Source organism: Simochromis diagramma, unplaced genomic scaffold (assembly GCF_900408965.1).
Source record: "Simochromis diagramma unplaced genomic scaffold, fSimDia1.1 OVJJ01000434.1, whole genome shotgun sequence".
Classification (NCBI taxonomy): domain Eukaryota; kingdom Metazoa; phylum Chordata; class Actinopteri; order Cichliformes; family Cichlidae; genus Simochromis; species Simochromis diagramma.
Genome location: NW_024387090.1, coordinates 93,422 through 234,165, shown reverse-complemented (window position 1 = coordinate 234,165; position 140,744 = coordinate 93,422). Strand labels below are relative to the sequence as shown.

At 40.8% G+C, this 140,744-nt stretch overlaps 5 protein-coding genes and 2 long non-coding RNA genes across 13 annotated transcripts; all 7 read left to right on the top strand.

The window, feature by feature from the left end:
• Positions 1–40,772: 40,772 nt before the first annotated feature.
• On the top strand, positions 40,773–43,622 carry LOC120742772 (C-C motif chemokine 21-like). The gene is made up of 4 exons (XM_040046207.1): positions 40,773–40,987; positions 42,697–42,820; positions 42,895–42,953; positions 43,044–43,622. Exons 1-4 carry the CDS (start codon positions 40,918–40,920, stop codon positions 43,067–43,069), a joined length of 279 nt encoding a protein of 92 aa, XP_039902141.1. The 5' UTR covers positions 40,773–40,917; the 3' UTR covers positions 43,070–43,622.
• A 6,291-nt stretch (positions 43,623–49,913) lies between these two features.
• Positions 49,914–100,415, top strand: LOC120742751 (monocyte chemotactic protein 1B-like). 7 transcript variants are annotated; one of them, XM_040046183.1, is made up of 4 exons: positions 49,914–50,321; positions 73,998–74,124; positions 74,201–74,259; positions 74,352–74,581. In XM_040046183.1, the coding sequence occupies exons 1-4, from the start codon at positions 50,252–50,254 to the stop codon at positions 74,420–74,422; spliced, it is 327 nt and encodes a 108-aa protein (XP_039902117.1). In that variant the 5' UTR covers positions 49,914–50,251; the 3' UTR covers positions 74,423–74,581. The 7 variants fall into 7 exon arrangements, with proteins under 7 accessions (XP_039902117.1, XP_039902120.1, XP_039902119.1 ...); XM_040046186.1 differs by lacking the exons at positions 73,998–74,124; positions 74,201–74,259; positions 74,352–74,581 and adding exons at positions 99,738–99,870; positions 99,941–100,002; positions 100,097–100,415 and having other exon boundaries at positions 50,127–50,321; XM_040046185.1 differs by lacking the exons at positions 73,998–74,124; positions 74,201–74,259; positions 74,352–74,581 and adding exons at positions 85,541–85,673; positions 85,744–85,805; positions 85,897–86,271 and having other exon boundaries at positions 50,143–50,321.
• On the top strand, positions 57,113–59,959 carry LOC120742754 (C-C motif chemokine 3-like). Its single transcript, XM_040046189.1, has 4 exons — positions 57,113–57,669; positions 59,269–59,395; positions 59,467–59,525; positions 59,617–59,959. The coding sequence occupies exons 1-4, from the start codon at positions 57,600–57,602 to the stop codon at positions 59,643–59,645; spliced, it is 285 nt and encodes a 94-aa protein (XP_039902123.1). The 5' UTR covers positions 57,113–57,599; the 3' UTR covers positions 59,646–59,959.
• On the top strand, positions 64,435–66,357 carry LOC120742756 (eotaxin-like). The gene is made up of 4 exons (XM_040046191.1): positions 64,435–64,646; positions 65,637–65,763; positions 65,835–65,893; positions 65,987–66,357. Exons 1-4 carry the CDS (start codon positions 64,577–64,579, stop codon positions 66,010–66,012), a joined length of 282 nt encoding a protein of 93 aa, XP_039902125.1. The 5' UTR covers positions 64,435–64,576; the 3' UTR covers positions 66,013–66,357.
• LOC120742755 (eotaxin-like) lies at positions 79,642–81,776 on the top strand. Its single transcript, XM_040046190.1, has 4 exons — positions 79,642–79,775; positions 81,255–81,381; positions 81,452–81,510; positions 81,606–81,776. The coding sequence occupies exons 1-4, from the start codon at positions 79,706–79,708 to the stop codon at positions 81,629–81,631; spliced, it is 282 nt and encodes a 93-aa protein (XP_039902124.1). The 5' UTR covers positions 79,642–79,705; the 3' UTR covers positions 81,632–81,776.
• Positions 100,416–121,090: 20,675 nt separating the features above from the next.
• LOC120742758 lies at positions 121,091–122,658 on the top strand. The gene is made up of 2 exons (XR_005697946.1): positions 121,091–121,128; positions 121,989–122,658. It is a non-coding gene; the product is annotated as an uncharacterized LOC120742758 (long non-coding RNA).
• Positions 122,659–128,375: 5,717 nt separating this feature from the next.
• LOC120742757 lies at positions 128,376–130,914 on the top strand. Its single transcript, XR_005697945.1, has 3 exons — positions 128,376–128,418; positions 128,744–129,014; positions 130,702–130,914. It is a non-coding gene; the product is annotated as an uncharacterized LOC120742757 (long non-coding RNA).
• The last annotated feature ends 9,830 nt before the right edge of the window (positions 130,915–140,744 follow it).

Genomic DNA, 140,744 nt, shown 5'->3' with positions numbered 1-140,744 from the left:
ATTCAGTGGTTTAATTCATGTCAAATATTGATAACATTAATGTGTCATTAGAGTAAAAAAGACATGGCAGCACTAAATGTGAACATCAAAACTTCATGCCATCCCCCTGTGTTATTTAAAATTTGATCTGAAAAACAGCTCAGGGCTGGATCACAAGTCAAATCAATGACAAATAATGAATGTGATAAACTAGATAGAAACCACATCTCAGAGGTCATATGAAAAGCTGTATATGGTCCCTGACATTGTTTTTTTGTTTTATTACAATTATTTTGTACGTCCTTGGAGAACCACACAATCGCCAGGAATTTTATCAGCTACACCTGATCAACTGATTGTTCATACAAATATCTAATCAGCCAAACACATGTCATTAAATAATGTAATTAGGCATGTAGATATGTTCAAGCTGACCAGCTGAAGCTTAAAGTTAGCATCAGAAAGAGGAAGAAAAGTGATGTAATAGACTTGTTGTCAGACATGCTGGTTTTAGAATTTCAAAAAATGCTAATCTACTGGGTTTTCCCACACTACTGTCTTTGAGGTTTACAAAGGATGGTCTGAAAAAGAGGAACTATACAGTTAGCGACAGTTAGCAAAAATGTCTTGTTGATGCCAGGGACCAGAAGAGAATAGGGAGACTGTTTGAAACTGATTAGATGGCAACAAAAGGCCACTCGTGGTTGCCTTTCCTGTCAGATGAGGACATGAAACTGAGAGTATAATTCACTCACCAAAATTGGAAAATGTGACATTAAAAAAAAAATGCCTGGTCTGATGAGTCTTGATTTCTGCTGCAACGTTTGGGTTGGGGTGGCTGTAGCTCAGGCGGTAGAGCACGTCAGGTTGTTGGTTTGATTCCTGGCTTCCCCTAGTCTGCGTGCCGAATATCCTTGGGCAAGATATTAACCCCAAATTGCTCTCCGATGCATCCATCGGACTATGAATGTGTGTGAATGTTACTTAGAAAGCACTTAGAACAATGTGCTGGTGTGAATGGGTGAATAAAAGCGCTTTAAGTGCTCAGAAGAGTAGAAAAGTGCTATATAAGAACCAGTCCATTTACCATAGAATTTGGTGTAAATTTAATGAAAGAATGGATCCAGCCTGCCTTATATTAACAGTTCAGATTGCTGCTGGTGGTGTAAGTGTACGGGGGATATTTTTTTGACATACTTTGGGCTCATTTGTGACATCAGTAAAATGCCACAACCTGTCTGATTTTTGGTGACCACATATACCTCCGTTTATGACCACAGTGTACCCATCTTCTGATGGCTGCTCCCTGCAGAATAATATGCCATGTCACAAACCTCAAATTCTCCTTAACTGGTATCTTAAACATGACAATGAGTTCACTTTAGTCAAAGGACTACTACACTTTTGGGATGTGATGGGAGACGAGATTGACGTGTCAACTTAGACCAAAATCGGCGGAACATTTTCATCACCACTAATGAAGTGGCCTGTTATATATAATTAGATTAACCAGCAATAGTGTGAAACATATTGAGCGCGTGCACCTGCTCTGTGTCAAACGCTTCTAATAGATTCATCCGGTGGCTATTTTCACAGCTCAGCCTGCCACAGACTGTTTCCTAACAGGTGGTTGTCATGGTGATTGCCTTAACATGTTTGCAACAAAGTGACCATCATTTCATCATATCCTGTGTAGCTCTTTGTGAGCATGACTAAAGCTGTGATCTTTCTTGGTGAATAATAAAGCCCTTTGAATTACAAAAAGCTGACTTTGTCTGAGCATGTGGCTCATGACCCAGCAGTTCTTCTGGTTATCTGTCTTATTGGGCATAATTACTTCCCCCTTCTTGCATTTTATATAGCAGACATTAGCAAGAAGGCAGGAAGTTACCAAGAGCTTTATATGAAATCCTTTCCTTCATGGTACGTGGAAACTATGAAGTCACAGTTTCCACTGTCAGTGGAAATTCTTTGAAAACCAAGAATCCAAAAATGTATCACTTGTTATTTATCCCCTTAACATCGTCCAGTTTAACAACTTTCTGTTTTCTGTTCCCCCTTTTCTATTAAATGTTAACCTACTTGGGGTACCAAAATGAACATCTTAGTACAGAGGATCTCAGTTAAAAATATTGGATGTGTTGGCTGCAGGTGCATTTTTCGTGTTTGCACACAACCAGTGTTGGTTGATCGTTGGCTTTATTCCCCCATCATCCCCCACCCCCTGGCTGCCAGGGAGTGCAGCTTGGGACTCTTGTTGCCCACGTATGTACCCAAAGATAACCAACAACACCAGGAATAGGCACTGCCCTTGCTAGGTGGAATTTATGGCTATAAACACACATTTTTAGGGTGCTAACTCAATATAAGTGAAGTGTCAAGTTCAGAGAAATCCCCTAAAAAATGTTTTAAGTTTAACAGCTGTAAATGTGTTAAATAACTAAGATTAATAATCGCATTAAAAAAAATGATAAATATATTCTTGAGCAGCCCTACTATTGAATGTTCTGGTTTCCTCTCAGTATATAATAACTGAATGCAAATGTGTAATCACATTACTGCATGTTGTGACAAATCTGTTTGCAGGTCTTTTCCAATTAAAGTAAGGAAACTGTGCTTGACATGAAAATAAAATTATATTTTTCACTTTAGACTTAAATGGGATTCATCAGGAACTCTGAATTAAGAAACTTTTCCTGGGTATAAAAGAGAATCCTAAATATGTTTCACCTGCTTCTTTCTGTCACTACTCGAGTTAATGAGCACACTGAAAGGGAGAAGTGGGAGAGATTAGTTTCAGGCTGACTTCAAGACACCACAGTTGCCCAAAAAAGTGCACACTGCTGCCACATCAGTACTAGAGGTTTAAAAACCAAGACCAAATGAGTGTTTCAAACACCCACGGCCTGTGCTGAGAAATGTACCAAAGAGTGTTGTCCCTTCTTTACTGGGGCACGACCAGCATTTTCACACCCATTTCCCACAGTATCTGTATGAATGTCAGTTTGTTGGTTTCAACGTCAAAGCAGGGCCAAAACAATTCCTCACCAGTCTTACACTGGAAGGGTGTGGGGAGGTGTTAAATAAGCGAAAGGTGAATGCCACGAGAAAGCCAAAAGAACATCAGCAAAAAGCAGAAATAGGAAAAACAAAGAAGCCACACTAACCGGACAAAGCACATCCCCTCTAAACCTAAAAAAGCTTTGGTTTCAGTAAGCAGGATTACTGATGTACGATGAGACACATTTTCACATGAAAAAACGGAAGATTTCACAAGATCAGGACGTCTTGCAGACATTCAGCCTGATTTAATTTTCTACTTTACTAAGTTTGAGCAGTTCCCTCCTTTATGACCTGATCCACTTTAAGTTATTCCACAGTGCATTTAGAATCTATTGATTTCCCCCTTTTTCAAAGATTTAGTAGGCGTGTGTCAACAACACTGTCCTCACCTCTCAGCTGTTTGCACAGGCCTTCGTGCATCAACTTTACACAAGTGGTAAACCGCGAGTTATGTAGACGTGGCAAAAGTTCAAAGCAATGATGTATGTTAGTGTACAGCAAAAAGGATACAAGTGAAGCAGATGTGTCCTGTTTATGTGAAGGTGGGAAAATTAAAATGTTCTTTAATCTCAAGTTATTAAACTGAAAAGTGAAACTACGTGTGTTTACTCAAGAAAACGCATACATGCACACATCGCATTGTCCTTTGAGTTCCAGATAGACAGCTGCTGGCAAACCAGCCAAGATGTTGTGAAATATGACTTTTGCGCCCCGAAATTGAACGTATTAGATGTGGAAAGTAAAAAGTGGAGGATAGGAGGATTAGCAGCTGTAACTCCCAAACTGCAGCTCCAGCAGATTCCAGAAACAACATCAGAGGTCTCTGACCAAAAGATTGCAGTTCTAGGAAGCTAAGATATTGTACACAACCCTCAAACTCTCAGGCCTCTGATGGAGGACTCGAGCTCTGTAAATGTATCTCTCTCTGTTCATGCACCGCAGTCTCAGATCACTCCATCAGTTCATACCTTGAATTTTATGGACCATAGCAGGATATTTTGTCATACAGCTGGAAGGGAGGGTCCTATCAATGAATGAGTCCGGGAGTGTGAAGAAGACCGATTATTCTTTCCTTTCATTTTCTGCTTTATTTTCCATTTTCTATATTTTAAGCTTGTTTCAGACAGTGGGTATACAAAGGCCCAGTATAAGATAAAGATTAAAGAGGATTATTGTTCAAGAATAGAAATATTCAGTTGGAAAAGCACAGGTGAATGCTATACATCATATTAATGCTAGGTTTGTGACATGGCACTAAATTAAAATACTCCAGAAGAAGACTTATAATGAGAATTGGACTGGACCTACTCAACTACTCTAAAATTTCTTTATCTGACATGTCTTATTCACCCACACATTCATTCAAGTATTTTTCTATGTCTAAGTGGTTTATATCTAACATTCACACTCTAATGAAAACACCTGGAGAAATTCAGGCTTCAGTATCTTGCTCAAGGACACCGGCATGCAGAAATGGAACCGCCAACATTTGGAGCAGATAACCTTCTGAGCCACTGCCACCAACTAATGGGCTTGGTGCAACACCTGCATGTGCTATATTTGGTTGCACATTGGTCTGATTAGATTATTATATGTCAGTTTTCTCTGACACCCCCTACGTACAGTGGTTTATTTTATAAATAATAAATATTACTGCCAAACTTTGCTGGTTTTATGGCTTTGAACGGGAAAACTTTCCAGCTTGGTAACTTAGAATTTCTAATTGCAGAGAGCCACTGTGTGGGGCTGCAGCCCTGGCTGGTTGCACATGATTTCCCAACATCTCAGACCCCACTTACAGTCTACGTTAATAAAATACATTAATTTATAACAGGTCAAACTTTTAATCAACCACATTTGCACTCCCTGAATTTTTGAAATTGCGTCAGATGGAAGCTTCACATTTTTTCCATGTTGCTAATGTCAAAAATGTCATGTGCTGAATCTGAGTCATTAAAATAGCCACAGTCACACAGTATTTGGCTCCTATTATGGTACAAGCTCGATGTTTATATAACAAAAAGGTTTTTTAGACTATTTTTCTTCAGTCTGGGCCTACTTTTTTCTTTCAGAGCAGAGTTTTTGAATGGGAAATTCTCAAAACGCAAAAAGAGACAGTCCATTTTGCATTTGGAGGCCTGTGAAAAACATCCAGCATGATGAAACAGAAAATGAGAAGCAGGTCATATGAAACTTAGGAAGGAAGTTTATTTTTATCTTGATATGGTAAATTCTGGGGAACTCAGGCTTAAGAGTCTTGTCTCACCTCCTTATTTCCTCAAACAGTTTCTGTGCTCTCACTTGAAAGTTAATTGGGTCAAAGTCCAAAATACAGTGCATCACATGCTGAAAAACACCAGCAGGGTTCCTGATGAGCATGACTAACGCTCTGATCTGTTCCAGTGAAAAATAAAGCCTTTCTGAACTACAGAAACCTGATTTCAAAGTTACATTTTGAAACGCTCCAAAACTTCAATAAACAGAATTAAAGCAATCCATTATTATTATTATTATGAGGCTCAAATCTGGGTTGCAATTTAAGAAAACACCAACAAATAAAAAAAAAAAACTGCTGCAAAAGCTGTGAAAGTAACAAGCTAACAATAAAGAGCTAATAGCAAACATGTATCTACAGTATTTTATGAATCATGCAATTAAAATGCACAATACCAGCATCTCTTTATGCATCTCTCTCACAGCACTGATGACCCATCTGCTTTTTTAAGCACACTCAGTGCAAATCTTCACATGTTTTGATGACTGTCACGTCTCCAACAGGTCCGTCACCTTATTGCCTCCCCACAAACACCTCTGTTGTGTTTTGTGAGTGGTTTAGTGTTTGTTTGTTTGTTTGTTTTTGTTGTTGTTGTTTCTTTTGGGGGGGGCAACATTTTTCCCATTTCCTCATTTTAATTCAGATTCCATTGTGATTTGTGCGCCTTTCAGTGTTTTTCTGTTTGCTGGTGTTTTCTTAAGCTGCAGTGTATTTGACCTCTTTGGGGTCACAGTACTGAACAGCCAACCTCAGGAGAGCCAGCTTGCTGAAACAGTGACCATTTCAGCTTTCAAGCAACCGTTTCATTGTAGCAACTAAATCCCCTAGTGAGGAATTACTGACCCCCATTTTGTAAAGTAACATCTTTTCCTGGCCTCATTCATTCCTATTCTAGGCCTCTAGAGGTGGTTCAGTGCAAAACATCAGAACATATTGATTGTAAGTGGATAAAATAAAACGCAGTTGCTGTTAAATATTGCTTATCTTGGCCTTTGTGTCAACTTTTAAACCTAATTTAGATTTTTTTTTTTGTGGAATATAGGGGAGTGCTCTTTATGTGAGTTAAGTTTTAAAAGTGCTATGTCTGTGAAGGTTCTCAGTCATCCAGGTCATCGTAGTCAAAGGAGCTTCTTTAAGTTACTTGAAGATGTTTCACCTCTCATCCGAGAAGCTTCTTCAGTTTTAAGGTCAAATGGTGGAGAGTCCCAGATTTAAACCTAGTGGGAGTTTCCCCCCACAGAGGGACAAAAGGATCCCCTGATGATCCTCTAATCGTCTGAGCCAAGGTGTGAAGCAACTTAAAGAAGTACAGACGCTTTTCTTTGCAAGCTCCTTTGACTTTTAAAAGTGCTGCGTACCACTCAAAGACTCAAAGAAAATTTTCAAATGCAATTTAATAAGGGCTTCAGAGAATCAGCTTTACATAAATATGCAAACTTCCCTCCTGAAGTAGCAACTGAAATACAATCGAGTTCGCTATTTGTCGTGTGTGTAAGTTTGTGTAGACATTAGAGAACCGCAGTGCAATTGTCTTCTCTCATTGCAACACTTTCCGTGGCAGCCCACCAACACTTACTTCTCAGAAAACTCTGCAAACCTGCCCGTGCTTCTCACACCTGCTACAGAGAAGCTAATAACCATTTCACTCAAACACTTAAACTAACAAGAAATGCAGCTCTAGTGAATCATGAAGTGACTTCAGGATGACCAAACAGGCTGTGGTGACATAACAGCTGCTCATCAAGACAATCAAGTTCCTGAACAAAAATAACGGTTTTAATTTAAAAGAGTAAACCACATCAGGTTCAGATCAGTTGGCTGTAACTGTGTGTAACCCTGAAGGACCCTACACGGCTCAGAATGCTCACTGTTATCTTTTAATCACAATGACTGTGTTGTCACTTTTTCATTTGACACTGCAGTGCTCGCTGTTCCGTTTTCTTCTCTGGCCCGGCACTACTGAAATAGGCAAGGCATGATCAGGTGATGTTTGCCGGCTATGAAGACGAGGCTTCCCTGACACTACACCCTGAACCTGCTGCTCCACTCCTCCCCTTGCAGCCGATCCACTAACCAAATCCCTCCACACTGTGGTTAAAAAAAAAAAAAAATCCTTTTGTCAGCAGTTTTGTTTTCTAGACAAACGGTTGCGGCAAAGGATGCTTTTGGTTTCAAAGGCTTACGAGAACACTTTAAACTGAAAGTCTAAGTGTCCGTAGTTCTGCTTTCTGCTGTGATGTTAGTCACATCCTGTCTCCCCCCATCTTCTTTGCTCTTTCCATTTTGTCAGAATGACCAGCATTTCCTCATTCTGCCTTATTTCATTTGTTCCTTTATGTCATAGTTTGGAAGGTGCGCATGTTTCTGCAGTTTTGTTTACAATTTTTTTTGTTTACCATGAAAATTATACAGCTTTGCAAGTGTAAACAAGTCTTAAATACTGTAGTCTAATCTTGTGTAAAATAGCGGCAGCAAAGAGCACCTTCTGGGAACTGCAGGGAACTGTATATTCATATTCCTTTGACTGCAGTAAAGTCTGAGCTTGTTTTCAGTCTTTTTCTAACACTGTACACTTTAGATAACATCTGTTTTTAGATATTCATTGGTCTGTCATTCCACCGCTAATAGTCTGTAAGAAGGAATCTGTTAAAAGTAGTAACTCTCTCTCTTTATTTTCCTTATTTCCAAACGTATGTGAGTGTGTGTGTGCAATTTTTGTTTTGCTGTATTTCTTAAAAAATATTTTCGTGTTTGCCTCTGAAGTGGATGTTTCATGTGATGAACATAAGGAGCAAGAGGTCATGTGAATTGTAGTCATGGCATTATTTCGAAATAGCATCATCGCATCACTGATTCGTGTTATATGAATGAGTAAAGCTTCTCTTTCCGCTATGTTTCAGTCACAACTGCCTATTCATACTATGACTGAGCATAGAAAGCATCCAACAAAATGATGATGAAAATTGTTCTCAGAATTGTCAGCGTCTCACTGTCCCGTATCCCTTTTTGAGAATGTTTTATGAAACTGTGACTGGAAGTAGTCATAATTGTAATATTCTTACTAACAAACAAGAGAAAAATGACATCATTTAAAATTAGTCACTAGTGCGTTACCCTGAGAAAACGTTCTTAACCATGAAACTTTATTAGGTGCTCTTGTTCAGCTGCACACTAACAACTCGATGCACTTAAACATAGTAAAGACGACCCCCTGAAGTTCAAACTGAGCTTCAGGCAAAAGGTGATTAAAGTGACTTTGAACATTGCATGGTTCTAGGCGTTTCTGAGTATTTCAGAAACTGGCAGCAACAGTTACTCACATAACCACTCAATAAAAGTATGCAGAAGAGCATCTCATGACACATCGGTTCTTGAAGCAGATGTGCTGCAGCAGCAGAAGACCACACCACTTGCCACTCCTGTCAGGAAACCTTCACACAGACTCACCAAAATCAGAAGATTGGTTCAGGCTGCTGCTGCTGCTGGTGTAATGGGGCTGGGGTATTGTCTCTGTATGCATTAGGCCCGAGCACCCACTTGTGAATGCTGCTGACCACACAACAGTATCTGTGTGATTACCTCATGTAACTATGGACAAAAATCTCTGTATATACTGTATCAGTGATTTCCCACTCATTTCCCATCTAACCTCAAATTCTTGGCTGATTGTGTGTAAAAATACAGTTTTAATTTCAGTAAATTCTGTATTGTGACCAGTAACATGTAGCGTACTGAATGTCGCTGCTCCATCCTGACAGCACAGAAAAGTGTGTAACAGACACGTCGTGACACCGTGTCCTTTTCATGCTTTGCCTCTCCAAAGCATAAAACAGACACGCATGCAGATGTTGCAGTTTATTTGAAGCCGAGATACTGTATCAGACGTTATTAACATATTTATTTATTTTTCTTTTTTTTTCCTGTCACGTTCGGCACTGTAGCAATTAGATTTATTGTCTGAAGGCCAAGAAAAGTGCCCAACAAATGTATTTTTTCAAGTGGGTCATTATGGCTTTGCCATAATGGTCAACTTGATATTTATTTATTTATTTTTAATTTTTAATTTATTACAAACAGAACAGACATGGCTGACGGATAGGACAGAGAGAGACATAAACAACAGAAGTTTAAGGAAAGGAGAGATAAACAAACAAACTGAGGGGAAGAGGCGCGCAGAGACAAGACAAAATCTGCTAGATCACCTGCTGCGAAGAAAAAGAAGAAAACAAGCATAAAGAAAACACATTAAGGAAACCACAGAAACAACCTAGATAAGTATAAGTAACAGTAAATCATAAATACTGAGGTTATTGAGCAGCACACAACACCAATGCACGGTTTGCTTTGAGGCAGCAGCCAAGGAAGATAGTATGTGTCCGTGAACATCTGTGTGCACACCTGTGTGCGTGAGAGCACTTGTATTCAAAAGGTTTTTCCATGTAACAATCTGATAGTGGGTGTGGGGAGCCATAACCCGTCCCCCAGTACATGAAGCAGGCATGCAGGAGATCCAGGCTCATGACATCCACCAGAGGATCACCGGAGGGGCAGTCATGCCACCCTCCTGAAAAGAGCCGAGGAGATCCCCAGACAAGGGGTCCAAGCAGCCATGTTGCAGAAGCTACAGGGGACATGCAGTGACATGCCCACAGGCTCTGCCGGCAGCCAGCTGCACCAGAGCGGACCGAGCCCTAGGCTTGGGGACCCAAGGGCCTCTCCACCTCTCAGAGGGGGCCTGACTGAGCCATGAGTGCCAGTCCCCGCCAAGCAGCCGCCGGGAGTGAGCCAGCACGTAACTGAGCGCCTAGTCCTGCACACAGAGAACCACCAACGCACAGACGGACAAGGGCATCAGCCTGGACCACATGTGGCACGTCCAGGTACCACATGTAATGCCACGCGTAGATTGGCATTAACTTATAGATAACAACATGCAGTACATGTCAATATATTTATTAAATGGTAAATATTACAATACTATACAATACAACACAGTTTTATTTATATAGCACATTTAAAAACCCGAAGGCACACCACAGTGCTTCACAGTAATATGGAGAATCAACATAAGTCAATGACAGGGTATAAATCAGGCACTAGCACAAACAGAATAGAGGCACTAATAGACCAGAGTTAAATAAAATAGGCATCAACCTCAATAAAGAGGGAAGGTCAGATCTTGAATAAAAAATCCATTAAGAAGACAAAAACCACAGTAAAATTAGTAGCAAAATAATTCATTTAATAAAAGTTTAAAAGGGTATTAACTGGACAGGAAAGCCAAGTCAAACAGATACGCTTTCAATCTTGATTTAAAGGATTGGATAGAGTCCAAGGCTCGAATAGAAGCAGGGAGGCTATTCCAAAGGTTGGGTGCAGCTGAAGCAAAGGCACGATCGCCTCTGGTCTTCAGTCTAAACTTAGGTTGGGCCAGGAGTAAGTGACCTGATGATCTTAATGCACGACAAGGGGTTTACAGATTGAGAAGATCAGATCATTGAGTCTGTGGCTTCATTTAAAAAACAGATTCATAGTCAGATGTTTTTGTGTTCTTTTTTGTTCACTTGGTTCTTATTTGTTATGGTCGCGGTGAATGATGGGTTTCTCCGCCTACAGATGGAGCCTCGGCAGCCCCTCGAAGCACCTGGTGCTGATTACATGATTGTATTTAAGTCCAGCATCATCAATGAATCATCTCCAGATTATCTGCTAACACTCCTTTCCTCGGATCATCCTTCAACGTCTAACCATTGGTAACACTCACCTGGACACTGGACTCACAATCCAACACAGCCACTATCCTTGCTATTCTGGTTCACTGTTTCGTTTGCCTGCCTCCATCCACTCGACTCTCAGGACTAACCAGCACTCACCTGGACCTTGCCATCAGCTTCTCCACCCAAGCCGTTCTTTTTCCAAGTAGAGCAAAAGGATACTTTCACTCATATATTGGACCTCCCACCAGTGAGCCATCTGACTCCTCTTTCCTTCTGTTTCAGGGACTCTGCTCACCTAAGTATTGAGTTTTGTGAAGTAAAGTTTTCACGTCCAAGCCACATTAACTGCCTCCATCTGAGTCTGCAGTTTGGGTCCACCCTCTCGCTCGGGCCTGTCCGCCATAACACTTATGTGTTCATTTTCTAACTTTGTTTTTTTTACACCTCTGTAAATAAAACTTGCTTTCTTTTCATCAGCAGCTTAACTAGTAAGATCCGTTTATTAAATGTCACTTCTGAGCATCACTCATGTTCTTTGTTCCCTTTTCTATCCGACCTGTTTGAACTCTATGACTTCATCTTGTCTCTATCTTTGTCTCCTTCAAATAAAAACAGACTATTCTCTGTAGACACATTTTTTTTTATCATGTGTACATTATTTCCTTATATAGCTCAAACGCTGCACATATGAGGGGGAGCACAGACGTTAATGATGTGACATGTGTCACTGGGATGGTCATTATGACTCTGTGCTTTCATATGTCCTGCCCAGAAGTGGTTTCTAAAGAATCTTTTGTAACTAAACTGACTTTAGAAAACATTCAGAATTTACTTTAAAGGAGAAAAATTGAAAAATTAGTAATGACTAAAAAATGACTAAACAATTTACTTTTAGTCATTACATTTAGGCTGTGATCAGCTTGCATTAAGTAAAATAACTCACTTTTAACCTTTGTTCTTTATTAATTCCTTAACGAAGTTGCTGATATAATAAACCAAGCTAGGAGAATGACCTCCGACTGCAGGAATCCTAGCACTCCCACAGTCTCACAAGAGGAACCATTACCAAATTATCAGCAGGAAATTGGTTGATAAAAGTGACTCCTTAAGGCAGGCTGGTGGAATTTCCCTAAATTCATTAGCATGGAGAGAGAGGAGGGAAAAATAAAACAGGAAGTTGACTGAGTGACTTCTGCTTTTCTAGACCTCACTGCATAAATAGCCGGTATCCCCACACATCAGTCAGTTCATCGAGCACTCTGGAGAAGAGAAGAGAACAACAGATAATAACAGATACTATATCAGATTTTTTATAAAATGGCAAACTCTGGAAGTCTGTGTGCGCTGGTTGCCGTTGTCCTGTTGGCTGTGGTCGAGTGTGGCTCATCAGGTAAGTTCAAACTCTGTGGAAGTTTTCCACATTGCTTTTCTTCAGTTTCAGACAGCTTCATTTAAATCTCACGCCGCTCTGTGTTTGTCTTTAGCTGAGAAACTAGCTACCTGCTGCACAAAAGTCACCACAACGGAGATTAAGGAACCGATCACGGGATACCTGGTCCAGACAGCAAACCCTCCATGTGTCAGGGCAGTCATGTAAGTCATATTCTGACAATTTAAAGCAACGAATAGACTCCACAAAAATGGACAAATCGCTGTTAATTTTCAGTAATTAAGAACTTTCTGAATATGCTTCTAACCATCTAATACTGACTTTATTTGCATAACATTTTAATTTCATAAGCTGTGTACAAATGTAAATCAAAGTGACTCTATTATATTGAAAATTAACTTAATGACCTGTTGATATTAGATGAAATGGATTTAATGGCAAGACGTTTTTTAATTTTAACCTTATTTTTAATTCCTGCAGCTTTCAGACACAGTCCGGTCTTTTCTGCGCTTATTTGAAAGCTTCCTGGGTTCGTGCCAAGATTTTTGCATTCGAGTGAGTTTTATATCATCATTTATTTACTGACATGCTCATTTGGACTCATTCTTGTAATCAGTTCTTCATTTACAAACCTGTCGTCTCATATATTTTTCCTTTTTTGTTCTTTTTTTCATCAGGAAAGCTAAAACCAGGTCCACTACACCATCTGTGGTACCTAAATCTCCAGTCTCCCTTCTCTCCATCATAACATCCACCGCCTCTCCTTCTTCATCTTCCACCGCTCTGCCTTCCTCATCAGCGACCTCTGAGATGTCGACTGGTGCGACCTTTTCAGTAAGCAGGAATGAGTAGGACGCCATCTGATGAAGAAAGCTGTAACCTCCCCCAAGATGTTGGGGGAACTAACTGATGTTAAATTATTAGGATGAATATTAAGTGTCTTTCAATTAATTTAAAGCAAAGATATTTATTTGTTAAGTCTAATTGATCTGTGCTGATACAGTGAAGGCAAATATTCATTGTAAAATGTATTTATCAGCATTGATGTGTTAATGTGCACAATATTTGGAGTTTTACGTTTTTATTACATGCAGGCATGTATTTATGAAAAATAGAGATATTTATTTACTTAAAATATTGTCATAACTTAAAAGTGAAGTTGTGAATTGCATTTAGTATTCGTTAGTTTTTTATGATCTATTTGGAGATCAAACAAATGCATTTTGACCAAATCCAGAAATTCATTTGTTTAATTATTCTGAGAAAGTGTCATGAGATATTTATTTATTAAAAGCTTTTATTGTGAGGATTGTGACGGGAAAAATAAATATTACATTTATGATGAGATTGCATCCTTTTTAATTTCAATCTAACTGTGTGTATGTGCAAAACACACGTCTGCCTCACACTGGCAGCACCTTTCTTTGTGTGTTTAGACCACCTTTAGTGGCTCATGCAGTTGTGCAGCTGTAGTTTTATCCCACAATTACTTGAAACAGTGTGGGAGAATCAGGAGTGGACAGTGTCTGAAACAAGTCCAGGTAACTAGCACACAATAAGAGATAGTCCATGTGTGACAGAAAACCTCTGTTTGGCAGCATCGTGCAGTATGCAGGCGGCCCACTTCCTCACTATGAGCTCTCCTGATAACAGCCCGCTCTGTTCCAGGGTTGACTATAGCAATGGTGTTTTTTGGAGCAAGAACTGGCCATATTTGGACAAACTTAATTAAATGAAGTAAGTTTGGATTACAGTGTTCCACAGCACCGGGGCACTGGAGAGTCATGTTAAATCAGGCAGATTTTAAAATTCATTTTCTACATTCTGGAGATTTTTTATGCCCCACTTTTCACCCTTTCTGTACCGGGCTGGTGTAAATGTTTTTACTTTAAAGGTAGCTGGTCAGTGTTCACTATAATGACATTCCCCAGCCACTCTGTTATTTTTAAATTTTTAAATTTCACATAAACACAATTCACTCAAAAATGGCCTTTGCTGAGATTGCTCAGGTCCAGTAAAAATCTCAGTTTAGTGAATTAACAGTTTGCATGTCTAAATGCATTTTAATGGAACCTGTGGTGCAGGCCTACAAACACTGTTTCCATGCATTACATAGATACAGACACAAGCCAATCAGCACTTAAAAGCTAATAAAATATAACAATCATACATTACAGACCGATAAATGTTTTTAGCACCAACAGCGCAAACACAGACAATATTTTCAGATCAGTTACTCAGATTAGCAGAAGTGTCTTTCCATGAACCATCATCATCATCAGCTACAAAGCAGAGTCATTTTGATATGTTTATGGACAAGGTCAATATACAGTGGCTTGCAAAAGTATTCGGCCCAGTTGAACTTTCCCACATTTTGTCGCATTACAGCCACAAACATGAATCAATTTTATTGGAATTCCACGTGAAAGACCAACACAAAGTGGTGTACACGTGAGTGGAACGAAAATCATACATGATTCCAAACAGTTTTTACAAATAAATAACTGCAAAGTGGGGTGTGCGTAATTATTCATTCCCCTGAGTCAATACTTTGTAGAACCACCTTTTGCTGCAGTTCCAGCTGCCAGTCTTTTAGGGTCTGTCTCTACCAGCTTTGCACATCTACAGACTGAAATCTTTGCCCATTCTTCTTTGCAAAACAGCTCTAGCTCAGTCAGATTAGATGGACAGTGTTTGTGAACAGCAGTTTTCAGATCTTGCCACAGATTCTCGATTGGATTCAGATCTGGACTTTGACTGGGCCATTCTAACACATGGATATGTTTTGTTTTAAACCACTCCATTGTTGCCCTGGCTTTATGTTTAGGGTCGTTGTCCTGCTGGAAGGTGAGCCTCCGCCCCAGTCTCAAGTCTTTTGCAGACTCCAAGAGGTTTTCTTATAAGATTGTCCTGTATTTGGCTCCATCCATATTCCCATCAACTCTGACCAGCTTCCCTGTCCCTGCTGAAGAGAAGCACCCCCAGAGCATGATGCTGCCACCACCATATTTGACAGTGGGGATGGTGTGTTCAGAGTGATGTGCAGTGTTAGTTTTCCGCCACACACAGCGTTTTGCATTTTGGCCAAAAAGTTCCATTTTGGTCTCATCTGATCAGAGCACCTTCTTCCACATGTTTGCTGTGTCCCCCACATGTTTGCTGTGTCCCCACATGGCTTGTGGCAAACTGCACACGGGACTTCTTCTGGTTTTCTGTTAACAATGGCTTTCTTCTTGCCGCTCTTCCATAAAGGCCAACTTTGTGCAGTGCAGGACTAATAGTTGTCCTAAGGACAGATTCCCCCACCTGAGCTGTAGATCTCTGCAGCTCGTCCAGAGTCACCATGGGCCTCTTGGCTGCATTTCTGATCAGCGCTCTCCTTGTTCAGCCTGTGAGTTTAGGTGGACGGCCTTGTCTTGGTAGGTTTACAGTTGTGCCATACTCCTTCCATTTCTGAATGATGGCTTGAACAGTGCTCGGTGGGATGTTCAAGGCTTGGGAAATCTTTTTGTAGCCTAAGCCTGCTTTAAATTTCTCAATAACTTTATCCCTGACCTGTCTGGTGTGTTCTTTGGACTTCGCAGTGTTGTTGCTCCCAATATTCTCTTAGACAACCTCTGAGGCCGTCACAGAGCATCTGTATTTGTACTGACATTAGATTACACACAGGTGCACTTTAGTCATTAGCACTCATCAGGCAACGTCTATGTGCAACTGACTGCACTCAGACCAAAGGGGGCCGAATAATTACGCACACCGCACTTTGCAGTTATTTATTTGTAAAAACTGTTTGGAATCATGTATGATTTTCACTTCTCACGTGTGCACCACTTTGTGTTGGTCTTTCACGTGGAATTCCAATAAAATTGATTCATGTTTGTGGCTGTAATGTGACAAAATGTGGGAAAGTTCAAGCGGGTCGAATACTTTTGCAAACCACTGTATATGGTCAGAAACAACGGCTTGCTATGACAAGTGTATAGTTAGGGGCAGTTATTATTGCGAACCTTTTTACATCTGGGCCAGTATGTATAGTCGAAATCAGCCGTCTATCTTGAGATCTTGAGATGTGTAAGAGGTGTAAACTTGTCACAGCCAGCCATCAATACAAATCATGATGCATAAGCTGTGAGGCTCAACCATTAATACAAATTCTGAGGTCAAAAACAGAATTGGTACATATGCAAAATATATAGTGTGAAATAGAGAATAGATAGAATAAAATAGCCCTTTATCATCATTGTAAAGTATCATATGAAATGTAAATAAATTACAAGACACCAAAGCTTGAGTATATAAGTCAGACAGTTACTATATTATTTTTAGTGTATGTAACATGACCATAGTATTTTGGTAAATGGCCTGTATTTGTATAGCGCTTTACTAGTCCCTAAGGACCCCAAAGCGCTTTACACATCCAGTCATCCACCCATTCACAAACTGGTGATGGCAGCTACATTGTAGCCACAGCCACCCTGGGGCGCACTGACAGAGGCGAGGCTGCCGGACACTGGCGCCACCGGGCCCTCTGACCACCACCAGTAAGCAACGGGTGAAGTGTCTTGCCCAAGGACACAACGACCGAGACTGTCCAAGCCGGGGCTAACTCCCAACTGTTGAGCCACGATCGCCCCTGTAATTTTCACTGTATATAAAATAAAAACCAACACAACAACAGAAATAAGCATTTTAACAAACGAGTAACTAAGCCTTGACTCGTGTATTTAAACTGGATCCTGGGGAATCCTGAGGTTTTATTGTGGTTTTTCTGTCTCGGTGTCTTGTTTGTTCCCACCTGTTTCCTTCCCATCTGTGCCAAATATATGTGTGTGTGTCTGCATTTGCAGTCCAATCATATCTTTGTAGAATGACGGGGGTTGTTTTCTACAAATTTATCAATGTCATTGTACTGAAAAGTGCCCTTAATTTATTTTCAGTGGTCAGTAGTTAAGAATAGAATAGAATAGAATAGAATAGAATAGCTTTTTATTGTCATGTTACAAGAACAATGAAAGGCAGTTTGCCATTTCTCCATGTGTGTGAAGTACACAATAGCGTAAGTATTTGCACAATAACAGACAAATTTACATTTACACGAGAAAGATATGTACAAGACATAGATCTACAGAGACTGCAGATCATGTTTATGATGTAACTGAAGGCTCTTTTGACATTGTGACGGTGCATCATGAGACCACAGCACACTTGTGACTGCATACTTTAGCTCTGCCCTGCCCAGAATGATTGCCAAAGATTATGTGTCAGAGGTAATTTCACAAAATGAGATTAGCTAAAAAATATTTTTTTAAAGTTTTGATCCATAAGTTGTTGTTTTTTTTTAAAACAGAGATTCCTTTTTACTTTTACAGTCCAGTTTAGATGAAATTTAATTATTGATCCAGAGTCTTTGTTCTTTATCAAATCCTCAATAAATCCTCAGTCAGTAAAATGAATCTTGCCATAAGAATATATTTGAGGAGTCTGGAAAACCCATGACCACATTGAGGACTGAAACTGTGCAATGAAAGTGTTTCTAATTTAACCGTCTCTAAATTCCCCTGAGATCAGAATTTAAAAATAAGAGAAAGAATAAGGAAAAAGAAGGAAGAAGGAAGAGAGTGATCGCTTCTCCTTTCAGGCCTTTAATATACTTTAATATTCAACATAAGAGAAAGAGAACGTAAGAGGAAGATCTGTAACCACACAAATGTTAAATGGACTGATTCTTATATAGCGCATTTCTACTCTCCCGGAGCACTCAAAGCACTTTATACAACATGCCACTTATACATTTATAAGCATAGAACTATTTCTATGCTTTTAAGTGTTTTCTAACTAACATTCACTCACATTATAACTCCGATGGATGCAACTTGTGGTTAGGATCTTGCCCATGGACATTTGGCATGCAGACTGGAGCAGACAGGGATGACCTGCTCTACCTCCTGAGCTACAGCCAGCTGTCTGCTTCTGAGGTGTTGGTAGCTAATCTCAACTTTACATCACACAAATCATTGTTCTAGTCCAATCAGCTTTCTCTCAGCCTTCTTAAGGCCTCTACTGTGCGTACTTTAAATCTCGCTGAGCATCTGTCATTCTCCCTTGCAGATACTTTCATGCAACCCACCTCCTCCTGATCACCGTCTCTCCCTCATCACTCATCATTCAAGCCTCCATCTTCATCTCCACCATCAGTGTTTAGATTCAGGGGCATCCGCCCCAATCCCTATCACAGCTGGGAATCCATTCTGCTGCGATGGATCATCGAAGTCTAACCGCCAAATATTTCAAACTGAATTCAGTTTTTTCAAATGTAATAAATCGTGTTCAATTCCTTCTAATGATCTCCCCTTATTGAAATGTTGTCAGTTCACTGAGCTCTCCAGAAACAACTGGAAAAGGAAGACCAACAGTGACAATTTAATCTCATATTTGTCAAGCTTTAAGAATACGGTAAAGTCTGGAAGTCTGTTTGCGCTTGTCGCTGTTGTCCTGGTAGCTGTGAATGTGTATGGGTCAGACGGTAAATTTAAATTTCATATAAACTCTGTTTGATGGTTCAGATGGTTGTGTTTCATTTAAAAAAATGCATTTAATTAAAATATAATTTAAGCTTAAACAGGAAAGCTGGCTACTTGCAGTACAAACGTCACCGTTAAGTAGCCAAGGGCAACGTATCCATGTGTCAGTGCAGTCATGTAAGTAATACGCTGTATTGTGTCGAATTTTTACGGTAAAAAATGAATTTAATCCATGTTGCAATCAGGCTGTAACATGACAAACTCTGAAGCAAGAGAAGCGCTGTGAATACTTCCGGATGCTGCACTAACGACACAGAGTCAACGCGTCCAGTTGAGTTCCTCAGATTAGCGGAAGTGAAGTGCAGCAGACAGCTACAGATAAAAAGAAAGAAAAAAGTCTGGTTTACAGTTGTTCTGAAGGAGGAAATTAGCTATAAAGGCCAAAAGTATTTCACTGATGAAATATGTTTATCTTTGGTAAACATGCTTAAAGCTTGACTTTACTACAGCAGAAGTACGTCTGAGCACAGATTCACTTTTTGGCTTTTCAAGAAACTGACAGTCCCAGAAGCTGCTGTTTGGTAAACCTGCTTATTTAGGTTGTTGTGGTTGATGAAATACACATTTATGGCAAATTAGAGTTTGGTGTAACCGCAGGGTGCAAATGTGAGTTGCATGTCTATCTGCGTTAGCCCAGCTTCAGGCTAACGTCCTGTCCCTGTCCATCATGAATCCGGATGGATTAGTGGTTATTTTTGTCTCTTGTCTTCTCTTTTTCCTACTTTTGTCTGAACTTGGACTTCCTTTGGTGTGATTAAGATAAATGGCTTGTCTGTTGCTTCTTGTGTCTCATCTTTTCTGGATGTTTTGGAGATTATGTATCGGAATTTCAGGAGCATGACCACGCCTCCAAACATGCTCTTTCCTGTTGTCATCTATATAGGTTCCCCCAGTTCTGCAACCTGTTCATTCTTGTTTACGTGCCCCACCCTCCCTCCCTACTTGTTTTACATGGGGATCTGGCAGCCCAGGAGCTGTCGCCAGTCCCCTTTGAGGCCTTCCCCAAACTGCAGCATGTCAAAGCATTCACTCTTACCTACCAAAACGCTGTGAAAACCTAAACTGAGGACGTGGGCCCAGCTAGTGAATGTTCATTTGCCTTTTTATAAAAAAAACTGTTGGAAAAAAATGACCCTTAGTGGTATTGCACCAAATACTGATGTGAGTTCTTGATATCTATTGTACTTTACATGTAGTTTGCTATTTTCTACAAATGTATTAATCTCATTAGTTTTAAAAACATCCTCACTTTACTTTTAGTGTTCAGTATTTTACATAGATCTAGAAAAACGTGTCTTTCCATTTAACTGGATGAGTTGGACATTCTTCAATTTCACTTCCTGTTATTTGCAAACCTTTCAAACCTAGGAAGACGTTCTTCTGTTTCCCCCAGACGCTGGCGTTGCACAGTTTCTTGCACATGGGTGGGAGGTCAGAGGTCGATGTTGTGACATGCACATGCGTCAAAGTACCCGAGCACACTTGTGACTGCACACTTTAATGTGCCCTGCCTACAATGATGACCAAAGGTTTTGTATCATGAATGCCACAGAGGTGACTTTCAAAAAATAAGAATCACTTAATGTTTATTTTAAAAAGCTTTTAATCATGAATTTATATAACTGAGAATTTTTGCACTTAAAGAATGATTTGTTTGAATTACGTTAGACAACAGATTCAGTCTTTCCTCTTTATTAGTTCTTCGAATAAATCAAGTCATCAAAAAAAAACAAACTTGCTATAAGCATGATTTGAGGACTCCCGACACCCACAATATGATCGTTGGGGAAAAGCCATGACCAAATTTAGGATCGACATTGTGCAATGAAAGTGGTTTCGGATGTAAGTGTCTTGGAATTCCCCTGAAATCAGCATTAAACTTATTCATTCATGAAAAAAGGAGCATGGATAGGAAAAGAGAAGGAAGAAAAAAACCCAGAGGGATCACTTCTGCTTTTAGCGCCTTTAAGTATCCAACATCTCAAGACATTTGTCAGTACATCCAGCTCTCCGGAGACGAAGGGAGAAGAAAGACCAACAGATAATCATTTACTGTTTAATCTCGTATTTATCAAGCTTTTTAAAAATGGTGAAGTCTGGAAGTCTGTTTGCGCTGGTCGCCGTTGTCCTGCTGGCTGTGGCTGTGTCTGGAGCAGATGGTAAGCTAACCTTTAGAAAAACTATGTTTATAATCTCTCAGGCTTTGTTTTGTATAAAAGTACATTTCAATTAAAACTTAATCCCTGCTTCAACAGAAAAACTGGCCACTTGCTGCAAAACTGTCACCAATAAGGAGATTACAGAGCCGATCTTGGGATACTTGGTCCAGAGAGCAAGGCGTCCGTGTGTCAACGCAGTCATGTAAGCAGCACTTTAAACACCCTAGAGCAACAATTAGACTCCTTAAAGATTGTTAAAGATAAATAAATAGCAGCCTTTTCAGCTTGATGCACTTTATATAGTCTGAAGACCCATTTTAGTAGTTTTTCCAATAATTTTCTTAATTGCTTTTAATCAATCAAATTCAATACTATTAAACAAACTTAAAGATAATGTATTTGTTGAAGTATAAATACTTAATTTGCTTGTCATTTCTGCAGCTTTCAGACACAGTCTGGTCTTTTCTGCATCAATGGGAGAGCTCCTTGGGTTCGTGCCACGATTGTTGCATTCGAGTAAGTTTAACATCACCATTCATTCACTCACAGTGCTCACTTGGACTTCTCGCCACTAATGGAATCAGTCCTTCAGTTACAAACCTGAAGTCTCATGTTTTTCTTTTTTTGTTTTTCCCTCAGGAAAGCTAAAGCCCAGTCCACTACACCGTCTGTGGCCACTACATCTCCAGTCTCCCTTCTCTCCATCATAACATCAACCGCCTCCCCTTCATCATCTTCCACGGCTTTACCTTCCTCCTCAGCGACCTCTGAGATGTCAGCCGGCGAGACCTTTTCAGAAAGCAAGAATGATTAGGACGCCATCTGATGAAGAAAGAACAAAGTCAAAAATTAGTAATAATTACTGATAATTTATTGTTAAATTATTAGGGTGAATATGTATTTGAATCCATTCATTAAAAGTAATTTTTTTAGTCTAATTTAATTTATCTGTGCTTCTACAGTACAGGAGAAACATTTTATAGGAAAGTGAATTCGTCAGTGTTTACATGTTACTGTGTGGAAAGCTTTTACATTTTTATTGCCACATGCCGGCATGTCTTGATGAAAAATAGAGATATTTATTTACTTGAAATATTGTAACTTAAAACTGAGTTGTGCAACCACTATGGTTAGAATTTTGATGTTGCATTAAGTATTCATCCATTTTTATGATCTATACGTAGACCAAACAAATGCATTTTGGTGAAATTAATTTGTGTAATATTTCAGAGAAAGTGTCATGAGATATTTATTTAATGGAATAATTTTGTTGTGAAGATTGCGACGGACAGAAATAAACACTGAATTAATGATGATCCTGCATCCATCTTTTTATTTCCTTTTTAGCAGAACCTTTCTTTATCTGTTCAGACCACGTTCAGTGGCTCGTGCAGTTGTGCAGCTGCAGCTTCATATGACTGTTTTCACATATTTCAAACACTGTGAGAGTATCAGAACTGTCTGAAACTATTCTGGGTAATTTGAACACAACGGGAGACAAATAATCACAATTTTTTTTATCTCAGCACACATGCATTCACTTTTTATTCCCCTATCGTCCTCTGTAAAGATGGCTCAGCACAGAGTGTAGTGAGGTAACAGTGTTGTCTGTCATCAGTCCTCCTTCATGTCTTTTGTTTTCGGGTAGTATCCTGTCTAATTGTATGGTGGTGTAATTAATAACCCCTGGATCTCAGCAGTCCCCCTGAACCTATGACACATACAGATGCATTAAACAGCTGCAAACACATGCTAATCAGCACTAAATAAAAATGTGTATAAGCGAAGTCAACACACCCAGCCTAGTTACTCAGATCAGTGGAAGGAAAATGTAACAGACAGCTACTGACGAAAAAACGAGAGTCTGGTTTACAGCTGGTCTGAAGGAAGAAATTAGTTGTAAAGCCACAAACCATTCCATTAATCAGATGTGTTTATATTTTGTAAACCTGTTTACAGCCTGAATCTGCTACAGCAGAAATCAGCATTTTAACACACGACTCGCTTTTTGGCTATTCAAGAAACTGACAATCCCAGAAGATCCTGCTTGATTTACATGCTTATTATTTTAGGGTAAATCTGAGGATATTGTTGATAAAATACAAATTTGTAGGAAATTATCGAGTTTAAATAACAATTTATTTGTGTTCCCCTGTCTTTGCCCACCTTGGTGTGGGTTTGTTGTCTTTTTCATATTTATCTTTAAGTTACTTCCTTTTTCATCTTAAAAGTTATTTTTGTCTTTTTTTTCTTGGTTCTCTTTGTGAAGATCTGTTCTGCTGCTTACTTTCCCAATATCTGTGGTTCTTTCCCATCTGTACCTAATGAATATTTGTGTGTGTGTGAGGATGTGTGTTTATAGTCCTGTCACCTCTTAGTTGCCCACTGTACCAGCTTTATTGGATTCTTCAGATGTTTTACTGCTTTATTCGTTTTCTTTGGATTTATTATGAGTTAAATATCATTTCACGTTTTGTTGTGTAACATGCTGATGTCCTAACACAGCTGGTAAGAACGACCAATCTCTTTGATGAAGAACTACATACTGTTCAGTGAAACTAATTCTCTGTGAATCTAGTAGTATTTACTTCATTATATCTTTGCAGCATCCAATGATATCTTAATGGCCATTTGGATATTTACATCCTTATTTTTATTTTTTTAAAGAATGTCCTGCTGACAGAGGAAAGAAAATAGGAAAAGGTGGTGGTAGAATGAGGAAGTACAGAACAGGATTCAAAGAAAGAGGCTGCCAAAGAAAAAGATGGGATAGATAGTAAGATGGACTATTGGAAGGCTAGGTGTACAGGAAAGAGAGCAGCGGAAAGGAAGGAGTGGAATTGGAAAGTTGAAGTTTGAGGAACTGATCAATGAAGAAAATGGGAAAGTGGAGGACAGCTGGAGTAAAGAGAGTGGAGTGCACAGGATTAGTAAGAAACAAGTGAGAGCAAGTCTAAAGTGGATGAAGAAGCAAAGCATACGGACTGTTCCTTTAATTAAAATGAGAGATTTGTCTTTGTCTTCTGCTGTCTGTATCTCATGTTTTCTGGATGTCTGTTCATTTAAATTGTAGCTCCTGTAGGACTCCTAACAGCCACAGTCTGATACTTAGAAAACCCCATTGACCAAATTTCCGTCTGAAAGTGTGATGAAAGTGCTTTCGGATGTAAGTTCGTCAGAATTCCTCTTAAATCAGCATTAAACTCATTCACGTGAATGAAAAGAAAAGAGAAGAAAATCAGAAAAAAAGAAGGATGATGACTAACCCTGAAGGATCACTTCTGCTTTCGGTGCCTTTAAGTATCCAACTTCTTAAGACGTTTGTCAGTACATCGATCCCTCCAGAGACAAAGGGAGAAGAAGAACCAACAGATACTCATTTACTGACTATTTAACTTCATATTTATTAAGCTTTTTCAAAATGGTGAAGTCTGGAAGTCTGTTTGCGCTGGTCGCCGTTGTCCTGCTGGCTGTGGCTGTGTCTGGATCAGATGGTAAGCTAACCTTTAGAAAAACTCTGTTTATAATCTTTCAGGCTTTGTTTTGTATAAAAATACATTTCAATTAAAACTTAATCCCTGCTTCAACAGAAAAACTGGCCACTTGCTGCAAAACTGTCACCAATAAGGAGATTACAGAGCCGATCTTGGGATACTTGGTCCAGAGAAGAAGGCGTCCATGTGTCAACGCAGTCATGTAAGCAGCACTTTAAACACCTTAAAGCAACAATTAGACTCCTTAAAGATTGTTAAAGATAAATAAATAGCAGCCCTTTCAGCTTGATGCACTTTATATAGTCTGAAGACCCATTTTAGTAGTTTTTCCAATAATTTTCTTAATTGCTTTTAATCAATCAAATTCAATACTATTAAACAAACTTAAAGATAATGTATTTGTTGACGTATAAATACTTAATTTGCTTGTCATTTCTGCAGCTTTCAGACACAGTCTGGTCTTTTCTGCATCAATGGGAGAGCTCCCTGGGTTCTTGCCAAGATTGTTGCATTCGAGTAAGTTTAACATCACCATTCATTCACTCACATGCTCACTTGGACTTCTCGCCACTAATGGAATCAGTCCTTCAGTTACAAACCTGAAGTCTCATGTTTTTCTTTTTTTTGTTTTTCCCTCAGGAAAGCTAAAGCCCAGTCCACTACACCGTCTGTGGCCACTACCTCTCCAGTCTCCCTTCTCTCCATCATAACATCAACCGCCTCTCCTTCATCATCTTCCACGGCTTTACCTTCCTCCTCAGCAACCTCTGAGATGTCAGCCGGCGAGACCTTTTCAGAAAGCAAGAATGATTAGGACGCCATCTGATGAAGAAAGAACAAAGTCAAAAATTAGTAATAATTACTGATAATTTATTGTTAAATTATTAGGGTGAATATGTATTTGAATCCATTCATTAAAAGTAATTTTTTTAGTCTAATTTAATTTATCTGTGCTTCTACAGTACAGGAGAAACATTTTATAGGAAAGTGAATTCGTCAGTGTTTACATGTTACTGTGTGGAAAGCTTTTACATTTTATTGCCACATGCCGGCATGTCTTGATGAAAAATAGAGATATTTATTTGCTTGAAATATTGTAACTTAAAACTGAGTTGTGCAACCACTATGGTTAGAATTTTGATGTTGCATTAAGTATTCATCCATTTTTATGATCTATACGTAGATCAAACAAATGCATTTTGGTGAAATTAATTTGTGTAATATTTCAGAGAAAGTGTCATGAGATATTTATTTAATGGAATAATTTTGTTGTGAAGATTGCGACGGACAGAAATAAACACTGAATTAATGATGATCCTGCATCCATCTTTTTATTTCCTTTTTAGCAGAACCTTTCTTTATCTGTTCAGACCACGTTCAGTGGCTCGTGCAGTTGTGCAGCTGCAGCTTCATATGACTATTTTCACATATTAAGTTCAAACACTGTGAGAGTATCAGAACTGTCTGAAACTATTCTGGGTAATTTGAACACAACGGGAGACAAATAATCACAATTTTTTTTATCTCAGCACACATGCATTCACTTTTTATTCCCCTATCGTCCTCTGTAAAGATGGCTCAGCACAGAGTGTAGTGAGGTAACAGTGTTGTCTGTCATCAGTCCTCCTTCATGTCTTTTGTTTTCGGGTAGTATCCTGTCTAATTGTATGGTGGTGTAATTAATAACCCCTGGATCTCAGCAGTCCCCCTGAACCTATGACACATACAGATGCATTAAACAGCTGCAAACACATGCTAATCAGCACTAAATAAAAATGTGTATAAGCGAAGTCAACACACCCAGCCTAGTTACTCAGATCAGTGGAAGGGAAGTGTAACAGACAGCTACCGACGAAAAAACGAGAGTCTGGTTTACAGCTGGTCTGAAGGAAGAAATTAGTTGTAAAGCCACAAACCATTCCATTAATCAGATGTGTTTATATTTTGTAAACCTGTTTACAGCCTGAATCTGCTACAGCAGAAATCAGCATTTTAACACACGACTCGCTTTTTGGCTATTCAAGAAACTGACAATCCCAGAAGATCCTGCTTGATTTACATGCTTATTATTTTAGGGTAAATCTGAGGATATTGTTGATAAAATACAAATTTGTAGGAAATTATCGAGTTTAAATAACAATTTATTTGTGTTCCCCTGTCTTTGCCCACCTTGGTGTGGGTTTGTTGTCTTTTTCATATTTATCTTTAAGTTACTTCCTTTTTCATCTTAAAAGTTATTTTTGTCTTTTTTTTTCTTGGTTCTCTTTGTGAAGATCTGTTCTGCTGCTTACTTTCACAATATCTGTGGTTCTTTCCCATCTGTACCTAATGAATATTTGTGTGTGTGTGAGGATGTGTGTTTATATTCCTGCCACCTCTTAGTTGCCCACTGTACCAGCTTTATTGGATTCTTCAGATGTTTTACTGCTTTATTCGTTTTCTTTGGATTTATTATGAGTTAAATATCATTTCACGTTTTGTTGTGTAACATGCTGATGTCCTAACACAGCTGGTAAGAACGACCAATCTCTTTGATGAAGAACTACATACTGTTCAGTGAAACTAATTCTCTGTGAATCTAGTAGTATTTACTTCATTATATCTTTGCAGCATCCAATGATATCTTAATGGCCATTTGGATATTTACATCCTTATTTTTATTTTTTTAAAGAATGTCCTGCTGACAGAGGAAAGAAAATAGGAAAAGGTGGTGGTAGAATGAGGAAGTACAGAACAGGATTCAAAGAAAGAGGCTGCCAAAGAAAAAGATGGGATAGATAGTAAGATGGACTATTGGAAGGCTAGGTGTACAGGAAAGAGAGCAGCGGAAAGGAAGGAGTGGAATTGGAAAGTGGAAGTTTGAGGAACTGATCAATGAAGAAAATGAGAAAGTGGAGGACAGCTGGAGTAAAGAGAGTGAAGTGCACAGGATTAGTAAGAAACAAGTGAGAGCAAGTCTAAAGTGGATGAAGAAGCAAAGCATACGGACTGTTCCTTTAATTAAAATGAAATGTCTTCTGCTGTCTGTATCTCATGTTTTCTGGATGTCTGTTCATTTAAATTGTAGCTCCTGCAGGACTCCTAACAGCCACAGTCTGATACTTAGAAAACCCCATTGACCAAATTTCCATCTGAAAGTGTGATGAAAGTGCTTTCGGATGTAAGTTCGTCAGAATTCCTCTTAAATCAGCATTAAACTCATTCACGTGAATGAAAAGAAAAGAGAAGAAAATCAGAAAAAAAGAAGGATGATGACTAACCCTGAAGGATCACTTCTGCTTTCGGTGCCTTTAAGTATCCAACTTCTTAAGACGTTTGTCAGTACATCAATCCCTCCGGAGACAAAGGGAGAAGAAGAACCAACAGATACTCATTCACTGACTATTTAACTTCATATTTATTAAGCTTTTTCAAAATGGTGAAGTCTGGAAGTCTGTTTGCGCTGGTCGCCGTTGTCCTGCTGGCTGTGGCTGTGTCCGGGTCAAGGGGTAAGTTTAAATTTCAGATAAACTCTGATAAAGTTCCTTGAATTTTATTTTATATAAAAATGCATTTAAGTAAAATGAAATTCCTGCTTCAACAGTAAAGCTGGCCTCCTGCTGCACATCTGTAGCCAATAAGAAGATCACAGAGCCGATCTTGGGATACTTGGTCCAGAAAGCAAACGCTCCTTGTGTCAACGCAGTCATGTAAGTAATATTTTGACTCCTTAAAGCAATGACCACAGTACAAAAAGACAGTTAACATTTAATAGACCTTTGCTATTCCAGTTTAACATACTTTGACTTAGTCCAAAATTTAATGGTATTTCATTTAATTTTCTAAAATGTGTGGTTTTAAATTAAGCTTATTGTTCAAAACTTTAAAAGAATTAAAGCAAAAACCAACATACTCGCTTGTTAATAATGAGTTAGTTGTATATAAAAAAATAATGTTTTTGAAGTACAAATACTTAATTTGCTTGTCATTTCTGCAGCTTTCAGACACAGTCTGGTCTTTTCTGCATCAATGGGAGAGCTCCTTGGGTTCTTGCCACGATTGTTGCATTCGAGTAAGTTTAACATCACCATTCATTCGCTCACATGCTCACTTGGACTTCTCGCCACTAATGGAATCAGTCCTTCAGTTACAAACCTGAAGTCTCATGTTTTTCTTTTTTTGTTTTTCCCTCAGGAAAGCTAAAGCCCAGTCCACTACACCGTCTGTGGCCACTACATCTCCAGTCTCCCTTCTCTCCATCATAACATCAACCGCCTCTCCTTCATCATCTTCCACGGCTTTACCTTCCTCCTCAGCAACCTCTGAGATGTCAGCCGGCAAGACCTTTTCAGAAAGCAAGAACGAGTAGGACGCCATCTGATGTAAACACCTCTGCAAACCCCGGGATATTAGTAAAACAAACAAAAATAAACCCAGAAAAGACCTTTTAAATAAATGTTAAAATTACTGGTACATTGTTAATAATGTATTGTTAAATTATTTGGCTGTATATGTAGTTTTTTTTCAGTTTGTTAGAAGTGAAATTATTTCACAGAACAACTGAATTAATCTGTGCTGATGCAGAAGAGGAAAAAAATATCAGAAAGTGTATTTATAAGTATTTATATGTTACTTTATTCAACATCTAGAAGAGTTTTATGCTTTTATTATTACTATATGCAGGCGTGTCTTGATGATAAATAAAGATATTTATTTACTTGAAATACTGTCATGACTTAAAGGTTAAATTGAGCAACCATGATGGTTACAAGTTTGAGTTTGCATTCAGTATTGCATTCTGATATAATCCATATATTCCTTTTTCCAGTATTCTGAGAAAGTGTCATGAGATATTTATTTATTTGAAATCTTCATTAAATTGTGATCGACTGAAATAAACACTAAATTAATGGTGATCTTGCATCCACGTTTTTATTTCCATGTGTGAGCTTCTGACATTATTTTATGTAAAATAAGCAAAAAGGTACAGACTAGACATGCATGCCTGTCTTTTTCCTTTCAGGCCACCTTCAGTGGCTCATGCAGTTTTGCATTAACCTTAAAAGGGGAATCAGGACAAACAGAGAGTTCCTGCAGGTGCATGTACACAGACTGGGCAAAAGCCACTACTAATCATGAGAGTGTGGCACCAGAAAACACAATTACTTAAATATAATTAGATTTTACTTATATAAAGCCAGTAAACAACAACATCAGTCACCTGATTTATATCGTAAGTTAAAGACCCTGCAGTTATACAGAGGAATTACCAACAATCACATGATTCCCTTTAACAAAACACTTGGCAACAGTGGGAAGGGAAAACTCCCATTCTACTTTTAAATACTCTAGGAACAACAAGTAGGCCTGCAGTGTGAGAGCGAAGTGCTCTAATAGGGTGCTAAGTTGCTATGAGGTCTTTAAAATATGATGGGGGCCTGCCTGATTATTCAACAACCAGTATGTGATGAACAGGATATTAAATTAAATTAGTGAGTACTAATGGTGCAGCATTTTGGATTAATTGAAGGCTTTTCAGGGAGTTTTTAGGACTTCCTGATAATAATGAATTACAGTCGTCAGGTCAAGAAGTAATAAATGCATGAACTAGTTTTTCAGCGTCACTCTGAGACAGGATTTTTCTAATTTTGGAGATGTTGCACAAATGGAAGAAAGCAGTCTTACATATTTGTTTAATTTGTGCATTGAAGGACATGTCTTGGTCAAAAATGACTCCAAGGGTCCTCACAATGTTACTGGAGGCCGAGGTAATGCCATCCAGAGTCAGAATCTGGTTACATACCATATTTCTAAGATTTTTAGAGTCAAGTACAACAAGCTCAGTTTTATCTGAATTAAAAAGTAGGAAATTGCAGGTCATCCACATTTTTATGCCTTTAAGACATTCCTGCAGTTTAACTAATTGCTGTGTATCATGTGGCTTCACGGATGGAAAAATTTGGGCATGATCTGCATAGCAGACTATTGCCTAGGGAAGGCATATACAATGTAAATAGATGTAGTCCATGGAACACTGTGCAACGCCATAATTAACCTTAATATGTGCAGAATACTCCCCATTTACATGAATAAATTTGGGTCTGTTAGATAGATATTGTCATATCTATCTAATAGAAACAGTCCATGTTTGAAAGAAAACCTCAATCTGGATTTGGCTGCATCATGCAGCAGGAAGTATGAATGATGCCCACTTTCTTACTGTGAATTCTGCTGACCCCTACCTGCTCTGTTCTCTGGTGGACTCAGCTGGATATTAACTAGGCTTTGTACCAGGGAGCTGGCAGAGCAAAGACGGCTCAGTGTATCTTCTGACTGATTTATGTGTTGAGAAATTCAGGGTTGCAGCTAATTTCTGGAGACTCTAAATGTGTATAGAGAAAAATTTCACCTATTGATTTGTGTGCCTGATTTTTAACTAAACGAACATAGCAATGCTGTTTTTGGAATGACTGTTTGGTTTTATTTGGAGAAGTGTATTGAAGTTGAGGGATTATTATTGATATTGTTTTAAATATATCCTCCTTACAGAGGAAAGAAGACAAGGGGACTTGGTAGTTGAATTCAAAGGAAGAGGCTACCAAAGAAAAAGTGGGATAGTCAGACAGATGGATCTTGGGAGGCTCCATGTACAGCAGAGAAAGTGGAGGAAATCATGGATTAATGATAGGAATAGAAAAGTGCTAACACGTGAAGATGTGTGGATTGCCTTTTGCTTTCCGTATGTCATGGTGTTCTGTTCATTTGGCTTTTTCTGGCAAAAAACAAACAACAACAGAACTCCAGACTTGATATTTTTCCTGTGAACTACTGCCACCTAAATTTTCCAGCCACCTGCGTCTGAGTCTACTTGAAAAAAAGTGCCACTTTAAAACAGTGTCAAACCAGATATTCAGCTGAGTTTTTGATCTTTATTGTACTTTACAGTAAGTTCATCGTTTTCTACAGATTTACCGATGTCATTATTTTTTTTACTTTCAGGGCACAGTATTTTACATAAATCTACAGGGATTGTGGAGTGTGCTCCTGCTTTAACTCAGTGAATAGGACACACTTTAGTTTCACCATTGCTTTCACTTACTTCCTCTAATTAATAAAAAAAAAAACCTTTCTTCTGTTTCCCCTGAACCCTGGAGCTTTCTTGCACATGGGTGGAGCTGGTGAGAAATGTCCGTACGTCACAGCACTGGAACATACTTATGACTGCATACTTAACGTGCCCTGCCCAGAAATATTGCAAAAGATTTTGTGTCATGAATGCCACAGAGGTGACCTTCATCAAATGACAATGGTTAAGTGAAAAGTCTTTAAAAAAAGCATCATAAGTTATTAACTTATAGTAACTGAGAGAATTTTTGTGTTTTAGTTTACAATAAATAACTGATCTACAGTCTTATTTCTTTATAGATTCTTCATTAAATTCATTTACTTTATGTAGTCTATTAATAAAATAAGTCGTGTCATTAGTGTGACTCGCAGCGTCTGTGGAACTCCTAACACCCCCATCAGATACTCAAACTATTGCCAAATTTCCGATTAAAACTGTGCAATGAGTGTTTCTGGCTTGAAATGTCTTGGAATTCTTTTTTAGAGTCAAAGAAAGTCAATCACATGAAGAATGAGTAAGATGACTAATTAAAAGATTGCCTCTGCTTTAAGGCCTTTAAGTATCCAGCATCTCAAGATTTTTGTCAGTTCACCAGGATCTTCAGAGACAAAAGGGAGAGGAAAGACCAACAGATAATCCTTTCTTGACTATTTAATCTAATAACTTTCAAGCTGTTTGAAAATGGTAAAATCTGTAAGTCTGTTTGCGCTGGTCGCTGTTGTCCTGGTGGCTGTGGCTGTGTCTGTGTCTGGATCAGATGGTAAGTTTGAATTTCAGATAGACTCTGTTTAATATCTTTCAAATGAATTTATATTACATAAAAATGCCTTTATAAAAACTTTCAGCAGTTTCAAAGGTGTTTGAATGCTGTGAAACAGTCACCAGTAAGAAGATTATAGAACCAATCTTGGGATACAGAGTCCAGAGAAAAAACCCTCCATGTGTCAATGCAGTCATGTAAGTAATATTTCAACAACTTCAAGCAATGGCTAGCGTCCTGAAAGACTAATTAACAAATGGCTGGATCTTTTTTTTTTGTTAAAGAATCCCTCCTAATTTAAATGAATCAATCGAGGCCTTAGTTTTTCAATTTAAAGAACTGGGTACATAGAGCTAGTACAAAGTTATAGATTGAAAGACCCATGTTAATGTTATTTCTTGATTAATTAAAAGATGTGTAGTTTTTAACTGAGCACATTATTATATATTGCTAAATCGCAACAGTAGTTCCCTCAAGTCACTTTTCAATACATTTAAAGCAACACACTCGACTGAACAGTGAGCCGAGTGAATTTAATAAAATGTATTAAGTACAAATACTTAATGTGTTTGTCATTTCTGCAGCTTTCAGACACAGTCTGGCCTTTACTGCATTAATGGGAGAGCTCACTGGGTTCACGCCAAGATTGTAGAACTTGAGTGAGTTTAACATCACCGTTCATTCACTCACATGCTCACTTGGACTTTTCTTCACTCATGTATTCAATCCTTCAGTTACTAATCTGTTGTCTTATAAATGTTTTTGCTTTTTTTTTTCAGAAGAGCAAAATCTAAATCTCGAGTCTAGCTCTTCTCGACAATCACATGCACCACCTTTCCTCCATCAGCCTCCACTGGTTTACCGTCCTCTTCATCTACGTCTGAGATGAGCACTTGTGAGACATCTGATGATGAAAATACCTCTGAACAATGTTTGTTCAAATCTTAATCTGATACAAACTAATATATTGGTGTATAATAATATACACTTGATGGACGTAGTTATGTTAATTTACTATGTTGAATATCTAATGTCTTTCAATTCATTTATTGGTGGGACCATTAGTTGAATTGACTTGATCCACCGGAATAAATATTTATTACTGAGCATATTCATTCCCTCAGTATTGAGTGTACAACATTTTGTTTGCTAATACAGTCCACTAGTTTATTTAATTGTCTTTAGAAGAAATGTATTTATTGGCAACCCTATCACAACTTTGAATCTAAATGGGAGATGTGGAGCAGCACCAGTGATCAGAAATAAAAGACGTAAATGCCATCTTGCATTCAGTGTTTCTCTTCTTCTTCAATCTGCGTCTCATTATGTATGTTTCTGACATTTTCTTCTGCAAAAGGTCAAAAAAGTATCAGAATACCTGATCAAAGACATAAAAACAGTTTTTAAAAACAGTGATGCCACTTTGAAAACCACCTGCAGACTGTGGGGAGCCTGTGACAGTGCGTCACTACGCTCCTGCAATCATGTGAAAAAGAAACTACTCCCCCATTCAGTCTGAGGTTTTACATGTCAGAATGCTATTTAAAATGGCAATCTGGTTTCTAACAGTTTCTAAATTATTTAAATGCAAGATGAACAACAAAACATGACATATTACACAGCACCATCATTTTTTAACACCCACTTAGCCAAAATGCAGAAGCAGTCTGTAAAAAACTAGCGATTCAGAGGTTAAATAGCAACAAGGTCCTGCTAACCAAACGCACTTAATCACCAGCAAGTGTGTGCACCATTGTGAAACCAGAGGTTTTAGCAGTGTCTTTTCAATGGGTGTTAACACAACGCTGTATATGAAAGACACCAGCTGTGATCTCAGGGAAGCAATTGGTGCTTAATATTGGGTTATGGGGTACTTTCCAAACATTTTGAAGGCCGCCCACTCTACAGTGAGAAGTGGAAACAGTCCAGATAGCTGCCAAAAAAAGTTCACAAGATGTTAAAGATGTTCATGACAGTAAAGTTAGAAAACGACTGAAAAGGAGGAACCCTTTTCTTTCTGAAATGCAAAAGAATACCAAATACAGCTCAACCATACTGAGATGTTTCGACAAAGTTTAGTTTAATCTTTTGAAAGTAAAGACTTCCTGAACTTGATGTCAGAGTACGGAATATTCCTTTCTATTTCCACCTCTCCACCTCCATTATAATATGACACCACCTCTTCATTTATTAGTGTATTTCTGTCCTCTGAACTGTCTGGAGGAGTTGCTGTTTAGTTGTGGGCTGCCTAACAGTTTTTTTCTTTCTACTAAATGCTGACATCAGCTTGCTGATTCAGAGCCCAGTCATTTCTTTTCTCTGTATCATAAGTCATGTGGGTCCTGAAGCCCTGTCAAACTAGGAAGTGGTAAGCCTTTTCACTCATGTGCCGACCAGTCTTTAAATATGGTACAGTACCGCTGTCATTTTTGGTTTTTGTCAGTCCTTTTTGGTCACGTTTCTTTTCCAGACCTAGTGCATGACTCTAAAGAAGCCTGAGCAATCACAAGGTTTGCTGTCGTCTAGCTAAAAATGATTGTATTCTTAGAGCCTTTTGTCAAATAACAGACCTCAAGTCTCGATTTCAGTACTGAGCCTCCATCAGGCTGCACGTGTAGCACATAATATTTATCATTTAATATCTTTTGCACTTCTGTATCAGAAGTGCAGCTCAGTCACCAGAGCCACGTGGTCCTTTATATCAGGTCATTTGATCAGTACTGCGTGTATTTAAGTTTAAAATAAGATAAGACTTTATTCCACAGTGGGGAAATTTGTGCATTACCACAGCTCACGTACAGGTAGCAGAAGAATACAAAGAGTATACCAAGAATATAAAGTCACGGAATACAAAATAAATAAGATAATACAATATACAATATATACAACAGTAGCTGAGGTTCTGTGTACACGCTTACACAGTATGTGTTATGGATGGAGGGTTGTGGAGATATGCAAGTAATAAAGTTAAACTATGCTACTATTACTATTACTATGTAAGTAATAGATATCTATAAGTATCTAAGTATCTATAAGTATAGACATGTATATGCACACACACAAGCACAAATACACATACATACATACACAATAAATATAAATATACATACACATATACATGCACAGGTCCATATATGTGAAGGATGCATTTTATGCATGAGGTGGTAATTGTGGATGACCACAGTGTCCAAGTGACTCATGACATTGTGACTGAGGAGTTATAGAGCGTAACTGCTGTCAGGATGAATGGTCTGTCAAAGCGGTCCTTCCTGCAGCGAGGTTGTTTCAGTGTCTGACTAAAGGAGCTGCTCAGTGCGCTCACAGATGTATGTATGTATATTATACCTGCTTCCCTTATAGTCTTATGACAAAGACGATACCTAGTTTTATCTATCCACAAAGCCAGAATACACATACCAGTTTTATAAACCAACCAACAACTTAACAACATGAAGACCTGGATGACCTCTAATTTCCTGCTTCTGACGATGTGATGCATAAGAATGCCTTTAAACGACAACAGAAACATCTGTTTGTGTACAAGAAACAGCTGGATGTGTTGGCTGAAGGTGCTATCAGGAGGCAACTGCTACAAATTCTCTGTTTATGCTCAGCTCAAATCAAAATGTAAATGTATGTTTTTTTAATGGTATAATTATTTCTGTAATTCTTACAGAACTTATAACCTATATCTATTTCCTTGACCCATTCAGTCAAAAAAGTGCTCACATTATGTGGATAATGGGGTGGTATGTTTTCTAACAGCAAGTGTGTGTTAACAAGATGCTACCATTAGTAAGAGACAAATAGAGTTTTAATTTCACACGAGGACTGAAGCAGAAATGGAAGCCATATTTGTCATATAGGGCCCTGGAGGCCAGTGCATGGAAATGGACCTGGAAGTGAGGAGTGAATATAAGGAGGTGAGAGGAATACTGATTCTGTGGATGGAGGTAGTAAGACTCTGGGGAGGGAAACCGAGTGAGGATCCGTGAGGTGAGTAAATGAGCTTCCAACCCTATTTTATTCTTATGATCCAGAGGAGATGATGGGCAGGAGGACAGGTGGGTGAAACAGTGAGTAGTTTTGATCCCAAGGAACAGATTGCAGAGAGGTGTGGAGAATCTTACCAAGCAGACCAGCATCCAGGTCATTGAGCTGCAGGTGAGCAAAGCGGTGACTTGATGAGGAAACTGTAGGCACAAGAAAACCAGGTAAGTTAAAACCATGAGCATGAACAGAAGAAGCAATGAGGCCTGGTTACCACCATGAGGTAGCTGACGAACTGGTGGAGAAATGATGACAGTGTTGGTCTTAGATACAGCCTCACTGACTAACCAGATGCCAGGTTAGTAGGGCAAAGTGTGGAATCAGGAAGCAGACACGGGTTAACACAGGAAGCCGGTGGAGAAACACCAGACTCTCACTCAAGTCTTGACAATATTATAATCACATCCAATAATTCCAATAGAAATACTCAAAAAAATGCACCAACAGCACAAACCTAGACAGGTCCAGTTCATTGATTTAGGGCCATGGGCCTAAAGTTAAGCCCAGATAAAAGTGAATACAGCTGTAGCCAATAGCTACGAGGAGGGCAAATTAAATAACACGCCAACACCATTTTCCTCTGATAAACTGCCAAAGTCACGGCTGAAACTTAGAGGAGACCGAGCGTTCTCTGTTGCAGTGCCGATGCTTTGGAATAACCTTCCTCTTCATATTAGACAGGCTACATCAGTGCCAGTTTTTAAGTCTTTATTAAAAACCTATTTTTATTCCCTGGCTTTTAACTCTGTGGGTAACTGACTTTTTATATTTTTATTTTTTATTTATTTTTTTTATAATTTTTTTGCTTATAATTTTTTCCTTCCCTCCCCATCTCCAGCTGCCTCCCTCTTCCCGCTCCACCACAACCACCCACACATGCAGGGCCTTGGAGTAGGGGTGTGTCACCAGGGTGCAGAGGAGGCTACCCCCAACCCCCCCTCTGTCCCCTTCTGGCTGCCTCTGCCTCAATTTTATCCACAACTTAGACATTCACATTACTCACACTCTCATTACACATACATATAGGATCTTGGGGGTGGGCACGATACACGGAATCCAAAGTACCATCAGGGTGTACACCTCACCCCTGGCGTCGTTGCCCACCTCTCAATTTTGAATACACGTAGACATTGAGGGCTAGCAGGAGGGACCATGCGCTTACCTGCTGCTCTCTGGCAGGTAGCTCCATGCCCTCCTGGGTTTTAAATGCACCTTAGAACACACATGCATCAACACTACATATGAGCGGGTGGAGGGAGGTTGTGGAGTCTTCTCTCACCCCCGTTCTCTGCGGCCTGCTGGAGCGGGGGGGCTAGGAGGAGGAGTTGGCCGTCCGACTGCGGTCTGGAGTGTGGGGCCTCCCTGCTGCTGCGGAGTCGGGGCGGTCTGCCTCTCCCCACCGCAGGGAAAAGGGTAACACCACCTGGGTCTGGGTGCAGTTCCCCCCTCCAGGGGCAAGGGTACCTAGACCCGGTTCGTAGAGTACGCTTGGGGAGTGTGATCGTGTGTACAGCGTCTCTTTATGTCTGTCTCCACGTTGGTTGTGTGTGGAGTAAGTGCATATGAGAGCATGAGGGTGGGAATGGATGTTTGTGTCTGTGTGTACCTGTATGTCTGTGTCTATATGTCAGGTTGGGTATCAGACGCCACCTCTCTGGGGACATCTCAGGCCCTCCAAGGTTTGGAGGCCTATCTCCACCCACCACCACTTCCGCTGCCAGTGGCGGACTCCCTCAGACATCGGTGCCTTGGTGGTTCTTTGTGTCCGGGGGTGGGCGTCCAGGTACACACCGGCTCACTCCTTGGCGGCCGCTTATCGGGGCCTGGAGCCTGAGGCTCGCTCGGGCCACTTCGGAGGTGGGGTGCCCCCGGCCTCTCGGCCTGGGGCTCGGTCACTCAGGCACAGCTGGCTGCCGGCGGAGCTCACGGGCGCGTCACTGCAACTCCCCCTGGCTTCTGCTCCGCGGCTGCTGAGTGAGCCCTCATCTGGGACTCTCCTCAGCTCTTTCTGGGACAGTGGCGCGGCTGCCCCTCTGTTGGTCTTCCTTGGTCTCTTGTGTTCTGGGGGCCTCTGGATGTCTGGAGTTTTGATCTCCTCCATACCTGCTTCATGCCCTGGAGGACGGGGCTGTGGCCCCCCCACACCCTCTAGCAGATCATTACATGAAGGAACCTTTTAAAAAACAAAAAACAAGCGCGTCCATGCGAAAAAAAGAAGAAAAAAAGAAAAAAAGAAGAAAAATAGCAAAGAGGATCCACACCAGTGACCGCACAGATGTAAGGGCAGTGAAATGAGTCAGTCCCCTTGACTGAAGAACAGAGGGCAGATAGTTGTGTTGCACGCTGTACGCAATGAGTAGCCTCCACGGATGAATGGCCTCATTTTAATGTGTATGTATAAGCAAATACTGACTGTGGAGACTGCGTGAGTTCTGTGAGGCCTCTTTGAAAAACACCTGGATCATGACAACTTACGACAGGGTTATAAAACTGTAACAGCGCCTCAGCACTGCAATAAACCAAACAGGAAATCATTGTTGTTGTTGTTTTAAAAACAACAGAAAGAAAAAAGAGGCCATGTTTGATTTTAAATACTTTGCAAGAAGGCAATGTAGTTGGTGTCATCTACTGTTTTACACACTTAATTATTCCAATCACAGGCAGTGTAGAATGATGGCTTGTGTTTACAAAGTGGCCCTAATTATCAAAATATTTCATTAGCAACATGCAGTGTCCTAGTATGTTGGCCTCGTAATGTTTGTCATGTCTGCAGAATAAACATATGTGAGGTCTATCAGAATAATATCGTGCATAATGCTCAAGTGTTTGACTCTGTAAACAGTAATTAATCACTTTAAAATTGCTCTAACATGTTGTCTCACTAGCCGATGTTTCAAGACATCACAATGAATACATGAGCCAATTAAGAAGAAGGACCTAGTGACAAATACTTTTTTAATGTGCTGCTTTATCTGGCAGATATTGTACTTTCTGAATGTTGGTGAGAAATGTACAAATATACAGTACAAATCTGAAAGTTGCACAGTCTAAAACAATATAAATAACTCTGATGCATTTGTTTCAAAGAATGAAAAAAAGGAACACATTTTTAAAGTCTTTCCTCCCATTTGAAAGAGGTTTTTTTTTTTGAAGTTCTAACTTCAGACATCAAAGCTTTCCTGTTTTATATATTCTATATTCCAAAAAGAAACTCTGCTTTAAAAAAAACTTTGAAAATTGATGGTTTATAGCTTGATATAATACTGTGCATGCTCTTAGTCTCAAAACAATAACCTCTTTCCCAAAGCAGAAAATAAAACTAAAAGTCTTGAGCAGACATAAAGGGGATGCTTTGCACTGAAATGGTGAGCCTCACCACCTTTTCTGCCGCACTCTCATCCTCTGATTGTCTACAGATAGGAAGAAAAAGGAAAAAAAAAAAATATATATATATATATATATATAATTTTTTTGCTATGTCTGGTTTTATTACTATGTGCATATTAGTATTGTACAGCACTTTGGTCTACCAGGTGTGTTTTTAAAGTGCTATATAAATAAATGATGATGATGATGATGATGATGAATATGGCTGAAGAGGAATATTTTAACTTGGGGGATTTACTCAGTCAGAAAAGTGTCTGAAAATTTTGATCTTTGCGTGTGTGGTTCATCAAACTAACACGATCAATAACTTCATATTTCTGTCACAATTTACATTTCCTCCAGAGCAGAGTGTGAAACTTTTCTGATCTTCTGCTAAAAAGTATATTAGAAGGATCAAAGAAGCAGTTGTAGTGTCTCTAGATTTCTTTAATTATACCTGTTTAACTTTAAGAGGAAACCTTATATAGTTCAATTAAATGGCTTAAATTACAAGCAGAAGGTTTAGAGTTTGAGGATTTGTTGATACCTAGATAAGCAGACAAAAAAATTCTGTCAACGTGGAAATGTTGTGGTTTGTTTGTGTTTTTTATTTTAACTAGAAGGAAGGGCTAGGAATTTACTGTCAGTCGAAATGGAAAACCAAATATAATCAGGGGTCCCTAATAACAATGCACAAACTGGCAGCATCAATCATGTGACTGTAGACCACATTTAAGTGTCTTTGCACATCTCTGTGTATGTGAGAAGCTTTTTCTCGGAAAGCTGGTACATTAGAAGTTCAAACTTGTAAAGGGGTGGAGGTGTGATGTACCACAACCACACACACAAGCGCACAGGCAGACAGAAGCACGTCAGCAGTTCTCTCTGCATATTTTCCTTCACTCTCTAATATATATCCAAACATTAATCAACTTGTGTTAGTTGCAACTTGACCGGTGAGCCAGACCACCAGTGAAAATGTCCGTGAAGATCCACACCATCGCTCTCCTTCTGCTCTCGCTCTATCTGTGCTGGCAGCTCTCTGCAGGTAACTGTGTTTTCTTCTCTAAAGAAAAAAAGAGAGATAAGATGTATTAAACCGATTGAATATTGTCTATATTATTGTAGGGTCCTTGTCTTACAATATGAAACACTTTAAAGAGACTGTTGTTGTGGTTTGCCGCTATATAAATAAAAAGGAGTTAAACTGAATTTGTCATTACCTCACTGCAGAGCTTAGCTTTTCATCTCAGGCTAGTTTCGTAACAACGTTACTGCTGCTTAGGCCTGCTTTCATGTACACATACATTTATTTTTGTCTACATGAAGGGTGTCAATGGCCCACAATTAGGCCAAGTCGATCTCAAGTTTGCGCAAACAGTAATACAATTGCATAGTAATCAACTCTCATTTTAATATAAAGATGTAAACATTTACACCCTGAGATAGTGGAGTGGAGTTCCAACAGTGGGTCTCACTACATGATTATTACAGATCACAGTGGACTTAGAAAAGCACAGAACATTCATTTGCATTGGGTTTTTTTTTTTTTTTACTCTTAATGGTTAAAAATAAGTTGGCAAGATTTAGAAAAACTTGCAACTTTCTGCAAACTGTCATGCCTGTGTAGCAAACTGAAGACTTTTAAGGCTTCACTGCATTTTTATGCTTTAGCGAGACATGTTTGACACATACACTATACAGCTCTGCTTTTGAGCATGTGTGTGATATGCTTTGCTTATTTTGGGGGTAAAACAGAAGTAATAGAGCTTACCTACTGTAACATCAAACACATATCTTACAGTTTGTGTATCTTACAGTAGGAGTGACAGGGAGTGGATATAGCTTCACTAGCTTGCTATTACTGCACATCCTAACTACCCAGTCCTTTTATTTATTTCATATGTAGCTGTAACTCACTATCAAAAAATGGTTTATATAAACTTTGACACCAGTTGTATTCTGTCCATTTTTTACACTCTCACCTTCTACCCACCAAGCACCAGATGTCTGTAGTAGACGGTGTTTCCCAGGATAAATTTGTTCAGTTAGTCATGGCCTTTTAAAAGATGCTCCTTTATGTCTAAATTTGTTGTTTTGTTTTTTTTAAAGTGAAGGTTTAGTAGAAGTTTCCAGATTATATATCTTTTGGATTGATAAACCATATTTATGCAGTTTATGCTGTCAGCTGACTTGTACAAGGCTCTGGCTAATCAATACTGCCAACATTTTAAGGGTGACACAAAGATTCAAAACACCGTCTTTATAGACATTTGCTATTTAGAAATCTGGCATAGTTATGTCTGCAGTATTGTTCAGTGGCTACATTGTAACACATTGTCCCTCTTACACCAAATAAATATGTAGAAATGCCTCAAGAAGGCCCCCAAGTGGTGAGTTTTTCTTCTGCTCAGCTGGCCCACTTTTCCTGTGTATAAACAGGGTTAATGAACAATGACAAATTCTTCACATCTGTTAGTGGAAACAGATTGGTTTGAATTACTATGTGTAATGCACTTTGATGTTTCATCAACTCATTTTCTTATTTGTTTCCATAGTGTCAGAATGGTTACAGCCTTAAGCACAGAAACATTTACAAAATTTCAAGTAACATTTCAACAACCATTTTTTTTTTATCATTATTATTATTTAGAGGAGTTTTATTATTTATTTTAAACCTGGAGTTCCCTTGGATTTTCTGTTCAATTACACTTCTCAGGCCAAATACATAAATGTCTGATCGACTTTCTCTCTCAGCTCGCCATGCTCCAAGGAGAAGGCCGTGCTGCGTTCAGGTCACCAGCCGCAATATGAGCGCTGACGTGGTGGGGCAAACATACCGTGAGCAGCCTGCAGGATCACCCTGTGTGAAGGCTATAATGTAAGTCTGAACATGTTGCCCTACGCACGAACATAAACACACACATTTCCATAACTTTTTCATTTTATTTCTAGTTTCCACACAAATGACGGACCGCTTTGTGCTGATCCGAAAGCTCAGTGGGTCAAGGATCGTAAGTTATGCTAACACACAGACTCAGGCACAAACTCAATAAAAGTGTTTGCACAAAAAACTGAAGCTCCACTTCCTCTTTCTTCCCTAGTCGCTGCGAACATGACGAAGGTGTGAAGTACGAAGCCTCTGGTGAAGCATCGCTGCCTTTCTGCATCATCTATATCTCCTTTGAAATGACCTTTAATTTAAACCAGAGCGCCTTCTTTTAATATAACTGTCTTATAACTGTTCTTTACTTTTTTACTCTTACCTTTGGTGTAGCCTTGTAATTTATTCTTGCTGTTGACTTCAGTCTGTCATGATGCCAACATTCTAGTTTTATTTTATTTTATTTTATTTTATTTTATGTTTGTGCGTTTATGTGCTTCTGTAAAGCTGGTACAGCTAGGTGCTGTGTCACGTAAATGTTAATTCCATGCCATTAAAATGCTCCGGATGGCAGCAACAACACAAGTATGTGGTAGACGTCCAGTTTAATGCCTAAATAAAAACGAGCCACCCTGAAGTTTTTTTTTCTAATCTTTGCATATATGTGTTGAAATTACAATCTATAGATTTCAATATTACATTTTGAAGTGAGTTTTAATTTGTTTCAAAGGACAAAATAACTTAATGTCAAATTAATGTCAAATGTAAATTACCAGCAAATTAAATGAAATTAAAAGCAAAATAGTCGTTTTTCTTTGTCATTCAAACGTGCCAGCCTCTGTGACAGATGCCAACAATCACTGTGTGGTTTGTTTTTTATTCAACTACAAGAAAAAAAAAACAGTCACTGTCAGCCAGAATGGAAAAACAAAAATCATGACAATACACAAAAAATCCGTAATTAGACTGTACAGCACATTTAAGAGTCTGCGCCTGTTTTTGTTTGTAATGTTGTTTCTGTTGCTGATGTTGGGGTCATCTTGTAATCTCTTACAAACTACCTCCACTGCTTCAGTGACTGTTACACAAGTAAAGAGAGATGTAACATTGTACAAGATCATTGACTCATCTGCCTCCATAACAACATCTCTCACCTTCCCAAGAAACAGCAAAGTGTTGTGGCTGTGGTGTTTAGGGCTGCCTGTCAACGGGTTGAGGATCGAAGCCAGAAACTTTGCAATGTTATAGGTGACTGAGTGGATCATACAGACAGTTTGTCTACAAGGTACACCGTCTTTATGTATCTTCATTAAACCATACAGACTTGGGTATAGTCTGTGGTATGAGGTCCCATCAGTGGCATTGTCTTGTTCTAACTGCTTCACACAATCTATCACCCCCTGCCTGTAACCACTTCCTGGGTCTCATTTCAGGGGCTCATACAATTTTTCTCACTGAGCAGTGACAAAATTTTCTCACGATAGTCTTTCTGTTTTAGCAAAACTGTGCACCCTCCCTTGACTGCCAGAAGGATGATAATGTTGCTGTCATTATTAATATTTCTCCCCCTGAAAATGCTTTGGGAGTTCAGAAACTACTCATCTAGCATCTCTAAGAGTTACAGTGAAGGGTCTAAAAGATAAGAATAACTACTGTGACACAGATTTGTTGGTGTGGGGAATAACAACAAGCTTTTTTGATGTGTGTCACACATTTATGCTCGTCTAACCTTGATGTCTGGCACAGAGTGAGTGGGTGTGCCAGATCAGCTGCCTGTTGCTGGCACTGATCTGAGTTGTGGTAACGATTTAGCTAGAAATGAGTGTTTCCTGTCTCCCCCAGAACAACCAGAAATCCTGCTGTTGATGTGCGTGTTCATTGCCCCGTTGTGCTGCATGCATCCTCAGTTCAGAAGCTTGATGAGTTGGTGGAGATGCTTCTGCCAGCCCTTCCTGTGAAAGACAAAAAAAAAAGAGTCTGTGCAGGGATGAAATACACAATTTCAATGCATCTGTTGCAGCTGAACACATATGATTTCCTTTTCTGTCACGTACGCTCAAACTTTTGCCACGTCTATATAACTTGTGGTTAACCACACGTACAGAGTTGATGCAAGATATTCTGTGTAAATGGCTGACAGAAGAGTTTAGTGCTTTTGATACATTCTTGCTATAATACTCTGAAATAATGACTTTGTATGTAAAAGGAGAAAAACACGAATATCTTTAAGTGGACTTGATGATGAAGGATGGAATTGCACAAATTCAGGGAAACAGAAAGTGAAATCAGACTGAATGTCTGCCTGAGGCCTGCATCTTGTGAAATGTTTAGTTTCTTAATGTCACGTATGAGTCTTATTGTGCATGAGTAACTCTGCTTACTGTAACTTAAGCTATTTTAATGTGTAGAAGGGGTACATAGCATCCACACTGTGGAACTTCAGCTTTTCATTTCTGCTTTGCTCTTTTTGCTTCCCAACGACATTGACCTTACTCTGATTTAACCCCCCCCCACACACACACTTTTCCAGTGTCAGCTTGATGAAGCTCTGTATTGGCCTTTCTGTGACTTTCTGAATCTAACAAACCTAATTCCACACAGTAACTGTGGGAAATGGGTGTGAAAATTCCAGCTGCAACCCAGTAAAAAGATTTTGCACAACAGTCTATATCACATTTCTCAGCACAGGTTGTGGGTGTTTGTATTTGGTCTAAGTTTTTAAACCTCTAGTAGTGGTGTGGCAGCAGTGTGCTTTTTGGGGCCTAGTGGATCAGAAGGTGAATCACAAAGGGCACAAAGGGTTTGCAGACTTGGGGGAATTGGACTACCTGTGCAACGTGTACAGGGTGCAGATGCCATCACAAGCTGTCAAATGTAATAAGGACCCTAACAAATAATCAGGAGGAGAAGAAAGTAATGGTCTGTGGCCCACACCTGCCAAACCATTTTGTTTTGTGGGTTTCTTGTTGTTGCCTTAGCAGAACAATTTGCACTAAAGGAGGTGAAATAGATTTTTGATGGTTTCTGCTTCTTAACTGGATAGATCCATATCCATGTCTGGCATTAGAATTGGACTTTAATGTCATTCAAACATTTGACATGATGTGAAAAAAAAAACACGAATTCATAGGTCTTGGTATTTGCAGCATTCTGCTAAACAACAGGTTCAAAAGTATAAATAAACATTAAAATAAATACAAAAACTAAGTTCTAAAACAAGATCTGTCATTTAAATTGCTACGATCTAAATGACAGATCTCAATAAATTTACATTATTGCGTAACGTGTAGCAGGGAATAGCAGAGCAACAGCAGCAAACATCAGCAGCAACCGTTCACGAGGTTAACATTCAGAATCAGAATCTTTTGTAGAGAAGAAACAAAACGAAACTGAGGTGCAATTCTCTCTGTGCAAAGAAAGACACAGTCACTCAATAACAAAAAGGAACAAACACAGAACATATATCTAAAATATATGTGTACAATATATATACAAATATGTCTACTGTATAAACAACAGACACAATTGTTTTCATATTGCACTAGTTCCCATTTGCTGGTGTTGATGTAAGGGAGGGGCGGAGCCATCTGCTGCGACCAGTTGTGGTGAAACGGGGAAGACAGGATAAAGACGTGCTGTGGAAGAGAGCCAGGGATTAATAACAAGCAATAAGTCAATGCAGAGAGGTCTATTAACACATAGTGATTGAGAAAGGTGACTGAAGTTCTAAGCATGTAAACATAATACTGTGAGAAGGCAGAAGAACAGCACATCAAGACGGCCCTGAGTAAATGTGGTTATCCCAGCTGGACTTTTGTGAAAGCGGGAAAGGCACCTAAAGAAAGCTCCGGCCGATCCAGGAGAGAAGAACAACCGCTGCCCAAGCGAAAACCTGTAGCGATCCCATATGTGTCAGGAGTATCGGAGCAGTTGAGATGCATATTTCTAAACACCGGGTCTCTGTGGCTTTTAAACCTCAAAAGACACTGCGCCAAAAACTGGTCCACCCTAAGGATCGGGTCCCCCGACACAAACAGAGTAACATAGTGTACGCTGTTAAGTGGCAGGAGGATTGCCAGGATTTATACATCGGGGAAACCAAACAACCTCTGGTGAAGCGGATGGCACAAGACAGAAGAGCTACCTCGTCAGGCCAGGACTCTGCAGTCTATTTACACCTACAGGCCAGTGGACACTCTTTCAATGATGAGGATGTACATATCCTGGACAGGGAGGAACGCTGGTTTGAGGGCGGAGTCAAGGAGGCCATTTACGTGAACAGGGAAAGACCATCTATGATGCCACAAAACGCTACGTCCAGATGAACAGAATCAACTTTTGGAGTAATAAAGGAAATAAATAGAAATAATATTAACAATAAAACTAAAAATCCCTAAAGTTCAGCTGCACACAACATCATCCACAGAGTATACAACATAAACCTGTTGTAACAATTCAGCCATCATGGTGACAACTGGTCAGTGTTTATTACACCTTTGCTGCCATCACATGGGGGAAAGAAAACAGCCAGCTATCTTTAATGTCCCTGCATGCAGCACAGGAAAGGCCATGCCACCCAGTGTTTCTGAGTTTTATGTTATTTTGTTATTTCATTTGTATTCTTTTTAGTCATCTAGTTATTTTGTGAGGCCTAGTTTGCAGTTTAGTTCATGGTTTATCAGGTTCCCTTGTGTCATGTCAACATCTCCATGTTTCCTGTTTTATTTTGAAAGAGTCCAGTGTTCTTTGTTCATTGTATTTAGTTTCACTTCCCCTGTCCTGTCATTAGGTTCATGTGTGCCAGCTGTGCTCCCATGTGTGGCCACTTCCCTTGATTATCCCTTATGTGTATTTAGTCTCTGTGTTTCATTCAGTGTATGTCGTGTCGTCTGTGTAAGCGTCCCAGGTATGTCTCGTCATGGTTGTCACGTTTCTCAAAGCCACAGTCATAGCATGAGGTCTCGAAGTTTCATAGCTTTATCACAGTTTCATAGGTTTTTCTTAGTCTGTTTTCCAGTTTAGTTGTCTTCCCTGCACTCATCGTAGCTTTTGTTTTTGCCTTCTGTCATCAGCCATAATAAAGGCTTGCATTTTGTTAAGTCATGTCACGTCTCCTTGCCTATGTCTGCTCTTGGGCCTTGCTCTAACTAACACACTGGTGGACCGCGCTGTGACAAAAGTGTTAAAATGTGCACGCCAGCCCATTGTTCAACACAAAAGGTTCTTGGTTCACTGCAAGCTAATTACTATTAGTAGCTGGAATAAAGTGTGTGCCACTGTGAGATCGTCTCTTTTAGAAGACTTATGTTGTTGTTCTGCCATCGTTTAAAACATTCTTCAATCAAATTTTGTTTAATCACAAACTAATGCACAAAAATAACCGGTTAGGCCTCACCCATCAAACCTTCCTTTTTTCTTTTGCCTTGCAACTTTAAAATCCTTTGTCCTCTATCCCTGCTCTACACACGATCAGATCATCTCAACCTTGCCTTTATCTCCGGACTGCTCAAATCGAACTTCTCCTCTGATATACTCATTTTTAACTCTGACCAGTTGGCCACTCTGAATTAAATCTTTGCATCTTCAGCTTAGCCTCATGCTTTTTGTTAATGCCATCATCGCTTTAAACCATACATCATAGCAAGTAGAAAAAGACTGATAATGTATGGCTTGTTTGTAATGGCCAACAGGAGAAAGGCTCTTCTTTCCAAAGAGAACAGGGCAGAATGAATCCACTATTATTACAAGAAACATCAGTCATCAGAAACATAACATTAGAAACATAGCATCTCTGAAAGATTCTCCAACTGGCAGGAAACCAGTTTAACATGGTCCTGTGATGTATTCTCCACCCATAGTGTGCAACCTCATTCCTGTGTATGTATTAGATGGTGAGCAGATGATCATGCTCCCCAGTCTACAGCAGCAGTACCACCTGTAGCTCTTGCTTCGTTCCTGTATTTTATAGTTCTGATCCACAGTCAGTAAATAACCAGTGATTGAATCCACCTGTATCCAATGAGACACATTGAGAACAACACATTCTGTGGCTGTCGATTGTGAACCTGATGTCGGCACTGTCGGCCCGGCCTGGGTTGTCTCCACATGGCCAGACATGAACTACAAATAAGTGAAGGGATACTAAAAAGGAGATGAGAACCTGAGATAGAGAAAACACATGGCAGCACAGCTTAGGTTTGCAAAGTTGCACCTAACAAACCACAAGATTCGATTGCTCTTTTTAACACTCGTGCAACATGATAGGAAAGGAAGCGTAATCGAGAAAGACGACGTTGGTGCGATATTTGAAAACTGGCTGGCACATAGGGGAGAAGGTTTACCACTTCCTAGTTTGACAGGGCCTGATGAACCACATGATTTATTACACAGAGGAAAAATGCTGACTTTGCAAAGTCATGTCAGCATTTATTAGAAAAAGCCAAGGGATTGAGTAACTCACCACTACACTGGAACTCATCCAGGCAGTCTGACAGTAGTAATATGTTGATGAATGACGAGGTAATATTGTAACGATGAGCCAGAGGCAGAGATGTGGAAGTAGAAATGAATATTCCAGATTCTGTGTCATCAGGTTCAGGAAGTCTTTACTTTTGACTTGCTGGAAACATCTCGGTATGTTATATTTCATATTCTGCAGATGTTTAAACACAACAGTTGGCAACATTTTTTGAGGATTTGAGTATTTTATTTATATAACCTGTTTGACACTCGACCGTCTCCTAATTACCAGTTAACAATGTAAACCTTAGGCTATAGTTCCACACACCAACACAAATCCATATACTAATAAGGGCACACATATGGTCTTTCTTTTAGTTTTTATGTTTGAACATAAAGCCAACAAGACAAAGCAAAGATGAATGCACATGCTTCTATCCTGGATGCAGTGTTCTTGTCTTTTTTGTATGATAAATATAAAGGAAATGTTCTTAACTGCTCCATCCTTTTCCTCCTCCTGCAAACAAACTGGAAAAATAAGCAGCCAGAGGTCAGTCAGTTAACAAATGATGTTAAAAGGCATTAACAGCTACTTTTAATTTCACTTAAGACCTGACTTGTGCATTACAACAATCACTGGATGGGTTTGTTTAATTTCCATTTAACTGCAAGAGGTCAGCAGCCACTGTCAGTTAAAATGGAAAAACAAAAATTAGTCAGTCATCATTCGTCAGGCTGAACACCATATTTAAGTGCCTGTGAATGTTGTGTGAGGCTGTTTCTCAGAAAGTTCTCAGAGACGTTGGTGGTTTGAAATATTAAAATCTGATAACAGGCAGACATATTATGTACCACACACCACACAAATGCACAGAAACACTCTGCAGATGTTCCTGCACTTACCAATAAATAACCAAACACGAATCAACTCAGTTTCACCCTGATCAGTGAGCCGGACCACCGGTAAAAATGTCAGTCAAGATTCTCTCCATCACGCTCGTCCTGCTCTCAATATGTGTGTGCTGCCACTCCTCTGAAGGTAACTATGATCTTACTTTTCTAAAGGAAAAAAGAGATAAAATATATCAAATTGATAACAGCAGTTACAATTTCTGATGTTGGCTCCTAGCTGTTTGTGAAGAGCCTCACCGTACCCTATGGAGACGACGGCTCCCAACTGTTTATGTTTCAGTTTGATGTGCAAAATGAGTTATTTATTTAGTTAAAGACAAAGTGAAAATGAATCCTTTTAAAAGTTTTGAAAATTTGGTGAACTCTCTCATCTATATTTATTGAAAGTTTCTGATTGTTTGTGATTCTCATAACAAACACCTCAGACAATTTTAAACAGAGTCCATTTTTTGTCAGAGACACATGTGAGAAACATGGCACTCAGCCCATCTGCTTTCAAATCTGTGGGTTGCAAATTTGAATTTATGTTTGTTTTGTTTGTTTATCACCAAACTGTCCTAAAAAAAGAGTTTCAAGATGGCTCCCAAGTGTGAGACAGTTTAATGAAAATCTGTAAAACTTTGATTTTCCTTCTAATCAGACTTTCTCAGGTTGTATGAATAAATTTTTAACCTCCTACCTCTCAGTTCCAGCTCATCCTGGAAAGAGACGACCGTGCTGCGTTGACGTCACCTACATGAATAAGAGCGCCGAGGTGGTGGGGGAAACATATCGTGAGCAGGCTGCAAGACCACCCTGTGTGAAGGCTATAATGTAAGTCAGCACGTTGTCCAACATACAAACATACAATCTGTATAACCTTCTGTCTTTTATTTACAGTTTCAACACAGGAAACGGAACACAACTTTGTGCTGATCCTAACGCTCAGTGGGTCAAGCATCGTAAGTTATGCTAACACACAAACACATGAAAAGTATTCGCAGAGAAAATCTGAAGCTCCCTTTGTCTCTCCTTCCTCCTCAGTCACTGCCAACATGACGAAGGTGCAGTGAAGTGAAGTTCTCTGGTGAAGCATCACTGCCTGTCTCCTTTGAGATCACCTTTAAAAACGTATTTTAACTCGAGCGCTTTCTTAATGTAACTGTTTCTTTCTGCTTTCATTTACATTTACTCTAACCTGTTGAGTAATCCTATTGTTTATTCTAGGTGACGGCTTTAGTCTTTTTTTGGACCAGCTGTTTTCAAATGGATACGTTTTGACTTCCTTTGTTTTTGTCTTTCTTGCTTATTCATGAATTTCTTTCTTTGTATTATGTGTTGATGTGAAGCACATTCTGGCAGCAAAAAATAACATAAAAAAATAAACTTTTGTATTATTGAGCAAATATTTTTTTCTAGTCTTGTTTACTCTTGTCTACTCACAGAAGACAACAAACATATCTCCCAGTAATTTCCCAGAATTGTGCATGATTCCACCAGTGCATGAGCCAATATGATACACTTTTATTTGAGTCATCATCAAGAGTTTCTAATAGAGGTCAAAGCAGTTACTGTAGTGGTTGGAGAGCTTGACTTCAGCCACTAGGAGCTCCTTACTCAGAGAAGTGGGCGCAAAAGGATCAGCTGCTCCTGACACTCAAAGAGTCGAACATCCATGTTTTTTTAATTTATTATTCACTAGCTGGGCCCAAGTCTTATTTAGGTTTGATATTGTTTTAGTAGGTAAAAGTGAATGCTTTGACATGAGTTGAGCTGTGGTTTGAGGAAGGCCTTGAAGGGGACTGGTGATGGCTCCCGGGCCTGGCAGATCCCCATGCACTAAATAGAAATGAAGAAGTTAACGAATGGAAAACAAGGAGTGAGGGAGGGTGGGGCACGTAGATGAGAATGAACAGCTTGCAGAACTGGGGGAACCTATATAGATGACAACCGGAAGGAGCGTGTTTGGAGGCGTGGTCCTGCTCCTGAAATTCTGATAGATAATCTCCAATTATTTTTTGTCAGTCAAGTTAAAAAAAATCAGGCCAAAACATTCCACCACTGAAAAGAACATTCAATCGCTCCATCTGTTTGATACGGCTGCACACACAGGGATACAAACAAACAAACAAAAACCTTGAAGGATGTTCTGCCTCCTGAGCTACAGCCACCCAGTGATAAACATGAGTAAACCCTCACTAGGTTTTAGATAAAGTGTACACTCACAAACCTGCATTTGAAACGTTGGCTACCATAGCAGTATAGTTTTGGAACATGGCATTTCGGTCTTCTATTTAAAATAGGAAAACAGGAACATAAATAGTACCATCATTGCCAGACCTGGCCCACATCTGGTTGACATACACCCTGCTATGTAGAGTAGAAAAGTGCCATTTAAGAATCAGTCTGTTCACTGTATGAACAGTTTTGTCGTGTTACTTTTGCACTATTATGTTCCGGCACATGTTGTTTTTACATGGCTTAAATAAGGTACATATTAGGCTGACATCTGGGGCCAGAGCTGAAACTGTTCTGGACCAGCAGTGTATCTGGAACTGGCCCATGGCTGCACACAAATTACACATGGCCCACATACAACAAAGAACGACGGCCCTTTGGTGGCCCAGACCAGGTTTGCCAGAGGTAATCCACACATGGGCCAGCAAAGGACCACCAGTGTGTCTGGCCTTGTGCTGGCCCATGTGTGGGCCACCTCTGGCAAACCTGATCTGGCCCACCAAAGGGCCGTCATTCTTTGCAGTATGTGGGCCATGTGTAAGCATATTGTGTGGGCCAGATCTGGGCCATACCAATTTTGCTATGTGGGTACAGCCCTGCTGTAGCAAATATATGCCTGCTCCTGCTCGTCAGCGTCGCCATAACCTGTCTGCTCCAACCACAGCAGAGCTACTTATTGCAGCTGTATTTCACTGACACTAGTCTTTGGGGTGCTATTCTCTGTGTCTTCTTTGTTTAATGTAGGATGGCCAGTAACACAGGACTTATTTATTGTTCTTCTTAATGAGAACAGTTGAGGAAGCAGCTAAACTTCATCCATAGTCAGTTTTCCAATTAAATAAAAAAAAAGCAAACTAATAAATACATTAAAAAAAAAAATTAAAGATTAAGTTCATAGAAGTGATTTAACTCTCACTAAGCTTATTTCCACTTGGTTGATTGTTACTCAACTTCCACTAGGAAGTGGGTCATGTACATTTTTCAAACCTTACCCTAAAAACATTTCTGCCAATATTGTAACAATACAACTGCTCTGTGCACACAAGAATAACACCACACCACCATTGCTACCATTTCTAAATGAACAGAACTAAACACAAAATAAAATGTTCAGTCAGCACTCGATGTGAATCAGTGGCCTGAGTGCAGTTTCCTATTTTGGCTGGTGTGCAGAGACAGTTAAAACAGCCGTTTGATTCGAATTTCTCTTTTCTCAGCTATGAAAGCAGTGACCTGCTTTCATCATCATCTTTGTTGTTACCACAGACTGATGGTGGATGGTGTTGGCGTACTACAGTGCTAATCTTCATCTTTCTAGTTTCCGTGCAGAGTTTCAGTATTACTGACATTTAAGTCACCAATTCAGTCTCAGGAAAACAAACAAAACGAACTTTATTTTGCATGAAAGCTGGTGAATATTAAGAAATACTACAATATGCCTAGCTGTGAGCATGTGAAAGACTAAGCAATGCACACATATGAGCACCATAGGAAAATCACTCAGATGTTAATTACCCTGCATGTTTTAACATTCTCAGTTTAAAAGCACCTATAAAGGTCTGTTCGGGATCATGTGGCGGCACCAGTGATTGACCCATTAATCCAGGGATTACGAGACAATTTACTCCACCACTAAACGCCAACAGATTCCAGTTGCAACCAAGAGTCATGAGGGTCATGCACAAAAGCACAGTTCTTATAGTAAAGAAACACAGGCCTATACAGTTCTGTGTGTTCAATCTACAGCAAGAATAATGAGGTCTCACAGTTCAGTTGGTCAGCTATCACCTGGACTGGTGAATAACCGCTGGCTTTTTCAAGATAGTGGTTTTAACCAAGGGCTGCTGGTAGATTGCCTTATCTCCAGAGACTACAGAGACTACATATAAACTGCACTCTGTACAGTTAATACCAATTTGTCAACCTTACTTTTGGCTTTTTCAGAGCCCCAGTGCTTTCTAGGGTGCTGTGTCCGCACACTGCATATGCCACTGCCTACTTGGATGATGTCATTATCACACAGTATCACACGGGGACCATAGTGTGTTGTGCTTGGATGACAGCCACGAAGCTAGAGCATAATAGTGACAAGCAACAGTCAGAGCGATGTTTGCTGAGTGTGTAAAGCAGCAAAGGAAAAGAAGAAAATCCTGTTTGTGAACTGCAGTAAACTTTGTTAGACTACACGTTTTAGGCTTCTTTCTAGTATTTTATGGCACTCATCCTGTCCAAGGACCAGTCATTTCATCAACTTGTATCCCACTGCCAACAAGGCTTTCTGTCCTCCAGGTTCAGAACTACAGATCCTGTGGCTGTGGGGTGTAGTGAACCTAGCCTGAGACATCACCACCATACAGTCAGACATGGACTACACACAAGAATTTTTGACTCCATATCTGTCCTTTTTGTGTATAATATGAAGCATTGTGTCAATGAAGGAATGCTATGTATATAGAGTGAAAGATGGCTGAGGTGGTTAGAGATCAAACTTCAGTCAGAAAATGATGTGGTTTAATTTAAAGATACATGGCACCTATTTTTATTGTTGTATTTCCAAACCCAAACTTTATATTTTGCATGTTTTCTGCATTTCTTGATTTTGCATCTGCATGTTTTCTGTCTGTGGTCACTTTGCACTCCTTAGCAGTTTTAGTGTAGTCATTTTGTACCTCTGTTTTATGCCTGTATTTTTTTAGTATTTAAAAAAGAAAGAACGTGGAAACAAAGCACAAGTTTGCAAAGTTTTTATACTCATGCAACATGTTTGGAAAGGAAGCAATATAAAGAAAGACTGTCAAAAATGCCGCGAATATCATATTTGAAAACGTGTGCATAGGTGAAAAGATTTACCACTTCCTGATTTGAGGGGGCCTAAGGAACCACATGACTTATGATACAGAGGAAAGATGTTCATTCTGGAAACTCGTCAGCATTTATTATAAAACAGAAGTGACTAAGTGACAGAGCACTACACTGGAACTCATAACGACAGTTTAAGAATAGTAATATGCTGATGATTAAAGACGTAGTAGTATATTGTAATGATGGGCCAGAGGCAGAGAGGTGGAATTGAAAATGAATATTTCAGATTCTCTGTCTTCAACTTCAGCAAGTCTTCAATTTTAAAGGTTACTGAACTTGCTGGAAACATCTCAGAACATCTTTTGTTACATTTGGTATTCTGCAGAAACACCAAATACATATCCACGCTCGTGGCTCAAGAGTTGGGAGTTTGCCTTGTAAACGGAAGGTTTAGTCTTGGTCGTTGTGTCCTTGGGCAAGACAGTTCACCTGTTGCCTACTGGTGGTCAGAGAGGGCTTAGTAGCCCCAGGGTCTGGCAGCCTCGCCTCTGTCAGTGCACCCCAGGGCAGCTGTGGCTACAATGTAGCTGCCATCACCAGTGTGTGGATGACTGAATGTGTAAAGCGCTTTGGTGTCCTTAGGGACTAGAAGGTAGAAGTGTAATAGACTGATTATAGTAGTCGATTTCACAAAAACAAATTGTAAAAAATCTAATATTTAAAGACAGTGCTGGAGATGCTGAAAATGGGAAAACCTGATAAAAACAACCGAAACTTAGATAGATAAATGATTTTAATCGATTTTATTAGAACACAGTTCTGCAAAGGTCTAAAGAAACTATATTAAAAAGCTCAACTTAACTTACAACATTTAATGCTAGCTGTGGGCCACACGGGGAGTCAATCTACACTAAGGCTACGTCCACACTAATGCATTTTCATTTGAACACGCATCGTTTTCTCTCCGTTTTGGCCTCCCGTCCACACTGAGACGAAAACACAGCGTTCTGAAAACGCACTCGAAAACGAATACATTTGAAGACGGTGCTTTCGCGTCACAGTGTTGACAGTGAAAACGCAGACTTTCTAAAATGATGACACATGTTGGTCATATGATGCAGTCATGTGACCAATTAAACTAAGATAGCGGAGGGCATTATGCAGCAGTTGTTTTGTTTGCTCTCAATTTTGACAGCCCTATCAAAGATTAATATCAGTCTGTACATGCTCCAGATAGCTTTTCCTTAAATTCTATAATTCTCACTCGCTTTTGCAACTTTGTACTTTTGTGTTGCTCACACCAACAACTGCACCTCATTGTCTCCACCAGTGTGTGAATGTGAGAGTGAATGAATAGTGGAATTGTACAGCGCTTTGAGGGCCCCGAAAAGCGCTATATAAATGCAATCCATTATTATTATTATTATTAATATTGTTAGTCCATTTAAAAAACTCAGGGCTTTTGCTTGACATTTTGCAAAGAGCCGGAAAGTAAATAAAAAGGCAGACAGAAATGAGGCAGGTCATGTTCATGGAACATAAGCGTTTTCATCTGTTTCAATGTGGACGCACAACTCTGTGAAAACGACTGAAAACGCTAGTGTGGACACTGTGCAGTCATTGAATTGACCATGAAGTTCTCTGTATATCAACGTATTCTACAGTCAAATTAGAGGCCATCAGTCTGAATACTAAAGCTTGTCTCACTCGAAGGGACATTGATCCCAAGCCCCTGTAGCACTAAATTCAACCCTAAATAAAAGAATCCAAATGGGTCAGCTTAACAGCTTAATGTAAACAAGAAAATCAAAAGAATTTAATTTAATGGTTTAGATTGCAAGAAAAAGTTTAAGTTGTGAGGATTTAAGATTAAATGTATCTCGATAAGGACCCAAAAAGTCAGTCAGTTATGCAAATGTGGAGAAATGTGCATCAGAGTCATCATGCATTACTTTTATTTCCATTTGAGTCCTGATTCATAACAATCACAACAATTCATTCAATATTTTTCTTATGAACTCCAACAGATAAACAGTCACTGTCAGTGAAAATCGAAAAACTGAAATCTTCAGGGGTCTAGATAGACATCATTCATGACAATGCAGGTGAGTCAGTCACTGGGCTGTACACAAGTTTCTGTGAACTTTGTGTATGTGAGGCTGTTTCTCGGAAAGCTCAGAGCGAGATGTTGGTGGTTTGAAATAGAAAAATCTTCCTGCCAGGAGGCGGAGGTGTGATATGTCACAACGGCACACACACAAATATACAAACCTATAGAAAGACGTCAACAGTCGCGCCTGTAGATGTTCCTGCGCTTATAAATAAATAGCTAAGGAATCAACTCGCATAATTACAACCTGATCAGTGAGCCAGACCACCGGTGAAAATGTCTGTGAAGATTCTCTCCGTCACTCTCCTCCTGCTCTCAATGTGTGTGTGCTTCAGCTCCTCTGCAGGTAACTATACTTCTCCAAAGATATATAAAATTGATTAAGTAGCTACTTTTACAGCAATTACTTACTTTTTGGTGAAAGGGGGTGGACTCTCATGGGTTTCACTAGGCAACGACTCCGCTAGTTTCTCTCACCACAAACCTTTACTTCTGGTATCTGCTCATTCAGTACTTTTAAACAGTCTTTTCAGCATTTACACTCTTGCGTTCTATCCACCAAACTCCAGACATCCCTGAACGTGCAGTCAGTCATGACATTTTAAAAGGCGTCCTTTACATTGAAATTTAGGAGAAGGAGATTTTACATCATTCTCCTGACTTTTCTTTTGATTGGGAAATATTTTCATTTGATGTATAGTGATTATACATTTATGCATATCTACATGCAAATGTGTACTTCCTTTGATTTATGGGTTCTGTCTCATGATGCTAAGCATCCCTCGCACCACCCATCAACTATCAACTATCATACAAAATACCACAGTGGATGCAGGGGTTCCATTTCAGCTATATGAGCACTCTGTAAACAAATCTTAATGCTGTTTAGTTTTCAAGCTTTCTGCTGTGAGAGGTGCACATTGTGACTCATTGCATAACTATGATAATGTCTTAATACAAACAGGAAATGAAAGACACAGAGACAGAACAGCATGATAAGTTGCAAATGTGCGATAATGATGTTCACCATTCAGCTAGCTGCATATCTGAATTTTGTCTTTGATAAAAGAATGATGTTAATAAATGAAGCTTATTGCCTCATATTCTCGCCAATGTTCTTTATTGACAATTAATAACAATAAGAACAATTCAAGACTGAAAATTCATTTGCAAGATCATGTCTACCAATTGTTTACATTTCAATTTGATGGGTAGGAGTTGAGTAAAGTAAAAAAAATGAAAGCAAAAGTAATTTCTGGAACAACATCCAGCTTTTGTTCATCAAATCCACATCTGGCACATCCATTTAAACTGGAAGTGGATGTCAACACGACAGAATCAGACGCCGCTCAAGAAGTGGAACGTCTAAGTTCAATAAACATCAAATATTCCACCACTTTAAAAGAAGCTGTCGCACTTCGTAGGGACATAAAATCCTCACATTCCTGTTCCACATGTAAAATTACAGTAAGTGTCTCAGATATAAAACGGGAGTCAAATCTCACCTCTGTTTAATTATATTTATGGAATATGGTCCTGGTAACAAAAACAGTTACACACTGTCAATGATGAACGTAATTACTAGAGTCTTAAGATGAGCCCCAAGCGGTGAGACCTTCTACTGCAAATACTCTGTTGGCCCACTGTTTCTGTTTGATGAAGATGTTGAAGAACATACTTTGTGAAAACATAGGTCCATATGAGTTACTATTTTCAATGCACTTTGAATGAAAATGTTAAAATTACTTTGAATAATCAAAGTGTAAAATGTGTGATGCACAAAAAAGCCTGCTTACTGTAATTTTAGGTAACATTTCAACAGCTATGTTGTGTTTAGTGATGTAAGGAGTTTCATCACATTTTAAACCTGGAGTTAACTTTGGTTTTCCTTCTAATCAGACTTTTGTCAGGTAAGATAAATCCGTTTTAACCTCCTTCCTCTAAGGTATCCGTGGTCCTACGAAGAAACGCCCTTGCTGCGTTGATGTTACCAACCTCGATATGAGCCCTGAGGTGGTGGGGGAGACATATCGCGAGCAGGCTTCATCACATCCCTGTGTGAAGGCTATAATGTAAGTCAGCACATGTTGTCCTACAAGCAAACATAAACACATGCAATCTCTAAAACATTCTTTTTTTACAGTTTCAACACAGAATATGGTCAGCTTTGCGCCGATCCTAACGCTCAGTGGGTCCAGAATCGTAAGTTGTGCTAACACACAGACACACAAACACATTGAATGTATTTACAGAGAAAATCTAAAGCTCTCCTTTGTCTCTCTTTCCTCCTCAGTCACTTCCACAATGAAGAAGGTGCAGTGAAGCACAAGTTCTCTGGTGAAGCATTGCTGCCTGTCTGTATCATCTTTGGCCTCACTTTCAAAGATATATTCAAATGAGAATGCTTCCTAAAAACCTTTCAGATTAATTATATTACTGTTACCCTGTATTTAATTCTTGGTTTTGACATCAGTCTTTCATGGTGCCAACCATTTTTTTTAAAAGTTAGCATTTAAGCGCTGTCTTTCTTTGACCTTTTTCTTGCTTATATGTGCACTTCAGTTTATTATGTATTTATGTGAAAAAAACATAAAAAAAATAAACTTTATTATTGTCCAAATATTTTCCTGCTATTTAAATACCCATTAGACTCTCACAATATGTCATACACATATCCCAATAATTTCCCAGAACAGGTATCCCCTGGTGTTTTCAATTGAGCTCAAACTGTATAACCCCATATGATACACTGTTTAAGTTATCAGAGTTACTGCAGGTTCTGCAGTAGTTTTTGAAGCCCACTTTGATCACTAGGAGCTCTTTTCTCGGGGTCTTAGGAATGGTAGGATACTAGAATGTTTTTTTCCAACCTATTTAAGCCATGTCTTAGCCCAATGATGAACTTTAAGTAAAGTCTGTAGTGTGAGCGTGTCTCAGAGTGCAAAATCATCCTTCTGTTGCACTCCACATCTGGCACATTTAAACTAGAAGTGGAGTGCAACACAACAGAATCAGATGCTGCTTTCATGCAGGAGGATGCTCAAGAAGTAGCACATCCGAGTTCAATAAACATCAAATATTCCACCACTTAAAAAGAAACCCACACTTCCTAAAGACATAACTTCCTCATATGCTGTTCAGCATAGATAATTACAGTAAGTGTCTGAGATATATCTGATGGCTCCATGTGAAAGAAAAGCAAACCCCTTGTAGGTTGTATTTTAAGGCGAGGGGTGTTACAGCGCAGGGTTTTTGGGGCCCCCTTCCCTTTTTTTTACTGTTTGTGCCAATTCGTGTGTGCAGCCCCTGCTGCAGATAGGTGCCTGCACGTGTTCATAAACCTACCTTCCTATTCTGACTGCTCCTCCTGGTTCCCTGCTCCACCCACAGCAGTGCTACTCATAGAAGGTGTTTTAAATGGATTTTGATTTAAAGCAACTCTGATTTCATAACTCTTTTTTTGATCGTAGCTAGTGCAAGGCCAGTCAATGTCTGATATTTTTAAATCCCTGCAGGACGTTTGTGCTCTGTGATAAACTGTGATAAAACATCAGGAGGCTGGAACAGGTTTTTTATATTCTGTCACTCGACACTGATGCCAGTCAATGCTTCTCCAAGGTGTCAGTTATGCTGCGCACACACACACACACACACACACACACACACACACACACACACACACACACACACACACACACACACACACACACACACACACACACACACAATATGGTGAGAGGGTGATTGAGAGCTTGAAAGGTTTAAGATTACACCGGAATTCCCAACAACATCTCCCTGGGAATTTCACCCTGGGTTCAAAAGTATACCAGCTACCACGAAAGGATTCAGATTTGTTATAACTTGGACCAGTGATATCCAAGGTATTGACAAGGGCCCTCTGGTGGACTGTAAAGGTACTGTAGGTGTGCAACAGTAATAACAGAAGTGTGTACAGTTACAAATTTATATTAGTTACATTTTTTAAAAAGTGAATAAAAACTGGTAATAGTTAGTTATTTACATTATTTCAAAGTGATCCAATACCAAGCAAATGCAGCGCCAGCATTGCTGATGCCGAGGCTTTTAACTTATAAAGGCATAGGGGAGAGCAGTGTGTTATGATTTATGAGATTAATTATCAGTTTGATAATTCTGCATCAATTGTGCAAAATGATTTTTCCACTAAAGCAACTAAAATGTGGACACAGAAAGGCAGCTGGAAGTAACAAAAGGCAAGCCCTTTACTTAGCTGAACTAAGACCAGTGAACTGAACAGCACACTGTGACAAAGGACAAGTGGAGACAGGGACAATGTATACACAGGAGGGCAATTAGGAGTCTGGTAACAGCTCAGAAGTCAGTGTTTATTTGTAAGTATTAAGCAGTTTTATGACATCTGAAAGTTTCCTTCCTATGGAATTTTTCTCAGGGCAAATATATAAATATTTAAGCTTTTCTTAGATGGAAGAGCTGTGGGAATGATGTCCTCCGAACTCTACAAACAAATGTCAACACTCTTTAATTTGCCTTAATTTTTCTTAAACATCCAAGAATTTTCAGATCAAGAAAATTTGCTCATTGGATCAAATTGTGCACGTCTTGCTGGACAAGGATTGGCTCACTCTACAGAACTTATTGAATTCTGATTGGATCTTGTCTCACCTAAACGTTTTCATCGACATGCATTTCATTATAATTTTTGTCCTTGTGCTTGTCATAAAAAGGGTTGTTGATGAAATTTATGACAAATTATTAAGACTTAATAAAAAATGTTAAAAAAAAATATTATTTATTGCAACTGCAACCTGAACACTAAACTGAAATTTCCTCCACAATGGTATGAAACCAGTGAAGTAAAATAAAAATGTGTTTCTTCAGCATGTGAAAAAAACCTTTATTGTGTTAAACCCTTCTATCAAAAACATGATAACAATGACAGTCAATCAAACAAACAAACAAATAAATGCTTTCAATCGGACATGTATGTGTGGGGTATGTGATACTCCACCGCTTTTTGCATTGATTGAAACTTTTTGGATGGTTTGTAAAAATTCTATACATATCAGCTGTAATGAGGTCAGTGTCAAGCTGCTTTTTAACTATAAGCAACCAAAATATCCTTAAATATAAGCCTAAATAAAAGTGTCATAATGGGACAGCCAATACAGCTATCCCACATAGCAGACAAGTCTGGCCCGTATCTGGTGCTGGCTGACTTCTGGCATGGTAAGTGGTATGTTATCCAGATATGGGCCAGGCCTGGCATAGATGGCACTGTGTGTGTGATGGCATGCCATATCTGGCCTGATTGTGGTTTGGTTTATGTGGCCCAGGTCTGGCCCAGATCCGGGATCAGGCTGGCACTTCTGACTGGTGTTATGGCAGGGTGTATGTCAACTGGATGTGGGCCAGGTCTGGCAATGATGACACTATTTATGTTCCTATTTTGTTATTTTTGTTAGAAACCTAAATACCGTGTTGCAATACTACACTGCTTGGTAGCCAACGTTTCAAATGCAGGTTTGACAGGTTTGTGAGTGTACACAAAACCTAGTGAGTAGTGATGGGCAGATGAGGCCTCGTGAAGCGTTTCAGCACATTCCCCAAACTGTATCGATACTGTGTCGACACAGTGTTGCTGTTTTGCTCCATACTGACACCTGCTGGTAGTGATGGGTCCAGCAACACTGATGCACCAACGCATGTATCAAGCTCACAGATCGATCCTCTGATCTTGGAATGTTTCTCTCCGGCACTCTTCACAACACTAAGGGGTTGGCAGTCCTTTATAATAAAATTCAGCCTGCCTGGTCCAGAACAGTCTTCCTAGATGCTTGATTTCAAAATAATAAAACACATATTAATAAAAAAAAAAAAGATGATAAAGCTGTTCAGTGTCAATATAGGCCTGCCTGGAGTTCAGTCAGAGAATGATGCAGAACAATTTTAAGGTGTGTAAAACTGTTTTTATGATATTTTTATTTCAACATTTCAAAAACAAAACACAATATTTTGCGTGGTTTTTTGCCCTTCTCGATTTTGTATATGGTTGTTTCTGTCTATGGTTGCTTTGCACCTCGTAACCAATTTGATTGTGCAGTAAACTCAGTCTCTTTGCTGTCTTTCCACATGTTTGTACATTTTGAAATGCAGTCGGAGTTGTTTTTTATGTCATTGTGATGTCTGTGTTTATTTCGTGTAGTCTCGTATGTAGTATGTTTTTATTCTTTTTTGTACATGTTCCCATTTTGCTAACATATCAATATTAAAGTCACACAAAAACAAAAAGAAAGAGAGAGAAACATGTTGGTACATCTCAGGTTGGCAAAGTTGCGTCTGAACAAACCACAAGATCTGATTGCTCGGAACGTTTTTAGACTTGTGCAAAATGTTTGGAAAGGAAGCGTGATCATTAAAGACTGACAAAGATCTAACCAACGTTGTCACTTTTTATTTTTATGATTTTTAAGCATCATAATTGTATACAATGTTCTTAAAGGAATTTCCCAACCACTCGTTCATTAAGCAGTCACAGACCATCAAATTCAGAAAGATATTTCTCGCAAACCAACTTCCCACACTCAAATAATAAAAACAGGAAAGAAACTATTGCTTCTATCTTATCTTTGCTTTACCTAGAAGCTTTTTAAGTTTCGTTAAGACAGAAAGTAAGATAAACACACTTTCGTACTACGACGTCAAATAAAGGAAGCAAACTTAACAAAAATTGCAGAAAATATATTTATAGATGAAATATAAAAAGTCTGACTATAAAAATGACTATATATATATATGTGGATCAAGATTGCTAAAATCATCATCAGCACCTGTTGTATTAATTAAGGCCTGACTTTTAAGAATGAAAACAATTACTGTGTGGATTTGTTTAGTTTCTGTTTAAGTGCCAGAGATGAACACTCACTGTGAGTCAACATGAAAAAACAAAAATTAGTCCAGATTCTTCATTCATTACAATACACAAACTATTAGGATCAATCATCAGGCTGCACCATATTTAAGTGTCTGTAAACTTTGTGTATGGGGCGCCGCTTCTCAGAAAGCTCTCAGTGAGATGTTGTGGGTTTGAAACCCAAACACCTTCCTGATAAGAGGCAGAGATGTGATATGCCACGCCATCACATCTTTAGCTCTGCCTGTGGATGTTCCTGCACTTACCAATAAGTAACCGAACACGAATCAACTCCTACAGCATAGTTTTTAAACCTGATCAGTGAGCCAGTCCACCAGTGAACATGTCTGTGAAGATCCTCTCCATCACTCTCCTCCTGCTCTCACTGTGTGTGAGCTGCCACTCCTCTAAAGGTAACTATGCTCTTACTGTCTAAAGGAAAACAAAAAGAATAAAATACATAAAACTGATCACAGCATGACTTTTTCCAACAATGGCTTCTAGCTATTTGTGATGCTGGGGTACACTTGTGACTTTGGGGTTTTTTATTGGGTATGACTGCTCTGTAAGGACTCTCACATTTTCTTTTATTCAGTCACATTCTGGTTGATTGGTTAATATTATTTTTGCAGTTTATTGGGCAGGACGACTGTGTAAAGAGCACAAACAGTGATATTCTGCCATAGACATCTCTGAATGCTGTTTTCTGAACAACTTTTGGTTTGTGAGTCATGGCATTTTTAAAATATGCCCCTTACATAAACAGTTGGTCTTGGATGTTTTTTTCCCCTATTTTTTCTTTTTTTTCAGTGACTGAAATTACTCAGGTGGCACGGTGGGTGCAGTTGTTCCAAAAAGTGACATATTCTTGTTATAAAGATAACTATCACAATATTTAATACATGTGATTCAGAACCTCAGAAAATTGTACTCAAGCAATATATTTTAAGACATTTAAAGAGAGAAACATGGTATTCAGCCGGCCTTCGTCAAAATCTAAGGGAGCGCTCTGGAGCAAACATGCTCCAGGAGAGGACAAGCTGTTTAAAAGTGTCACATAAAAGGATCCAAAAGTGGTGAGACTTTTTTCTACAGAGAAATTGTTGACCTACTTTTTCTGTTTAAAGAAAATGTTGAAGAACATATTGTGTTACATGTGAGAACATAATGCACTTTGACCATTTAATGTAATTTCATCATTTTCTTGTAAACTGTAAAATGATTTCAGAGTGAGGCACAAACAACGCCCATTTTCTCACACGTCAGGTAACATTTCAAAAGGCATCTCTTGTTTAGTGGCGTAAGGAGTTTCATCAGACTTTAAACTGAAGTTAACTTTGATTTTCCTTCTAATCAGACTTTCTCAGGTCAGATAAATCAGTTTTTAACCTCCTACCTCTCAGATTCAGCTGGTCCTGGAAAAAGACGCCCGTGCTGCGTTGACGTCACCGACATGGATAAGAGCGCCGAGGTGGTGGGGGAAACATATCGTGAGCAGGCTGCAAAACCACCCTGTGTGAAGGCTATAATGTAAGTCAGCACTTGTTGTCCTTCATACAGACAAACACATACAATCATTGTAATTTTCTCTTTTTTTCTAGTTTCAACACAAACACAGAACAACTTTGTGCTGATCCAAACGCTCAGTGGGTCAAGGATCGTAAGTCATTCAAACACAAACACACACAGAAATACATGAAAAGTTTTTGCAGAGAAAATCTAGAGCTCCCCTTTGTCTCTCTCTCCTCTTCAGTCACTGCCAGAATGACGAAGGTGTGAAGCATGAAGTCTGTGGTGAAGCATCGCTGCCTGTCTGCTACATCAGTGTTTTCTTTAGCCTCACCTTTAAAGTCTTATTCATACCAGAGCGCTTTCTTATTGTAACTTTATTATAACCTTTTTCACATTAGTAGATTAGGATTTTTACTCTTACCTGTAGAGTAACCCTGTATTTTATTCTTAGCGTCGACTTTCATGAAACAAATTGTTTTTAAGGGATCTTTTTTTTTTTAAATGGAGTTCCAGCTTTTTCCCCTGCTTACTCTGTGTTTATGTGATTTAAAAAAATAAAAATAAAAAAGGTGTCTGGCACAGCTGTGAGTCATCATTATATTGTGCCTCTCCTATTTCAGACTGTCACCCTATCACACCATCAAATTCAGAAAGATACTTCACAAAAAAAAACACTTCTTACACTCAAATAGTGAAAAGAACAGGAAATAAACTATTGCTTCTATCTTATCTTTGCTTTACCTAGAAGCTTTCTAAGTTTCATTAAGACAGAAAGTAAGATAAATGTACCTTTGTACTACCATGTCAAATGTAAAATGAAGAAAGCAAAGTTAACAAAAACTGGAGAAAAATTAAACTGGAATAACCAAATAAAGTATTCACGGAAGAGGATTTACATTTAGTAAGATTATGTTAAAAAAATCCTTTACTTCCCGAGATGCTCATTCACCATCTTCCTGAACCACGTTCTGTTGCAGTTCAACCATCGAATCAAAGATGCCAATGCCAAGATCGCCCAATGGTATCTAACCTCACAACAAATTGAAACAAATGAGCGTGCTGTGTGTGCAAAAGTGCGACAAAAAATATCTGTCCTTTTATAAACTACACAGTAGTGCCGGTCATTAGCTGCTAGCTAACTGGGTAAGGCTGTCATGGCTTTTTAGGGAACATATTTCATTTTAAAGTAAGTTCCAGGGATTTTTCCTGCCTTTCTGGAGGACTTATATTTCACTAAAATGATCCTTCAGCACTCTCAGCAGCAGCAGCAACCCCCCAGCAGCAACATTGTAACCATCAGGTAAAATATAGCCTACGTTTGCTTTGCAATCATCGCCGCCTGATGATGGTGATATAGCACGATGTGATTCAGTATAACATTCGTGATGAATGCGGTTTGCTGTTATCCAGTCTGGTTCCATGTGCCCCATTTTAACTTTGAAAATCATCTCTGCACAGCTCTGCTCTGGCTCTCGGAGAATGATGTGGAACAATTTTAGGGTGTATTAAAAAGCTTTGGGCCATTTTTATTTACACATTTAAAACCACATCACAACATTGTGCGTGCTCTTTGTCTTTTTTGACTATGTCCATGGTTGTTTTCTGTCTGTCGTAGCTTTGCACCTCTTAGCAGGGTTGTCTGTGAAGTCATTTTGTATCTCTTTTCTGTCTTTCTACATATTTGTAGGTTTTGAATTTCTTTATTTTTATTGTTTGTGGAATCTTTAGTAATTTAAGTTGTATTTTTATTCTCACTTTGTGCATGTACCCGTTTTGATAACCACAAACCACTAACCAATAGACTCATACAACATATTTGGAAAGGAAGTGTGATCATAAAGACTGACAAACATCTACCAATGGTGTCATATCTGAAAACTTCCTGGCACATAGATGAAAAGAGTTACACCACATTCTGAGAGGAGCTGAGGAACCACATGGTTTATGATACAGAGAAAGAAATTTGATTCTGCGCACTCATATTATTTATTATGAAACCTGCTTGATATTTTTTCAACCATTAATAATGGTTTCGTTCATATATTATGAGATGTAAGATTAGAGTTCATTGATCCCACGGTGGGGAAATTTGTAATCATACAAAATGTGAACTTTTCAACCACTCATTCATTAAGCAGTCACACCATCACACCATCAAATTCAGAAAGATACTTCACAAAAAACCACTTCTTACACTCAAATAATAAAAAAACTGAAAAGAAACTATTCCTGTTATCTTATCTTTGCTTTACCTAGAAGCTCTCAAGGTTTCGATAAGACAGAAAGTAAGATAAATGTACCTCCGTACTACCACGTCAAATGAAGGAAGCAAAGTTAACAAAAGGTGCAGAAATATTAAACTGGAGTAAACAAAGTAACCAAATAAAGTATTCACGGAAGAGGAATGAGACAAAACACGTTTTACATTTATTAAGATTATGTAGACAGGTACACTGAGCCTTCCTCTCGCTGAGCTGTGGGCCACGTGGGGAGATTATCTACAGTGAAGAGTTACAGCCTTTTATGCATGTGCTACTAGGGAGGATTTAAGGCCTGGATAAAAGTCTTTTATCCTTTGCATCGGGAAAACAGGTAAAATGAAAGTGTGGATTTTTTTTTAGCTAGCTCCTCATTTTACAGTTCTGGACTCAGCTTTGCAGTCTCATACATCACAGCTGCCGGCAGCCTCGCCTTTGTCAGTGGGCCCCAGGGTGGCTGTGGCTACAATGTAGCTTGCCATCACCAGTGTGTGAATGTGTGTGTGGATGGGTGGATGACTGAATATGTAAAGCGCTTTGGGGTCCTTAGGGACTAGTAAAGCGCTATGCAAATACAGGCCATTTACCATTTAAATCAGATGCTGCACCGTTTTCTTTTTTTCCTCATTTATTCACTTTTTATCAACACTCCTGTACCACAACATTCGCTTTCCTCGGAGCATCATTCCCCCCTTCCTTCTTTTACGTTATAGTATGATCCTAGTCTGTCTGCATGTGACTGACAACATGGTGCGCCCATCAAACTACATTCTCTGCCTGCATGGATTCTCAGCAGAACTGGCCGAAGATTCCGTCTCCCTGATGGCACAAGGAAGTAGTTTGTTCGCAAACAACACATTACTCCACTGCAGACCAACGTTGTGTCCTTTATGCTTGTTTCTAGTGTTGAGGTCATAGTGAGAGCAATGTTTTATTTTTCTTAATGCAGTATGTAAATTAATTACTCACCTGAGAAAGTAATTGGTACAGTACTTATTACATTACTTTCTCAATACACTGTATCTGTTACCTGAAATGTCATAATTATCAACAATAAAACCCTTAGGCTACAGACTCACACAGTAAAAAAAAAATCCCTTACCTTATTAATACAAACATATAATCTTTTAGCTTTTACTAATGAACACAAAGCTGACAACATGGAGATAAAAACCAGGGCTGAGAAACGTAAAATTGATTGCCACAATGGTAGAAACAGTGAAAGATGAATATGTAGAGCGGAGGCTGTAGCCTGACTGCTCATTGCTGCTTTTGTTAACTATTGAAGTTCAGGCTGCTGCTGGGCTGGGGTTAGCATTTACTCATCTTTAACATAGCGCTCGCTTCTTGGCTAGATTGTCGTTAGCTTGCTGTCTGTGCAGATGGTTGAAACCAGCCAAAGTTCTGTTAGCAACATAATGCTGTTGAAGGCAGTGATGTGGTGAGGAGACCTCAAAGATGCCTTGCACCTCATGCTAACTGTCCAGCATGGTGAGGTGATGATATGAGCTTGTTTTGCAGTCACAGTATCTGGGCACCTTGCAGTCAATGAATCAGAAAGAGTTGACCAGAGTCAAATGCGAGGCCATCTTTCTGACAGCTACACCTTGGCCCAAATTTGGTTATGCAACAGGAAAATGATCTCAAGCACCCCATGCCCCAAAATGTGAACCTAAATAAAAGCAAAAGGGGCAACCAATGGAGCTATGAAGGGGGGAAATTAGCAGTGCATACCCAGACCATTTTTTCTGTGTGTTTAGTCTGCGTCACAATTTTTTTTTTTTTTACTCTTTTACTCTTTCTGCAGCATTTTGGATTCGCTGAAGGCTTTTCATGGAGTTTTTTGGACATCCTGATAATAATGAATTACAGTCGTCCAGCCTGGAAGTAATAAATGCATGAACTAGTTTTTCAGCGTCACTCTGAGACAGGATATTTCTAACTTGTTGCGCAAATGGAAGGAAGCAGTCTTACATATTTGTTTAATATGTGCGTTGAAGGACATGTCCTGGGCAAAAATGACTCCAAGGTTCCTCACAGCGTTACTGGAGGCCAAGGTAATGCCATCCAGAGTAAGAATCTGCTTAGATACCATATTTCTATTTTCAGGGCCGAGTACAATAACCTGTTTTATCTGAATTAAGAAGCAGAAAGTTAGCGGCCATCCAGGTCTTTACGTCTTTAAGACATTCCTGCAGTTTAACTAATTGGTGTGTGTTATCTGGCTTCGTGGACAGATAGAGCTGGGTGTCATCTGCATAGCAGTGAAAATGTATGCTATGTCTTCTAATGATGCTGCCTAAGGGAAGCATGTATAATGTAAACAGAATTGGTCCTAGCACTGAACCCTGTGGAACACCATAATCAACCTTAGTGTGTGAAGAGGACTCTCCATTTACATGTACAAATTGGAGTCTATTAGATAGATATGATACAAACCACTGCAGCGCAGTACCTGTAATACCTACAGCATGTTCTAATCGCTCTAATAGGATATTATGGTCAACAGTATCGAACGCTGCACTAAGGTCTAGCACAGGGGTAGGCAACCTTTTTGATGACGAGTGCCATTTAAAATTTCCTCAGAAGTCAGTGTTCCATATGATTGCATTAGCAATAAATTTAATAATGTTCTATATTAACAGTTCACACTATATAGAACAACTTCATAGAATTATATTTGTTTGCAGATGTTGGCAGCTATCAGCGAATAGTTATCAGCTATTTTAAAACAAAAAGAGACACTTTTTATCCATAACAAGAACTCCATGACAGCAAATGAACTGTACAACAGAAAATGCAAATGCTATTTATGGTCTCCTCACAACAATGATAAGAAAAATAAACTAAGCCAATATGGCATGTTTGTTAATACAGGGATACACATGTTAATCTGATCTCTGGTCTCCTTGCTGTTCACAATGCACACAGAGCTCTCCCGCTGCCCGCTCAACATTATCACAACAACAACAAACACAAGACCCATTACAAAATTTAAGTCGGCGGGGCGTGATTGCAGATGCCGTGCAGGTGCGTCCGCCTTCCCTGCACGGCACCGTAGGCCCCGCCCCACTACAACCTGTTTCTCCATCACCTGTTCAGCCCTGATGATTCAGTAAGGACATCTCCTGGTTTCATCTTCTTGTTTCCCTCTCACCAGATATACAAACCAACATAATTACCAGCAGCTTTGCAGCTGTGGCTCCAGCAAACATCAGCTGATACTAGAAATTAATATTAAATAAATTCTAACAACAGCTGATCAAGCTTAAAAGTGCTGCTGTTGTTTAGCGCGACATCCGCCGGTTTACGCTTTCTGGCGCAAAGTGAGCGATAAACAAACATGAGAGAAAAGCCGATCAGCTGATCAGCTAGCTAGTACGCAGTACGAGTTATTGTAACTGACTGTAAAAAGTCAGCACAATGAAAATAAACTCCACCTAAACTTGGTTTATATCTGACCCAGATAGACTGCAGGTCATAACTTCTTACCTGAAGTTCAGTTCACCTGACACTCGGACCGGCGGCCGCCTCGGGTCTCTCCTCCTCTTGCTTCGCCTTTCCCTCACCTGCTGGCCTCCACCACTTGCTAATGTTACTGAATCTGTGGAAGCACCGCCATAGCCACCACCAAACAACTGAGTTAGTTTTACACACCGGCCAGCATCTGGCCAATCCACCACCTTTCATTGTTTATAACGTTACAAAAAAAAAAAAAAAAAACCATCGGCCCATAAAAAGGAAAAATCACCATCGGCCCACCGAGTAAATGCCCAGTATGATCAGTCCAGCTATGGTCGTGCCATCAGTTAACCCTTCGCGTGCCTAGGGTTGCCGACCCCTGATCTAGCTGGACAAGTACAGAGATGAGTCCACTGTCAGAGGCCATAAGAAGATTATTGTAACCTTCACTAAAGCTGTTTCTGTGCTGTGATGAGCTCTGAAACCTGACTGAAACTCTTCAAATAAGCCATTCCTCTGCAGATGATCTGTTAGCTGTTTGACAATTACTCTTTCAAGGATTTTTGATATGAAAGGGAGGTTGGAGATTGGCCTATAATTAGCTAAGACTGCTGGGTCTAGAGATTTTTTGAGCCAACATCAAAACATCAAACATCACATAGGGAAGACAGGTCAGAATAGGTAACATTTAAAAAAATAAAATAAAATACACAACATCGGGTACAGGAGGAGAAAAAAAGGACTCTACTCAGATGAGTGGGTGGTTTAGATTCGTCAATAATCACAATGCACACACTGTTGACATCAGTCAAGCTGTACACCATAAGACATGTCTGTGCATGTCCTAATGTGAGGCTATTTCTCGGAAAGCTTTCAGCAAGCAGTTGGCGGTTTGAAATATTAAAGTTCCTCTATTTAGAGGCGGAGGTGTGATTATGATACAACCACACACACAAATAAACACGTATTAAAATAACCCGCCGTCACTTCTTTTTCCTGCAAATCTTCCTACCCTTACCAATAAATATCCAAGCACTGATGAACTTTTTGTTGCAGCCTGATCAGCAAATCGGACCACCGGTGAAAATGTCTGTGAAGATCCTCTCCATCACTCTCCTCCTGCTCTCAATGTGTGTGTGCTGCCACTCCTCTGAAGGTAACTGTGCTCTTACTTTCCTAAAGGACAAAAAGAGAGAAAGTACGTAAAACTGATTACACCATTGACTAAGGCGCCTAGCTTTCTTTGGTTTTATTGGAAATGACTACTCTGTAAGGACTCTCATAGTTTCTTTTACCATTAATCTTTATATCAGTCACATTCTTGTTGGTTAATCATCATGATATTTAAAGTATACATATTATGTATGAGGGTGAGAAGTTCGGCCATCCGGGAGGGGCTCAGAGTAGAGCAGCTGCTGCTCCACATCGAAAGGAGCCAGCTGAGGTGGTTCGGGCATCTGACAAGGATGCCCCCTGGGCGCCTCCTGGGTGAGGTGTTCCAGGCACATCCCACCGGGAGGAGGCCCCGGGGCAGACCCAGGACACGCTGGAGAGATTATATCTCTCGGCTGGCCTGGGAACGCCTTGGTATTCCCCCGAATAAGCTGGAGGAGGTGGCTGGGGAGAGGGAGGTCTGGGCCTCTTTGCTTAGGCTGCTGCCCCCGCGACCCGGCCTCGGATAAAGCGGATGAAGATGGATGGATGGATATTATGTTTCCATAACTTACTATGCTGGCACAGTGTGCAGTGGTTTCTTTCAAGCTAATTCACTCTGTAGGCAGATGTTGATGCTGTTTCTGAGTGAACAGGGACATAGCCTCAGTTATAAAAGTAACTACCAGAATAGTGAGAATATGTGATTCACAACTTCAGAAAATCGGACTCATGAAGCTGTTTTTCATCAAACTCAAACAATTATTGCACACTTTCTGTAAATCCAATAAACTTCATTTCACTTCTCAAATATCACTGTGTGTGTCTCCTATATGATATATTTAACTGACATTTTTTATTGTAACAACCAACGATTTATACAGGAAAATAATGACTATTAACAACGTTACCCAAACTTTTGTATCCCACTGTATAATGATAACCACTGCAGCCAAAAAGAGTGCCTGACGAGCCAAGTTGTCAGTAAGCTGTTAAGGCTCGTCTGTACACTGTGTTCGTGTTTTCCTCCGAAACAATAAGTTACGCTGGAGCAGCCTTTCAACGCCTCTCTCTGTCTCTCGCTAGCAAAGTTGACCCAGAAAACAAAGTAAAGCTAGTTTTTGGCTACGAGCCCGACATGGAACCCGATGTATTGGCCAGAGGTCCCTTTACTACGGTTCGGAGCTGCGGACCTGTTTTATATACGTGCGGCATAGTTTTCTATGCGAGATCACTGCAAAAAGTACCTAATGTTGGGAACAAAAAAGGCCATTAACTTGCATGACTAATATTTGTTTAATGGTCACATTGGCATTCACTTTGATTTTCATAAAGACTTTTTTCAATCCAGAAATTAATTTTTAACCTTCTTCCTCTCAGCTCATCGTCTTCCTGCAGTACCGCGACCATGCTGCACTGCCGTCACCAAACGCGATTTGAGCACTAAGGTGATGGGACAAACGTATCGTGAGCAGGCTGCATCAGGTCGCTGTGTGAAGGCTATAATGTAAGTCAAAACACGTTGTCCTCCAGAAAAACATAAACACATACAATCTGTATGACCTTCTCTCTTTTATTTCCAGTTTCAACACAAAGGAAGGACAGCTTTGTGCTGATCCAAACGCTCAGTGGGTCAAGGATCGTAAGTCATAGAAATACAGACACACAGAAATACATAAAAAAATATTTGCAGAGAAAATCTGAAGCTCTCCTTTCTCTGTCTTTTCTCTACAGTCATTGCCAAAATGATAAAAGTGAACCAGGGAAGCACCTGTCTGCTACATCAGTATTTTCACCATCTTTAAAGGCAAGATGGTGAACTCATTGGAGTTCTGGCTTTGTGTCTTTTTTCTTGCTCATATATGAATTTCTTGTTGTGTTTTTATGTGTTTACACAAAGTACATTTTGGCTTTAAAAAACTACATGAAAATAAACTTTTGTTTTATAGCACCAGTTTGTTCTTGTTGTTTGAATGCACACCAAATTCATAAAAATATCCTGATACATTCCCAGAATTAGATTCCCTTGGTGTTTTCAGTTGAGCTCAATAATCTAGTATTATGCACTTTTATTTGAGTTACGTTTGCCCCTTAGGGGTCCTGAGACGGATTGGCATGGGTTTAACAAACTGGTGGGACAATCCTTGGGGATATGCTTACGATAGCTAGGATGGTATCTGTGCTGTGTTCAGCAGCAATGCCCGGCTATCCGACACTTCTACTGGGGAAGTAGCACTAGCCCTAATGCAGCATAGCCAACTCCCATTTTGTAATGAAGGATAGATTGTACAGAGTGAGGCGTTACACTCCCACTGCAGAGAATGACACCCAGTTTTTGGAGCCTAAAGCCCACTGGGAATTAATCTTCCAGGCAGCTCATTGTAACCTGATACAGTGGGGCAAAAAAGTATTTAGTCAGCCACCGATTGTGCAAGTTCCCCCGCCTAAAATGATGACAGAGGTCAGTAATTTGCACCAGAGGTACACTTCAACTGTGAGAGACAGAATGTGAAAAAAAAATCCATGAATCCACATGGTAGGATTTGTAAAGAATTTATTCGTAAATCAGGGTGGAAAATAAGTATTTGGTCAATAACAAAAATACAACTCAATACTTTGTAACATAACCTTTGTTGGCAATAACAGAGGTCAAACGTTTACTATAGGTCTTTACCAGGTTTGCACACACAGTAGCTGGTATTTTGGCCCATTCCTCCATGCAGATCTTCTCGAGAGCAGTGATGTTTTGGGGCTGTCGCCGAGCAACACGGACTTTCAACTCCCGCCACAGATTTTCTATGGGGTTGAGGTCTGGAGACTGGCTAGGCCACTCCAGGACTTTCAAATGCTTCTTACGGAGCCACTCCTTTGTTGCCCGGGCGGTGTGTTTTGGATCATTGTCATGTTGGAAGACCCAGCCTCGTTTCATCTTCAAAGTTCTCACTGATGGAAGGAGGTTTTGGCTCAAAATCTCACGATACATGGCCCCATTCATTCTGTCCTTAACACGGATCAGTCGTCCTGTCCCCTTGGCAGAAAAACAGCCCCATAGCATGATGTTTCCACCCCCATGCTTCACAGTAGGTATGGTGTTCTTGGGATGCAACTCAGTATTCTTCTTCCTCCAAACACGACGAGTTGAGTTTATACCAAAAAGTTCTACTTTGGTTTCATCTGACCACATGACATTCTCCCAATCCTCTGCTGTATCATCCATGTGCTCTCTGGCAAACTTCAGACGGGCCTGGACATGCACTGGCTTCAGCAGCGGAACACGTCTGGCACTGCGGGATTTGATTCCCTGCCGTTGTAGTGTGTTACTGATGGTGACCTTTGTTACTTTGGTCCCAGCTCTCTGCAGGTCATTCACCAGGTCCCCCCGTGTGGTTCTGGGATCTTTGCTCGCCGTTCTCATGATCATTTTGACCCCACGGGATGAGATCTTGCGTGGAGCCCCAGATCGAGGGAGATTATCAGTGGTCTTGTATGTCTTCCATTTTCTGATGATTGCTCCCACAGTTGATTTTTTCACACCAAGCTGCTTGCCTATTGTAGATTCACTCTTCCCAGTCTGGTGCAGGTCTACAATACTTTTCCTGGTGTCCTTCTAAAGCTCTTTGGTCTTGGCCATGGCGGAGTTTGGAGTCTGACTGTTTGAGGCTGTGGACAGGTGTCTTTTATACAGATGATGAGTTCAAACAGGTGCCATTCATACAGGTAACGAGTGGGGGACAGAAAAGCTTCTTACAGAAGACGTTACAGGTCTGTGAGAGCCAGAGATTTTCCTTGTTTGAGGTGACCAAATACTTATTTTCCACCCTAATTTACGAATAAATTCTTTACAAATCCTACCATGTGGATTCATGGATTTTTTTTTCACATTCTGTCTCTCACAGTTGAAGTGTACCTCTGGTGCAAATTACTGACCTCTGTCATCATTTTAAGTGGGGGAACTTGCACAATCGGTGGCTGACTAAATACTTTTTTGCCCCACTGTATCTGGTCACAGAGGATATGAGAAAACTCTGGATCGAGTTAAAGGTCAATTGTATTGGCCAGGCATTCCAGGAGATGGGTGTCAGAGGTGTGCATCCAGCCTGGATAGCAGTTAGTAAACCAAATGACCATTCCAAAGGGCCTTTGTGTCCTGTTTGAGTGTATTGGTATGGACCTCATTGGGCCTATTTACTGGCATGCACAGGGCTATTGTTTTGTTTTAGTAGATCATACACAATACTCTGAACCAAATAGAATGTAGAGATACTCAGTGACCATTCATCTGACCAATAAAGGAGGCACATTAAATCGAATTGGACTAGTATATACTATGCTGACATTGATGAGCTAGTGGAGCTGAAAAAGACCTTGAAGTCCATGATTCATACATTAATTCAAGAGGGTCGATGCCACTGGGGTCGCTGGCTAGAACCTCTGTTGTTTGCAGTGCAGGAGGTGACCCTGGCTTTCATGGGATTTTCTCCATTTGAACTCCTGTTTGTCAGGAAACCTCAGAAACATCATATGTTAAATCGATATTAAGATAGCGATTTGGGTTGGTATGTGGGACTGTAGACTTAGATTTATAAAGTTAAATGCTAATTATATGATATGCGAGTAAAAGTAATGTAAGAAGCAGTGCAACAAATTACTTTCGCTTTCGAGTACTTAAGTAAATGTTTTTATTAATATGATACTCATAAATATACTTATTGAATTATTAAGTTTAATCTTCATTTAGCAGTCGTACTGGAGAGTTAGACACTCACACCATCAAATTAAGGAACATGTCTCTTACAAACCTATTTCCTACTAAATAAACAGGAAATATGCTTTTGTGGTTGTCTTATCTTTGGTTTGACTATTTCTACAAGTGTAGTTTAAACAGGAAGTAACATAAACTCAAATATGTATTACCATATCAGATAAAGAACGCAACCTAAGAAAAAAGTGCATAAACGTTTGTGGGAACAAGCAAAATAAGAAGAAAGAGGAATGACACAAAGCAAGTTTCACAATCATTAAACTGATTATGTTGAAAGACTTTCATGACGGGCTTTTTAAGGCAGGTATGTACACTAAACCTTCCTCTTGCTACAAGAAAAATGAGAAAATGGGAAAGACAGCAACACGACTTTAAACAACCTCTAATTATTCCAGTTATGAAGTAGTAATAGATGAGGTAATAACACAAAGTTTCACTTAATTACCAGTTAACAATATAAACCTAACTTAGCCTACAGTTCCGAACACCAGCACCAATCCCTACCCTGATGAGGACTCACATAGTATTGTTTGGATTTTAACTTATGAACACAAAGCTGAACACAAAAAGTTAAGTTACTTCTAGGAGTATGAACAGGTAAAACCCAAGGCTGCACAACTGCCTGTTCATCACTGCCTTTGTTACCTGCTGAAGATCAGCGGCTAGCATGCTCTCAACTTCTTGGCTAGCTTTGTGTTAGCATGTGGTCTGTGCAGATGTTTGCAAAGAGCCCAAGTTATGTTGGCAATTTAATGCAGTTCTTCTGTCCTGGATGCAGTTTGCACTTTTCCATACTTTTGTGCTTTTGTGCAATAAAAATAAAAGTAATCTCCATGTCTGTATTCCTCAAAAGCTGTATCACTGTACTGCACCACCAAGTTCCTCCTCCCAAACACAAACTGAAATCAGATGATTGCAGCACAAGTAAACCGAAAGAAAAAAGCATTTTGTTTGCCGATAGCTGCATATAAATCAATATAATTGTAACCGCAAAATAATTACTGAATGTAGTCCATTAACGGGTTAAATTGCAGCATTATTGAAAAAATGCAATTCAGTAATGTGGTGTAACATGTTATTTTATAAGCAACTAAAAGATTCCAGAAAGAATGTCATTTGGACAGATGAGACCAAAGTGGGGATTATTGGTGATAATACTCAACACCACATTTGGTGAAAACCAAATACAGCATATAAGCACAAACTCCTCAACTGTCAATCACAGTGGAGGAGCGACTTGAGCTCACTTTGTAGCCACAGGACCAGGATCCCTTGCACTTATTGAATCAACCATGACCTCCTCTGTATACGGTCAAATGTGAGGCCATCTGTTTGACATTTAATGTTTGCCTGAAATTTGATCATGCAACAGGGAAATGAACCCATACACCCAAAAATGTACATGTCCACAAATTTAGGCCGAAATAAAAGAGCGCTGATGCACGAGGTGGGACGTTAGTAGTGCACATCCTGTGTCAAAAATTTTTGACTTTGCATGTGTGTGTGTTGGAAGATTAACACAGTCGACACAAATACTTTTCTGTCACACACTTCCTCCAGAGCAGAGTGTGAAAGTTACCTGATCATCTGCCAAAAGTACACCTAAATGAAATAAGCAATGAGAGCGTTTCACTACTTTGTAAATGGTAAATGGCCTGTATTTGTATAGCGCTTTACTTAGTCCCTAAGGTCCCCAAAGCGCTTTACACTACATTCAGCCCTCCACACATTCACACACACATTCACACACTGGTGATGGCAGCTACATTGTAGCCACAGCCACCCTGGGGTGCACTGACAGAGGTCCTTTAGTTTTCAGTGAGACTTTAATGGCTTAAACAAAAGTTTAAGTTGTGGGGATTTATAGATGAAAAATAAGCAGCCAAACATTAACAAATCATGCAAATGTAAATAGATGTGCATCAGGATCGTTAAGAGGCATCATGACGCACGATTATTTTTCACTTGAGGCCTGCAAGAGATAAACACTCACAGTTAGTTCAAATGGAAAAACAATAATCAACGTGTGATTTAGATCCATCATTTGTGACAATACATAAACTGGTTGTATCAATTATTTTGTACACTATATTTAAGTGTCTGCAAACTTTGTGTGTGCTTCTTTGGAAGCTGCGAGTCTATTGGTGGTTTGAAACACTCAGATCTCCCTGATAAGAGGCGGAGATCTGAGATGCCACACCATGCACCACAAGGACTTGTTAAAACACGTCATCAGTTCTGCCTGTGAATGTTCCTGCACTTACCAATAAATAACCAAACACGAATCAACTGATATAGTTTCAACCTGATCAGACCACCGGTGAGCATGTCTGTGAAGATCCTCTCCATCACTCTCCTCCTGCTCTCAATGTGTGTGTGCTTCAGCTACTCTGCAGGTAACTATGCTCTCACTTTCTAATGGAAAACAAAAAGAATAAAATACATAAAACTGATCACAGCATGACTTTTTCCAACAATGGCTTCTAGCTATTTGTGATGCTGGGGTACACGTCTAACTTTTTGGCGGTTTTATTGGGTATGACTGCTCTGTAAGGACTTTCAGATTTTCTTTAATTTAGTCACATTCTGGTTGATTGGTTAATATTAACAATAATTAAACTATATATATTTTATTTCCAGTGACATTAGAGAATTATGTTTTATGGGGTGTTGCATGCTCGGCATCATTTGCATCGCCCTTTTGACTGTCATAACTCAAACCTTACTATGGTGGCACAGTGTGCAGTGGTTTCTTTCAAGCTAAATCTGTAGCCATATCTTGATGCTGTTTTCATGGGGGGGGTTTTTCTGTGAGGGGTGTATACATTGTGACCCATTGGTTAAGTGTGATGGTGTGATCTACAAGCAGGAAAGTGACACAGAGACACAGAGTATAACATGATATGTTGCAGCTATGGGATAATTCTGTTCAGCGTTCAGCTACCTGCACCTCTTAATTCTTGTATGATTAAACATTATTCATTTTCAATATAATCCAGTTTTATTCATATAATATGACATCACAGCAGCAGTCACCTCAAGGTGCTTTAAATTGTGAAGTAAAGATACAATAATACAGATAAAATTATATGACTCCCCATGAGGAAGTAACAGTAAGGAAGTAACCTCCTGCAGAACCAGGGTCAGGGAGGGGCAACCATCTGTAGGGACCTATAGGGTTGAGGGGTAGAAGACAGTACTACAAACATACTGTGAAAGAGATCCAGAGATTTAAAAATGCGTCATTAAACAGAAATTGATGTTTAAACACATAATAAGTGAGACTCTGAAGAAACACTGAGTGCATCATGGGAAGCCACTAACAGCCTAGACTCTGGAAAGTCATGTTTTTCATATTATAACCGTTGCTAGCAAATTAAGCTTAATGTGTTTTCTCATTTTGATCCTCTGGAAAGGAATTTGGTGTGCTGTACTGGAGAATAAAAGCCAGAACAATCTGAGACTTCTGTTAAAAAGTGTTTATGGAAACTTTCTCAGTGATCCAGGAAACAAACACGAAGGAAACGATCACACACCCTCCATTATAGAAATAATAGAAATATATATAAAGAGAGAGTATTGACAATATGTGATTCACAACCTCAGAAAAATGTTCATGCACTGTTTTTATCAGAGACATTAGAAGACAGAAACATGGTTTATTAGTTTTCATATCCTTTTTTGCCTCTCTGTGACCTTCATTTTCTGTCGAAGTGTAAAAAAAAATGCTTACAGTCACATAATTTCAGGTAACATTTGTCTTGTTTTGCGATGTAAGGAGTTTCATCACGTTTTAAAACTGGAGTTAACGTTTGATTTTTTTAATCAGACTTTCTCAGGTCAGATAAATTAGTTTTTAACCTCCTACCTCTCAGGTCCACCTGGTCCTGGAAGTAAACGCCCGTGCTGCGTTGATGTCACCGACATCGATATGAGCCCTGAGGTGGTGGGAGAAACATATCACGAGCTGCCTGCAAAACCACCATGTGTGAAGGCTATAATGTAAGTCCACACATGTTGTCCTACATACAAACATATACAATCTCTATAATTTTCTGTCTTTTATTTCCAGTTTCAACACAGAATATGGACAACTTTGTGCTGATCCAAAAGCTCAGTGGGTCAAAGATCGTAAGTCATGCTAAAAATAAACACACACAGAAATAAATAATAAAGTATTTACAGAGAAAAACTAAAACTCCTGCTTGTCTGTTTTTCCTCTCTAGTCACTGCCAAAATGAGGAAGGAGTGAAGTCTGTCTGCTACATCAGTATTTTCAGTATTTCCATCACCTTTAAAGGCTTACTCAAACCAGAGCGCTTTCTCAGCCTGACTGTTTCAAAACATTTTTTTTGTAGATTAATTTTTACTGTGGAGTAAACCTGTATTTTATTCACGCTGTTGACTTCATTGTTTTTTAATTGATAATTGGGGTTCAGGTTGCTTTGTCTTTTTTTTTTTCTTTTTTTTTTTGCTTATTTGTGGATCTCTTTCTTTGCATTGTGTGTTTATGTGAAGCACAATGTGGCTGTGAAAAATAATATAAAAATAAACTTTTAAGCAAATATTTTCCTGCTGTTGTTTCAGTGCCCACCAGACCCTCACAAAATGTCACACACATTGGCGAATGTATTCCACTAGTGCTTTAATTGAGGATGCTCACTGAGTAGACTGTCCAGGTTTTTAATAAAACTTTATCTTTTACCAAAGTTCATGCAGCTGACGAAAGAAAGAAGCAGAATTTTAGCAGATGATATATTACAGCAGTGAGCTTGAACTCTGTGTCAAAGATTCAAGTTGCAGTTATTTATATGTCCTATCACCTTAAATCTTCACTCAAAGACAAGTATCTTTGACAGTGTATATATAGATGTATCATATATAAGAGACAAATATTGTTCATTTAATTTGTCGGCATTACTAAATTTGACTCAATGCTTACATATATGTGTAAAAAGCAAATGTACGAGCTGTGATGACTGTGTCTGATGAAATGAAGAGTAGACTGATATATTAAATATTCCTTTATTGGGTGAGAAAATCAGACCATGTCATAACTGCTTTAAGTCATACAGAAAATCCAGATATGTGGTGGTATATGCAGCATGCGAACGCACAACCCTATCCATGAGGTGCAGGAAAAGGTACCTTGACTTTCTGCAATAAACACTTCTGGAACTATGTCCTTTGAACCAATGAGACAGTTTTTAGCTATAATGCACAGCATCACATCTATTGAAACTAAACACAGCAGGTGAGCACAAATAGAGCACAGCAACCACAGGAACAGTATTTCAGGGTCAAATGTGAGGCCATCTGGCTTGACCCAACAGGCCAAGCCAGTTTATGCTTGGCCTGTTGGGTCATGAACGGGGAAATGAACCCAAGTACCCCAAACAGCCATGCCCTCATATTTAAGCCTAAATAAAAGAAACAGAATGTCTAATGCAGCTATGAGGGGGGAAATTAGCAATGCATACATAAACCATTTTTCACGTGATGTATTTAGTCTGTGTTAGAAACTGTTGATCTGTGTGTGTGTGTTGGAAGATAAAGACAGTCGACATGATCACATTTCTGTCACACATTTCCTGCACAGCAGAGTGTGAAACTTATCTGATCATCTGCCAAAAGTCAACCTAAATAAAATAACCAGTAAAAGTGAGTTCTTTTGTGTTTTCAGGGGTAGAACAGCTTGATGCAAACAAGAAACAATTAAATTTAAATTACGAGCAAAAGTCGTGGGAATTTATAAGAAAAAATAAGCAGCATAAAAGTCAGCCAGTCATGCAAATGTTAATAGATGTACATATAGGCTATTTAGGGACATCATGAGTCACTGAAGAACAGAAGTCAGTGGGTGATTTAGATTCATTACTCATTACAATGCACAAACCGTTGTTATCAATCACCAGGCTCTATCATAATCATCACCATATTTGAGTGTCTTTGAACTTCGTGTATATGAGGCTGTTTCTCAGAAAGCTCTCAGTGAGGTGTTGATAGATTGAAATACTGAATTCTCAATGATAAGAGGGGGAGGTGTGATATGCCACACCATGCAAACAAATACACAGACCTATAATCACACCTCATCAGTTGTGCCTGCATGTGTTCCTGCACTTACCAATAAATAACCAAACACAAATCAACTCGTATATTTTGACTCTGATCAGTGAGCCAGACCACGGTGAAAATGTCTGTGAAGATCCTCTCCATCACTCTCCTCCTGCTCTCGGTGTGTGTGTGCTGCCACTCCTCTGAAGGTAACTGTGCTCGTACTTTTCTACAGAAAAATGAGGGAAAAAAAGAGATAAAATAGATCATTTGATCACAGCAATGACTATCTCCAACAATGGCTTCTACCTTTTTGTGAATAAGGTTCACTTCTGACATTTTGGTGTTTTATTGGGCAGGACCACTGTGTAAAGACCACAAACCTGTACATCAGTCATATTCTGGTATCTGCTCAGTCTATAATTGTAACATTTTTTATCCAGCATTCACACTCGACTTCTACCCACCAAGCATTCCTGGAAGCTGTTTTCTGGGCTAAGTTTTGTTAGTCAGTCATGGCATTTTAAAAGGCGTCCTTTACGTCTACATTTAGAAGAAGTCTTGGAGATTTCCTTTTTTTTTAAGTACAACATTCAGCTGACTTTTGTGTTCGATTGCTGGACTGACTGACAGCCACACCATATCCATTCACGCTATACTGCTTACCATTAACAATGTTTGTACTATTTATGTTTTCTACTTTTGTTTTCTGTCACTTATGGGGTTATGTCTCACGCTGCGTTGCATGCCAGGCATATGTTGACACTTAAACTATCATAACTGCCAACTTATTAGTGTAGCACAGTTGGTGCAGTGGTTTCCTTCAAACAAATTCACTCTGTAACTACATCTTACTGCTTCGTTTTAGTTTTTAGCAAAGTCATCATTTCAGTGGGTTTTTGGAGGGGTGCATACATTGTGACTCATTGCATAAGGCATGAAAGCAGGAAATGAGAGAGACACAGAGAGAGTATAAGATAATATCTCGCAGCTACGGGACAATATTTTTCACCATTCACTTATCAGCACATCTGAACTTTGAACTCTATGATTAAACATTTGATATATTAATCATTGTTAATAAATGGAGCTTAATGTTGGTTCCTATTCTCATCCTCTGTAAAAGAAATCAACATGCTTTGTTTGCAAATAATAACAAAAAAAGCAATTTAAGACAGAATCAGTTTGGATTTGTTTGGTACAGCAGATTTCATCTTCAGAACATAAAGACAATGTTTCCCAACCGTTCATATTTCTATTTGATTCAATTTGGTTAAGAAAATAAATATAAGTAAAAATTCATCCTTGCAAAATTCCAGGAAGCAGATTCCAGATGATATCTCCAAATGTTGGATCAAGTCTCGCCTCTGTTAAAATATATTTATGGAAACTTTCTGAGTGATCCTGATAACAGCACAAAGCAAACAGTGACGTACCGTCTGTTATTAACATAAGAACATTGAGAATATGTTCTCTATCATACCAAGACTGTCTCCACTCAGTTACATATTCGATATGTAAGACGTATGACTCCCCTTTGGTCACGGCGTGTGGATATTTCAACGTAATCCACCTTTCTCTATCATATCGAGACTATCTGTCCAGCTTCAGGCTGCTTGGAGACGCGTTCTGATCAAACCATCACTGATTTCATGTCTATGCAGCTATTTCATAGGTATGCTGTGGAGCATGGGCAGGCTAGCCGGAGTTTCTTTAAGAAATATCCACATGCTCCACAAATAGGAGTATGTAATATGCTTTTTTAATCAGAGACATTTCAAGATAGAAACATTCTTTAAAATCTGTGCGAGAGCCCTGCAACAGCTAAACTTAATTCTGGGCCAAAGTTGGATTGGTTTTCATTCATTTTTTCTTTGAATCCCAACGACTATAAAAATCAAAGTTAATTAACATAATGCCAAAACTGCCTAAAAAGTGCTTGAGGGTCCCCAAGTGGTGAGAACATTGATTTGTTCCACTTACTTGTTGATTGATTTGGACAAAAAATGCCTGCGCACTGTAACATAATTTCAGGTCACATATTAAAAGTCATCTTCTGTTTAGTGATGTAAGACAAATCAGTTTTTAACCTTTTATCTCTCAGATACTCAAGACAGTAGACCTGGAAGTAGACGCCCGTGCTGCGTTGATGTCACCAAACACAATATGACTGCTGACGTGGTGGGGCCAACATATCGTGAGCAGGCTGCAAGAGGACACTGTGTGAAGGCTATAATGTAAGTCAGCACTTGTTCTCCTACATACAAACATATACAATCTCTATAATTTTCTGTCTTTTATTTCCAGTTTTAACACAAAAGATAGGAAACAACTTTGTGCTGATCCAAAAGCTCAGTGGGTCAAAGATCGTAAGTCGTGCTAAAAGAAACACACAGAAATAAATGCAAAGTATTTACAGAGAAAAACTGAAGCTGCTGCTTGTCTGTTTTTCCTCTCTAGTCACTGCCAAAATGAGGAAGGTGTGAAGTCTGTCTGCTGCATCAGTGTTTTCATCACCTTTGAAGGCTTATTCAAACCAGAGCGCTTTCTCAGCCTGACTGTTTTAAAACATTAATTGATCAGGTTTTATTTGTCTTTTGTTTTTTGTGGGTTTTTTTCTTATTTGTGAATCTCTTTCTGTGCATTATGTGTTTATGTGAAGAACAATGTGGCTGTGAAAAACAATACAAAAATAAACTTTTGTATTATTGAGCAAATATTTTCCTGCTGTTGTTTGAATCGCCTATTGCATTCCACTTGTGTTTCAACTGAGGATGCTCGCTGAGCAACACTGTCCAGGTTTTTTATAAAACTTTTAACCAAAGCTGCTGGGCCCCTTCCTTTGGTTAACCGTTTTTGTTATAATTAGCTTACGCAGCCCCCTGCTGGAGATGGCTGGACCTTCTCAGGCTGCCTTCCTAACCCAACTGCTCCAACCACAGCAGAGCTACTTATAAACTCACCTTTCTATCAGTTTAATTTTGTTTAACTGCATATTCTATCCCTGATATATCTCCATATAAGAAAATGAAGTCGAATTTTAGAATTTTAGCAGACAGCAAGATATACCAGGCAACCAAGCTCTCCTCATCGCAGAAACTTGCTCACACAGCACACTATAAGACACAGGGCTAAATGCCCAACTTGCTTGGAAGCTGGAAGTTGGTCGGGCTGCTGGTCTGGACGGGTCCCAATTTATAGCCTCATTTAGTTTTCCACCAATGTTCAGCCTCCACCTGTAGCTTACACAAGCACAAACAACACAGAGAAAGAACAGCACCACCCTCAGGTGTGAGGAACACAAACAACAGATGACCTAGGTCATAACAGATGACACAAAACTTTTTTGCCAGTAACATATCTGAAGCCATTCTACTCTGCAAGGCCATCAAAGAACTAACATGCAGTTGTTAGTTGCTTGAAGTTTGGGAGGGTGAACATCTTAAGAGGCATGATCAGGTAAACTACAGCACAGATTCTTTTCCATACAGGGGAGAGTTTAGCTCTTTGCTTTCAATCACTGCAAAACCACCACATGTCAGCCCTTCTGGTGGTATGGTTAACAAACCAGTCCTTGTGGTGAGGGCTACTGCCTTGTGTCACATCATAGATGTACCAGCTTAAGCCATGCAGTCCCGACATTGCCGATTCCTGTAAAAACAGGTGCTATTACTTGGATAGTATTTAGCATTTGGAGGGGTTTGTGGTTATTTATTGCTAAGTGCAGGAACATCCGAAGGCAGGGCTAATGCTATTTTATAGGTCTGTGTAGTTCAGTGTGCATCCACCCCTTATCACTTTAATATTTTCAAACCACCAACATCATGCTGAGAGTGGGTTTCAAGTAAGATATTTGTATATTATTCATATTGCCATATAGCCCAATTTACCTGTGCAGGGGCTCAGCTGGTTTGGTGGACGGAAGCATCGGCCTGGTGTAACTGGCTCCCGATGTGGACGTAACCAATAAAGGACGACGGAAGAGCCGCAGCGTTTGTGGGGTGTGGAAAACTTTCTGTGCACTTGCCCCAGACGGAGCAGCCGCAGCCATAGCCAGTTAGTTATTCGGGCATGTGTGTGAAGCACCGAGTGTATTGAAGAAGAGTTCTTGTTATTGCAATTATTAGTTAGGACTTGAGAGTCTTTGTATTTTTTTATTCATTATTTATGTTAATCAGAATCAGAATCAAAGAAACTTTATTTATCCCCAAGGGGCAATTAAGATACAACAGAGCAGCATGACATTAAAAATAAGGTCAGGGCATAAACAGGTAATAAGAGATAAAAAAAAATACTTAAATTATACAGTATATACACCGTTTTAAAATTAAAGTGACTGAATAAGTGAACAAATAACTGTAGTGACTAAAAGTGAATATATAAAAAGAGTGTAGAGTAGTTTATGTTTCTGGTGTGGGAAATGGTCTTATCGGCTGGAGTTAAAAAGCAGAGTGGCTTTGGGGACAAATATGGCTCTCCTCCTCTCAGTCCTGCAGGAAATGCAGCGGAGGTGTCGCCCAGAGGGCGTGAAGAATGTGAGAGAGGTCGTAGATGATTCTGGCTGCCTGTCTAAGGGCTGAAAACCTGTGCCAGAGTTCTGACAGGCAGGCCAATGATTTTAGAGCACACTGGTGCAGTGTGCTGCAGTCTGTTCCTGTTCTGAAGGCTGAGGGAGTGGAACCAGCAGGTGATGGAGAAGGTCATGATGCTTTCCAGGAAGGCATAGTAAAAAGTCATCATGATGGGTGTGCTGACTCGAAAGGAGTTGAGTTTCCTAAGGAAGTATAGCCCTCCTGAGAATCTCCTCTGTGTTGGCAGAGAATTTCAGAAGGTTGTCACAGTTGGTTCTCAGGTATTTGTACTCCTCAACTACCTCCACTGGCTTCCTGTGGATGGTGGTGGTGGCTGAAGCAGCCAGATCGTGGTGACCTACCGGAGAAGGTCACCACCATCTCGTTGGTTTTGCTCACGTTCAGTTCAAGTTTGGAGCTGTCACACCACTCTACAAACTCCTGAAGAGTGGGCCCGTGGTGTTGTGAGGGGCCTGACAGCAGTGACAGGAGAACTGTGTCGTCAGCATATTTCACCAGGTGACAGTTGGGCTGTGTGGATCTGCAGTCATCCGTGTAGAAGATGAAGAGCAGGGGGAGAGCACACAGCCCTGGGGGGAGCCCGTGGAGGTGGAACGGAGACCAGAAAGAGAGTTGTTGACCTGAACTTTCTGAGTCCCGTTGGTCAAACAGTCCAATATCCACAGGATTAGCTGATCATCCAGGTGAAATTGGGAGGAAAATTTAGTGACCAGGATATGAGGCTGCTGAGTGTTGAACTAATCATAATAACTAATAATCACGGTTATTTTTCTCAAACTCCTAAGTTGCTCAGCCTCAGAGGTGGGTAGTAATGAGTTACATTTACTCCGTTACATTTACTTGAGTAAGCTTTTGAAAAAAATGTACTTTTAAAGTACCTTTTTTGAAAATAAGTAATCAGTAAAGTAACGGGATTGCTTTTTGGCGGAAGTAATCAGTAATTAGTTACTGATTACTTTTTTCAAGTAACTTGACCAACACTGGTTGTGACAGTGATGTACACTGTCTTGATGGTATATATGCATCAATCTATCAATCGTTTGTTGTAAGATTCAGATAATTATTTTTTAAAAGCTAAATATTTTAAATGAGAATAAGAAAGAAAAGTATTTCTTTGTGCCCCCCTCTCCCTGTTAATGCCCTACCTGGCCCCCTGGCAACACTTTGCTAGATCCGCCCCTGCACAGTTACCAGCTGTCAGCTACTTAGAAAAGGATCCTGGTGTTATTTGTCTCTCAGAAACAGTTCATAACTTCCCTTCAACTCATTCTTGTCACCTAAAAGGTAAACCTGTTTCTCCATCACCTGTTCAGCTCTGATGATCCAGTAAGGACATCTCCTGGTTTCATCCTCATGTTTCCCTCTCACCACATAACCAAACCGATATCATGAGCAGCAGCTTTACAGCTGTGGCTCCAGCAAACATCAGCTGATACTAGAAATTAATATAAAATAAATTTTAACAACAGCTGATCAAGCTTAAACGTGCTGCTGTTGTTTACCACGACATCCGCTGGTTTCCTCTTTCTGGCGCAAAGTGGGTGATAAACAAACAAGAGAGAAAAGCCGATCAGCTGATCATTGATCAGTTTCATGATTGAAGTAGAAAAAGGAGAGGGAGGGTGAGAGGATGAGAGAAGAAGAGGCAGCTGTGCAGCGTAAAGACGCAGAATAAATCCAGCTTTGTGTCTTTTTCCATTCTAGCTGAAGTCCGGGACAAACTGTGTTCCTTTTCACCTCAATACGAAACGCGTAATATTTTCTCTGAATACGGAACAATTGCGTTTTTTATGGCATGGTTGGCAATTCTAATCAGCTTCAGAATCAGAATCAGAATACTTTATTAATCCCGAAGGAAATTAGGGTTACAGCAGGCAGCACGCTAATGGCGCATGTGCACTTACAAAGGAACCTTCTGACCAACTTTACACAAACATCACATTGGGGAGACATGTCAGAAAGGTAGGCTGATAGGAAAAAAACAATGAAAATACATAACATGAGGTAAGAGGAGGAGAAAAAAAAACTCCACTCAGACTGAGCTCCTAGTGGGAGAACAGTTTGATAACAGAAAAAACACCTCAGCACGAAAAGCACATGACTATCAATACACCATAGAAACACAAGACAAGCAACAGGGGAGGGTAAAGGGTAAGAGAGAGCCGGTGTAGACAGCGCATCCGGTCCTGCAGCATGTCTGCGCTGGTCCAGTCGACTGCCATCTTCCCCGGTAGGGCACAAGCATTGAAGGCGTTTGGAAAGGGAGGGGGGATCAGTGTGCATAGTGTGTGTGTGTGTGTGTCCAGAGTTCAGCTGAGACAGTGTCCTTCGCCCCGCCAGGCTAAGTAAACAGTCTTCCAGCCAACCCAGGTGGCCCTAAGTAAAAACACAAGACAAGACAAGGACATAAGAAGGAGAGGAGAAAAGTGCGAGCGCCTTCGCTGAGAGCCAAAAGAGAAGAATTAATAATAATTAACGTTATGAACAAAATAAAGTTCAACATCAGTAACATCATAGCACCCACCCAGCTGTATAGAAACTCAGTCATGCTAGCTAGTAGCCAGTACGAAAAAGTCAGCATAACGAAAATAAACTACCCCTAAACTTGGTTTATATCTGACCCAGATAGACTGCAGGTCATAACTTCTTACCTGAAGTTCAGTTCACACTCGAACCGACGGCCGCCTCGGGTCTCTCCTCCTCCTGCCTCCCCTTTCCCTCATCCACCTGCTGGCCTCCACCACTTGCTAATATTACTGAATCTGTGGAAGCTCCATGATAGCCACCACACGAAGTAACGAATAAAGAGCCTATCTAAATACCAGTAACGATTAACGCGTTTGTCACGAGGGAACAGGGAGGACTCGGAGCAGACTGAAATCACAGAAAACTGAATTTTATTTACACACTCCCCGTGCACTATATACAGGTGAAGGGGGCCAAGGTTCCCAGGGGTACAAGGAAGAATCTGGAAGTGTCCTCTCTTGCTCCGCTCCACACGAACAGAACAATGCACTTGGAAAGGTCCTTTCCTCACACACACCACTCTCACTGCGGCACTCACGAACAGGCTTCGGTGTCCAAACTTCCAAACCGAGCACGAAGAATGTGTATACAGAGATCAGGAATTAACACGGAAAACTTTCACGAAGAGAGCTCAAAACTGGCTTAGGCTAAAGTAGCACTGACGAGCGTTACTCAATAGTCCAGCGGCGAGGTGTTCTCAGTCACTGCCTTAAATAGCGAGAGCAAACAAGGTGAGGAGCCACAGGTGATTGCTTGCAGGTGGTGAAGGCCAGGGGCGGGAGCCCATAATGAGCTCCGCCCAGGCAGCAAGTAGAGAGAGAGAGGAGAGAGAGAGGAGAGAGACAAAAGCAACACACATGTAGCCACACAGGGCCAGCCAGGCAGGCACGGGGACCATGACAGCGTTCCTCATTTTGGCATAACAAGTTACCGTGCTCGTTACCACAATAATAACGTAGTTACTGTAACGCGTTACTTAATAACGCGTTAGTCCCAACACTGCCTATATGTATGTGTTATGAAAGTGTGAGTAATGTGGATGTTTAGGTTGTGGAATAAAATTGAGGCCAGAAGGAGACAGAGGGGTGATGCCTCCCCTGCACCCTGGTGACACACCTGCATCCCACGGCCCTACACGAGTGCGTCGTTGTGGTAGAACGGGTAAAGGGAGGCAGTTGGGGATGGGGAGGGAAGGAAGGGAGGGGCTACTTGTTCTAGCTGTTGCTTGAATATACACCAGACTCACACAAAATCTCCTTATGCATTCCCAGAATCAGATTTCCTTGGTGCTTTCAGTTGAGCTCAATAATCCAGTATTATGCACATTTATTTGGGTTAAGTGTGCTCCAGACAGGTCCTGAGATGGAGTGACATGGACTGGCGGCCCCAGCTACTTTCTTGCACCTCATGGATAGGGTTGTGCATTCGCATGCTGCATATACCACAACATATCTGGATTTTCCCATCATCCACAGTGCATGTGCAACAGACTACAGTGCTGGAGTCCCTGAGGTAGGGGGGGCTCATGGTCAACACAAAGAAATGTGCAGTTGGGCGGAGACAGGGACAGTATCCGAGGTACAGGGATGGGAATCGAGAACCAGTTCTTGTAGAGAACCAGTGAGTAGTCCATTTCCTTTGTGTTCATACCTAAATGCTAAGAGAAACATCAAATGTGTGTCTTTAATAAAATTTGTGTTGGTATGTGGGACCAGCTTTAGGTTTATATAGTTAAATGCTAATTATATGATGTGCATTTCAGGACATTTTACAGAGTAAAAGTAATGTAACAAGTAGTCTATCAGATTACTTTCTCTTGGGAGTAATCAAGTAAATGTTTTTATTAATATGACAATCATAAATATACTTATAGAAATATTTACAATTATTCTGTCATTTAGCAGTCATACTGGGGAGTTAGACACTCACACCATCAAATTAAGAAACATGTCTCTCAAACCCATTTCCTACTAAATAAACAGGAAATAAATTTTTGTGGCTGTCTTATCTTTGGTTTGACTATTTCTTGAAGTGTAATTCAAACAGGAAGTAACATAAACTCGTCACTCATCAGATAAAGAATGCAACCTTAGCAAAAACTGAATAAAATTTTGTGGGAACAAGTAAAATAAGAAGAAAGGAGAAAAGCAAGTTTCACAATCATTTAGACTGATTATGTTGAGAGACTTTCATTGACTTTTTAAGGCAGGTATGTGCACTAAACATTCCTCTTGCTGCAAGAAAAATGAGAAAATGGGAAAGACAGCAACACCACTACCAGGGGAACTGCACCCCAGGAAATGTGACTTTAAACAACCTCTCATTATTCCAGTGAATAAAAAGTCACAAAGATTTGTATGAAGTAGTAATAGATGAGGTAATAACACAAAGTTTCACTTAATAACCAGTTAACAATATAAACCTAACTTAGCCTACAGTTCCACACACCAGCACCAATCCCTACCCTGATGAGGACTCACATATTATTGTTTGTTTATTTTAACTTATGAACACAAAGCTGACAACACAAAATAAAGTTAAGTTACTTCTAGGAGTATGAACAGGCAGAACCCAAGGCTGCACGACTGACTGTTCATCACTGCCTTTGTTACCTGTTGAAGATCAGCAGCTAGCATGCTCACAACTTCTTAGCTAGCTTTGCGTTAGCATGCTGTCTGTGCAGATGCTTGCAAAGAGCCCAAGTTATGTTAGCAATTTCATTGAGTTTTTCTCTTTTTTCCATCATACGCATGTGCTTTGTGTGATAAAAAATAAAAGTAATCACCATGTCTGTATTCCTCAAAAAGCTGTATACCAAAGTAGGGATGTTTGGTGATAATACACAACACCACATTTGGTGAAAACCAATTACAGCATATGAGCACAAACACCTCAACTGAGAAATTAGAAGTGCATACCCAAACCACTTTCAGTCTGCATTAGAAATGTTGATCTTTGCATGTGTGTATTGGAAGATTAAACAGTCAACACAATTACATTTGTATAAAACAGTTCCTCCAGAGCAGAGTGTGAAAGTTACCATCTGCCAAAAATGCACCTAAATGAAATAAAAGTGGGAGCGTCTCACTGCTTTAGTTTTCAGTGGGAGTTTAATGGCTTAAATTACAAGCGAAAATTTAAGATGTGGGGATTTATGGATGAAAAATAAGCAGCCAAACATCAAAAAATGATGCAAATGTGAATAGATGTGCATCAGGATCGTTAAGAGACATCATGAGTCACTATTGTTTTGCACTTGAGGCCTAATGCACAACTGCAAGAGATAAACAGTCACAGTTAGTTAAAATGGAAAAACAATAATCGACGTGTGATTTAAATCCATCATTTGTGACAATACACAAACTGTTTTATACACTATATTTAAGGCTACGTCCACACTAATGGGTGTTCGTTTGAAAACGCATCGTTTTCTCTCCGTTTTGGCCTCCCGTCCACACTAAGATGGCGTTTTCCTCAAGGAAAAATGCAGCATTTTTGAAAATGCATACATTTCAAACTGCAGCTGTCCAGTCGTAGTGTGGACACACAAAAACGCAGACTTTCTAAAACAATGACGTATTTTAGTCATGTGACGCAGTCATGTGACCAAATAAACAAAGATAGCAAAGTGCATTATACAGCGGTCGTTTTGATTGCTCTCAATTTTGACAGCCCTAAAAAGGATGAATATCAGTTTGTACATGCTCCAGATAGCTTTTCTTCAAATTCTTTAATTCTCACTCGCTTTTGCGCATGCGCAGGACTGGAACGTAAGCGTTTTCATCCATTTCAGTGTGGACGCACGACGAAAAATATGAAAAAGTTCTTGTGCTTAAAGTGCCTCACTGAGCTGAAATTTAAACTTAAAACATCTCAATATCTGAACATGTTACCTTGGGCATGGGCATCATAGAGGTCCCGCCCTTGACTATCTCTGATTGGTTTAGATCACAATGTGGGCATAATGTGTTATTGTTATCGACTTTTTTTTTACTCGAATGGCTGGTCTCACCGGTGCAACCTAGGATTTTTTTTAGTCGCACTATAACAGTTTGTGTTAAACTCAATAGTGCACATATAAAAAAATATTTGTGGAGATGAACTGAAACTCCTCTTCGTGTCTCTTTCCTCTCAAGTCATTGGCAACATGACCAGGGAGTTTCCCACAAAGGCTGAAAAATTGCAGCTCTTCTGCCACATCAGGATCTGCTCATAGTCACTTATACTTGTGAATTTTTTAATATTTGTACTTTAAATTTTTAAGGTTACATCACCCTCTTCTTACTGAAGAGGAAATTCTTGATGTCGGATTTAAGTCATGCATGACTTTATTTGAAAGTGATGCTTAATGCTGAAATTTAGATGGACCCATTGAGTTCTTATGTTATTTTAAGCTAGGAATTGTCTTTTATTCTTTTTTTTCTGCTTATATGATTCCTGTTACATCCATGAGATGGAAATGTAGGGGAGCGTGTGAGGAGGAACAATGAATAAAGCAGAAATTGTTAAATTGTAAACTTTATTCTTAACACAAAGAGAGAGCAACATCGCTAGATCAATATCAAAAGAAAAAGAAAACACAACACAAATCTAAAGAGAGGGAAAACACAAGCATTGAATTGCAACAAATACTGTGTGGTTTGGTTTAGTGGTTTTTTTAACTTGAAAAAAGTAATTCGTTACTAATTACTGATTACTTCTCCAAGAAAGTAAAGTGTTACTTTATAACTTTGACTTTTTAAAAACATGACACACAACCTGAATATGTAATAAATACATACAGCAACAGACCTTTCAGCCCATTTCTATTTTTTATGCATAATGGATCATGTAAAATTGAATCAAATGAAAAAGTCTCTTTTTAAAATGTATTTTATTAGTTTTAACTTTATGCAAATTGCATCAAGCAAAAATTAAATTATATGCAGCAGTCTCTGACTTGAAGAAATTTGTTTAACATTTAAACCTATTTTCTGCATATTCCAACATAAAATCCAATAATTTTTTGTGTTTACACTGAGTTTTTCATATAGATGCAAGTAAAACGCAGCAGAAAATAAATAAAATCTAAGATTAAGCAGCAATAAATCCTTTTGTTCTTAAATCTATTGTCACCTGTTTAGCAGGAGTGGAGCCAGCAGAGGTTTGCCTGGTGCTGCAGTGGTCATGTCAGTGGGAGGATCGGGGGGTTTCTCTGTGAATTTCACATTCCTGTGGAAGCGTGCTAGGTGCTTGCTCAGATTTGAAGTTTAATTTTTTGCTGTAGAAAGAGTGTACAGGGGACGCTATTGTTTTTGTCACTTTTTATGGAATCAAGCTCAAAGTAATGTCAGTACTTCTGCACTTTAAATGCTGCATAGTCGTACCCTCTTCCGCACTCCATATTATTCATTGTTGATCTGCACACGTCTGTTCCTGCCACTGATGTCACACACACTTATGTCATTGTCATGAGACACTCTCACAAACAAAATCACTGTTTAGTAATGCAGGTGGGGGGTAGGTCCTAGATGGCTTGGGGATAGAAGCTCCTCTTGAGTCTCTCTGTCCTTGCCCGGATGATGCAGAACCTTCTACCAGATTGCAGAAGTTGGAACAGCTTGTTGCCAGGATGGGACGGGTCCTTCAGTATCTGTGCTGCTCTAGTCCGGCATCTCCTGGTGTAGGTGTCCTGAAGCGGGGGGAGAGCAATCCTGGAGAGACTCTGATCTCTCAGTTAGCTGAACTTCCTCAGTTGTTGTAGGTGTTACAGGCGCTGAGGAGATGTGGACACCGAGATACTTGAAGGACTGCACCCTCTCCACTGGAGCTCCATTGATGATAATGGGCTTGTAGTCTCTGTGCTGAGTCCTTCTGAAGTCCACCACCAGCTCCTTGGTCTTGCCAACATTCAGCTGGAGATGGTTGTCCTGGCACCATGATGCCAGATTCTTCACTTCATCCATGTAGGACGCCTCATGGTTGTTGTTGTTTTTTTTGTTTTTTTTGCCTGTCCTGTTTGGCTCTTTTGCCATCAGAATTATTGTCTAAAGGCAAAGAAAGATGCCCAACGGATTTACTTTACCAAATTGACCATCCCAGCCTTGCCATAATGGTCCATTTGATTCACCTTTTATTGTTTATTTTATTTTCACTTGCTGAATACGGGACAGACTTGACTGGAGGAAAGAAGGGGAGAAAGAAAGAGGGAAAGAGAAACAGACGCCTCATCGTTGTTGGAGATGACGCACAACACCACTGTGTCGTCAGCAAACTTCACAATGGTCTTGGAACCAAGGGTGGCCACACAGTCTGAAGTGTAGAGGGAGTAGAGCAGTGGCGAGAGGACACATCCCTGAGGTGCTGTTAGAGACGCATGCTGTAGAGACGCAATCTACCCCCTCACCACCTGAGTTCTGCCCGATTGGGGAAGTCCAACACCCATGCACACAGACGGCTGTTGAGTCCCAGATCCCACAGCTTTGTGAACCTTCTGCAGGGCACTATTGTGTTACCTGCTGAACTGTAATCAACAAACAGCATTACGTCACATAGTTACCCTGTTTCTTGTCCTGTGGCTGAGGGTGGTGATGCAGGACGTGGGCGATGGCCGTCCTCAGTGGATCTGTTTGGTCGGTAGGCGAACTGGAGAGGATCTGTGGTGTCTGGATGGAGGGGAGATGATTTTTCAGCAGCCTCTCAAATACATTCATTACTACCGAGGTCAGTGCAACTGGCCGATAATCGTTCAGGGATGAGGGTTTGCTCTTGTCAGGGATTTACATTCAAAATGATCTAAAAAGGCACCAACAGAACAACCATGGTGAGAGGACAAGTTCAGTTAGTGCAGATGAGGCCTATCAGACATCTGCTGAGAGGATATCTGTCAGTCAAAGCAGCAACTAATACAGCTATGAGGGGGAAATGATCTATACATGGGCACTTAGTCTGTATTTTACTATTACTGAATGTAGTACAAAAACATGTTATGTTACTGAAAAATGGAATAGAGTAATGTGTTTGGTGAGGGGACTTTTTTTTATTTTATTTTAACCTTTATTTAACCAGGAAGAGATTAAAATCTTCTTTTTCAAGGGAGACCTGGCCAAGATCCACCTTCAACAAAGGTGCCTTGACTTTCTGCAATAAACACTTCTGGAACTTTGAACCAATGAGACCAGAGAAGACAGTTTTTAGCTATAATGCACAGCATCACATCTATTGAAACTAAACACAGCAGGTGAGCACAAATAGAGCACAGCAACCACAGGAACAGTATTTTAGAGTCAAATATGAGGCCATCTGTCGGAAAGTTTATGCTTTATGTTTATTTAAGTCTGAATAAAAGAAATGGGATAGCTAATGCGGCTATGAGGGGGGAAATTAGCAATGCATACACAATTCATTTTTCATGTGATGTATTTAGTCTGTGTTAGAAACTGTTGATCTTTGCATGTGTGTTGGAAGATAAAGACAGTCGACATGATCACATTTCTGTCACACATTTCCTGCAGAGCAGAGTGTGAAACTTATCTGATCATCTGCCAAAAGTTAACATAAATAAAATAAACATTAAGAGTGAGTTCTTTTGTGTTTCCAGTGGTAAAACAGTTTGATGCAAACAAGAAACCTTAAACAATTTATGTGAAATTACAAGAAAAAGTTTAAGTAGTGGGAATTTATAAGAAAAAATAAGCATCCATGTGCATCAAGACTGTTAAGGGGCATCATGAGTCACTGACAAACAAAAGTCAATGGGTGATTTAGATTCATTACTCATGTCTGTTGATATCAATCATCAGGCTCTACACCATATCTGAGTATCTGTGAACTTCGTGTATGTGAGGCTGTTTGTCAGAAAGCTCTCAGTGAGGTGTTGATAGGTTGAAATACTGAGATATGCGTGATATGCCACACCCTGCACACAAATACACAGACCTATAATCACACCTCATCAGTTGTGCCTGCATGTGTTCCTGCACTTACCAATAAATAACCAAACACGAATCAACTCGTAGATTTTGACTCTGATCAGTGAGCCAGACCACGGTGAAAATGTCTGTGAAGATCCTCTCCATCACTCTCCTCCTGCTCTCGGTGTGTGTGTGCTGCCACTCCTCTGAAGGTAACTGTGCTCGTACTTTTCTACAGAAAAATGAGGGAAAAAAAGAGATAAAATAGATCATTTGATCGCAGCAATGAATATTTCCAACAATGGCTGCTGCCTGTTTGCGAATAAGGTTCACTTGTGATATTTTGGTGTTTTATTGGGCAGGACCACTGTGTAAAGATCACAAACCTTTACATCAGTCATATTCTGGTATCTGCTCAGTCTATAATTGCACATGTGTTTTTCAGCATTTACACTCAACTTCTACCCACAAAGCTCCAGACACCCTGGAAGCTGTTTTCTGGGCTAAGTTTCATTAGTCAGTGATAGCATTTTAAAGGCGTCCTTTACGTCGACATTTAGAAGAAGATTTTTATTTTATAAGCACGACATTCACCTGACTTTTGTGTCTGATTGCTGGACTGATTGACAGCCACACCATATCCATTCACGCTATACTGCTTACCATTAACAATGTTTGTACTATTTATGTTTATCTACATGCAAACTTTTGTTTTCTGTCACTTATGGGGTTATGTCTCACGCTGCGTTGCATGCCAGGCATATGTTGACACTTAAACTATCATAACTGCCAACTTATTAGTGTGGCACAGTTGGTGCAGTGGTTTCCTTCAAACAAATTCACTCTGTAACTACATCTTACTGCTTCATTTTAGTTTTTAGCAAAGTCATCATTTCAGTGGGTTTTTGGAGGGGTGCATACATTGTGACTCATTGCATAAGGCATGAAAGCAGAAAATGAGAGAGACACAGAGGGAGTATAAGATAATATCTCGCAGCTACGGGACAATATTTTTCACCTTTCACTTAATTAACATAATGCCAAAATTGCCCAAAAAGTGCTTGAGGGTCCCCAAATTGTGTTGAGAACATTGATTTGTTAAACTTGTTGATGGATTTGCACAAAAAATGCTTGTGCACTGTAACATAATTTCAGGTCACATTTTAAAAGTCATCTTCTGTTTAGTGATGTAAGGAGCTTCATATTTTAAAACTAGATTTAACTTTTATTTTCCTTCTAATTATACTTCTCCCTAGTAAGAAAAATCTATTTTTAACCTTTTATCTCTCAGGTACTTGTCGTCATCATCCTGGACTGAAACGACCATGCTGCACTGGCATCACCGAAGGCAATAAGACTGCTGACGTGGTGGGGGAAACATATCGTGAGCAGGCTGCAAGCGAACGCTGTGTGAAGGCTATAATGTAAGTCAGCACACGTTGTCCTACATACAAACATATACAATCTCTATAATTTTCTGTCTTTTATTTCCAGTTTTAACACAAAAAATGGGAAACAACTTTGTGCTAATCCAGAAGATCAGTGGGTCAAAGATCGTAAGTCATGCTAAAAATAAACACACACTGAAATAAATGCAAAGTATTTACAGAAAAAAACTGAAGCTGCTGCTTGTCTGTTTTTCCTCTCTAGTCACTGCCAAAATGAAGAAGGTGTGAAGTCTGTCTGCTGCATCAGTATTTCCATCACCTTTAAAGGATTATTCAAACCAGAGCGCTTTCTCAGCCTGACTGTCTTAAAACTTTCTTTTTTGCATTTGTCGATTAATTTTTACTCTAACCTGTGGCGTAAACCTGTATTTTATTCATGCTGTTGACTTCATTGATCATTGGCGTTCAGGTTTTTCTTTGTCCTTTTTTTTGGTCTTATTTGTGAATCTCTTTCTGTGCATCATGTGTTTATGTGAAGCACAATGTGGTAATACAAAAATAAACTTTGGTATTATTGAGCAATTTTTTTTCTTCTGTTGTTTCAGTGCCCACCAGACTCTCACAAAAAGTCACACACCTTGCCTATTGCATTCCACTAGTGTTTTAGTAGATGATGCTCACTGAGTAGACTTTTAAAAAGTTCATCCAGGCCACAAAGAACATTATTGGGCCCGAGTAGCAAAACGAAATATATATATTCAAGATTCAACATTGTTTATTTGTCACATGCGTAGTTATACAAGTATAACACACATTGAAATGTGACCTGATATGCTCCAGGACTGTGCACAAAAACAGAGAGAACATTATATACAGTGAGTGAATATATAGAAAAAGGACATTATGTGCAGTAAGTGAGTGAGTTATATACATTATATAAATTAAATCAAATAAAACAATCTGGAAATTTGCAGTTTGAAATCTTAGAATGTACATTGTGTGAGTGGGGTGTTAAAGCTAAACTTGGCAGCTGAGCAGAGGACAGATCAGAAGATCAACGTGCGCCCGGTGGAAGTGGAGTGCAGGGGCTTTGCTGCCAGCACAACAGCAAAACTCCTTAGAGAGATTTGGATCAGACGACAGGCATTTATTTCTGCTTTTTATGCATTTATGCAAAACAAATTTTACCTGTGAAAAACAGGCAGGCTATAAGAGAACTAGCTAACACTGCTGAGAGGACCAGTCACTGGCTATGGTTAAAAAGGGCTGACATCACTTGAGCAGCTAAGGCAGTCAGCTAACCGCGCGAGAAAAGTAAATATTCCGCTCTTCTCTCCTTTTCTGGGAGGCAGTGGGGAGGTAGAGCGAACAGCCCGATCCGGTGGGGAGGAGTGGGAAGCCAGATCAGGCGCCCCCCTTCCTCTCTGCTATCTTGTCCAATTTGTCTTACTTCTCTCTATCAACTTTTCTATCCCTTTGAAGAAGTGAGGCTCCATAAATGTTAAAGAGGTAAGTATTATTTCTCAGTTGCAGTGAGTGGAAGAAGAAGAAAAGAAGAAGAGCTGAAGAGGTGGAGAATTTTACATATCTTGGCAGCATCATCTCGAATGACGGGGTCTCTGATCGGGATGTCGACGCCAGAGTAGGGAAGGCAGTTGGTGTCCTGCGACGTCTCCAACCTGTTTGGAACTCGACCTCCCTGAATGTTAGGGTCAAGATCAGACTACTGAACTCTATTGTCTTCCCTACTGCACTTTACGCTAGTGAAACCTGGTGCAATTATTCTACACCTGAACGTGCTTCAACAACGTGGCCTGCGGCGAATCCTGAGAATTTCCTACCGGGACCGAATAACAAATGAGGAGGTCCTGCGAAGAGCAGGCACCCTCCCATTAGCCGATGTTGTTGCAGAAAGGCGCTTCCGCTTTGCGGGCCATATTTTACGCCTACCCCCTCACCGCCCAGCTAAGATTGCCATGACATGGCGTCCACGCACTGGCAAGCGAAAGCAAGGCCGACCAAAGACCACATGGCGTCGAACATTCATGGACGATCTGAGAACTGTCGACATTGCCTGGGACGAAGCTGAAGCAGTCGCTGCTGACCGACATCGATGGAGATCACTAGCTGCCCAATGCGCCGCCCGGCGTAGGAGGAACTAAGTACTAAGTAAGTGCAGTGAGTGGACAGAAGAAAGTAAACTGTAGAAAACTAAACAGAAGAAAGAAGAAGAGAAATAACAATTTAACATAAACTAGTGACACACTCCGGGGCCTGATCAACCCTGGCAGGGTCTCCTTGGATGAGGGTGTCTCAACCTTACCAAGGAAGAAACAACGGCAGATTAGCTTGGGTAAAAAACCAAAAGCTGAGGCACACAACGATGTGTGCTGCTGATGGAGTTTCTGGGCTGCGTTTCCTCATAACAGCAATCCTTCAAGATTCTCTCAATTCAAAGCAATGCATTATCAGGGATTAAACATCTAGTCCTTTTACTAAATCAGTGTCTTGTGGTCGCAGCACAAGACATACATACATATATATATACATATATGTATGTATGTATGTATACACACACACCGCTGTGGAAACGCTAGTGTCTCTGTTTCACCAATAGGCAGAGCTCTTGTAAAGCTAATGCCATTAAGAGACTTCATAAGTGTAAATAACGCATTTTATATTCCTGTTTTTATAAAGGATTAGCATACTGTTGATTTGACATTTAGGGAAATAATCAATTAATTTAGTAAGTTTAAGGTAAGGGCAGAGGTCACTTCCTGTTTAGCGAAAAGTCAGAGAAGCTACTCAGTGACGGTCTAGCTCAAAATTTCCAGTGTTTCAATCACTTTTAAAGGCTTATTTAAACCAAAGCATTTCTTAGCGTAACTTTCTAAGAAATGTTCTTTACATTTGCAGATTATTGTGTAGTGTAATCTGTGGAGAAGCCCTGTATTTAATCTCTGTGTTGACATCAGTTTTTCATTGTACCAAATATTTTTAATCCATCATTGGAGTTCTGGCTTTATTTTCTTTTTTTCTTGCTCTTATGTCACTTTATTTCTGTTTTTTTATGCATTTTTGCAAAACAATTTTTACCTGTAAAAAACAATATAAGAATAAATCTTAGTATTATTGAGCAAATATTTTCCAATAGTTTGAATGCTCACCAGACACACACAAAATGTCACACATGTTCTAATAGAAGAACTGGAGTTCACTTTCTTTTCTTTGATTTGACGACATCCACCAGCCCTGGACTGCTGGTGAACCTTTATTTGTTTGTGTAATAAATGATTTCACTTTAACGACACTTCTTTCAAGTTGGTTAATTGTTACTCACCTTCCTCTACAGCAGGGGTAGGCAACCTTTTTGATGACGAGTGCAATCTAAAATTTCCTCAGAAGTCAATGTGCGATATGATTGCATTAGCAATAAATTTAATAACGCTCTATATTAACAGTTGCTGCACTGAGCGAACAGATCCTGAGGCATTTGAAGCGTCAGAATGTGGAAATTTCAACATTGCCTGAAAGAACTAACAGCTAGCAACGCCCCTCTCACCAGTAGGCTAAGAGATTTTTAGCCAATTACAAGTTACCACTTATGCTTCTATTTTCTATATTAAAAAACAACAGGAGTTATGCAGGCTTACTATGATCAAAACTTCAGACTCACAGTGAAACATCATGCTGTGTAACACTATACACCAGTGTAAAGTTCAGGAAAGTTTCTTCATGGTTCAGAGGCTGCTCGGCAGAGGATGATTTAAAGGTGTGTGTGAAATGGGCTGTTATGATTGGTCAGAAAATGTGATGACGGTTGCCTTTTTATAAAGAGTAGCCTTTCCTTTTTGCCAGCGGTCGTGGCCGCTAAAGAGCGTTTCCCTGAGCCTTATAACTGCAAAGATTGCACGGCGCTGTCACGCTGATGGCCCGGGAGATACCGTTAGTGAGTCAAAAACTATTGCCTAATACAAAGCATTAAACCATGTTAAAAACACAGCAGCCTTTATAAATGTAGTTTTGACCACTTTGCAGTTATTTATTTGTAAAAAATGTTTGGAATCATGTATGATTTTCGTTCCACGTCTCACGTGTACACCACTTTGTGTTGGTCTTTCACGTGGAATTCCAATAAAATTGATTCATGTTTGTGGCTGTAATGTGACAAAATGTGGGAAAGTTCAAGGGGGCCAAATACTTTTGCAAGCCAATGTAAAATAGAAAAAAATACAAAGCATTAAAAAATGTTAAAAACACAACAGCCTTTATAAATGTAGTTTGGACCTGGAAGCAAGTTTCATCAGGTCATCACTTAAAGACTGGATATCCCACACTGGAGTTTTAATGTTAATCCATCCATCTTCATCCACTTTATCCGAGGCCGGGTCGCGGGGGCAGCAGCCTAAGCAAAGAGGCCCAGACCTCCCTCTCCCCAGCCACCTCCTCCAGCTTATCCAGGGGAACACCAAGGTGTTCCCAGGCCAGCCGAGAGATATAATCTCTCCAGCGTGTCCTGGGTCTGCCCCGGGGCCTTCTCCCGGTGGGACATGCCTGGAACACCTCACCCAGGAGGCGCCCAGGGGGCATCCTTGTCAGATGCCTGAACCACCTCAGCTGGCTCCTTTCGATGTGGAGCAGCAGTGGCTCTACACTGAGCCCTTCCCGGATGGCCGAACTTCTCACCCTATCTCTTTTTTTTTTTTTTTTTTTTTGTGTCCCGTTTGGATCTATAGCCATCAGAATTGTTGTCTTGAGGCCAAGAAAGATGCCAAGCGGATTTATTTTACCAAGTGGATCGTCATGGCCTTGCCATATTGGTCCATTTGATTGACCTTTATTATAATTATGAATTTATTTTATTTTCAGTTGCTACAAACGGGACAGACATGACTGTGGGATAGGACAGGGGGAAAGAACGAAAGAAAGAGAGGGAGAGAAAGAAAGAAAACCAAAGGGGAGAAGAGACGGCGAGAAGGGGGGGGAAGAGAGAAAAAAAACAAAAAAACAAAAAAAACAAAACTCCTGGGTCACCTGTATGGAGAAAAAAAAAACAGAGGAGACAGCAAACAACAAAGAGCAACATAATAAGAAAAAAAAAAAGCACCATCACAATAAACTAGCTAGCCGTAGATATCAATAGTTACTAAATAATAAACGATATTGTGCAGCACGCAAGATAGACAGCGCATAGTGTGCTTTGAGGCAGCAGCCAAGAAAGCTGTAGTCCGCGTCTGTGAATACCCATGTGTACACCTGTGTGCATACCTGTGTGGATCAGCATGCTTGCATTCCAAAGGTTTCTCCATGTAATGATCTGCTAGGGAGTGTGGGGAGCCACAGCCCTGTCCTCTATGGTATGAAGCAGGTATGGAGGAGATCAAAACTCCAGACATCCAGAGGCCCCCAGAACACAAGAGACCAAGGAAGACCCACAGAGGGGCAGCCGCCCCACTGTCCCAGTAAGAGCTAAGGAGAGTCCCAGATGAGGGCTCATTCAGCAGCCGCGGAGCAGAAGCCAAGGGGAGTTGCAGTGACGCGCCCGTGAGCTCCGCCGGCAGCCAGCTGTGCCTGAGTGACCGAGCCCCAGGCCGAGAGGCCGGGGGCACCCCACCTCCGAAGTGGCCCGAGCGAGCCCCAATAAGCGGCCGCCAAGGAGTGAGCCGGTGTGTACCCGGACGCTCACCCCCAGATACAACCAACGCACCGTCACCTGAGGGAGTCCGCCACCGGCAGGGGAAGTGGTGGTGGGTGGAGATAGGCCTCCAAACCTTGGAGGGCCCGAGATGTCCCCAGAGAGGTGGCGTCTGATACCCAACCTGACATATAGACACAGTCATACAGGCACACACAGACACAAACATCCATTCCCACCCTCATGCTCTCATGTGCACTTCACACTCAACCGACGTGGAGACAGACATAAAGAGACGCTGTATACACGATCACACTCCCCAAGCGTACTCTACAAACCGGGTCTAGGTACCCTTGCCCCTGGAGGGGGGAACCGCACCCAGACCCAGGTGGTGTTACCCTTTTCCCTGCGGTGGGGAGAGGCAGACCGCCCCGACTCCGCAGCAGCAGGGAGGCCCCACACCCCAGACCGCAGCCGGACGGCCAACTCCTCCTAGCCCCCCCGCTCCAGCAGGCCGCAGAGAATGGGGGTGAGAGAAGACTCCAAACCTCCCTCCACCCGCTCACCCTATCTCTAAGGGAGAGGCCAGCCACCCTTCGGAGGAAGCTCATTTCTGCCGCTTGTATCCGCGATCTCGTTCTTTCGGTCACCACCCACAGCTCGTGGCCATAGGTGAGGGTAGGGACGTAGATCGACCGGAAAACTGAGAGCTTCGCTTTTACACTCAGCTCCCTCTTCACCACGACGGACCGGTGCAGCGTCTGCATAACTGCAGCTGCAGCCCCAATCCGTCTGTCGATCTCCGGCTCCCTTCTCCCATCACTCGCGAACAAGACCCCGAGATACTTGAACTCCTCCACTTGGGGCAGGAACTCATCCCCAACCTGGAGTGGGCACTCCACCCTTTTCCGGCTGAGAACCATGGCCTCAGATTTGGAGGTGCTGATCCTCATTCCCGCTGCTTCACACTCGGCTGCGAGCTGGAGGCCCTCACCCGATGAAGCCAACAGAACCACATCATCCGCAAAAATCAGAGATGAAATTCTGAGGCCACCAAAGCGAAAGCCCTCCGCCACTTGGCTGCGCCTAGAAATCCTGTCCATAAAAAATATGAACAGAACCGGAGTATCCTCGAGAGGATAAAGAGCTGGTCCAGTGTTCCGCGACAGGGACGAAAACCGCATTGTTCCTCCTGTATCCGAGGTTCGACTAGCGGACGAACTCTCCTTTCCAGCACCCTGGCATAGACTTTCCCAGGGAGGCTGAGGAGTGTGATCCCCCTGTAGTTGGAACACACCCTCCGGTCCCCCTTCTTAAAGATGGGGACCACCACCCCGGTCTGCTAGTCCACGGGTACTGCCCCTGATCTCCACGCAACATTGCAGAGGCGTGTCAACCAGGACAGCCCTAAAACGTCCAGAGCCTTCAGGAACTCGGGGCGGACCACATCAACACCAGGGGCTCTGCCACCAAGGAGTTGTTTAACTGCCTCAGTGACCTCGCCCCCGGAAATTGGCGGGTCATTCCCCTCATCCCCAGACTCTGCTTCCTCCTCGGAAGACGTGTCAGTGGGATTAAGGAGGTCCTCGAAGTATTCCTTCCACCGCCTGACAATTTTCACAGTCGACGTCAGCAGCGCTCCGCCAGCACTATACACAGTGCAGGTAGAGCACCGCTTTCCCCTCCTGAGACGCCTGACGGTTTGCCAGAATTTCTTCGAGGCAGTCCGAAAGTCTTTTTCCATGGCCTCTCCAAACTCCTCCCACACCCGAGTTTTTGCTTCAGCCACTGCCCGAGCCGCATTCCGCTTGGGTGCACCAGGTCTGTCCAGCGTCCTCACCCGCCACCTGATCCAACTCACCACCAGGTGGTGATCAGTTGACAGCTCAGCCACTCTCTTTACCCGAGTGTCCAGAACATATGGTCGCAGGTCTGGTGATACAATTACAAAATCGGTCATCGACCTACGGCCTAGAGCATCCTGGTGCCACGTGCACTTATGAACACTCTTATGTCCGAACAGGGTGTTCGTTATGGCCAAACTGTGATTAGCACAGAAGTCCAATAACAAAGCACCGCTCGGGTTCAGATCAGGGAGGCCGTTCCTCCCAATAACGCCCCTCCAGGTCTCGCTGTCGCTACCCACGTGAGAATTGAAGTCTCCCAGCAGGACAACAGAGTCTCCAGGTGGATCACCTTCCAGCACCCCCCCCCCTCCCAGGGACTCTAAGAAGGCTGGGTACTCCGAACTGCCACTCGGTGCATAAGCGCAGATAACAAAAGTCAGGACCCGTTCCCCGACCCTAAGGCGCAGGGAACAAGCCCTCTCGTCCACCTGGAAAAACCCCAACGTACGGGCAGCAAGCCGAGGGGATATTAGAATACCCACCCCAGCCCGCCGCCTCTCACCAGGGGCAACTCCAGACTGAGACAGAGTCCAGCCCCTCTCCAGGAGACTGGTTCCAGAGCCCAAGCCATGCGTAGAGGTGAGCCCGACTATATCTAGCCGGTACCTCTCAACCTCACGCACTAAGTCAGGCTCCTTCCACACCAGAGAGGTGAATTAAAAATTAAATTAAATTTCATTAGTATAAATGAAATATTTTGTTCTCTACGAATGCCCAGCAGCCCTGAAACCCTCTGAACTCTAATGTTCACAATCCAATAAATCGATAGACTTTGAGGAGCATGAATTAGACCGGATAAGAATTTTTATGGAACTTCTTTTATCCTGGACCTGGAAGAACCCTTGACCCCAAGCAACCTCATGCCATCCCCCTGTACCCAGCTCCACTTGTTTGTGAAACAAAGCTGTGTCCCATTGGTTCTCCTGTTTGGTCTACCTTAGTAATTTGGACATCCTCAACAAAACGAACAGTAAGTATGGAAAATTGAAGTCCATGTCAAGTTCTTGTTAACAGGAAGAGAAAAAGTGTCTCATCAGTTTGATACCTGCTACGTGAAGGTGTTAGAGAAGATTCAATAATAATAATAATAATGGATTGGATTTATATAGCGCTTTTCAAGGCACCCAAAGCGCTTTACAATGCCACTATTCATTCACTCTCGCATTCACACACTGGTGGAGGCAAGCTACGGTTGTAGCCACAGCTGCCCTGGGGCAGACTGACAGAAGCGAGGCTGCCATATCGCGCCATCGGCCCCTCTGCCCAACACCAAGATTTCTTTTTCTGGTCTATTGTGGTTACTTGTGAGTTTAGACTATTCAGACATCTATGAGGGCTGTGATAAGAGAAGGAGAAGGTTTTAGAGATGTTAAAAGTTAGCCTATACTTTCACAATTTAAAACACTCTAAACACAGTTACTCCTGCTACAGAACCTGCTGCCTTCTGGTGGTGTCTAATAATCTTAGGCCCCCTCCTCGATTCAGCGATGGTCTTTGCCTTTTCACGTAAATGGCCTCCTTGACTCCGCCCTCAAACCAGCATTCCTCCCTGTCCAGGATGTGTACATCCTCATCATTGAAAGAGTGTCCACTGGCCTGTAGGTGTGAATAGACTGCAGAGTCCCGGCCTGACGAGGTAGCTCTTCTGTGTTGTGCCATCCTCTCCGCCAGAGGTTGTTTGATTTCCCCGATGTATAAATCCTGGCAATCCTTCTGGCACTTAACAGCGTACACTATGGCTGTATCCCAATTCAGGGTCTGCAGCCTTAAAGTTCGCAGCCTCAACAATCCTCAAGGCCCGTGTCGCGCTGACTTAGTAGGTGTGGCTGTTATTCCTCTCTTCCTCCTCCTGCCCACTACCTGTTCGGTGCTGCTGCTTGTGCATGGCCGCTGATTAGACCTTGGGTGCAATCAACAACTAAGCACGGCCTGGTGTGCGCCGCCCTGCCAGGTGAGCCACATTAGAGCAATCAAGGGTGGGCGTGCCTAGTAGACCTTAAAATGCATGCAGCAGTCATTTGACCCGTGAGCAACATACTGAGAGGACGGCAAACAAAGCACTTTTCCACTGTGAGGAAGACTTTGAACAAGACGGGCTATCGGTAAGCTCTTGAGCTCACATTTGCTGCATATATATTTGGAACTATGGAAGCTCAGTTGTGCAAATGTTTTACGCTTAGGGAAATAGTTGCTGCATTTAAGTTTAAAAAATTATATTGACAAAAAAGAATGTTTAAGTTTGAATAAATTGTTTGTGCAGTTAGTGTTCCCACATATTTATGTTACTTAATATTAAAAATAGTTACCCCCCAAATCCTTGGGTGGATCGTAAAAATAGAGAATAAATGTTTGGTTTTGATTTAAAGAAAATAATTCTTTGTAAAGAAAATCCTTAGTTAAAGTCTCTATTAAAATGTTTGTGTAAAATGTTTGAACTCTAAAATGTATACTTTAAAATACAATTGTTTATAAAAAAAAAGTGTTATATGCAAAGAAGACACATGTTGTATATTTAAGAACCACAGTTAAATTAACACAGTTAACCACATGGTAAATGGCTTTACTGAAGTGTATTTTGTTATTTCATCTGTCTTCTGTGTAATGCATGTAATTTATCTGAATGGTTACTGGTTAATGAAATGTTCTTTATTTTTGTGTTGAAAGGTTTTTTTACCTGCTGCTACTTACCCATCTACCTGGTCAAAATAAAGTTGAGTGAAATTCAAAGTCTGGTCTTTTTCAAGTGTGGGCACCTCACAGTCAGAGAACACTTGACAGGCCGCGTACTCAAAGACCGCCAAGGCCGGAAGTGCGAGGCTTGTTTAATGGGACGGTCTAGCCTCTGTTGTGCTGCCCAGGTTGCCTAGCAACCATGATACTAACCACTGGAAACGTGTCATATAGCTTTGTTTTACAGAAATTAAGGTGAAAATCTTTTTTTTCATTTGTTTGTTTGTTTCTACATGAGCTTTGATCATTCTCTGTAAGATTAAGCTCAGCTATTGAACGGCGTATATTTTAAAGTAAAGGCTTTAAAACGTCACTAATGTGACATAACTTGTGTGCCGACATGTGGCCAACAGTAATGTTTAATGTTCTTCATTATTAAACATTTGCACATAAATAAGTGACATAATATTCAGTACTTAAAGTTTACTCTTCGGCCGCCCCTCATCCGCCGTTTTGTTCTGCAAATTTATCCACACCTATCGCCGTGCTATGCATTCTGGGATATGTTGGGCCACGAAGTCTACACCGCCACAGCCTTAAAATTCAGGGAAATGAAGGACGCATTTCAGGGCCGCATTTCGAGCAGCCTTTGAATTGGGACAGCCTTCGGCGCGCCGCTGTGATGTAATCGGCCTTGAAATGCGTACTTTAAGGCTGCAGACCCTGAATTGGGATACAGCCTATGTTACTCTGTTTGTGTCGGAGGACCCGTTCCTTAGGGTGGACCACTTTTTGGTGCAGCATGTTTTGGGGTTTAAAAGCCACAGAGACCCGGTGTTTAGAAAAAATGCGTCTCAACTGCTCCGATACTCCTGAGACACATAGGATCACTACAGGTTTTCGCTTGGGCAGCGGTTGTCCTTCTCTCCTGGATCGGCCGGAGCTTTCTTTAGGTGCCTTTCCCGCTTTGACAACAGTCCAGCTGGGATAACCACATTTACTCACATTTACTCAGGGCCTTCTTGGTGTGCTGCTCATCTGCCTCCCTGGCCGCTGTGTCAGTGGGAATGGTGTTCGCTCTGTGTTGTAGCGTCCTGATGACACCCAGTGGATGATGAGTCAAACCTTGGATACTGATCCGTATGTGTAGGTTCACGGTACACGTCAGCTTTTAGATGTACCGCCATTACTGATGGAAATCTCACAGTCTAAGAAGGCTAACCTGCCACTTTTCATGTCCTCCCTGCTGAATTTGATGTGTCTCCTTATCTTTCCTCATGTGGTGCATTTTCCATTGTTATACCTCTCTGACCTGTCTTCACCATGTGATGTTTTTGTGTAATGTATGTATGGTTGGAGGGTAAGATGGCTCTGCCCTTGTGTGCAATAGGTCGGCAGCCTTAACATGAAATTTCCCCTTGTGGGACTAATAAAGGTATATCAATCAGTCAATCAATCAACTAGGGAAGCAGATGCCATTTCGGTTGCCAAAGCAATATGTAAGAATATCATCCCGGAGCACGGGATCCCGGAGACTATTTATAGTGATGATGGTCCACACTTTGTAAATGAAGTGATTGGATTAATGGCACAGCATCTAGGGACAACACTAAAACATCATTGTTCATATCAGCCACAAAGTGCAGGGTTGGTAGAGAGAACTAACGGCACAGTAAAGCTGTGAGCTTTGAGATTATATATGGTAGAGCATTTAGAGTTTTAGTCTTCTGTAGTGATGATAGAAAAGCAGAAGAGAGAGCACATTAGCAGATTGGATGCTCAAAATGTTTAAAAGTAAAGAAGTCATGAGAACAAATGATCTGCCAGATGATTCTGTTTCTCCTCAGGAGCAGAGTCTGAAGTCTGGAGATTGGATGTTGATAAGGCCATGGAGAGGAAGTGCTCCGTTCTTACTGCAGGTTTTCATAGAAAGTATAGAGAATAAAAACCTCCCTCCTACTCAGGGTCTCATAACACAAAACCAAACAAAGATTTACTTCTTATTGATAATTGGAGACCCATCTGTCTGCTCAATAATGACTATGAGATTATGGCTTTAGTACTTGCTAACAGAATTAAAGAGTTCTTGGGTACAATTATCGATGAGACACAATCAGGCTTAATGAGAAATAGACACATTTCTCATAACATTAGACTGGTTTTGGATCTACTTGATTACTCTGATTTGGTATCTGACAATAGCTTCATTCTCTTCCTGGAGTTTTAAAAGGCCTTTGCAAGGGTGTAGACTTGGTTGTGGCATTGGTGGGGACGGCTGATTCAACCATCGAACCCTGCCCCGTTTCTTATTTTTTCCTTTTTGTTTTTGCTTCTTGATAAAAAAAGGAGAAATATACTTGCCTGCATATGCTATTCTACATGCTTTTAAACCGTTTAAAATTACAATTCATAGTTTTATATGTGCATTATATAATGTTAAATTACTATTAAACAAATGACTGACTAAGATTTCAGGCTTTAGTTTACTTCAGCCATATATCATATAAATCAGGTATCATACAAAAGTAAAAATAGCTTCAAATACAGTCATGACAATAAAAGAATATGACTTTAAGGACTTAACAACATTACTTCAGTTATAGTACACCAACATCTCTGACACATTAGCACTAAGGGAACACTGAAAGATCTGGTGGGTTTTGTCCATAAAACTACTCGTCTAAGATTACCACAAAGTAAAAGATCTCTCAGCAACATTATGCAACATTTTAGGCACTACTGCCCTCTATCAGATAGGGGGCTGGGATGTTTTATTCTAAACATGAACTACTGTTACAGCAACAGACATGGACTACATGCCCCACACAACAAACACATGCCTGCTCCTCTCGTTAGCTGAAATGAACTGCTGGCATATTTGTTTCACATCTATACTGTCCAGTCTCTCCTGGTGGACATGGCATCACATTACTCATGGTTACATACAATTTCGACTGCTGTGGGCCAAGCCTAGAACCTACTTGCCAACCTTGAGACCTCAGAATTAGGGAGACATTCAAAGGGGCTGGGGGGGATATACATGTACATATATATACAAAAAACTTGAATCTTACAGTGTTTATTTATCAGATAAAATAAGTTAAATGTCACCGTTATTATTGTCCGACCGGAAACAGGCCAGGGGTGTCCAAATTCAGAGGCTGCGTCCACCTGAGAACCCGGCCTTTGTGGTCTAAGTGGGCCGGGTCCTCCGAAAGCCGGGTAGACCGGAAATGAGCGACTGTGAAATTGGACGGTCTAGCCTTCAGAATTACGTCACCTGCCGTCTGCTCCTTGCTGTCTAAAATATAACCAGACGCTGGCGTAGATGGTCGAATAAACTGCTGTTTTCACACAGCAGTTTATTCAGCTGTGTGAGAACCCCGGAGGAATTCTCCTGAGGGATTAATAAAGTTTTATTTAATCTAATTTAATCTAATAACTTTAATCTCAGCCAAAACCATTTACTCACCAACAAATAAAACACAGAAAAAGGCCAAACAATAACATGTTTAAGTTATTTGACTTTTACACAGCTACATTCTCGCCTGGAAATGTGTTAAAAGTTTATTTTGCGACCCAGAAAGAGTAATAAGAGTAATATTAAAACTAAGTAGCTGCAGTAATAGTAGCCATTGTTGGAAACTGGAAGTGGCTGGGCCAGTCTAGGATATGGTTTTCAGTTTTGTTGTCCGGGTATAAAATCGGGAGAAATTGGGGAGAATGGTCGCCCCGGGAGATTATCGGGAAGGGCACTGAAATTCGGGATTCCCCGGAAAAATCGTGAGTGCTGGCATGTATGTCCTAGCATAGCCTGTAACGTTATTGTGACGGACACATTATATGAGTGAACTTGACTTTATGTGACTCACAGGTTTCTTTGAAAAATACTTTCTTATATCCAGGTTCTTCCTCTTTGCTGCCATCCTCCTCGCAGCGCAGGTTTGCAGCTGCTGAAACTAAACAGCTCCCTGAAAGGCACAGCCAATCACATTGGCCATATTTGTCACATGACGTAGGACTCCAGTAGAGAACTAATTTAACTCTTTCTGCACCACTCGCTGAATGAGAAGCTGACAGATCGTTTTTTTCTTTCTATCGGGTTTGTTTTTCTTTACTCGAAGAGATCAAATTATTGGTGGGGACAATTCAATAATCGCTGGATATTGGTGGGGACGCGTCCCTTCCGTCCATGCCAAATCTACGCCCTTGATCCAAAGACCAAAAGTCAAGATGCTCGTCAAACTTAAAAAAAAAAAAAAGGTACGTTCTAAATGAAGCTTCAGACGTCACTAATCACGTGACTCTGGCCAAACGAATCAAGCCTCGACACGGTGCTTCTGACGCAGCGTGTTGATTTTTCTGACACACGCACCGGAGCGTCAGCTTCAAGCGGACCATCGCTACCTCTCACGTCTAAAGGTAAGTGCCAAGGTAACTTTGAACTGAGTTCAGTCAATCTCGAGTTTTTCGAAGTTTTCTGAATGACGCTTTCTGTTGCTCTCTGTGAGAGGAGACCGTTAAAGGCGAGGCTCTCCAGAGTGTAGCAAAACAGGAAACCACAGCTGTGTGTGTGTAAGTGTGCAAACGAATAGTTTAGAAATGTAAGTGAGCCACAAGTAGTGATGGGCAGATGAAGCCTCATGAAGCACTGAAGCTTTTCATCCAATTGGTTCACCCCAACGCGAAGCTTCTTGAAGCTTCATTTGCTCTAGCAGGACACCTACTGGACGTAAAAATATTAGTTGGCATGAATTTGAAGAGTGAGGCATTTTGCACACAGCCTGTAAATGTCAACAACAAAAGGAGTGTGTAAAACATGTATATTGTAGTGATGGCAGTATACTGTGTATATTCATGCTGGCAGTATGGAAAATGATTATTTGGAAATGCCTAAAATGGAAATGATCATATACTGTGAGGTGTGGACAGTGGTTGTGCTTTTGTAACATTGAGGCAAGGACAGTGATTAGTGTTTAGGGGACACATCATTGGTTTTTATTTAAAAACAACAGTTTCTCCACTGTGGCAGGTCGTAGGCGATTTCTTTTTTTAGACAATATTTCCCCTGCCTTTGAAAACACTCGCTCACAGGGCACAGATGAGGCTGGGGTACACAGGTATGTCAGTGCTAACTTATATAAGTGAGGGTAGACATATTTCTGTCTCTCCCAGTATTTAAGGGGGTCCTCCAGCCTTCCAATATTTGGCTCCATCAGGTACCGTTGGACCTCAATATTTGCGTCTGCTGTCACATTTTGTGTCTGTGTCTGCCTGACACTCTCATCCAGGCGACGCCGCAGGTTGTTACCTAAACAAAAAGGAGAGTCTTATGAGATACTACCAATTCAATTTTCAATTCAATGTTATGTCTATAGTGCCAAATAACAACAACAGTCGCCTCAAGGCACATTATATTGTACAGTAGATCATACAATAATGGCTACAGTGGAAAACCCAACATTCAGTTTATATAAATGCAACTAAAATGCAATAACAATGGTACCGTGGGAAACAGCCTCAACAGATTGTGACGTTGATGGCTGTGGTGGTGGTGTGGAGGAAGAGGTGGTGGAGGCCCTCATTACAGAAGCACATTCTGCTTTCAGTCTTTTTTCTGCTTCGCTAGCTCTTGCAGGGCTGAGAAACCCGAGTTTTCTGAACCTTGGGTCCAGCAGTGTCGCAAGTAACATAATGCTCATGGTCTGTATTTTATCTAGCTTCTCTCTCAATAGCATCCTAAGCTTCTGAGCCAGGGAAGATCCAATGGATGGTGGTTTCTCCATTTGTTCATTGAGGCAATGATCCAGCATAGTGAGCAAAGGTATGACCTTTGACCCAGACACCCTTTTTTCCTGAGAGAGCTCAGTGGTTGCATCGTTAAATGGTGCTAGGACAACCAGACACTCTGAAATTATACCAAATTCCTCAGATGACATAGGTGGGATGTCTGTTGTGATACTTGCCAAAGCAGCACCCACTGGCTCCCTTTGCTCGAAAAGTCTTTGCAGCATATTGTAAGTGCTGTTCCAGCGGGTTTCCACCTCCTGTAGTAGTTTGTGTTGAGGCTGCCTTAGTTGTTCCTGCACGACTGAAAGCCTCTCCTTACAAAATACAATTTAAAAAAGCATACATTAGATTGTCAAGGGAGCAGAACTATACTGTCGTGGTTTGAATTTTGAGGAAGAGACATACGACTGAAAAGTCCATAGTGGGTCAATAAATTATTTTATTAAAAACACACAGTAGTACAGTGTGGGAAGAGCCGGACTTCGACTTCCCTGCTCGTTGCAGAAAGCTTTATAGTCATTATGACGTCAGAAGAATTCCCATATCTCCTTCTATGTTCAAAACACCCCACTTCCCAGAATTGAACCCAGATGTTTCCACTCATGCTTCCTGGGAACCTAACCAATTGTGTATACAGTGTGTGTATTTTGTGTAATTGTGGGATCAGGCTAAAAAGAGTTCAAATGTCCTTATGTGAACTGCTGCAGCTGAGCCTTCTGGAGGTCCAGCTATTCTGGTGGTTTCTAACTGATCTATTTAAATGTTAATTCAAATGATACATGATAATATTTAATGATAAAGTGATACAAACTAATGAAGTAATGATGAAATAATGACAGTGCATGTAAATGATATCACAGTGAGATTTAAAATAAGATGTTTTTCTCGACAATACACATAAGTAGCATTAAAGAAACTGTAATTAAGCCACTTAAGAACTTACCTTTGCAGAGGTACTGCTCCTGAAATATCCCATGATCTTCCTGGACTTGGCTTGGATGTCAGAGAGCTCAGGGGTCTGGTCAAGGGCCTTCTTCACCACTAAGTTCGGGGTGTGAGCTATGTATATGGCATGTTTAAGTCTTAGCTCCCTTGCACAAGCCCCCATATTGGCAGCCCCATCTGTTACTAGGCATGTGACTTTGTCCGTAATTGCCCATTCTGCCATGAGTGAGCCTTTCACCTGTGCAATGTTTTCTGCAGTGTGTGCATTAGGAAAATATTACACTCCTAAAACAACAGTGTTTAATGTGCTGGACTCATCAACAAAATGGCAGGTGACTGCAAGAAAAGCCTCTGTGTTGATGGAGGTCCACATATCTGATGTCAGACTCACAGCTGCTGCCTTCTCAACGCTGGCCTTAGCTTTCTCCTTCATCTCCTGGTACCTGGCCTCCACCATGACTTTTAGGGCCTAAAGGAAAGTAAAAACATTTTGTTCTAAAGTACGACGTGGCTGTGAAGCAGTGTGTAGTGTAGCTACACACTGAGGCTTTGAGGCTCAGTCCTGCCTGTTCACATTTAACTCTGTAGAAACTAAATTTTCACTGCTTTTATGACCTTTTTAGTGGGGAGAACATAGCTAGGATTTAATGACTTAACAAATCTTTTGAATCCTTTGTCCTCCACAATGCTAAATGGCTGGGAGTCCTCAATCACCATGCTAACCAGGTCTTCATCTATTTGAGATTGTTCTGCTGAGGAAAGACAATAAAAACAAGGCACAAATATAAATATCACACACGTCACTTATTGCATTGTATATCATTTAGTAACATTACTGCATGCTATATTATCATGGCATTTGATGGCTCACCTGGTCTTGCTCCACAATCGGTGTCCCCCTTATTCTCATGCAAAGCTCTGTAGTGCCTAAGCATGGATGAGGTGTTGTTGTTATATCCCAGCTCCCTGGCACATAGCAAACACTTCACCTTGTACAAAAGTAAAGCTGCTTAACATAAATTGTATTGCACCATCAGTATTATGAAAATACATCTTCTGTAGAAATTTACATACCTTGTTGGGAGATATAAGCTCAAAATGTTCCCACACAGGGGAGGACATCCTCCTCTTCTTAGCTGGCTCCATTCTCTCCTGACTTTCTCTCCTCACTCTCATAAACCTCCAAACTGTCTCCAAACTCTCACTAACCGCAACTCTCCATCAAACACCCACATTTTTGAATGAAGTCTGAGGGGTTTATATCGCTGTCATATCTCGCGGCAAAGTTCGAACCACTTCATGAACCAGTCACGTGGTACAGCCGGGCAGCGAGGCTTCGGACGTCATCATTTTTAGCTCCTCCCATAAACGAAGCAAGCCTCGATGCACGCTTCGCGGAAACGCCCCCTCCATTACTCGACACACGCTTCGAAGCCTCGATACAGAAGGTCACATCACTAGCCACAAGTATAGAAAGGTCAAGTTCCGTGAGTTGTTTTTCTCACCACTGATCACGCGCTCAACACTACACATACTTGCATCACACACAGGGCTGGACTGGGACAAAAAATCGACCCGGGCATTTTGACTAGAGACCGGCCCACCAAAAATGTGACGTCATTCAGGGGTAAAACCGCAAAGGATTCTGGGAACTTGTGGCAAGAGGTACTAGCGCATGCAGGCTTTCAATTGAACTCAGTTACACAGCGATAAAAAGAAACACAAAAATGGCAAGACGCTGTTGTATTATTAACTGCAATAGCCGGTGTTGTGCCAAAAACTGATTGCTTGTATTTGAATTGCTATAAGTAACTTGTTGAGCTATAATATGTGAAACATGTCAAATGCATCCCTCATGGATGACATAAAATCTTCTCTCCATCTCCATCTTTCTCTGCTGCTCTTCTGTCTCCTCTGTCACAGACTTCTCCACTTTTGATGATAAATCAGCCTGGTGCAACATGTAAGGATTGGCACAATTTGTTAAGATTTTGAGGAGTTTGAGAAACTAACCTTAAGCATAAAATAAAATTTACTATCAGTAACTTCATAGCACCCGCCCAGCAGTATATAAACTCCGTCATGCTAGCTAGTACGCAGTACCAGTTATTCTAAGCAACTGTAAAAAGTCAGCACAACGAAAACAAACTACAACTAAACTTGGTTTATATCTGACACAGATAGACAGCAGGTCATAACTTCTTACCTGAAGTTCAGTTCCTCTGCCACTATGACCGGCGGCCGCCTCGGGTCTCTCCTCCTCTTGCCTCCCCTTTCCCTTATCCGGTGTTGGGGAGTAACGGAATACATGTACCGCCGTTACGTATTTAAAATACAAAATATGAGTAACTGTATTCCGTTACAGTTACCGTTTAAAAAGGTGGTATTCAGAATACAGTTACTTTGTTGAAATAAATGGATTACACTGCGGTACTTTCCTGTTTCATTTTGTCGCGGGTCAGGACTGTTTGGGTTTTGTTTGACAGCTACGTTCTGTTGTTCCAGGGGGCAGGGTTATGGTTGCCATGGTTACAGGGCAACTCTCTCTCTCTCTTTCTGCGACTGCGTGTTTCCTGGGTGAGAGAGCGCCTTTTCGTTGTTGTTGTGCTAAGCTAACAGGCAGAATGCTACAAGCATAGCTCTAAAGAATGTAGCATCATGGGCAGTGTAGTCCATGTTGCAGGGAGAATGGACTGCCGTACACGTTATGGGTCTGTGAGCTCGAGGAGGGAGAAAAGGGGGAGTGGAAAGGTAGGAGTTGTCGTCGAGGAAAAACGGGAGCTGGAAGCATGTAAATATAATAATAACCACTGCAGCCAAGAAGAGTGCCTGACGAGCCCAGTTGTAAGTAAGCTATTAAGACTCGACTGTACACCGTGTTCGTGTTTTCCTCCGAAAACAATAAGTTCTGTTGGAGCAGCCTTTCAACGCCTCTCTCTGTCTCTCGCAAGAAAAGTTGAGCCACACAACAAAGTAAAGCTATTTTTCGGCTACGAGCCGATACGGACCCCGCCGTATTAGTCAGAGGTCCCTTTACTACAGTTCGGAGTCGCGGACCTTCAGTAATAGTAATAAATCACACAGCAATAGTACATTCACGTTGTTGTAAAAAGCATGATAATATATTAAGTAATCCAAAGTATTCAGAATACGTTACTGTCATTGAGTAACGTAACGGAATACGTTACAGAATACATTTTGGGGCATGTATTCTGTATTCTGTAATGGAATACATTTTAAAAGTAACCTTCCCAACACTGCCCTTATCCACCTGCTGGCCTCCACCACTTGCTGATGTTGCTAAATCTGTGAAAGCTATGCCATAGCTACTGTCAAACATTTCAGTTATTTTTACACATTTGGCAGCGTCTGCCTGAAGGCCTTGTTTCTTTTTGGCCCTAATTTTTTCTGCACCTCCTTTCCTTTTTTTGTTCTCCATTTCTTTAGTTCATCTATAAGATTGCTAAACAAGGGGGAGGGTGCATCCGACCTCCTCGGCTGTAATTGGTCCAGCCCAGAGTCGATCACGACCAATTGGCCAATCCAACACCTTTCATTATTTATACCCTTCCAAAAAAAAAAAAATCGATTGGCCCATAAAAACAAAAAATCGCCAGCAGCCCACCGGGCAAATTCCCGGTATAACCGATGGTCAGTCCAGCTATGATCACACGCGCGCTCTCAAGCATCAGTATTGTACAATTCTGGGCATCACGTGATTTGAGGGTGTTCCCATATAACACGTGTGTATGTGTATATTGGTGTGTCGGCCCACTGGGCATTTGATTCTAATAACAGGCCTCAGTCTCTCCTGCTATACTGCTAAATTTTGTATCGGTGCTCAAACCTTTTGTGTTTGTTTCCAATAAGTTGCCCACCTCGGGAAGCAAAAATGTGTTCTTTTACTTGTCAGGGGAACATATGAGACACTTTGACTCTTCAGTGCAGTGTGGAGCCTAACAAAGATCTGTTTTGTGTCCCAGGTGATCAGCAGGAGGAGAAGAGTCTGACGGAGAGCAGAGGAACATTTTCAGTTACTTGGACTCAGCTCAGCCACTACAGAGAAAACAATGAGCTCAACACAAAAGGTGACAGACAGAGCAGGGCGATATGACCAAAAATATTTATCACGATATACATTTGAAAATTTGCGATAATGATATAACTGACGCTATAATTGACACTAGACAAAATACTTTACAACTCCACAACTTTATTAAAAGTCCCATCAATGTATTTTCACTTAAACAAACAGCTGTTTTTTTTTTCTGTGTATTGAAGTTACATAAAAATTTAACAGTGCAAATGCAAATTCCTTGCTGACAGTTTAACCAAAAGGCATTTCCAGTGGAAATTGGCCGACATTTGCTCCGAGGAATTTGCATTTACACTGTTAATATTTTTGGTCATATCGCCCTGCTCTACTTTCATGTGTTACTGTTTAGGATTAAATTGGTTTGATGTTTGGTGCCTTTTTCTTAATGTAAAAAAATCCTCAGGTTACAATCAGACATTTTTCTTCACTGAACCTGTTGGGTCTAAACTTAGACCCTGCTGTCTCCAGGACTTATTCCCGTGAAAGAAAAACAAGGCAACAGCGATCGATTTACTTGCAAGTGAGGCCTCGTTGGTATCTCAGAAAGGCACTTCAAATGTCATTAGCCCCTCCCCCCCCGGACCTCGAGAAGCTGGGGAGGGGGACAAATAAATTCCTTTCACCACAGAGTTAAAACAATGACGAGATGGTAGCATAAAAATGACAACATTTAACAATTCACTTTAACAGAGCCAAGCTGGTCATTTTACCAGCTCAGCTCTAATTCATATGACCGATAATATATGGTATAAACATCTAGATGATGGGAAAGTGGTATTCTTGGATAAATTTAGATCTTTTGATTTTAGATCTAAAATGTTATTGATTTTCATCAGCTGCTCTGTGCTTGATGAAAGGTTGCCTCACTTCTCTATTCAGTTTTCACAAACGATCTGCAATATGTCTTGGCTTAATCTTGGGTATGCCAATGATTCCACCATGTTTTATTCAGCCAGTGACAACTCTGAACTGATCAGCGTGTCACAACAAAATTTGCTGAATGTGTTTGACTGGATAAGTAAAAACAACATGATTTTAAATGTATCTAAATCCAAATCTATGTTAATTAGAAGCAGATTAGTCAACAGCCCACAACTGAGTCTGTCCATAGCCAGTGTTAGAACACGTCACCCAGATTAAACTACTCGGCATTACCATAAATCACCACCTTTCATGGTCTCAGCACATCGATTGTTTTTAAGAAAATAGGACAAGGCATAGCTATGGCTATGAAATGCTCTTTCTGTATCACTTCTTCAATTATGAAAGATGTCATTAATGCACTAGTAATGTCTCATCTGGACTATTGGTCAATCATTTGGTCAGCAGCTAATAAGACAGATCTTAACAGACTTCAGTTAGTCCAGAATAAGGCGTCCAGATTAGATGTTCATACTATACTAATTAAAAATGGACTGATCCTCGCCTCACAAAACGCGCTACTTTGCGTAACCCAGCTTTGCTTATCAGAGAAGTATGTGTCACTCGATAGAGCGGCTGTTGTCTGCAAGACCTGTCGGCGAACTGGTGGAGCATTTGGAGCCTCACTACATGCTTCCAAACCGCAGCATTTTTAATCTTAATCTCTTCCATACTGAGGTGAAAAGGAAGCGATTTGTCCCGTACTTCAGCTAGAATGGGGGGAAAAAAGACTGGAGTTAGTCTGTGTCCTTAAGCTGCAGCTGCCTCTTCTTCTCTCATGTTTTCTAAGTAGCTGACAGCTGGTAACTGTGCAGGGGCGGCTCTAGCAAAGCTTTGCCAGGGGGCAGGTATGGCATTAACAAGAAAAGGGAGGCACAAAAAATACTTTTCTTTATTATTTCATTTAAAGGACTAACTTTTAATAAATAATTATCTGAATCTTACAACCAAAGTGTTCATCTGATTAAATGTATAGAAATCCATTACTGTATATGTTAACTATTAAGTCTAATTTAAACCCTGGTAAGCTATAGTCCTTTTTCCTTTGGGAAGGTACCATCTGTGCAGTCTGCAATTCTGTTGAAGAAAGATGGTGAATCTATTTACCGTAATTGTCGGGCTACTAGCCGCTACTTTTTGCACAAGCTTTGAACCCTGCGGCTTTTAGTCAGGTGCGGCTTTTCTAAGGATTGTCCATGATTTTTGTGATATCGTAAGATGATTTGTTTTGTTTCTTCTGCTGTTCTACGGCACTACGTTGCCTGGCGGAAGGATCGGGGTTCAAGAGTGGTATATTGGTCTCATGTCCATCCGCCAGGCAACGTAGTGCCGTAAGAAGTAGCGCGAAAAACAAACTTCAAAGTAGCGCTACGCCTTCAGCGGGAGGCGTGGATGATGAGCGGCGATAAACTTGCGAAAAGCAAGTTATGCCCAACTCCATCAGTGGATTCTGACAGCGTGGAAAAGTGTGAAAACATCCATGATCACCAACGGATTTCGAAGGGCTGGACTGCTGCATGATGGAGAGGAGGACACCGCCACAGCCCTTCAGAGGGTGTTCGACACTGACAACGAGGATTTGTTTGGTTTTGAAAGTGACAACGAATGAGAGAAGCGGAGAGGTGATGACGAAGCCATCATGAACCTGTTCGTTTCCGACACTGGAGAAGAGGACTTTGGTGGTTTTAGTGCGCAGGAAGAAGAGAAAGATGGTGAATGACTGACTTTTCTTCTTGTTAAAGCTAGAGCTGGGCGATATAAGATTTTTTCATATCACGATATGTTTTTAATTCACATGGTAGGATTTGTAAAGAATTTATTCGTAAATCAGGGTGGAAAATAAGTATTTGGTCAATAACAAAAATACAACTCAATACTTTGTAACATAACCTTTGTTGGCAATAACAGAGGTCAAACGTTTACTATAGGTCTTTACCAGGTTTGCACACACAGTAGCTGGTATTTTGGCCCATTCCTCCATGCAGATCTTCTCGAGAGCAGTGATGTTTTGGGGCTGTCGCCGAGCAACACGGACTTTCAACTCCCGCCACAGATTTTCTATGGGGTTGAGGTCTGGAGACTGGCTAGGCCACTCCAGGACTTTCAAATGCTTCTTACGGAGCCACTCCTTTGTTGCCCGGGCAGTGTGTTTTGGATCATTGTCATGTTGGAAGACCCAGCCTCATTTCATCTTCAAAGTTCTCACTGATGGAAGGAGGTTTTGGCTCAAAATCTCACGATACATGGCCCCATTCATTCTGTCCTTAACACGGATCAGTCGTCCTGTCCCCTTGGCAGAAAAACAGCCCCATAGCATGATGTTTCCACCCCCATGCTTCACAGTAGGTATGGTTTTTCTTGGGATGCAACTCAGTATTCTTCTTCCTCCAAACACGACGAGTTGAGTTTATACCAAAAAGTTCTACTTTGGTTTCATCTGACCACATGACATTCTCCCAATCCTCTGCTGTATCATCCATGTGCTCTCTGGCAAACTTCAGACGGGCCTGGACATGCACTGGCTTCAGCAGCGGAACACGTCTGGCACTGCGGGATTTGATTCCCTGCCGTTGTAGTGTGTTACTGATGGTGACCTTTGTTACTTTGGTCCCAGCTCTCTGCAGGTCATTCACCAGGTCCCCCCGTGTGGTTCTGGGATCTTTGCTCACCGTTCTCATGATCATTTTGACCCCACGGGATGAGATCTTGCGTGGAGCCCCAGATCGAGGGAGATTATCAGTGGTCTTGTATGTCTTCCATTTTCTGATGATTGCTCCCACAGTTGATTTTTTCACACCAAGCTGCTTGCCTATTGTAGATTCACTCTTCCCAGTCTGGTGCAGGTCTACAATACTTTTCCTGGTGTCCTTCGAAAGCTCTTTGGTCTTGGCCATGGCGGAGTTTGGAGTCTGACTGTTTGAGGCTGTGGACAGGTGTCTTTTATACAGATGATGAGTTCAAACAGGTGCCATTCATACAGGTAACGAGTGGGGGACAGAAAAGCGTCTTACAGAAGACGTTACAGGTCTGTGAGAGCCAGAGATTTTCCTTGTTTGAGGTGACCAAATACTTATTTTCCACCCTAATTTACGAATAAATTCTTTACAAATCCTACCATGTGAATTCATGGATTTTTTTTTCACATTCTGTCTCTCACAGTTGAAGTGTCCCTCTGGTGCAAATTACTGACCTCTGTCATCATTTTAAGTGGGGGAACTTGCACAATCGGTGGCTGACTAAATACTTTTTTGCCCCACTGTATGTGCGAAACAGGATTTTCCCCTGATTCTAGCTTGTGCGGCTAATATTCAGGTGCACATTGTAGTCCGGGAAATGTGGTAATTATTGTGGAAACATGATTGATTATTTCTGTGCATTTGATGTACACGTGCATTAAATTAAAGTTGATTATGTCGATTAAGCATCATGAGGGCGGGGGTGGTTCTGGGAGATTTTTGCTGGGAGTTGGCAACTCTATTAGTTAGGTTGTTTAATATTTCTGATAAGTACTCTTTATAATACTAGAATAGGAAGGATGGTGCAGGTTTAAGTTTATTAGATTGATGTGTGTTGCTGAACTATAAAATATTTGAATAGAATAGAATTCAACTTTATTGTCATTGCACATGTCACAGGTACAGGGCAACGAAATGCAGTTTGCTTCCATCCAGAAGTGCTTTAGCCATGATATAGATATATTACAATATATATTAGCAATAATATAGATATGTAAATATATTACAGAAATGGGTCTATTATGGAATGTTATAATGTACACGGTATGAAGTATGTTATGAATATGCTATAACTATAAGTATGTACAGGCTGTAGTGAGTACAAGCTATGAACAGGATATAAATAGGAAAAACTATACAGAAATATGAGATGTACAGCTATACAGAAATGGGAAATATGCAAGTTATAAACAGTTGTTGAATTAAAAATTATCGTATTTTACAGAATGATTATTTATGCAGTGGTGCAGTTAAGTGAGATATGTGGATAATTTCTACAGAGGCTGTATAAAGTGCTAGTGGTTTTGAGTGGTGGTTCAGTCTATGTTATTATTGTGTGTTTGAGGGTACAGTTGTCCATTGTGTGTGTGTAGGTGGTTGTGGGTGTGTGTATGTTCAGTCCGTGAGTTTAACGTGGGTCAAATGTCAGGAGGCAGAGTTCAGGAGTCTGACAGCTGTGGGGAAGAAGCTGTTCCGGTTCCTGGTGGTCTTAGTCCGGAGGCTCCTGTAGCGCCTCCCAGAGGGCAGGAGGGTGAAGAGTCAATGTGATGGGTGACTGGGGTCTTTGATGATTTTCCCAGCCCTTTTCAGACACCGCTTCCTGTAGATGTCTTTTATGGCAGGAAGTGGTGCTCCGGCGATGGGCTGGGCAGTTTTCACAACCCTCTGCAATGCAACCTCTGCCTCTGCTCCGAGGCAGACCAGTTCCCGTACCAGACTGTTATACAGTTGGTCAGGATGCTCTCGATGGTGCAGCGATAGAAGTTCACCAGGATGTCTGAGGACAGCTGGTTCTTCCTCGGAGTCCTCAAGAAGAAGAGGTGCTGGTGAGCCTTCTTGACCAGCTTGGAGCAGTTGGTCGTCCAGATGAGATCCTCGGAGATGTGGACTCCAAGGAACTTGAAGCTGCTCACACGCTCCACAGCCATCCCCTTAATGTAGATGGGTGGATGTGGGTCAGCATTGCTCCTGTAGTCCACGATGAGCTCCTTGGTCTTCTCGGTGTTAAGCAGCAGGTTGTTTGTGTCGCACCACTCAGCCAGACCATCCACCTCCTCCCTGTAGACGGCCTCATCGTTGTCACTGATGAGGCCAATCACCGTGGTGTCATCTGCAAACTTAATGATGGTGTTAGAACCATCGGCAGGTCTGCAGTCGTGGGTGAAGAGGGAGTAGAGGAAAGGGCTCATTTGGTATAACGGAATAGCTTTAGTGTCTTGTTTTTAAAACTTGAGTATGAACTTATACAAAATGCAGCAAGATATTTATTTAAAAACAGTTTTATTGATTACAAAAAACACTATCGGATTCGTATCGGCAGATATCCATATGATATCGGTATTGGACATTAAAAAGTGGCATCGTGCCATCTCTAATACGAATATCGATAAAATGCATTATCAGCTTTCTTGGTTTCCTGTACAGGCTAAAGTATTCTATGGCTTACTTGCAGTTATCAAGAACGCAATTCTGTTAAACACACCACATTTATTTTTGCTCAGCTGCAGTATCCAGATGAAATACATAATGATATTACATGATTTTCAGCAAACTGCAATTTAGTAAATCCTCGAGTTAAAAGTAACTTTTTGTAAAACTGTTATATTTAGAGCAACTTTCAGGTGGAATAAATTACCTTATAAAATTAGAGAATTAGTAACTATTCAAAACTTCAATGAACATTTAAAAGCTGATTTACAGAACTTTTAGTTGTTGTAATATTGTAAGAGATGATTTGTTTTTGAGATTTCTGTAATGTGCCTCCGTGTTATTGTTGTTGTTATTGTTGTTGTAGTTATTATTGATTGCTTATATTTTAATTGTGAAACCTCACTGTGGATGTAAGAGCCAAATTATGTTGATATCTTGAATCCACTTTATTGTATAATATTTTATGTGATTGTATTTGATGGAAGACGAGCAACATGGAAGCTAATGGGGTTCTTTTTGAATAAACAAATAAACAAACACAGGATTTATTATCACTGAATAATTATGTATAAATCTATAAAAATTATAGAAATATGTGTTAGAAACTGTGTGTGTGTGTACAATCAGGAGGGATGGGCTTGATTTTAGTGTTTTAACAGTCATGAATTATTTTTAACAGCAGGTTGGATGTAATGTGTTAGAACTACCAGCAGGTGGGGATAAGAGACCTTTAAGGTGTTTGGTGCCACACTCCACCTTCAGGTTTAAAACTAGTGTTAATGGAGAGAGTTTGAAGGTTGAGTTTGTTCCACGACTGCATTTCACTCACTGCCTCTGTTTGTATCTCTGTCACTGCAGGACCAGCATGGAGCGAGAAGTCAGCGCTCTCAGGAGGCCGACAAACCTCACAGAAGAAAGAGAGAGAAAAAACACACCTGTGACGAGTGTGGGAAGGATTTTACTAGCAAGGCTGAACTAAAATGTCATCAGGTCATCCACACTGGAGAGAAACCATTCAGCTGTGACTTGTGTGGAAAGTCTTTTTCCTGGAAGCGTTCCCTAAAAACACACCAACTCATCCACAGTGGAGTTAAAGCGTACAGCTGTGATCAGTGTGGCAGAGCTTTTACTCAAAATGGTCACTTACAGAGTCATCTAGTTAGCCACTCTGGAATTAAGGCATACAGCTGTGACATCTGTGGAAAAACTTTCAGCCGGAGAGGGTACCGAAATGCACACCTACGCATTCACACCAGACATGATGTGTACTGCTGTGAACAGTGTGGCAAAGAGTTTACAACAGACGCAGACTTACAAAAACACATGTTTACCCACACTGAGGAGAGACCTTATAAATGTGACCTGTGTGAGAAGACTTTTAAATCTCCACGTTACCTGAGACGACACCAACAGATCCACACCAGAAAGAGACTCTACAAGTGCAGTTACTGTGAGGTATGTATTTATATTGTTATCTTGTCATTTTAGCCTGACTGTTTGGAACAACTCTGCTCATTAAACTGTGTTAGCATGTTAGCAATTCTACTGCATGGAAAAGCAGCTCTGAGTGATTATTCAGATTTTCATGTCAGTTATGATTTTAGTATTACTGTAGTATTATGGTGGTAGTATTGTAGTTATTGCAGCCCAGTCAACTGAGTGTGTTAACTGAAACAGTCAAATGTAATTGGACGTCTGCAGAGATGCTCTTTATTTCAGGCGACGTTCAGGATAAAAATGTTGAAGGACTGACTTACACTGTCTTTGTGTCTTTGTTTAGAAGCAGAGCGACACAGATGGATCCAGTTCTCAACCCTGTCATCACTGTGGTGGTGGGAAAGACTTTCGTTGTGACCTCTGTGGAAAAACATTCAGTCAGCAAAAGAACCTAAAAACACATCAACGTAAACACACTGGAGACAAACTGAAATACTGCAAAGAATGTGGGAGAAGCTTCCCCACATCAGCTGAGTTAAAACAACATGACCTGATTCACAGTGGGGTTAAAAAGCACCTCTGTGATCAGTGTGGGTCATCCTTCACCACTGCAGGTCAGCTTAAAAAACACAAACGAGTCCACACAGGAGAGAAACCATACAAGTGCAGACACTGTGACAAAAGCTTCTCACATTCAGGTAGTCGTAACTATCATGAACGTACACACATGGAAGGAAACTACAGCTGTGACCAGTGTGACAAGAGCTTCAGGAATCTCAGTTCATACTTCAAACACAAACATTCCCACGTTACTAATAAACTGTTTCACTGTTACCAATGTGCCAAAACATTCACTTCATTATCTGCTCTGTGCAAACATCAGCGTGATCACTCAGGGCTGAAATCACTCCCATCACTGGATCACAGTGAATCTGAAGAGACAGAAAGATCCTCTGGTTTCAGTGTCAGACTCAAAAAGCTTGAGATCAGGCTCCACAGAGTTCAGATAGAATCATTTAAACTTGTGTTGAACTGAACTGGTTGCTGGGCTGAACTTCTACATAATACAGATTTACATGGGATCTTCTTTTCTGTCGTTTTACTGAGTCAGTTTTGTCCTTTTTTCTCTGTCCTGGTTTTGCTCGTCTGTAAATAATTGAAACTCAGTCAAATAGTTCATTGTTCTCCAGCAAAACGTTTTGGAAACTCATGTTTAACCTTTAAAACTCTGACATGTTTTAGCACACAAGGCTTCATCGGGGAGTTCACTCATGATTGGACCATGAGAATAAAGGTTTTTAGTTCTTTCAAAGAGAGTCTTGGAGGTTTTTGATGTTTCTGTTTTTTCTGAAACCACCTGAAAGAAAAACTATTTTTCTTGCTTTATGTAGTGTGGAAGTTTTTAATGTTTCTTCATCTGTGATGTTCTTGAATGTGTTCACATGAAGATGGTACAAATAAACTGTCCTTTTAGCTTTAGCTCCTAATTTATTCATTATTTATGGATGTAGCACAGCAGCAGTGTCTTGATTAACACATGGAGGGCTCGGGATCTGATGGTAAATAATGTTTTGTGTCCTTGTAAACATCATACAGCTCAGCTGTTCCACAGATGTCAGGTTTACACAGTGGGATGGTTTGCAAGAACGCAGCTCTCCTGTGGATAAATCCTTGCTCTTAGCCTCAGGACCTCACACAGTCCCAGCAGGTTTGGTCAGAAGATTTATACCTTTTTCATTTCTATATGATTCTTCTTGCATCTAAACAAAGATGATTATGATGATGAGTCATTTATGAAAAAAGAAGCAAAAAACAATATTGTTGTGTGAGGATTTTTATGGCAAATTTTGTGCATCAACGTTTTTGTACATGAAAATGTTGAAAAGATGCAAAGGAGGAGGAGGGCACAAGAGCTCAGCACGTGATACTGACTGGAAGCAACACAGCTGCTGTTGACAAAGCAGCAGAGTCAGATATGAATGTGTATTGAATTCATCGTGTAAATATACCAGATTTATCCACATACGCTAGTTTTCACCCTTTTGTTTTTTTTACTTTCAGTAAGTTTACTTTTAGTTTATTTTTACTTTCTTAAGACGCAGGAGAATCTGATTCATCATGATTGAGCATTTCATTAAAGTAATGTTTAAAAGACATTTCTCGTTTGTTCTTTCAGCTGCAGCCTCGCTGGTGTTTAACTGTCTGACAGTAAAGAAGATAAAAGATACGTGCAAACACAAACACATGAAAAGTATTTGCAGAAAAGCTTAAAGCTCTTGTTTGTCTGTTTTTTCGTTCCAGTCATCGCCAACATGGCGAAGATGTGAAGCTGCCTTCCTGCTACAGTATCTCCTTACATACATTTGCTCATATCGTGGGACTTCTTATAGAGTGTCTTTCTTTGACCATGTCTCACTGTGTTTTATTCTTGACGTTGCATTTGAGTCTTTCATGACTCTATTTTAACTTATATTAAAATGGATGGATGTCTAGACGGACCCCCTGAATTAATCATCTGAAATCTTTTTATTCCTTTATTCCACTGCTTTCAGGCATTTCTGTGCATCCAAATTTATATATAGATATCGAAACACACATACACTCATATCTTTACAGTTTATTGGAGATTATGAAGATATTAACAATGTTACACCCCAGTGCTTTCATTTGAACCCCAAGTGTCATTGTCTTTGAAAAAGCACAGAGTATAATGCATCTATTTTGCAAAAATAAATAATACAATAAATGTTAAAAGACTTTCAAAAGGGTACCCTGTTTTTCCCTTCTTCGTATCGTACAAACAGAGATAATATAATGATCTGAGGAACAATTGTCAATAAGCAGAGAAGTTATTAAAATATTAATGCAAGGCATGGAAGCAGGTGTTGTTGTTCCTAAATTAGGAACAATATTTTAAAATTACTTCACAATTCTTCTTGCACTTCATATTGTTACAAACTATCAGAATATAAAGAAAGTCAGAAAATGGACAACCTCAGCTTATAAAACTGCTATTTTTTTTTAACCACAAACCACTGGATCAATTTCAAGTGTTTTCCACTTGATTTTTATTTTATCATAAAACACTGCAGAGATGCAAAGAAATAATCATTATAACAGTGTGCAAATACTCCACGTTATACTATGTGTCAGAGGTATAAAAGCAACACTTTAGGAAACTCCTGCATAGCTGCACAGTCCACATTGCACAGTGACAGCACCAAGACCCACAAAGCTGGATTTAGATATTTAACATTCTTTCAGTAAAAATTAAACCCTGCATAAAATCATGAATATCTGGCATTAATCAGATGAAAGCCTCTGCTGTAGCACCCTGTCATCCATTCATCCAAGAGATGTAACCAAGCTAAAAGACACTGCCTCTATTAGATAATTATTAGATAATCATTTTTGAAAAATAATCTGTAACATCAGATTAATTTCAGATTTTTAATGTCAGATTTTACATGGTCAGGTGTAGCTGAGTTTAACTCAGAAACTTAAACTTTAACTCAAAACGTATTTTAAATAAATTTCAAACGAGCCATCATGATAAAGGGAATGTGTGCAGTTTAGGTGCTCCGTAAGTTCTGTGCTGAACAGCGTGGCTGACTCTTCGTATCTACTATTGCCTCCACAGTCTGAGCCATTATGACCAATTATGGAGTCCCCTGCCAGCTCACGCTTTTTTGAGGTTATGTCAAAAGGTTTCTTGGAAATAAACACGGACTATTTGTTTAGGCAGTCTGTGTCAATGGGCTCAGTCAGTGGTCACGTTGTCTTATTACAATGAACACATGCAGTGTAGTTTATTTTGAGTTAATCCAGCCTTCTACCTGCAAGAAATCTTTAGTGCAGTATGTAATCTGCTTCTGAAAATAGCTCCCAGCAAGAAGAATTTCTTCTTTCAGCTCTAATCCATGAAAAAAAACAGACAAACAATACTTGGTTGGTCTGTTCATTGTCACCGCTCTGGTGTCAGGTGTACATGATTGGAGGATTTGGGGTTGGGTTCTCTGCTCATTCATCATTGCAGATTTTAGTTAGATTTGTTTGTCCCTGGGAACTGTGGGAACCTTAAATTACATTTTGGATGTAAACAAAAAGAAGAGCATGAAGGGGTGTGAAGAAAAACAGATTTTAAACTTTGTTTTTTTAACTGGACTCTGGTGCCATCCTGTGGCTGCTATGAAACAAAAGTGAAGTAATGAAAATAAAAAATGTTCTCAGTTTTCCTTGTTTGCCAAACTTCTCTCTAAAAGCCAAGTCTGTTCCCTGTGTTTTTATTACAGTCTCTACAGTGTGAGATAATAAAAGGAGGATGTTGAAGGCAGCACCGCACTATACACACTATACAATTTTTTCGTAACAGATGAGTTTTGGGTTTTTTGGGAGGGGGTGTTTTTTTTTTTATTCCCACCTATGCTTCTATTTTCTATATTAAAAAACAACAGGAGTTATGCAGGTTTACTATGATCAAAACTTCAGACTCACAGTGAAACACCATGCTGTGTAACACTATACACCAGTGTAAAGTTCAGGAAAGTTTCTTCATGGTTCAGAGGCTGCTCGGCAGAGGATGATTTAAAGACGTGTGTGAAATGGGTTGTTATGATTGGTCAGAAAATGTGATGACGGTTGCCTTTTTATAAAGAGTAGCCTTTCCTTTTTGCCAGCGGTCGTGGCCGCTAAAGAGCGTTTCCCTGAGCCTTAAAACTGCAAAGACGGCACGGCGCTGTCACGCTGATGGCCCGGGAGATACCGTTGGTGAGTCGAAAACTATTGCCTAATACAAAGCATTAAACCATGTTAAAAACACAACAGCCTTTATAAATGCAGTTTGGACCACTTAGCAGTTATTTATTTGTAAAAAAATGTTTGGAATACTGTATGATTTTCGTTCCACTCCTCACGTGTACACCACTTTGTGTTGGTCTTTCACGTGGAATTCCAATAAAATTGATTCATGTTTGTGGCTGTAATGTGACAAAATGTGGGAAAGTTCAAGGGGGCCGAATACTTTTGCAAACCACTGTGAAACAGAAAAAAATACAAAGCATTAAAAAATGTTAAAAACACAACAGCCTTTATAAATGTAATTTGGACCCGGAAGCAAGTTTCATCAGGTCATCACTTAAAGACTGGATATCCCACCTGCTGTGGAGTTTTAATGTTAATCCATCCATCTTCATCCACTTTATCCGAGGCCGGGTCGCGGGGGCAGCAGCCTAAGCAAAGAGGCCCAGACCTCCCTCTCCCCAGCCACCTCCTCCAGCTTATCCAGGGGAACACCAAGGTGTTCCCAGGCCAGCCGAGAGATATAATCTCTCCAGCGTGTCCTGGGTCTGCCCCGGGCCTTCTCCCGGTGGGAAATGCCTGGAACACATCACCCAGGAGGCGCTCAGGGGGCATCCTTGTCAGATGCCCGAACCACCTCAGCTGGCTCCTTTCGATGTGGAGCAGCAGCGGCTCTACACTGAGCCCCTCCCGGATGGCCGAACTTCTCACCCTATCTCTAATAATAATAATAATAATGGATTTATATAGCGCTTTTCAAGGCACCCAAAGCGCTTTATAATACCACTATTCATTCACTCTCACATTCACACACTGGTGGAGGCAGCTACAGTTGTAGCCACAGCTGCCCTGGGGCAGACTGACAGAAGCAAGGCTGCCATATCGCGCCATCAGCCCCTCTGGCCAACACCAGTAGGCAAGTAGGGTAAAGTGTCTTGCCCAGGGACACAACGACCAGGACAGAGAGCCCAGGGATCGAACCGGCGACCTTCCGGTTACAGATGCGATTCCCAACCCCCTGAGCCATGGTCGCCCACAAGGGAGAGGCCAGCCACCCTTCGGAGGAAGCTCATTTCTGCCGCTTGTATCCGCGATCTCGTTCTTTCGGTCACCACCCACAGCTCGTGGCCATAGGTGAGGGTAGGGACGTAGATCGACCGGTAAACTGAGAGCTTCACTTTTACACTCAGCTCCCTCTTCACCACGACGGACCGGTGCAGCGTCTGCATAACTGCAGCTGCAGCCCCAATCCGTCTGTCGATCTCCGGCTTCCTTCTCCCATCACTCGCGAACAAGACCCCGAGATACTTGAACTCCTCCACTTGGGGCAGGAACTCATCCCCGACCCGGAGTGGGCACTCCACCCTTTTCCGGCTGAGAACCATGGCCTCAGATTTGGAGGTGCTGATCCTCATTCCCGCTGCTTCACACTCGGCTGCGAGCTGGAGGCCCTCACCCGATGAAGCCAACAGAACCACATCATCCGCAAAAATCAGAGATGAGATTCTGAGGCCACCAAAGCGAAAGCCCTCCGCCACTTGGCTGCGCCTAGAAATCCTGTCCATAAAAAATATGAACAGAACCGGAGACAAAGGGCAGCCCTGGCGGAGCCCATCACCCACCGGGAACAAGTCTGACTTATTGCCGGCAATGCGACCCAAGCTCTTGCAACGGTTGTATAGCGATCGAATGGCCCGTAGCAATGGGCCAGACACCCCATCCCATGCTCCCGCAACACCTCCCACAGGACACCCCGAGGGACACGGTCGAATGCCTTCTCCAAGTCCACAAAACACATGTAGACTGGTTGGGCAAACTCCCATGCACTCTCAAGTATCCTCGAGAGGATAAAGAGCTGGTCCAGTGTTCCGCGACAGGGACGAAAACCGCATTGTTCCTCCTATATCCGAGGTTCAACTAGCGGACGAACTCTCCTTTCCAGCACCCTGGCATAGACTTTCCCAGGGAGGCTGAGGAGTGTGATCCCCCTGTAGTTGGAACACACCCTCCGATCCCCCTTCTTAAAGATGGGGACCACCATCCCGGTCTGCCAGTCCACGGGTACTGCCCCTGATCTCCACGCAACATTGCAGAGGCGTGTCAACCAGGACAGCCCTACAACGTCCAGAGCCTTCAGGAACTCGGGGCGGACCTCATCAACACCAGGGGCTCTGCCACCAAGGAGTTGTTTAACTGCCTCAGTGACCTCGCCCCCGGAAATTGGCGGGTCATTCCCCTCATCCCCAGACTCTGCTTCCTCCTCGGAAGACGTGTCAGTGGGATTAAGGAGGTCCTCGAAGTATTCCTTCCACCGCCTGACAATTTTCACAGTCGACGTCAGCAGCGCTCCGTCAGCACTATACACAGTGCAGGTAGAGCACCGCTTTCCCCTCCTGAGACGCCTGACGGTTTGCCAGAATTTCTTCGAGGCAGTCCGAAAGTCTTTTTCCATGGCCTCTCCGAACTCCTCCCACACCCGAGTTTTTGCTTCAGCCACTGCCTGAGCCGCATTCCACTTGGCCTGTCGATACATGTCGGCTGCCTCCTGAGTCCCACAGGCTAACCAAGCCCGATAGGACTCCTTCTTCAGCCTGGTGGCTCCCTTCAATGGAGACGCTGAACATGGTCCATTCGGACTCAATGTCCCCAGTCTCCGTCGGAATGCTGTTGAAGCTCTGCCGGAGGTGTGCGTTGAAGATCTCGCGGACTGGGGCCTCTGCTAGACGTTCCCAGCACACCCTCACTACACGTTTAGGTGCACCAGGTCTGTCCAGCATCCTCACCCGCCACCTGATCCAACTCACCACCAGGTGGTGATCAGTTGACAGCTCAGCCCCTCTCTTTACCCGAGTGTCCAGAACACATGGTCGCAGGTCTGGTGATACAATTACAAAATCGATCATCGACCTACGGCCTAGAGCGTCCTGGTGCCACGTGCACTTATGAACACTTTCATGTCCGAACAGGGTGTTCGTTATGGCCAAACTGTGATTAGCACAGAAGTCCAATAACAAAGCAACGCTCGGGTTCAGATCAGGGAGGCCGTTCCTCCCAATGACGCCCCTCCAGGTCTCGCTGTCGCTACCCACATGAGCATTGAAGTCTCCCAGCAGGACAACAGAGTCTCCAGGTGGATCACCTTCCAGCACCCCCCCCTCCCAGGGGATCTAAGAAGGCTGGGTACTCCGAACTGCCACTCGGCGCATAAGCGCAGATGACAGTCAGGACCCGTTCCCCGACCCTAAGGCGCAGGGAACAAACCCTCTTGTCCACCGGGAAAAACCCCAACGTACGGGCAGCAAGCCGAGGGGATATTAGAATACCCACCCCAGCCCGCCGCCTCTCACCAGGGGCAACTCCAGACTGAGACAGAGTCCAGCCCCTCTCCAGGAGACTGGTTCCAGAGCCCAAGCCATGCGTAGAGGTGAGCCCGACTATATCTAGCCGGTACCTCTCAACCTCACGCACAAAGTCAGGCTCCTTCCCCAACAGAGAGGTGAATTAAAAATTCAATTCAATTTCATTAGTATAAATGAAATATTTTGTTCTCTACGAATGCCCAGCAGCCCTGAAACCTTCTGAACTCTAATGTTCACAATCCAATAAATCGATAGACTTTGAGGAGCATGAATTAGACTGGATAAGAATTTTTATGGAACTTCTTTTATCCTGGACCTGGAAGAACCCTTGACCCCAAGCAACCTCATGCCATCCCCCTGTACCCAGCTCCACTTGTTTGTGAAACAAAGCTGTGTCCCATTGGTTCTCCTGTTTGGTCTACCTTAGTAATTTGGACATCCTCAACAAAACGAACAGTAAGTATGGAAAATTCAAGTCCATGTCAAGTTCATGTCAACGGGAAGAGAAAAAGTGTCTCATCAGTTTGATACCTGCTACGTGAAGGTGTTAGAGAAGATTTGCATCAATAAGATTTCTTTTTCTGGTCTATTGTGGTTACTTGTGAGTTTAGACTATTCAGACATCTATGAGGGCTGTGATAAGAGAAGGAGAAGGTTTTAGAGATGTTAAGTTTGCCTATACTTTCACAATTTAAAACACTCTAAACACAGTTACTCCTGCTACAGAACCTGCTGCCTTCTGGTGGTGTCTAATAATCTTAGGCCCCCTCCTCAATTCAGAGATGGTCTTTGCCTTTTCACGTAAATGGCCTCCTTGACTCCGCCCTCAAACCAGCATTCCTCCCTGTCCAGGATGTGTACATCCTCATCATTGAAAGAGTGTCCACTGGCCTGTAGGTGTGAATAGACTGCAGAGTCCCGGCCTGACGAGGTAGCTCTTCTGTGTTGTGCCATCCTCTTCGCCAGAGGTTGTTTGATTTCCCCGATGTATAAATCCTGGCAATCCTCCTGGCACTTAACAGCGTACACTATGGCTGTATCCCAATTCAGGGTCTGCAGCCTTAAAGTACGCAGCCTCAACAATCCTCAAGGGCCGCGTACTCAAAGGCCGGAAGTGCGAGGCTTGTGTAATGGGACGGTCTAGCCTCCTTTGCGCTGCCCAGGTTGCCTAGCAACCATGATACTAACCACTGGAAACGTGTCATATAGCTTTGTTTGACAGAAATGAAGGAGAAAATCTTTTTTTCATTTGTTTGTTTGTTTCTACATGAACTTTGATCATTCTCTGTAAGATTAAGCTCAGCTATTGAACGGCGTATATTTTAAAGTAAAGGCTTTAAAACGTCACTAATGTCACATAACTTTGCCGACATGTGGCCAACAGTAATGTTTAATGTTCTTCGTTATTAAACATTTGCACATAAATAAGTGACATAATATTCAGTACTTAAAGTTTACTCTTCGGCCGCCCCTCATCTGCCGTTTTTTTCTGCAAATTTATCCACACCCATCGCCATGCTATGCATTCTGGGATATGTTGGGCCACGAAGTCTACACTGCCACAGCCTTAAAATTCAGGGAAATGAAGGACACATTTCAGGGCCGCATTTCGAGCAGCCTTTGAATTGGGACAGCCTTCGGCGCGCCGCTGTGACGTAATCGGCCTTGAAATGCGGCCTTTAAGGCTGCAGACCCTGAATTGGGATACAGCCTATGTTACTCTGTTTGTGTCGGAGGACCCGATCCTTAGGGTGGACCACTTTTTGGTGCAGCATGTTTTGGGGTTTAAAAGCCACAGAGACCCGGTGTTTAGAAAAAACGCGTCTCAACTGCTCCGATACTCCTGAGACACATAGGATCACTACAGGTTTTCGCTTGGGCAGCGGTTGTCCTTCTCTCCTGGATCGGCCGGAGCTTTCTTTAGGTGCCTTTCCCGCTTTGACAAAAGTCCAGCTGGGATAACCACATTCACTCAGGGCCTTCTTGATGTGCTGTTCATCTGCATCCCTGGCCGCTGTGTCAGTAGGAATGGTGTTCGCTCTGTGTTGTAGCGTCCTGATGACACCCAGTTTGTGCTCCAGTGGGTGATGAGTCAAACCTTGGATACTGATCCGTATGTGTAGGTTTACGGTACACGTCGGCTCTTAGATGTACCGCCATTATTGATGGAAATCTCACAGTCTAAGAAGGCTAACCTGCCACTTTTCATGTCCTCCCTGCTGAATTTGATGTGTCTCCTTATCTTTCCTCATGTGGTGCATTTTCCATTGTTATACCACTCTGACCTGTCTTCACCATGTGATGTTTTTGTGTAATGTATGTATGGTTGGAGGGTAAGATGGCTCTGCCCTTGTGTGCAATAGGTCGGCAGCCTTAACATGAAATTTCCCCTTGTGGGACTAATAAAGGTATATCAATCAATCAATCAATCAACTAGGGAAGCAGATGCAATTTCGGTTGCCAAAGCAATATGTAAGAATATCATCCCAGAACACGGGATTCCGGAGACTATTTATAGTGATGATGGTCCACACTTTGTAAATGAAGTGATTGGATTAATGGCACAGCATCTAGGGATAACACTAAAACATCATTGTTCATATCAGCCACAAAGTGCAGGGTTGGTAGAGAGAACTAACGGCACAGTAAAGCTAAGACTTAGGAAGTCAATGGAAGAGACAGGCAGGACATGGTTAGACTGTATAGAACTAGTTAAGATGTACATGAGGATTACTCCAACAGAGAACGGTCTGACTCTTTGAGATTATATATGGTAGAGCATTTAGAGTTTTAGTCTTCTGTAGTGATGATAGAAAAGCAGAAGAGAGAGCACATTAGCAGATTGGATGCTCAAAATGTTTAAAAGTAAAGAAGTCATGAGAACAAATGATCTGCCAGATGATTCCGTTTCTCCTCAGGAGCAGAGTCTGAAGTCTGGAGATTGGATGTTGATAAGGCCATGGAGAGGAAGTGCTCCGTTCTTACTGCAGGTTTTCATAGAAAGTATAGAGAATAAAAACCTCCCTCCTACTCTTACTCAGGGTCTCATAACACAAAACCAAACAAAGATTTACTTCTTATTGATAATTGGAGACCCATCTGTCTGCTCAATAATGACTATGAGATTATGGCTTTAGTACTTGCTAACAGAATTAAAGAGTTCTTGGGTACAATTATCGATGAGACACAATCAGGCTTAATGAGAAATAGACACATTTCGCATAACATTAGACTGGTTTTGGATCTACTTGATTACTCTGATTTGGTATCTGACAATAGCTTCATTCTCTTCCTGGAGTTTTAAAAGGCCTTTGCAAGGGTGTAGACTTGGTTGTGGCATTGGTGGGGACGGATGATTCAACCATCGACCCCTGCCCCGTTTCTTATTTTTTCCTTTTTGTTTTTGCTTCTTGATAAAAAAAAGGAGAAATATACTTGCCTACATATGCTATTCTACATGCTTTTAAACCGTTTAAAATTACAATTCATAGTTTTATATGTGAATTATATAATGTTAAATTACTATTAAACAAATGACTGACTAAGTATTTCAGGCTTTAGTTTACTTCAGCCATATATCATATAAATCAGGTATCATACAAAAGTAAAAATAGCTTCAAATACAGTCATGACAATAAAAGAATATGACTTTAAGGACTTAACAACATTACTTCAGTTATAGTACACCAACATCTCTGACACATTAGCACTAAGGGAACACTGAATGATCTGGTGGTTTTTGTCCACAAAACTACTCATCTAAGATTACCACAAAGTAAAAGATCTCTCAGCAACATTATGCAACATTTTAGGCACTACTGCCCTCTATCAGATAGGGGGCTGGGATGTTTTATTCTAAACATGAACTACTGTTACAGCAACAGACATGGACTACATGCCCCACACAACAAACACATGCCTACTCCTCTCGTTAGCTGAAATGAACTGCTGGCATATTTGTTTCACATCTATACTGTCCAGTCTCTCCTGGTGGACATGGCATCACATTATTCATGGTTACATACAATTTTAGACTGATGTGGACCAAGCCTAGCGCCTACTTGCCAGCCTTGAGACCTCAGAATTAGGGAGCCGTTCAAAGGGGCTGTGGGGGATATACATGTACATATATATATATATATATATATATATATATATATGTACATATATACAAAAAACTTGAATCTT

Coding starts and splice junctions, on each gene's coding strand:
- LOC120742751 (XM_040046182.1), top strand. CDS start 72,504: ATGAACTTTTTGTTGCAGCCTGATCAGCAAATCGGACCACCGGTGAAA. Junction 74,125..74,200: donor CGCTGTGTGAAGGCTATAAT/GTAAGTCAAAAC, acceptor TTTTATTTCCAG/TTTCAACACAAAGGAAGGAC. Junction 74,260..74,351: donor CGCTCAGTGGGTCAAGGATC/GTAAGTCATAGA, acceptor TTTTCTCTACAG/TCATTGCCAAAATGATAAAA.
- LOC120742772 (XM_040046207.1), top strand. CDS start 40,918: ATGTCCGTGAAGATCCACACCATCGCTCTCCTTCTGCTCTCGCTCTAT. Junction 42,821..42,894: donor CCCTGTGTGAAGGCTATAAT/GTAAGTCTGAAC, acceptor TTTTATTTCTAG/TTTCCACACAAATGACGGAC. Junction 42,954..43,043: donor AGCTCAGTGGGTCAAGGATC/GTAAGTTATGCT, acceptor TTTCTTCCCTAG/TCGCTGCGAACATGACGAAG.
- LOC120742754 (XM_040046189.1), top strand. CDS start 57,600: ATGTCTGTGAAGATTCTCTCCGTCACTCTCCTCCTGCTCTCAATGTGT. Junction 59,396..59,466: donor CCCTGTGTGAAGGCTATAAT/GTAAGTCAGCAC, acceptor CTTTTTTTACAG/TTTCAACACAGAATATGGTC. Junction 59,526..59,616: donor CGCTCAGTGGGTCCAGAATC/GTAAGTTGTGCT, acceptor TTTCCTCCTCAG/TCACTTCCACAATGAAGAAG.
- LOC120742755 (XM_040046190.1), top strand. CDS start 79,706: ATGTCTGTGAAGATCCTCTCCATCACTCTCCTCCTGCTCTCAATGTGT. Junction 79,776..81,254: donor GTGCTTCAGCTACTCTGCAG/GTAACTATGCTC, acceptor CCTACCTCTCAG/GTCCACCTGGTCCTGGAAGT. Junction 81,511..81,605: donor AGCTCAGTGGGTCAAAGATC/GTAAGTCATGCT, acceptor TTTCCTCTCTAG/TCACTGCCAAAATGAGGAAG.
- LOC120742756 (XM_040046191.1), top strand. CDS start 64,577: ATGTCTGTGAAGATCCTCTCCATCACTCTCCTCCTGCTCTCACTGTGT. Junction 64,647..65,636: donor GAGCTGCCACTCCTCTAAAG/GTAACTATGCTC, acceptor CCTACCTCTCAG/ATTCAGCTGGTCCTGGAAAA. Junction 65,894..65,986: donor CGCTCAGTGGGTCAAGGATC/GTAAGTCATTCA, acceptor TCTCCTCTTCAG/TCACTGCCAGAATGACGAAG.